At 49.4% G+C, this 103578-nt stretch overlaps 5 protein-coding genes, 1 long non-coding RNA gene and 3 other non-coding genes across 35 annotated transcripts; 2 read left to right on the forward strand and 7 right to left on the reverse strand.

Moving 5' to 3' along the window:
- Nucleotides 1-22107: 22107 nt before the first annotated feature.
- On the reverse strand, nucleotides 22108-26285 carry 4933432I09Rik (RIKEN cDNA 4933432I09 gene). 2 transcript variants are annotated; one of them, NR_015575.1, is made up of 3 exons: nucleotides 26259-26285; nucleotides 23502-23620; nucleotides 22108-23325 (listed from the first exon to the last, which is right to left on the reverse strand). It is a non-coding gene; the product is annotated as an RIKEN cDNA 4933432I09 gene (long non-coding RNA). The 2 variants fall into 2 exon arrangements; NR_027843.1 differs by lacking the exon at nucleotides 26259-26285 and adding an exon at nucleotides 25784-25955.
- A 363-nt stretch (nucleotides 26286-26648) lies between these two features.
- Nucleotides 26649-32769, forward strand: Ccdc188 (coiled-coil domain containing 188). Of its 13 annotated transcripts, XM_030248901.1 has the most exons (10): nucleotides 30296-30495; nucleotides 30804-30912; nucleotides 31049-31156; nucleotides 31256-31357; nucleotides 31435-31491; nucleotides 31577-31636; nucleotides 31739-31803; nucleotides 31935-31986; nucleotides 32254-32303; nucleotides 32388-32769. In XM_030248901.1, the coding sequence occupies exons 1-10, from the start codon at nucleotides 30461-30463 to the stop codon at nucleotides 32572-32574; spliced, it is 825 nt and encodes a 274-aa protein (XP_030104761.1). In that variant the 5' UTR covers nucleotides 30296-30460; the 3' UTR covers nucleotides 32575-32769. The 13 variants fall into 13 exon arrangements, 10 of the variants coding, with proteins under 10 accessions (XP_011244370.1, XP_011244366.1, XP_017172668.1 ...); NR_169085.1 differs by having other exon boundaries at nucleotides 30301-30912; nucleotides 31739-31831; NM_001370887.1 differs by having other exon boundaries at nucleotides 30301-30912; nucleotides 32388-32768.
- A 400-nt stretch (nucleotides 32770-33169) lies between these two features.
- On the reverse strand, nucleotides 33170-47575 carry Zdhhc8 (zinc finger, DHHC domain containing 8). Of its 3 annotated transcripts, none has more exons than NM_001379019.1 (11): nucleotides 47329-47575; nucleotides 41057-41178; nucleotides 40736-40893; nucleotides 40481-40653; nucleotides 40198-40300; nucleotides 39777-39868; nucleotides 39475-39610; nucleotides 39068-39188; nucleotides 38881-38990; nucleotides 36640-37637; nucleotides 33175-34126 (listed from the first exon to the last, which is right to left on the reverse strand). In NM_001379019.1, the coding sequence occupies exons 1-11, from the start codon at nucleotides 47430-47432 to the stop codon at nucleotides 33916-33918; spliced, it is 2328 nt and encodes a 775-aa protein (NP_001365948.1). In that variant the 5' UTR covers nucleotides 47433-47575; the 3' UTR covers nucleotides 33175-33915. The 3 variants fall into 3 exon arrangements, with proteins under 3 accessions (XP_006522287.1, NP_001365948.1, NP_742163.4); NM_172151.4 differs by having other exon boundaries at nucleotides 33175-35799; nucleotides 47329-47558; XM_006522224.4 differs by lacking the exon at nucleotides 39777-39868 and having other exon boundaries at nucleotides 33170-34126; nucleotides 40198-40305; nucleotides 47329-47558.
- A 4825-nt stretch (nucleotides 47576-52400) lies between these two features.
- On the reverse strand, nucleotides 52401-61116 carry Ranbp1 (RAN binding protein 1). Its single transcript, NM_011239.2, has 6 exons — nucleotides 60970-61116; nucleotides 59711-59847; nucleotides 57623-57780; nucleotides 54167-54295; nucleotides 53316-53381; nucleotides 52401-52615 (listed from the first exon to the last, which is right to left on the reverse strand). The coding sequence occupies exons 1-6, from the start codon at nucleotides 60982-60984 to the stop codon at nucleotides 52509-52511; spliced, it is 612 nt and encodes a 203-aa protein (NP_035369.2). The 5' UTR covers nucleotides 60985-61116; the 3' UTR covers nucleotides 52401-52508.
- On the reverse strand, nucleotides 53139-53264 carry Gm25777. The gene has a single exon (XR_003952028.1). It is a non-coding gene; the product is annotated as a small nucleolar RNA SNORA77 (small nucleolar RNA).
- A 152-nt stretch (nucleotides 61117-61268) lies between the features above and the next one.
- Nucleotides 61269-67194, forward strand: Trmt2a (TRM2 tRNA methyltransferase 2A). Of its 7 annotated transcripts, none has more exons than NM_001081000.2 (12): nucleotides 61305-61720; nucleotides 61908-62455; nucleotides 62876-62984; nucleotides 63242-63423; nucleotides 63578-63692; nucleotides 63781-63896; nucleotides 63971-64082; nucleotides 64548-64670; nucleotides 64824-64899; nucleotides 65141-65257; nucleotides 65346-65442; nucleotides 65522-67194. In NM_001081000.2, exons 1-12 carry the CDS (start codon nucleotides 61700-61702, stop codon nucleotides 65745-65747), a joined length of 1842 nt encoding a protein of 613 aa, NP_001074469.1. In that variant the 5' UTR covers nucleotides 61305-61699; the 3' UTR covers nucleotides 65748-67194. The 7 variants fall into 7 exon arrangements, with proteins under 7 accessions (XP_006521868.1, NP_001074469.1, NP_001344075.1 ...); NM_001357146.1 differs by having other exon boundaries at nucleotides 61305-61678; NM_001080999.2 differs by having other exon boundaries at nucleotides 61305-61673.
- Dgcr8 (DGCR8, microprocessor complex subunit) lies at nucleotides 66370-101673 on the reverse strand. 6 transcript variants are annotated; one of them, XM_006522795.3, is made up of 15 exons: nucleotides 101525-101673; nucleotides 96119-97118; nucleotides 95546-95705; nucleotides 93036-93178; nucleotides 92642-92924; nucleotides 90741-90938; nucleotides 90461-90562; nucleotides 89588-89686; nucleotides 85143-85225; nucleotides 82010-82072; nucleotides 72301-72401; nucleotides 71971-72077; nucleotides 70616-70743; nucleotides 69094-69207; nucleotides 66370-68027 (listed from the first exon to the last, which is right to left on the reverse strand). In XM_006522795.3, the coding sequence occupies exons 2-15, from the start codon at nucleotides 96836-96838 to the stop codon at nucleotides 67944-67946; spliced, it is 2385 nt and encodes a 794-aa protein (XP_006522858.1). In that variant the 5' UTR covers nucleotides 96839-97118; nucleotides 101525-101673; the 3' UTR covers nucleotides 66370-67943. The 6 variants fall into 6 exon arrangements, with proteins under 6 accessions (XP_006522858.1, XP_030105212.1, XP_030105214.1 ...); XM_030249352.1 differs by having other exon boundaries at nucleotides 101586-101661; XM_030249354.1 differs by having other exon boundaries at nucleotides 101590-101655.
- Nucleotides 96661-96739, reverse strand: Mir1306 (microRNA 1306). The gene has a single exon (NR_035467.2). It is a non-coding gene; the product is annotated as a microRNA 1306 (primary transcript).
- On the reverse strand, nucleotides 96972-97059 carry Gm24572 (predicted gene, 24572). Its single transcript, NR_128565.1, has one exon. It is a non-coding gene; the product is annotated as a predicted gene, 24572 (primary transcript).
- Nucleotides 101674-103578: the final 1905 nt, after the last annotated feature.

Genomic DNA, 103578 nt, shown 5'->3' on the forward strand with positions numbered 1-103578 from the left:
TTCTGGGTTATTTTCTCCAGCCGCCTCCTCTCTCTCTCTCTCCTTTCTGAATTCCATTCACAATGAAAATATCAAGGGAGTTGGGAGGTGTGAAGAGGGCATGCAATAGGACACTTATTAGGTAGGTCCTTGCATTAGGTTGGCCCTGTGTTACAAAGGCTCTGTATTAGATACGCCCATGTGTTAGGTAGGCTTTATGTTCGATAGGCTCTGAGTTAGGTAGGCCTGTGTGCTAGGTAGAGTCTGTGTTAAGTGGGCTCTGTTTTAGGTAGACCCCTGTGTTAGGTAGGTCAGTGTGTTAGGTAGATCCTGTGTTAGGTAGGCCCCTTTGTTAAGTAGGTCTCTGTGTTAGGTAGGATCAAGTTGCTTTTCTCTTCGCTCTGATAAAATTACCTGACCAAGTCTGGCAGTGGTGACTCATGCCTTTATTCCCTGCTCTTGGGAGGCAGAGACAGGTGGATCTTATAAATAGAGGCCAGCCTGGCCTATGGATGGAGTTCCAGGATAGCCAAGGCTATCCAGAGAACCCTCTTTCCAGAAAAACAAAACAATCATTACCTGGTTAGAGAAACTGCATGAAAGAAGGGTTTATTTTTGGCTCACAGTTTGAGAGCATAATCTATCATGTTGGAAAGGCATGGTGGCTGGAGGATGCAGTGACTAACTACTGGTCATGGGGGGTTGTTTTAGCAGTCAGGAAGCAGAGAGAAGTGGACACTGGTATTCAGTTGTCTCCTCTCTCCCACACTCCAGCTCCTCAAACGCACAATGAGTATTCCCTCATTTGTTGCCCAGCAGTTGTCTTCTAGATGTTAAGTTGACAATGGCTGTGGTGGTTTGAATATCCTTGGCCCACGGGAAGCAACACTATTATGGAGTGTAGCCTTGTTAGAGTAGGTGTGACCTTTGTCTTAGTTTGGGTTTTGTTGCTGTGAGCAGACACCATGACAAAGGCAACTCTTATCAGGGACAACATTTAATTGGATCTGGCTTACAGGTTCAGAGGTTTAGTCTATTATCATCATGGCAGGAAGCATGGCAGCCTGCAGTCAGACACGGTGCTGGAGAAGGAGCTAAGAGTTCTACATCTGGATCTGAAAGCTGCTAGGAGAAGACTGGCTTCCAGGCAGATAGGACAAGGGTCTCAAAGCCCAGCCCCACAGTGACACACTTCCTCCAACAAGGCTACACCTACTCCAATAAAGAGTGCCATTCCCTGAGCCAAGTATACCCAAACCACAACCTTGTTGGAAGAAGTGTGTTACTGTTGGGGGTGGGCTTTGAGATCCTATGCTCAAGCTCCACCCAGGGCAGAAAAGTCCCCTCCTGGCTGCCTTGATCCAGGACCAAAATGTAGAACCCTCATCTCCTCCAGCACCATGTCTGACTGCAGGCTGCCATGCTTCCTGCCATGATGATAATGGACTGAACCTCTGAACCTGTAAGCCAGACCCAATTAAATGTTGTCCTTATAAGAGTTGCCTTGGTCATTATACTGGCTGGTTTTGTGTCAACTTGACACAAGCTGGAGTTATCACAGAGAAAGGAGCTTCAGTTGAGGAAATGCCTCCATGAGATCCAGCTGTAAGGCATTTTCTCAATTAGTGATCAAGGGGGAAGGGCCCCTTGTGGGTGATGCCATCCCTGGGCTGGGAGTCCTGGGTTCTATAAGAAAGCAAGCTGAGCAAGCCAGGGGAAACAAGCCAGTAAGTAACATCCTTCCATGGCCTCTGCATCAGCTCCTGCTTTCTGACCTGCTTGAGTTCCAGTCCCGACTTCCTTTAGTGATGAACAGCAATGTGGAAATGTAAGCTGAATAAACCCTTTCCTCCCCAACTGCTTCTTGGTCATGATGTTTGTGCAGGAATAGAAACCCTGAGTTAGACAGTCATGGTATCTCTACAAAGCAATAAAACCCTAAGACACAGTCCTTCCCAACTTCCTGTCTATTCAGGCACCAGACAGTCACATGTCTGTCAGAGCTCCCTTCAGGGACCAGCTGTAAATGCCCTCAGCAAGCATGCAGAACCCACCCCAGGAGCTCCCATGTCCTCCCTGGCAGAGGGCAGCCCTTTACCCCTCAAGATCTGTGAGGGTGACATGGAGAGTGGCCAGTATAAAAGGGTGGATCCTCTAGCCTTGAGATGTTATAGACTGAACTGGGTGTGGGCAGAGCTCTCTCATTGAGTGTGTGTTCCTGTGGTGGTTTGAATATGCTTGGCCCATGGGAAAGGCATTATTAAGTGGTATGGCCTTGTTGGGATAGGTCTGGCCTTGTTAGAGGAAGTGTGTCACTGTGTAGGTGGGCTTTGAGGGCTCCTAGTGCTCAAGCCCTGCCCAATGCAGAAGACACAACCTCTCTCCTGGCTGCAGTTGAATCAAGATGACCCTCAGCTCCTTCTCCAGCTGTCTACCTTGATGCTGCCATAACGATTATGAACTGAACCTCTGAACCAGCTCCAATTAAATACTGTCCCTTATAGTAGTTGCCTTGGTCATGGTGTCTCTTCACAGCAATGGAAACCCTAACTAAGACAGTACCTATGATGCAAGTGTGACTATTCCAGCAAATTCTAGGGTTCTAACTGGAGTCACTGCTCTCAGAGGACTGGAAACCCTAATGGTCAGTTCTCACTCACCAGATCTGGCATCCTCCAGGAAAAAACTGTCACTGCTGCTTCCATCTAAAATGACAGAGTCTGGGTCTTTCAGAGCCTTAGAGGAGGCTGAGGATACAGAACACAGGAGAAGAAGAATTTTCAAGGCCAAGAACACACTATGACCCTGACCCCAACTCTAGTCTCCCTGCAGCACTTTTGGGGCCTCTCTAGAAGATTCGGGAATTACAACTCCTTGTTAGACAGAGTTCCCAGGTAGAGAAGAGGAGTCTGATTGAGGCCCGTAAGCTTTGGGAAAGGCCCCTGTCTGCTGGGGTGGGAAGCAGATGGGCCTGCATCACAGCCAACTCCATCAGCCATGCATCCTGAGCTTGGGGTCTCAGACCTGTCCCTGTCATACATGTTCATGACAGATCCAGTCCCTAGGCTCACACAGCACAGAGTGGAATAGCCAATGACAAGGCGTTGGGTGCCACAGGAAGCCAGAGTGGCCAGCCAGCATGAGCACTCAGGGCTCTGGGCTACTGTCTTCACTGTTCATGTGAATGGACAGTACTGGGCCTGCCTCAGAGTGGAGAAGGCAGGCAAGTAGACGTTGAGCCTCAATTCAAGTCCACATAGAGCCATGAGGCAAGAAAGGACTTAAAGCCCAGGCTAGACAGGCCACAGCCATGATGGTCCTGGTTGACCAGTACCGGCTTTGGCTGCATTGAAAGATCTTCATCCACCACCACCCCCAACTTCTTCCTTCCTCACCCCTTCCAAACCATGCTCTGTCACAGCTGTGCAGAGGCCCGTGTTCTGCCCCACCCTGCCTCCACCCATCCACCCCCCTCACTGCTGTTTACTTGAGGGGTTTCAAATGGATTTTCACTTAAGTGATTATATTTTGAAAGGAAATCTTACAGCAGTGCTGGAAATGGAAAACAAGCACGGAGGGTGGCAAATAGAAGGGATCCACACAAATAGAAGGAAAACAAAGCATGTTATGAAATCCCAGAGAAGCCCATGGCCAGCAGCCCAGATCCACTCAGACCAGGAGGAAACTGCAGGGCCCAGTGACACCTTAGGCAGACCTTAGGCAGACCTTAGGCAGACCCTGGAGTGCTCGGGACACTAGATTCTGGCTCTAGTCACACCTTAATTCCAAATGTGACCTGAGTCCCAGACACACCTTCATTCTGGATTCTAGATACACCTTGATTCTGGGTTCAGTCACAACTTTAATCCTGGAGGTTTATGGATCCTGTTCATATTTGTTTTCTGGGTCTTGATTTCACATTGATTCTGGATCTAGTCAAAGCATTAATCCAAGATGCTATTCAGATCTGGGACCTGAGCCCTGGTTATACCTCCATTCCAGATTGACACCTGACTTTTTGGATCACAATTACATCTGGTTTCTGGGTCATGTGGTCATATCTGGTTTCTGAGTCTACCTTGACTCTGGGCGTTTTTCACAGGTTGGTTCTGGGAGCCACTGGGCCATACTTGGATTTTACTTTGGCTACACTTGGAAGAGGAGGAGGAGGAGGAGGAGGAGGAGGTGGAAGAGGAGGAGAAGGAGAAGGAGGAGGACCTGCCTCAAAGTTTCATTCACAAGGACAGCACCTTACACAATGCTGAGAACATCCTTGCCGAGAATGTGCTCGGGGAAGCATTACAGAAGCCTGCCTGTGAGTGCTGTTACGTATGGACATGAAATACCTGAATCTTGACCACAGATCAGAGGTGTCATGAAATCCCACAAGGCCCCATCTGCTGCAGGCTGAAGCCCATGCCCAGCAGCCTAGATCCTCTGAGACCAGGAGGAAATGCAAGGTCCTATCACATCCGTCTTAGACCCTAGCTGTACTTCTTAGTGCTTGTCACAGTGAATTCTGGGTTCAGTTCTGGGGATAGAGATTCCCACTCACACTACCTACCCTGGCTCCAGGTCCCAGGCAGCCTGCTCTCCTGGTGCAGCATAGGAGAAAGAGACAGCTTAGCTTAGCACCACGCACCCACACTACCTGCTTATCTATCTCTTAGGCTCACCTATACCTACATGCCACAAGCACTGAAAAGCTCAGGCTTTTCTGGTGATTTTTTTCCAGATAGACCTATAGGAGCCTCATCCATCCACATCAGTAAGTAGGCCTCAATCCCAGCTTCACTTCAATAGCAAGACAACTCCCACCCAAATGACAGCTGGCAGTTTTCCTGTTGTTTTGAGCAAAGCCATAGGACATCCAGCCCACCCACTGGCCTGAACAGGAGAGATAGGCTCCGCGTGGCTCAGCCTTTAAACAGCGCAGGCCTTGTCAGTGCCTTGGTGGGTGTCCCCCCATCTCAAGCACAGCAACCAGGAGAAAGTGCTCAGGATAAAAGTTCAGACTTGCGAAAGGCCCTTCCTTAATTAAAAGACAGACTTGCCTCTCCTGAACTGATTCCTAGGCAGAATGGATGTTACTCAGGGAGATGCACACACCTCTCAGGGTCCATGGGCATGGGAGAACACTAACTGCAGCCAGCACTTGGTCATTCAACCTTCAGACATCTCAAACTATTAACCCCTGGTTCTGAAGCCTGACCTACCCAAGGGGTCCTGGGACTGACCCATGCATTCATTGTAGCCATAAAAGCCCATACCCAGAAGCCTCTTGTAAGGTCAGTATTTGTATGTGGTGCCCTTTGGATGTGGCAGCTGTCTCCAGGCAAAGCCTGAGAGTGAGGATCTAAGTGGAAGGACAGAAGCATTTCAAAACCTAGACAGCCTGTGGCCAGAGTGGGCTCAGGCATCCTCCTCCTGTTCATGGAGGCCCACCATTCATGAGGTGGTCTCACCACCCACCTTGACACTTCACTGTCAACTTGACTGGATTCAGAATAACCTTGCAGGTTTTTATAAGAGGGGGCTGGAGAGATGGCTCTGGTGTTAGACCATGATCCAGATTTAGTTACCAGCCTCCATGGCAGCTCACAATCACCTGTAACTCCAGTGCCAGGGGATCTGATGGCCTCTGAGGAGACCAATACATCCATTCATGCAGGCATACACATACATACATACATACATGCATGAATACATCATACATACATACATACATACATACATAAAAACAAAGAGGACATGAAATCAGGAGGGGGATATGGGGCAGGTTTTAGGAAAAGTCGGAGCAGGGAATGGAAGTAAATATCATCAAATATAGTGTATGCATATATGAAAGTCTTAAATAGAAAATAAAGCCGTGCAGGAGACAGCATTGTGGGGTCTGTAAGTGCAGCTCCAGAGAGTTTAGCTGGGGAGAGACGACCCGCCTGCCACCTCCAGTTCCTGCGCATTCCTGCCGTGGGGGAACGCACCCTCAAGCTGTGAGCCACGGTAAAACATTTCTTTCTTAAGTTGCTCTCCTCAGGTACTTTGTCACAGCAACTGGAGAGTATGCAGAGGACACCATGTTTCCAGGAATCCAAACCAACCGTACCCCATGCACAGGCACACACAGCCCTCTCTGTGTCTCCAGCCCTGGTGTGTCCCTTGGAGCCACAACTCCCATTCCCCCCACATTGCCTTACCCTCCCCCCCCCACCCCCTACCCCCACTCCCACCTCACCCCTGAAGAGAGGAGGAGCCTCCAGGGTCACAGCAGGGCTCCTGCCCCACGTGTTTGTCCAGTCCTGTGTGGTGACTGTCTCCAGAGAGCCCGACCCAACAGGAACAGAGGTGGGAAAGACTGTGGGGTGGCAACTAGAAACCCCTTGTTCCTGAACTGGTGCTATAAGGAGATCCAACTGAAATTCCCCAGTTGGGAGGTGTCTGTCCTTACACACAAAGTCAAGGCACGGCCTAGGCACAGCAGTGTGGCAGTCCTCATAGGAATCGGGGCCCAAAGTATCTGTATTGCCGGACCCAGGGAAGTAACTGCCATGGAGGGTCACAGAGCCCTGTGTCCAGTAGACAGGACAGGAGAGCCAAAACATGGCTGCAAAGGCCAGCCCTTGCACAAGGGACCAGAAAGCACAAAAGCTGCGCCCCTCAGCCTGAGAGTTTGTCTCCCATCCTTCTGGGCCAGCTTCCAGCACTGAAGATCCACCAGCTTTCCTGGTTTACCATGTGCCCGTCACACAGCTCTGCTCAGGCTCAGGCAGGCCAGAGACAGTGCTCACTTCACACCTTCCCCTCCCACACAGTTCTTCGGAATACAGTGGCCACTGCCAGCAAGGACCCCTGGGAAATCAGCTGATGCCAATAAACCTCCCTCGGATACCGTAGGGTCCCCAGTGTACCATTGCTCTTCCACATCAACCAGTCCACCGCAGCTGTGTCTCGGAGCCCTCATCCATCAGAGGCGGGGTCAGCCCAGGGCTGCTTTCCCACAGCCTGTAGCCCACCCAGAGCTCAAACCCTCAGTAGTGCCTCTCAGCACTTGCCTGGCTCCATTGCTGGGGCTGCAGCTCATCCAGCATCATGGTCAGGAGTCGGGTACTGGCTGGGCTTGCCACCCGCCAGCCTGACATTTCCAAATAGGCTAGCAGTGCTTTGTCAGCAGGCAGAACACGCACTGTCAGCAGCTCCCCAGATACCAAATGCCAGTGTGGCTACCCAGGCATGGCAGGATGAGGCCTGGACTGGGCGTGGGTGCAAGAGCTGTGGACGGGAGTCCTGGGGCTGCCCTGGGGAGAATGAGCTGATCTTTGCCAGCCAGCCAGCTCCAGTCTTTTCTGGCCAAAACCCCGCAAGGCTCCACCCTTCCCTCTCTCATAACAGGTGTCCACCGTAGCCCTGGGTGGGCCTCAGCACCCAGCAACTCTCGTTGGACTGTATAGCCTGCTTCTCCCCAGGTGTCTGCACGGTCTAAAAATCAAAGCCACGGCTACCCCAAGAGTCCCAGCATGGGCTTTAGGGAGCATTTCCTACCACATTGCTGGGCCCAGCCTGGACAGCCAGCTGGGACTGGGAGAGCAGACAACAGCCAGCTCCATGGGCCCAGGCAAGTCTATTGAAAGAAAACGTGGGTGAGGCCAAGCCCCGCCCACAGCTCCACAGTTCCCTGGAGGGCCTCACCCACCAGCAGGTTGGCATTCAGGGTGGGGAAGCAAAGACAGTGACTGGAAGATGAAGTGTGAATGACTCACGGGTGTCACAGCTCCTTGACTTTCAAGGAAGTTAGAATAGACTGAAGCCAGTCCTAGATTGTGGTAATTGCTCATAGCAGCGCGGGCCAATTAGCATGTGACTGAGGAAATGAAAACAAGACTTTTTTCTCCTGTTAAAATATTTCAATACAAAATGTAGGAGGCTCTGCTGCTAAATGGAGTCTGCCTGTGAGGAGGACACTGTGCAGGAGACTCACTTGGGTCCTAGTACACATGTCCCAGGAATATGACCCCTGCCAGTACATGACCCCAGGAGGACATAAGCCTGGGAGGAATTCACGTTTACTCCAGCCCACGTGGAGAGTGCCATCCAGTTCAGTAATTAACAGTCATATTGTGCCCGGTGATATCATCAGCTGGGGCAAATCAAGGGGGGGGGGTGAGATGGGCAGGGGCAGCTGGGGCAGCTGGAGCAGGTGGGGAGGTAAGATGGGCAGGGGCAGCTGGGGCAGCTGGGGAGGTGAGATGGGCAGGGGCAGCTGGGGCAGGTAGGGCAGCTGGGGAGGTGAGATGGGCAGGGGCAGCTGGGGCAGGTAGGGCAGCTGGGGAGGTGAGATGGGCAGGGGCAGCTGGGGCAGGTATAGATGGTAGAGCAGGTACTGCTGGGTAGCAAGATAATACCTGAGGATGTGAACTGATGGAGAGGAGACCTGGGTCTGCAGAGCAGGTGCTGGGCCCTGTTCCTGCTGTGGCTGGAGTGCAGCAAGGAAGATGGAGGCTTCTTGGTCTTTTGCTCAGAGTCCCCTCTTCCCCTGTGCCTCTTGGGGACTCCAGCACCTCCAATAAGGTCCGAGCAAGTGCAGAACTTTTATCAAAGGCTGTTCCTGGCAATGCCCTACTGTGGACTACCTCCCCACTTTTAGCAGGGCCTCATCTGCCTCTGTACCCATAGGAAGGTATTGGGGCTCTGGTGGTATAGTCCCCGCAGCTGGCAGCCCCAGCACTCCCTTTGTACTTGTGTCTTCCTTGTGACACCCCAGAGCTGGCAGAAGACTGACAGAAGCGAGCCAGGGCCCCTCAGCATACTGGGCACATCACCTCTCCCTCTCTGCAACTCTGCAGCATCTTTGAGCTGGTTACCATCAGCATCCCTGGGATCACAGTCACAACATATGAGTGGGAGGCTAAGTCACTGATCCCAACAGTTAGAACATAGCAGGGCCACCTTCTTAGAGTTGAGTCCTGACAGACAAGCTTACTGGGGCAGGACCCTGCCCAGCCTACCTTGTTCTCAAAGTCAGTTCTTCTTCTTGAAGGTCTTCTCAGGGCTGTGGATACCCACACTTGCTAACAGGGCTGCCAGGCCTAACTCAGGCCGATTGGTGGCTGATTGATGGGTAATTGTTTTACCTCTGAACAACCCAAGCCCCATAATTTCAAGGCATAAATCCCAGCCTGTCGGGCTTGGCTGACATGCAATGACACCCAGAATTAAACGGGAGCATAACAATTAACAGCCCATAAAAGTGTTTCTAACGGAGCTAGCCAGGGAGCACTACCAACAGGCTCCATCCCCTGGTGGGGATCCACACAGAGGCCATGTCCAGGAGGGAAGCGCTGCTCACTCTTCTCACCAACAGCTCCCACTCCTGGGATAAAATCACACCCTGGATTCAGCACTGCCCAGGCCCACACCCTGCTTGGGCGAGGCCCCTAAACCAGAGATCCTTAATCCTGCCACCCCCTCAGCTCCTGGTATGACAGGCACTATGAGCCCCCCCCCAACCCTCCCCAGTCATTTGGAGGTCACTAGTGAACATGTGCAGCCATATGCAGAGGTAGAAATCAAGAGCCAAACTCCAAGCGGCCCACAATGCCCTACCCAGTCATTCCCACAGCTCCATCTACCCTACCCTACTCTACCCTACCCTTGTTCCCAGTGTCACCATGCTCAGACAAGCGCTCATATTCAGCCTCACACCAGGGTCATTTTGGAGGAAACCACACTAAGAGAGGCCAGCAGGCTGTCCCCAGGACTCCCGTGCGCTTCACTCTTAGGACCATATGGAGGCCTACAGGGTCCAGAGCTCTTTTAGAGAATGTTCAGCCCACTCCTGCTCCTGCTCCTGCTTTTGACCTCTCTAGCACCTGCCCTCAGAGTTGCAAAGCTTGGGAGCCTCAGGCCTGGACAGCAGTGAAAACAAAGGTTCCTCCTTTCAGATCCCCACAGGGTCTCCAGCTCCGGAGCTGAGCTGGGGAGCAAGGCCTCTGAGAAGTGAGGAAACATGATTGACCCCAGTAGCTCCTGCCTCTGACGCTGAAGTCCCCACCGTCAAGGTGTCCTTGGGTTCGGCCATTCCTGTGCACAGAGGACAAGGATAGAGCTGGGAGCTTCCTAGGGACCCAGCTTGAGGTCCTACAGGTGAGTCAGTGACTCTCGACCCTGCAGCCAAGTGACCAAGGCTGACTAGGGCCCCTCATCACAGTGGACACTCAGCCTTGCCCTGTCAGTGACTCTGCAGTATCTTTAAACAGATCACCCTCTGCTGCCACATCTCAGCCTGTGAGGACAAAACCACGGGAATCTAGAGGAGCCTTGCCAGCCTGTTCCAAGGACATCATAGTGGCACATAGGTGTCTACTGTCCCCACCATGCACAAGTAGCAGAGCCTCCCAGATCCCCTCTCCATCCTGAAGGGTCCTGACACCGTAGGACTGAGGCTTCAGACCCATGGGTGCCACACTGCAGACTCTCGCTGCCTTGGCATAGCACCCATGCTGAGGCTCAGCTTAGCAAACACCTCGTCCCAGTGTTGAGAGCAGCACACAGCAGCTGCCTAGCTTTATCAGCACTAAGCTCTGTTGTGAAACTCTGTAATTGTGATTTTTGCTTTTCTACTAACAGTGTGGCTAGAATCCTGCTTCAGAATGTTCTGAGTCTTCGCAGGAGGAGTACTGCCGCAGGGCGCAGGGCAGACATAAGACTCCCCAATTCCTCTCTCCTGGGGTAATTTCAGGGAGTCTCTGAGAGCAGGCCATCGGGAAGAAGCTGGGGCAGGTGCTGAACGATGCGGAGGAAGAGCAGACATGGAGGGCAGAGCGGGAAGCACAGCACTGCCTCTCAACAGGGGACACATTGCAGATGAGTGGGAGGGATGTCCAGTGGCCAGACAGTGTCACAGGAACCTCTGGAGAGAGGCACCCAGCATGGGGTTCTGGGCTGTCTTGGAGGAGAGTACACCTGAAGAGACCATGTGCCCTGTCCTAGCCTCTGGGCTCAGCCCTCCCCCTAGGCACCCTGACAGGAGCTGGAACTGCATTGGGAATTCAGGGCAGGTCCAGCCTGTGCACTGTGTTGGAGAAATGCAACACAATTAATTAGCCCCTAAAAAAAGTGCTTGAAGTGTTTATTGCAGGACGGCGCTCCTGGTTTTATAAGCAGATGGGGAAATAAAGCGGTGGGGATGACAAGCCAGGAACAGCTGCACAGGGACCCGGAACCTAATTCATAATTCAGCAGACTAATCAGAGAACATCTTCTGCAAGCACCGTAATGAAGGGACGTGAGGCTGCAACCGATGAGGCGCTCCCACAGTGCCCACCACACCCTCTCGCCCTCCCCTGCACAGCCAGACCTTAGGCAGCACATACCTTCTGCCCTGGGCCTGACACAGCCTCCTGGATCCTCTGGACCACAGAGACCTGGAGCTCAGCATCCACACAGAAGGGTCCTCTTGCAACATGGCAAACACAAGCCCATTTTTTCAGGAGAAAACTGAGGGAGAACAAGAGTGAGCCCATGACAGTTCCTGATGGGTACACAGACCCACAGGAGCCCTTATCTGGGGTCCTCTAGGCTAGACAGCAGCGTCTCCCTTGTACCATCTTGTGGGCCTGGAAGCCCCCCTCCCTAGGGGATGGGAGGGAGGAGGAAAACAAAGTGATGCTGAGGGCCCATGAGGAGGCTACAGTGGAGATTTACCCCTGAGCACAGAAGGGGTCTAAATAGGCAGAGGCTGGGGACTGGAATGCAGACAGGGCAGCTCTCGCGCCCTGAGCGGGAGACCTGGAATAATTGGACATAAAAATTCACATGCATTTTATGAATCTTCCAGCTCCGACAGGAGCCCAGCACTCGCAGCGGTTGTGGACTGTAAAATGTGTGGGATGAAATATTTGTGACAGCCGTAAAGTCCTTGTTTTCTCCTCGGCTGCTGTTGAAACAATGGGAGGCAGAGGGTGGGCCCCTATCCTGCCTCCATACTCTTGCCTGTGTGGCCTGTGTGTACACAGCATAGAGACTTGGGGAGCCACCCACCCCCTACCTGCTCTCAGTCAGGTGAAGCCTTGTGCAACATGCAAGGGGCCACTCAGGTTGCGGGGTGTCCTGAGGAGGATTTCAGGGGTTCTATGGAGTCGAACTAGCAGCGCTCGTCTCTCACCTCTCTGACTCACCACACTAGAAGGGGTCAGACTCAGAAATAGAGCTTGAGTGAGACGCTGACCCGGCCTTTGTTGTACCTCAGAACTGCCCAACAAGGGCCCTTCTCTCAGAAGTGGAGCCTCAGCACACGGTTGCCTCCTCCTAAGCTATGAGAGTGCAGCCAGGAGGAGAGAAAGTAGTGCTGATGACCAGGCCCACCACTGCCTGAGGGTTGGAGCCCAGGAAGGATGAAGAGGCACTTCTGCTCTCCGGGCAATCTGCAGGGTACCAGGGATCCTGTGAGGGCACACAGGCTGTTTGTGCATAACCTTGGCCTGATGGCTACAGGGCCCCAGCAGCTCCTTCTCTGCATAGCCTACCTCCCCTAGCCACATGAGGCTGAGGACAGGAAGCAGAAGAGGCAGGTTGGACTATTCAGCACTGGACACTCAAGCAGGACAGTTTGGTGTGCCACCTGGGTGTGGAAGGACACATGGGACACACAGCACAACCCCAGAAAGGCAGAGCTTTAGGACAGCTGGAACCTGTCATCTTGGTCTTGACCACAATGAACCCATCTGCCCTCGGTGGCTGGGACTGTGGGCAGAACCGCTCTGGGAGGACCCTCCCTTACACTCAGCCCTCCATGCCATCTGGCCCAAGAAGTCTCATCAGAGAGTCTCATGCCCAGCCTGAGTCTTTGTAATTACAACTCCTGCACCTTAGGAGCTCAGAGTACAGTGGGCCCAAGCAGGGCTTTAGAGACGTGGTCTCCTCCCGGGTAGGAGCGCAGCATACCCTTGCCCCCTACAAATGCCAAGCCAGGTTGTATTTTGAAGCATCTGGAGGTGCTGGAATTCATTACCTTCTCCTAAGATTAGCTTGCTGTGTCTGGACAGGACACTGGGGTGCAAGGGGCCAAGCTGAACCAAAGATAGGGACATAAGCAAGCAGGGGAAAACAGGACCCAGTGGTGTAACAATGAGGTTTGCCTGCTCTGGGTGTGTGTCCACCCCAGCTTTGAGGTCCTAGTACAGACAGATCGAGGCTGGGCCCACAGCAAGCGCCATCCTGAAATAGACTCTGCTTAGGACTCTCCTGCCTGGAGGGTGGGCACCCCAGTGTGGAAAGCCAAGGCAGGGATCAAATACCTGCCAGAACAAAGGGAGGGCCTTCACAGGGGGTCAGCCCTTGCTGACTAGGGACTCTGGGTTACAGACCAACCAGAACCATCTCTTGGCTGGGCTCCTTGGGGCCAGAAGGGCCCAAAGGGCCAGAAGGGGCAACCTGATCTCTGGCCACCACGCCCAGTGGGATGCTATGCCCCCAACCCCAGCCAGCTTCCTGCACATACCGCAGCCTGAAGCTGCTGATTGATGAGGGACCCGGGGCTCTGTAGCATGGCCCCTGTGCTTGCTGCTGCCCAAGGGCCCCCTCCCAGCCTCTGCAGCTCCTTCTAACCTCATAGTACCCCAAGGGAAGGCACCAGACAGTTCACTTCCAGACTGAAGGGCCTTGCTTGCTTATCTCTAATTTCTGCCATTTCAAACTTTTCTGAAGGTGGCATGGTTTTCTCATGAAATCAGAATGGTCAGCACCAGCAAGAGAAACCAGGTGGAGACCCAGAAGCCAAGGGGCCTTGCAGGCTCAGAGTCCTCAGCTACTAGTCTGCTGAGGGCCCCCAGAGGGGCTCCGCATGTCCTTATGCAGCCATACTTGGGCTGCGTCATCCCCTGGGTGCATTTGTGTCTCTCCTTGGGGATGTGACAAGCTCATTCCACTGCTGCTGCGACGGTTGCATTAACTTGTATCTAATGGGACGTTCAGCTATCGGACATGGAGCAACTGCAGTTTAATTAGGCACTGGAAAGCAGTACATTAATTAAAATAGCAAAAGACTCAGCACAACACAGACCTACCTGGAAAGAGAGCTGAGCTTAGGAGCAGAGGGGAAGCCCTCAGCATCACCAGTGTCATCCTAGGGGGTTCTGTGTGTTTGTCAGCACTGTGGCTACCAACAGCTTCTGCAACACCCAGGTGGGACAAAGCCCTCCTTGTTCCCTTCACCTCCCTACACAGAGAAAGCTATCCCCAGAGAGCATAAGGGCCCAGGAGCAGCTGGAGTCTGTAGTGAAGGGCAAAGGTCACAGGTGATAAGACAAGGAAGGCCTCAAAGCAAGAGGTGACACACGGGCCTAGCAGGGAAGGATGCCTGTTCCCATCTGTCCTCTGTACCTGATTCTCCTTAGACCCCCTGAGCTCTTGTCCCTCCATGATAATGAGCAAAGAAAGCTCACCCAAGGTCCTAGTGTTTGCTGCATTCGGGAGAAAGGTCGTCTGTGGCTTTAAGAGCAAGTGAGATGGCCAGGACAAGTGCTAAGCTCTGCCATTCCTGAACTATGACACCCTTCCTCCCAGTTGTGCCACCTCTATTGCTGCTGCAGCAGCAACTGTGTAGCAGTATAACTGAGGGAACTGACCCAAAGGCTACTTCATACACAGTGGTTACTAACAGTGGCTACCCACTAAGTCCCCAAAGTCTACAGGAGCAGAGAGCCACTGCCACCCTGAGCTACTTCCTCTTTCAGGACCTTAATCAAGGCTGATGAGGTCTTACAACCCTGGTAAGACTTGGGCTAGGAGGCATGGTGACCACTGCAGCCTCTAGACAGGCCCAATCACACAGTGGCAGGGAGCCCCATGGAGCATACCCGCCATCAGCCATCCTCAGGTTTACATATATCAAGAACACTGCCAACAGCTGGGCCTGCTGGGCCCGGTGGTGGGACACCCCAACACAAGGAAACTGAGGCAGGAAGATCTTCAGCTGCATAGAAAGTTCAACCAGCTGGAGCAATGAAGAGCTGTCAAAAGCAAGTAAGAATGCTACCAACCTCCCAGCACTTCAGGGTAGGGTTCAAGACCTTTTTCTGCAAAGTCCTGGGTCTCAGCTAGGAGGTAGTTGCTCAGGGACACTGGCCAGTCTCGAGGTTTGGCAAATCCCCTACACTCCCTATGCTGGGGCAAAACATGGATGCTGTGGTGTGGGCATTTCCCAAGAAGATATTTTCCCCATCAGCGGAGACACCAATCAATGTTGTGTGAGTAATTTGAAATTGATTTTAATTAAGTCTTAGGAGTTTTGCAGCTCTGCCCTGTGGAGATCTCTTGGTCAGCTACAAAGGGATGGTAAGAACTGAATCTTCCCATCAAGGCTTCTTGGGACCTAATCTATAACTCTCCCACAGTCCCCAGGAGGGTCCATGTCCTCAGGCCCAATGAGACAGGAACCTAGAGGCAGTAGTGGTTGTTAGGGTCTGAAGGGTAGCTGCTTCTAAGAGAAACTGCCGGGCTGGCGAAGGTCCTGAGTTCAAATCCCAGCAACCACATGGTGGCTCACAACCATCTGACGCCCCCTTCTGGTGCATCTGAAGACAGCTACAGTGTACTTAGATATAATAATAAGTAAATCTTAAAAAAAAAAAAAAAGCTGGGCAGTGGTGGCGCACCCCTTTAATCCCAGCACTTGGGAGGCAGAGGCAGAGGCAGGTGGATTTCTAAGTTTGAGGCCAGCCTGGTCTACAAAGTGAGTTCCAGGACAGCCAGGGCTACACAGAGAAACCCTGTCTTGAAAAACAAAAAACAAAAACCAAAAAAAAAAAAAAAAAAAAAAAGAGAGAGAGAGAGAGAGAGAGAGAAACTGCCTGAGGGGGACTTGCCCCTGGAACAAAGCTGCCCCACCATCAGTTCCTTGGAGGTGTTACATCTTGCTACATTTGTTCCCTCCTGTTACTCTTGGGGCCACCAGGGACTTGCTGCCCAAATCCCTCCTGCCTGAGCCTTGCACTATAGCCCTTTCTGAACGTCTGCTCCCTGGCTCCATGACCGCCAGCACAGTCCTGACCCCAGTTAACACAGCTCAGCAGCAACAGGCTGAGGAGGGTGTCATGGACTCCTTCCCAATCTCCGCTGTCCTTGGCGTCTACTTTGCAGGTGGTTGTTCTGCCCACCTACTCCTGCCTTCTCATGTTGCTCTTCTGAGCCTTGATGGTCCCTGATCCCATATGTGGGCAGCCCTGCCTCATGCACAAGCGTCCCTCTCCCCACAGCTGGAGGGCTCAGTTAATGACATGGAGGAGAAGGTTGTTAGCTGAAATGTGTTATTAATGAGGAGGTCTAACTAGGCAGGCCACTAAATCACTTAGCCTCACCAGATCCCTGGGGAAGAGTGTGGGGGAGGCATCAGGACTTTGGAGGGACTGCTGGGATGCAGGGTGGGACTGGACACAGGGCTGCCCAAGCCTCACTCAGCAGTAATATGGTAGCTATGAGGGAGGGGAGCAGCCGCCTGACTGGCTGAGTTTAGGACCCGTGGTAACTAAAGCCTCAGCACTCAGGATGGTGGCTCCTCTCACTTTACAGACAGGAAGCAAAGCACATGGGAAGAATGTCAAATCCCTCCTGCCTGAACTTTGCACCATAGCCTTTTCTGAACCTCTCCTCCTCAGCTCTATGCCCCTCAGCACAGTCCTAACCTCAATCTAGATGGCCCCAATCTGGAGCAAGAACTAGGACCAGGTCTCTTCCCAACTTCTGGGAGGGGGATATTCCAGGTCCCTAGCAGATGGAAGAGGCTCATCTGGCCTGTCAGTGCTGTGCAAGGAAAGATGGAGATGGAACCACTGTGTCACCCACAGGGTCAGAGCCAAGGACACTGAGAACTGTAGGAGAAGGACATCTGCGCAGGTGGGGTGGGGCTATCGGAAGCTTAATGAGCAATCAGGCTCCAAGGAGCCAGCATCCCTCCCACCACCTCCTCTGAGCCCCAGACCCTGGAACGGAGCCATTGCTGATGAGGAAATACTGGCTGAAATGATTCCTGCTGAGGATGCATGGGCCTGGATTTGAGGCAGGAGGATCAGGAACCAAGTGCTAGGGAGACCTAGGATGGATCTTCGAAACCTTGGGTAGCTCTGACCCTCACAGGCCTATTTACCCATCCATGTGTGACTGGATGTGTGGCAGAGGAAAGAAAGAACTGGTGTTTCAACCGAATGGTAATCTGGGCCAGGCTTATGCCCATACTGTCTTGGTTGTGGAAACTAACTGTGCCAAAAGACAACATCACCACCCCAGGCTCTCTATTTCTCCAGCAGTGTCTTTTCTGCTTTGAAAAAATTTAAACCCTCAAAAAAATAGGCCTGCAGGGGCAGCCTAGCATCCTCTTCTTCTACCCTTTTGTGTCCATCACACGGTACCAGGGTCACCGTCCCATAGCCATCATTGCTACAGCAGCAATGGCCTCTCAGCTAGAGAGGAGGTGATTGTAGACCTTTGCCATCAGGGCCTGTTTCCTGATAAATCTTTACAGTAGGAGTGATGGCTGGGACAGGGACCATCAGTGTCCTTCCTGGTGCATGGGGACATGAAGGGCTCCCTTCCCAGGGGACAGTCTCTTCTTTGAAACTGGAATGAACTTCTAGGCCTACCTCTTGATTTCTGCCCCACCTGTGACTGCCCAGGTTGTTATTACTGCTGTGAAGTGGCAGTGCCATGGCCTCTAGAACACCCCACTCACACTTTATGTGAATATTGATGGAGCCACCTTGAGTTATATACTAGGAGGACTGAAGAGCTGACCCTTGCTGGTCCAGAAGCCTTGCACCATTCACCTTCTCCCCTCTGAGGCATCATGGGTAAGCACCCAGTGTCCCTGGAGTATAAAGTCTGGTCCCTTAGTCCCCATGTCCAGAGCTAGCCAGTTGAGTCTGGATTCATAATGACATCAGCTGCAGGCAGTGGTTCTCAGTCCTCTTGGAAGTATGGGTGACTATGGATGGCCCTGCTCAGAGTCCAGCGGGGGAGGGGATGGAAGGGACTGACCTCCCAGCAATGTCTGACGAGCCAGAGCAGTAGAGGCCCTCCTGCATGAGAGGGGCTCCATTTCCCCATACTTTATTCCTATGTGGACTCCAGAGAGACCCCAAGTCATTGTCTAGGGCTGACAGAATCACCAAAGCACAGGCTACACATCCTCTCACTGGAGCTGCCCTCCTCCCCCAGCAGGTGAAGGCTTCCTATGGATCAGCACACAGGCTACAAGCTCACAGGACCAGGGCAACAGTGAGTTGACATGTCAGTGAGAAACTGTGGGCAGAATGGCCCTGGGACAGCCCCCAGAGCATGGCAGGAACTCGAAGGGCTATGCCAGTGGAAGGACCAGGGAGCAGCCATGAATGTCTGAAGATGCACCAGTCTATTAGCCTTGAGATTTAAGATGCCCGTAAGATTCATTGAGCCTACCCCATGGCCACATACAGCCAAGAAAGACAAGGAAGGAAAGAAACAGGTTTCATCACGTAGCTCAAAACTAACTTTCTGGGCACAGGTGTGCTATCTCACTCTCCAGGTGTGAATCCCAGCTAACCCTGGCTCACAGCCTAGAAGCAAATGTGGCCAGGAAGCCGACTCACCACACGGCAGCACCAAGGTGCCCGTACTGCTCCGAGCATTAGCAACTTTGATAGGCATCCATTTAACTTTCTCTTTATTATAATTACTTAGGAAACTATTAAATGCAGTTATTAATCATTGGGTAATTATTATCTGCTCTTGTATTAATTATCTGGCCACCGGGAATGTCACCAAGATTTAAGATTTTTAATTGTAATAGTATTTCCCAAACACAAGAGGAATTTAGTGCAGCTCAGGTAAAGTAGGGTAGGGCCACCTGGCTAAGTGTCTACATGGCTGAGTTCCCATTTTGGCCCCAGCAGGGTCCTGGGGTACCTGAACCCTAGTGCCAATCCCTTTCTTGGAACCTGAAGTCTTCCACTCCCCAGCACTGTGCTGTGCTCAGGCACCTGGGACCAGTGCAGGCCAGAGTGAGAGACAGCAAAATGCCCATCACTGGAGAGGTGCCATCAGCAGCCCTGCTGTCCCAGCTCAACCTGGGCTGCCTGGAGTCCCCAATGTCCTCAGCGGCACAGATCTGGCTTCCAGGATTGCCCATCTCTGTGTGCCCTGGCCAGTATTACAAGATTAGGGCACACTGTGCCAGTGGCTTATGGGCTGGGAAGCCCAGTGGGACATCCAGCACCAAGAGAAGGCATTGCTTGGACCACCACAGGAGGTCCAGCCACCTGCTCACTTTCCCCTGTCCCCCTTGACATCAGTCTACAACACACTTGGTGGCCACCCATGAGTGACCTGGCCCTCTGGCCTGAGTGGTGTACTATCTATGAGCACTGTCTACCAGAAGAGCAAAGCACAGGGCCAGCAGCAGGGCTCTGAGTGCCTTCCCATGTGAGCTCAGTGCAGTGAAGGCTCAAGGGATACCTGGGTCCCTCCCCCAGGGTCCTATCCTTCTAGAGAGGCCATGAATTGACAAACCCAGCTGAGGGATGCAGGCAGTCAGAGAAATCAGACTGCTTTGACCCATTTCCTACCCCACAGCTTCTTCTGCCACAACCTGGTCAGGGACAAAAGCTGGGTCAATGTTGCCAGGCATGGTTGCATATGCTTGTAATCCCAGCACTCGGGAGTCTGAGGCAGGAGGATTGCTACAAGCTTGAGACCAGCCTCAGCTACATAGTGAAGGCCTAGGCCAGGCCACAGAGTGACTGATACCTGTCTCAAAGGAAGAAGAAAGAAAAAGAAGAGGAAGGAAGAAAAGGGGGAAGAGGAGGAGGAAGAGGAAGAGGAGGGAGAGGAAGAGAAGCTCATTAGACTGAGGCAGAAGGAACATGGGAATGTCTCTGAGTCAGTTCTGGCCACCGGGCCCCACTCGCTTTACCTCCTCCCACAAATGGCTGTGTTGGATGTCCATCAACTGCAATGTCATGGAGTCTCCTATATAGGAGCAACCACAAGCCTCAAACTGAGCGTGGACTTGTCAACATGAAGATATGATGGGAAGGAAAGGGGGATGATGGTCACTATGAGTTGGTGGTAGTAGATGAAATGGTGGTGCTGATGGTGGTGATGATGGTGATAATCGAGGTGGGCTGAGTGCGATGGTGAATGAATTTAAGCCTAGAATTCAGGAGACAGAGGCAGGATGATCTCTGTGAGTTCAAGGTTAGCCTGATCTACATAGTGAGTTCCAGGACAGCCAGGGCTATACAGAGACACTTTATCTAACAAGAGCAAAAAGTGATGGTGGAGGTTGTGGTGGTAGGGATGGTAATAGATGAGGTAGTGATTCAGGCAGAGATTGTGGTGATGGTGGTAACAGTGGAGGTCATGGCAGTGGCGGAAGGGATGGAGGTTGCATGGTGGGGCAGGGTGTGTTTGTGGCCACACAACCATCATGGTAAAGATGGATTCACCAACAACTCAATATCCCAGACGCACACATCCTCTGCCTTCCAGCATGGCTCAGCCGGCTTTTTTCCATCTGACAGGCTGCTCCTGCAGGGATCCTACAGATTGTGACAGGGCAGTTAGTGTAGCTTGAGCTTAAAAAGAACATTTAATCTTGGTTAAAAAAATAAATAAGTGCAATTATTGGAAAGGAAAGAGATAGGATAGTACTTACTGCAAGCAAACAGAAGGTAATTACCCCGGGAAGGTTCCCTTTCAGGACACTGGGAGCCATCCTCTCTGGAAGCTGGTAGTCAAACTTCGCAGGGAGCCAGTGGTGGTAGACACCATTAATCCCAGATCTCTGAGTTGGACGCCAGCCTGGTCTACAGAGCAAGTTCCAGGACAGCCAGGATGTCACTGAGAAATCCTGTCTCAAAAAAACCAAGACAAGACAAAATCCATTTGCCTAGCAGTGGCGTGGCACACACCCACAATGATGCCCATAGCAACCCACTCTTGCTCATTGGCACTGTGACCCTAGATAAACCCCGGTACTCTCTGAGCCTGTGAAGTGGATGGTGAGGGAGGGAGGATCAGTGGTAGCGGCTGTGTCCCTGGGTCTCTATGTAAAAGGATAGGCATGTCTTCCTTCCCCAGACCTGGATCTAAGCCTACGTGCCTCTCCCTGCTTCCCTGGAGGTGTCTTCATGACTCCATGCCCTCTGATAGCATGACAACAAAGCCAACAGCCCCTGAAAGTAGGAGGGAGACAGGGCCTGCTCCTGCAGAACCCAACCTGTCACTGGGTTGAGGGAGCCGGAGCCAGAGCAGCCTGGAGACCAGGTAGGAGGACCCAAGAGAAGCTGTGCCAAGTCCACCCTCAACTAAGATTCCAGGTCCTGCTGGAGCATATCCAGGGTTCTGCCCTGAGTCCAACTGAGGAGCCCTGCGTTCCCAGTGAGACCCAGCAGCCCCAGCAGCCTGGAACCTCAGATGTGTCCTCCCTGGTGTACTCTGTCAGCCTACCCTCATTCCATCTCTCCCTGTGCATTCCTCTCTCCTCTCCTGACTACATTGTCCCTTCCTCTAGAGCCAGCAGCAAGGTCATCAAGAGATTTGGGCTCCCGTCGATGACCCAGCCCTGACGCCTGGGTGGCACAGGCCCCGCCTCAATGAGTGCCTGCCCACTGAGTATGATGAGTGGCCTGGAGTGGCTGTTGTAATTAGTGTGAGCGTGCTTCATTTGCCAGGGAGGAAAATCCCATCTTGGAAACACAGGTCGGATGCAAGTTCAATTTTACCCAAGAGGCCATAAAACCCCTTTTCCAATCACCTGGTACTGTTGGCTGCAAGCAATGTTAATCCTGGAGATGTTATTTAGATCTGAGACATCACTTGGGGGTGCAGAGATCAGGTCTCAGCCCCTCCCTGAGAAGCCCTGGTTGCTCCTGCAGAGGCCCCAGAAGATAGATGACTGAAGTTCTCCAGAGGTGGGGTCACTGGCAGGTGGGGAGTACATTGGGGTACTTTGGCTCCACTGGTCTATAGATATTGTCCTTCTGGTCCCTAATCACCAGCCTGCACCATCCTCCCTCCAAGATTGGTACCATCTTCCAGCCTATCATTAAAAATCGTTTCCTTGATTACCAGGGTAACAATGAAAACAGGTAATTGAATCTTCAAGAAATTACCATTTTTATAACTCGTGCCTAGTTCCTGAGATAAATTAAACATCTCTCTCATATTGCAAGCAGCTTCTGGCACACGAACGGGGGACTGATAGTGCCCTTTATCTCTGATACAGGCTTCAGTGAGAAGATGCAGCTGGGAGGCCTGGTGGCTTCTCCTGGCTAGCCTGTGTGGTGAGGCAGCCACCAGCCAGCCATAGGGTTGGTGGGTTGTGGGGTCGCTAGCTCCTCAGCTGCCTGGTTGGGTGAGGTTGTGGGGGGCAGCAGGAAGACCATTGTATCCCATGCTCCCTCCAAAACACAAGGCCTCTGGCCCAAAAGCTTTCTAGGGAGTATGGGCCAGGGATGTGAAAGAAGTGAGGCTGGGGATCCAGGCAGAGGTGGGAGCCGCAGGCAGGAAGGCAGTATGTTAAGGAGGGCAGTTGAGCAAGATGTGGTTGAGTGCTGATGAATGGGACCAGAAAACAGGGACCGAGAAGGTGGAACAGGGTCACACACAGCATAACAAGACCAGAATTTACTCTTATACCCTCCCTTTGGTTAAAGGCAGCCAGGCCCACCTGGCCCAGATATCTCCAAGTCAGGCAGCTGAGAGACTGCTGGGGGTGCTGCCACAGCTCGAGAGGCTGCTGAGGGTGCTCCCACTGCCTGAGAGGCTGCTGAGGGTGCTCCCACTGCCTGAGAGGCTGCTGAGGGTGCTCCCACTGCCTGAGAGGCTGCTGAGGGTGCTCCCACTGCCTGAGAGGCTGCTGAGGGTGCTCCCACTCAGGAGTGGCCAGGTGAACTGGGTAGGAGTGAGGAAGTGAGTGCTTAGCGATGGAAGGAGTCTGTAGGATTGTTGAGAGAGCTTGCAGCAGTGGTGGGCACTGTGTTGGCAGGTAAACTCACACTGGCTGAGGGAAGAGAGGCTGTAGGCTCCAGACTCAGGGATAACTTCTATTCACTTGCCAGCTGTGCTCAACAGAACCAGCTTTAAACAGGGGCGCATAGAGAGAAGTCCCCCCTGCCCCAGAGGCAAGAGAGGAGGTCAGGGCCATAGCATGGACAGGTGATTTGCTATCTAGATGGGAGGAAGGGTGGCTTTCAGAGCAGTCTCCCATCTTGACATCTACACAGATCCTCAAAGGTTGGAGTCACCAGGAGCATGGAGCTCTAGCAAGGCTGTTCTTCCTCCTTTATAGTGGGCAGGGAGGCCTTCAGACAGCACCGTCTGGTGGAAGAGATGGGAAGTGCAATAGGGAGTTACCATATGGGCAGCATTCTGAGGAGCCGGGTGTACCACGCCAGCAAATGTCCGACACGCCACCCCCCCCCCCAGCTCCCCATCGCCCTCTCTTTACTCAGGACTTCCTCATCTTGACAAAGCTCTGTCATCCAAAGACTCACCTGGAGGCTCTGAAGGAGTCTTATGACAGCGTGCATCCTGTCCACTTCCTGTCACTGACACTACACTGGGATGAGGATCCATGGCAGCACCACATCATAGCACACAGATAGACTAGAGTCTGTGGATGAGAGGGACATTCTACTTGGGTATGAAGACGGGCTTATCTTACACTCCCACTCCATCCCAGAAGGGCACAGCCCAGACTGTTGGCCCTGCCCTATGGATTGGGGTTGAACCTTGCCCAGAGCCTGAAGACATCAACCAAGCCCTAGTCACCTGGGCTGAGAGGGCCAAGGCTGAAAGTTCTGATAAAATGCAGGAAAATGTCAGGCTAGGCTCGGGGCTCTACACTAGACCTTCTCCTTCTCCAATGTGTCGAAGACCTGGTATTACAGCAGTCACACATGCTGGCTGGGACCATCCTGCCTGCCCTGATCACATAGCTCTGGGACTCCCTATCCTACTGGTGAGTGCCTGTGACAGACGTGGGTCAATCCAGAGCTGCCCATAGGACAGATGGAATACCGCTGTACAGTGCTGGGAAAGTCTAGGATAATTTGCTTCAAACTAAGCTTTCCTCCCAGAGCTTTGACCTCTGGAGTTGAGAATTCCCAGAAGACCTCAAGGACCCAGCCCACCTAGTGCCCTCTTTGCGGGGATAAGACACAGAGACAGGATCTCACTGTGCTAAGCAATAAAAAAAGGAGCGCCCTCAAACCAGTGAGAGCTGTGACCACATGGCTACCCGTCATGGAAACCACAGATCCAAGTGGGGGTGGATGCTTTGTGTCTGATCTGTCCGTGGCACAAGTTTCTGCCTGGCAGACTCTTCAATTTCTTCCTAGCCTGTCGACCCTGGGTGCTGGCTCCCACCCAAGTATCTGTGCCTGGTGCAGGGTTGAGGCACCATCTGGTGGCAAGTCTGGGAACTGCAGTCTACTCCTGCTCTGCCTGCCATCAGCATCGAAGCCAGGAGCCAGCTTTTGGCAGCTTAAAGTGATCTCTCTCATTTGTTCACAGTCCCACTTTAACCTGAGGGTCTTTATGTCATCAGGATACAGAAATAGGCCTTTGGAGTTTATAGCCTGGCACTGTTGCCTGCGCTGACAGGTAGGCCAGTATCTATCAAGAGTGGGGTCAGATAGAATACAACAGGAAAGATAAGAACCCAGGTTCTAGCCCCAGTAAGGTGAACTGGTACTGACCGCCAGGCAGCCCATTCATGCTGACTTTCTGGACACCACTGTCCATCTGGAAGTAACAAGAGACGAGATCTGACTCCTAAGAAAGGAGAGGGTCCTCAGCTTGGGCAGGGGTGCTTACGCTCAGCAGCCTAGTGGAGCACAGCATGGCGGTCAGCAGGCCACCTCCCAGTACAAGGCCTCAGAGCCCCCGACATCCTGAAATGATGGCTGTCTACTGGGACTGTGTCTTTCACAAGGGTTGTCTTTAGCACTCTTACTGTCTTTCTGACTGTTAAAGTTAAAAATACGAGTGGCCAAGAGCACTGACCGCTCTTCCAGAGGCCATGACTTCAAATCCCAGCAACCACACAGTGGCTCACAACCATCTCCAATGGGATCCAGTGCCCTCTTCTGGTGTGTCTAAAGACAGCTACAGTGTACTCACATAAAATAGATAAATCATTTTTTAAAAAAAATATGAGCAGTGGCTTCCAGAGAGTGACCACAGAAGAGAGGAGCAAACAGCCTGTCACCACATACATTCTAGGAGCAGAAAGTCCATGTCCAGTACTGAGCGCCCCATGGGTGTGCCTTTCCTCCAAGAGCTTCAACCTCTGGAGCTGGGAATTCCTAGAAGACCTCAAGGACCCAGCCCACCTAGTGCCCTCTTTGTGGGGATAAGACATGGAGACAGGATTTTACTGTGCATCCTAGGTTGGCCTCAAACTCATGGCAATCCTCCTGCTCTAGCCTTACAAAATCCTGATACACACAAGCATGAAGTAGCATGCCTAGCTCTGAGACCTTCTTTTGCCCACACCATGGTCTCAGGACCCTGCTTGCTCTGCACTCCCCACTCCCTGCAGACTGGAGAAGGCCGAGAAGGTCACACAGCTCTCAGAAACTCATGTCTACTTTGCCAGGAACAGAGAGGCCTAGCAGCCCCTACCTTCTGGCCCTGGGGTGACTTCATCACACAGACCACTTCATCCCTCATCTGCCCCTCTGCCACCTGGAAGGTCACAGGCTGTGACTCAGAGCCAAGTGTCATCTTGCCTCTCTAACAGAGCAAAGGAGAGTTCATGCCTAGGCCATACCCTAGGTCCTGGGTAGGAGATGAAAGGACTGGGCAGAGTCCTGGATGACAGGGTAATAATCCCAAGGCCACTCCAGGAATGCCTGTGAAACCCCAGACACATTCATCCAGGTTCTGTAGGATCCTCTAGTCCTACGCAGGGTGCTTTGGGGCTGCAAGTGGAGAACAGACTAGGTGGGTAAGGGCCAGAAGCCCAGGTTAAAAATACAGAAATGAGAATCTCTCATGGGTGTGGCTGGCTCTATGACTCTGAGTTCTACTCAGGCCCTGTAATGAGCATGGGTCATTGAGTGTCAAGGCCATAGTAAGGAGAGTAGAATCTGCCCATTTAGCCCCTGACTTCATCTCAGGCCAGCTGTAGGCAAGCGGCTCTGGATAACATAGCCTGTCCTCTCTCCTCTCCTCAGCATCCCCTAGGCACCAGCCGGGCTGGGGGGAAGGGTGGTGTGAGTGTGTCTGGATAGCTAGCCCCTTACCACCACTTCAGGCTCCTCAAGGCCATCTGGGTGTCATGGCAACATGGGCAGGAAGCGGCTGCCATGGCAACTGGTGTCCAGGGAAATGCGCTGCCTAGCAACAGGGGCTAGGGCCACTCTAGCTCCTCACAGCACACTCTAGTGTCCCACACTCTCTGTGTGTCTTCGAGTCTGCATCATCCTAGCACTCCCACCCAGTGCAGCCTCGGGGCTCCACACAGACCCTCACCCAACCCAACACACCAATCTGTAGGGTATTTAACATGCTAGCACAGCTCATGCTCATGCGGAACCAGCTACACGGCAGACCTGGGGCTCTTCTCTCCTACTAGACTCCCTCACCTCTCAGGACTCTCTGGAGATCAAGAGCATACAAGGACCGTGGAAAAGGGGGAGGCGTCTTCGGGGCTGTCTGAAAGAAACCAGCCTTCCAGATAGGGCACAGCCCAACAAAGGTAAGGTGATCAGAGAACATTGGGTTTCGGGTTAAGGTAGGCACCTAAGGTCTCAGAACATATGAGCACCTGAAGTGCCCTCAGTCCTTCCACGGCTGCTCAGTAACTGTAGCCCACGCTGAGCACTTGGAGCTGTGACCTGAGGATCCTAGCCTGCAGCCTTTGTGTGGTACTAACAGGACAGCATCCTGAGTATCTACTGGGCCCTTACCAAGTCTGGAGACTCAGAATATAGAACAAAGACACCACGACCACCACTGTCAGCTACTCAGGGCCTTTGCTGAAGCCACCCCATTCCAAAGCCATCCAAGGGCCTTCCTGGGCTCCCACCTCTGAGATCATCATATCCTGGTAACCATGAAACCCCAGAAAGAAACCAACAGGCAGAGGGCTTAGAAGCCCCTCCAGGGACCAGAGTGGGCAGCTTCTGAGTGCCGTAGGGCATGCTGGGGCAATTCCAGGCCTCTCCTCTAGTGTGACTGCCAGCCTCAGTCTGTACTGAGTGTAGAGATGCATCCCATACTGGAAAAATGCAGGACTCCAGCTTGTGTGCCAGCTGGGCCCCACCGGAGCTCTCATTGTAGCGCACACCAGCTCCTCCGCCACAGGTTTCAGTGGCCCCTGATGGGTATTCATTCCAGGTCTGCAAGACAACAGGAGACCGGCCGTTAGTCTGTAAGGGACTTCAGCAAACTGAAAGCGGGACTCAGCTAACTCGGGATACAAGTGGCTGGGAAGCAGGAACTGGCTGCAGACAAGCTTGGACTCCAGTACTGATTATGGCAGCTGTCAACAGAATTCCTTGGCAAACTCCCTAGGTCTCATCATTCCAGATACCAGAGCTGGAGCAGTGATATGCATGGCAAGAGGCCCTCCTGCTTCAACCTGGACCTCCCTATGGTTTAACAGAAAAAAAAAATACCTTTTAGCTTTCTGAACTCCTTCATAAACAGAGATAGAAAAAAAAAAACCCCAAACAGGTTTTTATTTGAAGAGTATCTGCTGGGAAGTGATCAAGAATAAAGGAAAACAGAACCAAAGAACCATAAGGGGAAAAGAAAAAGTCGTCATCAAAAGGTCTTGTCCTTCTCCAAAACCGCTGCATCCTAAAAAAAAAAAAAGAACAGGGTACCTTGAAAAGGAAGAGGCACTGAGGGGCTCACAGTGACCTCCAGCGATGAAAAAGTATGACCAGTGAGATTCAAACTTGTCAAAAAAAAATCCTCATGTGTTACATAATCCTTTGGTCAATTATAGGCAATATGTGCTCCCATAAGAATCATAAGAATGCATAATAGGACGGAGGGGCAGGAGAAGGGGAGCTGTGATGGGGTGTAAAGTAAGTGACTTAATTTTAAAACATCAGTATTCCTCAGACAGACAGACAATATTTAATACCAAGGATGGAAGAATAATTCAGCGGTAGATGCCTGCTTATCATGTGCAAAGCCCTGGGTGTCATGCTCATCACTGCTAAGAAAATGTCACATCAACTACTTATGCTGTTGGCATCATGATATAACATATCCCTCACCGTTGTGCTGGGAGGGCAAGAGTACACCACTGCATGGTCAGTGGAAGACAGTGCGGAGCACGCATACAGAGCCCAGTACTGCAACATGGCAATAAATGCCTGTGCTGACTGCTACCGCACTTATGATAGGACACTTTCATTTAGTTTAGTGTGTTCTTTGTGTTTGTGTTTTTAAAGGGCTTTACTGTAGAATGAATGCAGCTGGGGTAAGCTGTAGCCGCTCTCTGGCCTCTTGTGCTTTGTGCCTCTCCCCAGCACACTACCTTGCTCTTCCTCAGTCTCACACTGTCCCACTCAGCAGCCAAGGAGCAGCGGGTTCTTCCCACCCAAGCTCCACATGACCCAACTGTGTAGGATACAGTGCCATCTAGGCTTACACACGTGTGCTTTAGAATGCCAAATTCTTCAGAATGCACCCCATCATTAAATGGCACAAGGCTGTGTATAAAGTGAGAGAGGACGGCTAAGACAGCTCAGCCGAACGCTTGCCAGTGAAGCCTGAGGACCTGAGACTGATCCTGGAAGTTCTGTAGAAAGCCAGGGGTAATGGCTCACAGTCTGTCCTAGTGCAGATCTGGTTGGGGTTGGCTAGCCAGCTACCCTCCTTTAATCCGAGTACCCCAGGTCCCAGTGAGAGACACTGTCTCAAACAAAACAACAAAACACATCTGACAGTCTCTTCTAGCTCAATGGACACAAGGCATGCAAGCAGGCAAAACACACATACACATAGAATAAATTATTTGTTTTAAAGTAAGAGAGAGCTGGGACTTAAAGGAATTGACATACAAATATCCAAGCCAAATAGAAGAAACCCAGAGTTTCAAACAAATGGGGAAAGCAGAAGAGATTTCATTAGTGAAATATTGTACCCCCAAAATGGAACATTGATGGGGTGCAGAGATAGCTTAGCAGTTAAAAGCAGTTGCTGCTCTTGCAGAAGACAAGAGTCTGGTTCCCAGTATCCATGGCAGGTGATGCACAACCACCTGTAACTGCAGTTTCATGGGATCCAGTGCTGTCTTCTGGGTCCTATGTGCATCTGCACACGTGTACATACACGGGGGGGGGGAGGGAGGGAGGGAGAGAGAGATAGGAATAAATAGCAATTAAAAATAGAAAACGGGCTGGTGAGATGGCTCAGTGGGTAAAAGCACCCGACTGTTCTTCCAAAGGTCTAGAGTTCAAATCCCAGCAACCACATGGTGGCTCACAACCATCTGTAACAAGATCTGACGCCCTCTTCTGGAGTGTCTGAAGACAGCTACAGTGTACTTACATATAATAAATAAATAAATCTTTAAAAAAAAATAAAATAAAAATAGAAAACAAAACAGCTAGGGAGAAGCTCAGGGATGAGATGTTTACCTTGTACGCAAAAGACCCTAGATTGCACTGCGAACAAATAAAGCATGCAACTTGGCCCCGGAGCACCCAGAACTATGGGCAGCAAGACATGCATCAGCATGGACCTCTAGAGTCAAAGAGGATGTTCAAGCTCATTGGAGTGGCAGCAGAGAACAACCTCAGACTGACATTCCAAACCAAGTCAGAGTAAGACGGCTGTAGCCCCATGTGTCCTGTTAGCTGTCCCAACTCTTAGACATGAGCACCGTTATGGTTTAACCCTCTTGAGCATGGCTCAGAAGCAGCTCATTGGCAACTTCACTGGTCCTGAGGGCATAATCAAAGGGGTGAAGTCTCAATGATCTTGGCCGGACACTTTTACTCTGCTAGATCCTCACAGGGACACAGAGGGCCTTGAACCTGGAGTCCGAATAGCTGCCATTTTGCCACACATGATTTCTCCCAGGGCTCGGCTTTTTCCAGAGCCAGCCTTCTGAGAATGAATAGGCACCATGAACATTCCTACACACAGAGAGGGAAAAAAGACATAGTGGCAGAGATTTCGGGGCCAGTGAGAACTGGGCAGAGGCAGGAGTGGCCCACTCTCCTCCCTCCAGGCCCTGCCTCAGCCCCAGCCCATTGTGACCTCCCTGACTGTACCCAGGCCTTTGTGACTGTCACCCTGGGTAGACTTGTGAGCCAGAGTGACATCCAAAGTGCCCTCAAAGAGAGTGGCAGGTTAGCCAGGCCAGAGCCTGGACCTGAGGTCAGGAACGGGTCACAGGGACTAATGGAGGGGCCAAAACCCCTGGGACCCTGTGGACACTCTCACCCCCAGCGTCCTCTGGCCCCAGTTTCAAGCAGCCATGGAGGATACCTGGATCAGCCCTGTCAGGGATTTGTAAGGTGTCCCTGTCTGGTCCCCCTTCAGTCCACTCAGTCATTAGAGTCTTCCAGACCTTTCCCAGCTCCAGGGACAGGGAGTGGGAGACCCAGAGTGGGAGGAGAAGCCCCTGGGATGTTTCTGTCAAGCGAAGGAGAGATCCCACGACGGAGAGCTCGAGAGCCAGCAGGGGCCAGACAAGAAGGGGAGGCTGAGGCAGAGTGGGGCTGGCCCCTACATCCAGGGCATGAGCAGGGGCCACCTAGGCAGACAGGATCCCCCACCTCAGGACCCAGGCCCTGCCCATGCCCAACACTACCTCCTAGAGGAAAGGCCACAGCTTCATCTAGACCAGCTCCCACACAGCTTCAGGGCAGGACACTGGGGTCTGCAGAACAATCCTTTCTGCAGCTGGAGCAGGAGAACCAGAGTCTGGTGAGTGCAGTCCATAGGCCACTAGGCACTAGCTGCTCCTCAGAGCCCCTGTCCTAGCCCACCTGCTTCAGCTTCCTGCCTGAGAAGCAACCAGGACAGGTGACCCCTCCCCCACTTCCCTGCTCCCCTCCCCCAGAAAAGGCAGAACCAGGACCTTCGGGAGCAACTGGGGGCCCTCCTGGGGCCAGGGCAGCAGTTCCTACCTCTATGTTCCGAGCACTCAAGCTGTACAGCCCTGGCCTGGGTAAGCGGGAGCACGCACGGACCCATGCAGTCCCGGACCCATTCAGCAGCACCTCCAGCTGTCCACAGCCTTGGGAATGACCCAGGGGCTTTCCCACAGTCTCCCGAGTCAGCCACCTGGCCCCTGGAAGACAGGGCACCTGTGCAGCTGCTGCGGCAGGAGCTCTGCCCAGGGAAAGAGTACTTTGTGCGGCAGTCCCAGGTGGGCCCTGGGGAGAGGGGCTTGGTCTGGGGAGCAGGGAGCAGGTTCCTGTGCCCACACACCTCCTCCCCACCTAGAGTGAGCTGCAACAGATCCGATTGTCCTTTGAGAGGAAGAAGATGGCCATTACTGAGGTGCCTGCTTGGCCCGTGGTGGGAGGGAGCCCCTGTTATGTCCTGTTCCTTGGGTATGATGCAGGCCCCAATTCCCTTCTCTCAGGTGTGGGATGGTGTGGCCGAAGTACACATGGCTCTGAACAACCAAGCCACCGGGCTCCTGGTAGGTCGTCAGAGGACCATGGTAGGGATGATGGCCATGAGGGCCAGTGGATGTGGCCCAGTGATGGGCCGGAGGACTGGCTTCACTTCCTCTGCCTCTCAGAACCTCAAGAAGGACATCCGGGGTGTGTTAGAGCAGATGGAAGACATTCAGCTGGAGATACTGGGGTGATGCGGGGACCCCGGGCTGAGCCAGGTTGGGATGGGGTGGACCCTTCTCTGATCTTCAGTCCCTCAGAAGGGGTGGTGCCAGGCTGGAGGCAAGGGCTGCACGGTCCTGAAGCTATGTGCTTCCCCAGGGAGAGGGCCCATTGCCGCACTCAGGCCAGGAAGCAACAGCAAATGATGGAGGTAAGTCCCCACCCCATTCCTGCTGATTCCAGCGTCCCCACCACAGTAGTGCTAGGGAGAGTCTGAGAAATGGACTTCAGGGACCAGGTCTTAGGGCTTGAGCCCAGGGCCTGTCCCTGGAAAGGGAGGGGAAACAGGCACAGCTCAGCTGGGAAGACCCTACAATGGAGTCTGTTTATGGTGTGTACCTCAGGCTAGGGACCTGGCCTTCCCCCAGAGTCCTGAAAGTACTGAGAACAGGCTCTAACCCAGCCCCCTCCCTGACAGAAAGGCAGGCCACAGATGGGATGTTCCGAGGGCCTAAAGGGCCACCTCTGGTAGGTCACTTTCGGGGCAGAGCCCTGTCCCCCAGGTTCATCCCCATGGGCATTCCCTACCCCTTAAACTGCCACTGCCTGCAGGCTGCTGGCCTTGAGGCTGCTGCTGGGTGCTCTGCTGGCTTGCACAGCGGCCTACGTATACGTGGTGGACCCCACACCCTTCGAGGGGCTGGTACCACCCCTGCTGAGCAGAGCTGCTGTCTGGAAGCTCAGGGCCCTACTGGGCCCCTTCTTGCGCCTCGAAGTGGACGACTTCCTGCCTTTCTAGACCGGAAGCCCAGTGGCCCCAGCAAGGAGAAGGCCAGGTGGCTGGCTCTGTTCCAGGGACCCAAGGGCCTTACTGGTCCTTGCCTACAGCACCACTGCACACAGTCTCTACCAAGAGCTGCAGAGAAGGGTGGAGGAGGGGCTAGTCCTGAGGGCTGGGCCTGCAGCTGGATATACAGTCATGACACACTTTGCATGTAAGCTTGTTTCCATGGAAACTGGGGCTTTGTGGGGCAGAGGTTTGGGAACTTTCTGAAGCATTCTGGTGGTAGGAGTTTGATGATGGTGGGGCCCCTGCCTCAGTTCCCAGTGTTGGCTTCTATCTGCTCCCAAGTGTATTCTTCCATAAAGGCCTTGGAGCTTGAGGGTGTGGCAGGGTGGCCTTCCCTAGATAACCTGGGGAGTTAGGAGGGTCCTCAATGCTCCCTGGACCAGACTCTCCCAGGGACCGTGGAAATGAGAGTCCTGGATCTGCTGACCCATTCCTACCTTGTCAACTCTGCAGGGACTCTTGACCCCTCAACCGTTGTCCCTGTCTAACTCAGCCTCCTGGCACTGTCCAAGGCTAAAATCAGGGGACTCACATTGCTGGGCAGTGCCGTGGAGGTGAACAAAAAAAAAATTTATTAGGGAAGTTGAGGGAGGGAAATCCTATACAACAGAAAACAGTTTGTGATCTGTCCCCATATGGGAGACACATAACTGCTGCCCAGAAGTAGCCCCCAGGACACAGCCCCTGTGTGAAAAGAGGAGTTGGCAGGGGTTCTGTTCTGACTCCTCCCAGGGGTATCCAGGCCCACAGGCTTGGGTATTCCCAGAGGTATCACCCTTGGCTGCAGAAGACCCAGGTGGGTCAGAGCAGGCAAGAGGCAGAGACGGGTGGACCAGGTTCATGGTGCACCAAGCTGGCTGGCAGCTCCAGGACTTTAAGGCATCTGTTCAGGGGCTTGGGGTTGAGTGGAGGAGTGCAGTAACCTGCGGTGACCTGAGACCCCCACCCCAGCCCAACCCACAGAGGCCTGGGCTCCCTAGAGGAAGTGGCTTAAAGTGCTTGGAAGGGGTAAGGAGGTTGGGGTAAAGGTCATGCTGGTTCCCAGTAGCTCTGAGGCCACCCCCATTGGGGCACTGGACCCCTGCAGCAGGTGGGGGGACTTCCTGAGGTCACCTGGAGACAGGGTCGTGGACCCTGGCAGACTGATCAGTCAAGATGTGGCTGGTTGACGGGGAACGGGGTAGGGATCTCCAGGCTACATCCAGCCCAACTCCAAAGCTCTACAGCAACCTCGTCTTCTGGGTCCCCAGAAGACTGTCCATGGCCCTAGAGCCACCTACTAGTGTCCTGTTAGGGACCTGAGAGGCTGGGGAAAAGGCTGGATGCAGCAGAATGTAGCCGACAAATGGTCCCACGGGGGGCTGCCCCAGCAGCCACGCTCCAGGGGGCCCGCAGCGGCGGGTGATCCTCAGGGTGGCCAAGGTGGCATAGGTGGAGGCCAGGAGTCCCCCTAGGCGTACCACGCCACCCCCATCCACGGCTACAGCTGCCAATGCGCCCCCTGTTGGCCGATATCCATGAGAGAGAAGCAGAAAGGTGGAAGTCAGCAGTGGGTAGAACTAAGGGGCCCCAGGCTCTGGACACCTCCCCTTCTTGAAACTCTGGACCTACCCTAGCCCTTTCCAGCCCTGCTCTGAGTTCTTCCTGACACTCCCTAATTCCTCCCTTGGCATATGGCAGGGAAGAAGTATAGTAGTATCTGTAGGTTTCTCGGCCAGGCATTGGCCTCATGTGCAGCCTCCACTATATAGCTGCTCCAAGCCCTTTGGTACCTCAGAGTCCCAGGAGGCAGCTGAGGTCCTAGCCTTTCACCAAACACCCTTCCGTCCGGCATGACACAGACTGGGAGTAAGACACCTTTGCAACTCACCAGCAGAAGTCCATTCGTTACCAACTAGGCCTGACTTGGCAATGCCAGCAGAGCTGTCCAAGAGGAACATGCCACCCTGCACCAGCTGGCCAACCCCTTTCCTGAGACACCCCTGTACCCACAGCCACAGCCTTGCCCAAGGAAAGGCTCAAAATGATTTTTCCTTTTTTTAATAAAATTATAGATATATAGATGTAAATATAAAAACATAGAACAGACACGATGCAAGCGGACGCTGCCATGTGCTTACTCAGGCCCCTGACGCCAGGGGACGAATGGACCCGCCCTGATGTGCTTTCCAGCTGTGCTGGCCAAGCCAGTGCTGGGAACCCGGGATGCTTTGGGGTGAGGATTCTCCAGTTTGGCAGGGAAGGCCCGAGAGAGAGGGAGGGGGCTCTCGGCCCCACTGGTCTCCCGGGCAGCATCTGGCCCCCTCTCTGCTCTGGCCGACCCCACCCCCCATCACCTCCCACAAGAGCATAAAGCAGAAGTTAAGGCTTTGATGAAAGAACAGTGGCAGCCGAGCACTAACACATCAGACGTGGCACGGCAGCACAGCATACAGACACAGGGACACGAACCCACCAGCCAGGCAAGACACGAACAGAGGGAGCTGGGACCCCTGCTACCGCTCAAGTATCTGTCCGTACGTTCATCTATGCATCCCAACCCGGAGCAGGCCAGGGTTATGCTCCCTGCAAAGCACAGGCCTTGCCAAGCAACAAGCGACCAGCTTTGTCAGTGAAAGGCCGTGAGTTAGGAGCAGCTGGAGAACAGGGCTGAGCAACCCATCCAGACAGGAGTGGGTGGGCCCATGGGACTGCTGGGGACTGGCCTTAGGGAATGAGGGCAATAGGATGCAGGGCTGAGCTTGGCTGATGAAGGAGGCAGTCCAGGTGCCCATCACAGCCCACAGCCTTGGACCCATCTGCCCTGTGAGTACTAGGTAAGTAGATGAACAGGCAGAGGCCGGAGCTCAAGCTTGTGGAGGCAAGGCTGTCTTTCCTGTTGATGTGTCCACAGCAGGCTTGGGGAGCCTCCTCCCTGGGGCAGAGAACTTGATAGGGTTGGGGAGCTACTGCGGGGGGTCCTGGTCCCCGTGGCATCACAGCAGATGAGTGGTGGTCAGTTCTCACACCGAGATTTCATACGTAGTCCCACCCACGCCGGACACCTTCTTAACCAGCGTGTGCCGGGCAGGGCTGGCGTTGGGCCCCATGGGGCTGGCAGCAGGCCCCAGACGGGCCATGCCTGGGGACTGCCCGTTAAGCTTACTTGGGGGGGTCTTCAGCTGAGGGTGATCCCTGCATCAAAACAAGCACATATACACACATGCACATACAGTGAACACAGTACAGTGGGCAGTAGGACACATGTAGGTGTGGACTGGAGCCCTGTGTCCTTGTCCTTAGGATTATGCTGTCACAGGACAGACATTTCCAGAACTTCTGTCCCCCTCATGGGTTCATTGATCTCTCCCAGTTGGATCAGCCAAAGAGCAGCGAGCCTGAGCTGCTGGGCCCTCCCTGCAGTTGAAATTGGGAAGCCCAGCAGCGGACACACAGCTCTTTCACTAGTCTCTCAGGAAAATCGGGTGACACTCCTATTCCCCGGCCTGGCCAGAGCTGCTACTGTTCCCATGAGGGATGCCCTAGAACCTTTGTAGCCACACAGCCTAAATAAGAGCTCCCAGGGCTCACCTGAGACCAAAACAATGAAGCCCATGCTCAGGTGCCTGGCTCCCACCTGCCCTTCCCCACTTTTAAGCATGGAGGCTCCCTGCTAATCTGGGGCTGCATGCTCAATATACGTGTTGTGGTGAGGCAATATCCCCCTGTCTCAGCATGCTGAGCACGTATCAAGACCAGGGAAGGGACAGCATGCCTGGAAAGGTAGGAGTTCACACACCCAAGTGAAGCTAGCTCTAGGAGTACTCTGAGTGAAGTCTGTGCTGGCTCAGCATGCCAATGTCTCTTTCCCACATGCATGCTGCACCCAGGGCCAGACTTTTCCAAACGGGGAACTAGGCTCAGCTATCTTGTACTGTCCCTACAGACAACTTAGGGGTCTCCAGGATGAGCTGGGAAATCCAGGTCATGACGGGTCCTACATGGGGAAACCCATCTACACTCCTGGGCACCCACCTCTGCATAGCCAGTGAGGGCTGCCGGTCCGGGAGGTCTGTGTGGATGAAGGCGACGGCCTTGGAGCCCGTGTAGGAGGGCGATCGGGGGGTGCCTGGTGGGGAAGGCAGGCCCTGACGGGCAGGTGACCTATGTGAACCACTGCCAGGCCGGGGTCCTGGGGCATTGTTGTTGGCCTGGTCAGCCTGCAGGGAGGAGGAAGATGTCCGAGGTGCCCGACTCATGGAGCTGGACAGCGAGGACAATGACGTCTGCAGGGCAGGATTGCGGGCACCACCAAAGCCAGGCCCGGCCACGAGGTCATCCCTGGAGCCGTAACGCAGGACAGAGCCACGGGGGCCTTCCGTTAACACACTGGCCTGTTGCAGGCTGTAGGAGCTGGGTGTATCATAGACACCAGAGTCGCCAAAGAGTGAGTCAGTCTGGGAGCGCAGCAGCCGTTCACGCTCTTCCCTGTCCTTGCGCTCCTGGATAGAGGCCATGATGGTCCGAGACAGGTTGTCATAGCGCACAGGAGAGGGTTCCCTAGGCCGGGGACCCAGCACAGGGCTGAAGCTGCGGGGTGGGGGCCGCGGTGGATCTGATGGCCCAGGGTGCAGGTAGGGTGAATGGTAGCTGGCTATACCAACAGAGGGGTGTGTGGGGCATGCGTGGCCACTGGGTGAGCCAGGGTTAAGTAGGCTGTCATATGACAGGCTGCCATTTCGATTGGGCAGTGCATGAGGAGCAAAGAGACTACGGTGAGGTGTAGGGGGCCCACCTTCAGAGCGCAGTGGCTGTAAGGTCATGTGGTCCCCACCCCTCCGACTGGCAGCCTTGAGACTCAGGGAGCGCAAGGCACCTGAGAAGGCATCAGTGGTGTTGAGGGGTGGGGAGGGCGGGTAGGGAGGACGCAGACCACCCGGCCCGTGGTCTGGGAGATCCAGGCTGGGCTCAGACACAAAGTCTAGACTGTGGGTGCTGTCATCTGCCAGAGTAAGGGAGTCAGGACCTGGGACCTGTGGAGGACAGGGTATTCTTACTACTGTACACACCTCACCTCTTACCTGACCCCATAGCACCAAGAACTCTGAGGCTGTGACTACAGCAGCCATGGAAGCAGGGGCCTACTATGGATGGAAGTTGGGACAGAAGACTTGGCATGGTGATCCCAGAATTTATCTCCAAAGGGAAGCTGGTGTGGAGCCTGCTTCTACCCACAATCACTAACAGGCTGCACAGACCCTTCCTAAGGTGACCAACACTGGGGTTTTGTAGTAAAAGGCCAGGGCAAGTTTCTCCAGACACAGGTCTATGGTCTTGGGCTTCTCCAAGCCAGAGCAGCCGCAGCCGCAGCCGCAGCCGCAGCCGCAGCCGCAGCCGCAGCCGCAGCCACAGCCACAGGTAGAGGGGCTTCTTTAGTTTCTGTGACTAGACTTGAGCCACAGGCCCCTCTAATTCCAAAGCCTGTAAGGATAACTTGCCCTGGCACACTCAAGCAGCCTTATAAGATCCTTGTGGGGTAAAGTCAGTCCTAGGAAGGCGGTGGCACAGGGTGTCCAAAGCCCATCCTTCTAATGTATATAACTCTCCTGCTGGGCAGCAGGGCTACCACACTGTCACTAGGATTGGACCCTTGTCAGGCGGTGCCCAGGCTCTCTCTCACCCAATGGCCTACAGTAAGGAGGTCCCCAGGACAGAGCTGGTCTGGGTGTGTGGAACTAGTCTCTCAGGCAACCTCTAGAAGGAGAGCAGCTTTGGGAACACTCAGAGTTCTGGATCATTCCACAGGCTGCTGCTCCATGTTGCTGACTGTTCCACAGTGATAGACAAAGAAGTACTTAACTCGTGAAAATAAACGTGCTTTCTCAAACAAACCTCCAATTCTTCTGAGGGCTCCCGTGGGCCTCACAGAATGACTAAGGATGGAATTCCAGACATCCTAACTGCTAGAGGGGGAAGCTGCCCTCCTGGCCTGCGGGCAATGCCAGTACAGAAGCAGAGATGCCAGGCCGAGATGGTCTTACCTGCTCCCCTCCAAGAGACCCCAGCTCAGCATACCCACAGGATGCAGTCCTGCCAGCATGCATATGACACCTCTGTGACAAGTATGGCCTTGTCAGGGGCACAAGCATGGAAACAGGACACCATGACCAAACAAGGCTCTCCCGGGGGACAGACCTTTTCCAGGGGCAGATCCCCCCCCATAGTAGGGCTATCTTCAGAGTTGAGGTCCTTCCTAGAGGCAGAGTCTGGACTTACCTGCTCATTAGGTCCACAAAAGGGTGTCTTGGGACCAGTGGAGAAGGCTGGCCGGAACTTATACATGGCAGGTGTTGGGGGGCTGGTCCTCTGTACTGATAGGGCACTCTCTGAGAAGAGGGACCACAGTCACGGAGTGACACAAAAGCCAGCCCATGTCCCTTTCCTCAGCTGCCCTCCACCTCACCAGCACTGCCAGGTCTTGGGGTCTTCAGATCTCTTCCAAAGGTACCAGCCTCTATCTTGGGGGGCAGTGGAGGTCCCAGGTCCAGAGGTTTCTCATCCAGCTGGTCTAGACTGCCCTTGGACTAAGGAAGAGGGAGCAGTGGTGGGTGAAGTCTTAAGACAGAGTTTCTCTGTTTTGCCCTGGCTGTCCTAGAACTCACTTTGTAAACCAGGCTGGCCTTGAACCCACAGATCCACCTGCCTCTGCCTCCCGAGTGCTGGAATTAGATATGTGGCTCTAATATCCATCTTCCTGTGGCTTTGGACACATGCATAAAGCGTTCCCAGTCCCTTTACTTCTTCCTGTCCCCACCCCTACACCCAATAGTCCCACTCACACACCATTACCGTTCCAGTCCAGAACCCCACCTTGCTGCGGCCAGCTTTCAGCCCATTGTCGCTAAGTTTGACCTTGAGGGGCACAGCTCGTTCCAGGAGCTCAGGTCTCAGGAAGGGTGGCTTGAGGCTCACTGAGAGCGGCATCCTGGGGGGTTCCACCACATACCTGTGCCAGGGTAGAAAGGTCAGTGGCCGGACAAACAGGCCAGAACATACAAGGGCAGGGCCAGCCCCACCTAGCCAGAGCAGAAAGGAACCAGGCTGAGGGTCCGAGGCTGCCCACCCCACACCCAGAACAGGCCTCTTGTCCCCCTGCCCAGGCCGGGCCTCACCGGGGCGCCAGGGGACTGCATAACACGTGCTCCACGTTCCCATAGCAGCCTCGGGTGAAGGGATTCACACCCCCGCGGAACTTCCCAGTCACCTGTGGACATGGGTCCCCTCAGCCAGCCTGACCACCCAGAACAGGCAGGGAGACAGGCAAAGGTAGGTGGGGTCCTTAGAAGTGGTCTTCATGGGAGGCAGCATGGGCAAAGCGGGCCCAACGGCGCCCCTATACCCAGGGTATCCTTGCCTGCCCTTGCAGGAAGCTATAGCATGCCCAGACCTTGAGTTGTTAGTGGCTGCAGTGTCCATGGGTCACAAGTATGCAGCCGGATGGGCAGCCATGGCCCCACACCAAGCCCCTCCTCCCACAGCCACCTAAGCAACCTCACATGAGGGTTCCTGAGACCCAGCCCACAGGGTTTGCACCTGCTCATTGGTGGTGCGGCCCCGCGTGACCAGTACCACGTGAAAGCCAGTGAGGCCGATGACAGGAATGAAGAAAAGGCCAGCCACACACATGACAGCCATGCTGGCCTGTTAAGGCCAACAGTTGAGGCAAGAACATGAAGACCCTCCCTCCCCCCACTACAGTGACAGTTCTTGTGGCCCCCTCTCGCCTAAGCACAGCGACACTCCCGGAAGACCCCATGTACCCACTGACCCCCCAGGATATGCTGCCGAGGGCTGGGCCATTTGAAGACAAGGATACGTGATGGTGGTGTGGGCGGCTCCCAGCCCCTCCGAGTGATTGAGCACATAGAGCAGGCCGAAGGCCACCACCCCCACCATGTGCGCGCTGAGTGACAGCAGGAACAGGAAGAAGTAACGGTAGTTGCGGCGTCCAATGCAGTTGTTGACCCAGGGGCAGTGATGGTCAAAGTCCTGGCAGGGGCAGTGTGTCAGAACGCATGGAGGGTAGGACCTGGGCACAGGGACTGGTGTGGGGAGGGGCAGGGGTGGTCACCTCCACACAGTTGTCACAGACACTGCAGTGTGAGCAGCGCGGTGGACGGTAAAAGTGGCACGTTGCACACCACTTCATGCGGACCTGGATGCCCCGCACATCCACATTCTTGTACAGTGGGGCCCGGAAGTCATCCTCCTTGTCCTCGTCCTCGTCCGCTGGACATCAGGACCAGTAGGGTGGCAAGAGTACAGGGAGGTGAGTTTCCTAGCTGGAGAGGACCTCTCTAATCTCTGCCCAGCCCACCTACTGTGAATCCCCAATCAGCCACTTACACTCTAGTGACAAGAAGCAGATGAGCTGCCCCATACAGGGCCCTACCTCGGGGGAAGACTCCAGGGTCCATGAAGGTAGCCATACTGAAGTTGGCCAGGACAAAGAGGAAGAGGATGCCATTGTAGACAGGAATAGCTGGAGACACAGCTCTTGTCAACCATGGGCACCTACAATGGACAATGGGCAGAGAACCAGGGATGTGAAGGAGGCAAGGTCAGAATTTTGAGACGCAGCCATATGTATGCTTCTGGGCCCACCAGGCCACTGCCAGGCAGGCACACAAGCAGATAGATCTTAGCTATCACTAGGCCTTGGCTGTGTCCATCTGCTCAGTGTTAAGCTCCCTGCACTAATTTCAACCCTGGCAACCCCAGGGCTACTGTCCAGAACGTAAGTCACAGCTGAGGAAATGACTCCATTATGAGAGGTCCATTAGCCTAGGGCACAGGATTGGGGTGGCCACACAGCTAAGCCAACCTACCGGCAACTTGCCCAGGCTACCGTACTCCTGAGGGCCCCAGACAGGAGTGGGAATTCATTGGCCAGTATGCTACCCAGCAGCTAGAGTCAGGCCATGCCAGAGCTGTGCGGACAGCAGGGCACTTGCTGAGGTATGGAGAGGCACAACCCTGCTTCAGCCAGTGCTGGGCACATCCTCCTTTGTTCTGTAGGGTGCAGCTCTAGTCCTGGCAGACCCTGATTTTGGGTTTGTTACCTTGTTTGCCAGGTGGTAGCACAGGAGAGCTAAAACGCTGGAAAAGCACACACTCTATCTCTCACCAGCCCACAGCACTTGGAGCCAAGGCTTCCTTTCTGACCCCATTTCCCAAGAGGCCTTCCAGAAGGTGTATCTCTGTAACTTCACAGTAAGAGCTCTGCACATCTGCCTCTGTCCTCACCAGAATCCCCTCCACAGAGACACGCAGAGCCCTGACTCTGCAGTGGCTACGTAAGTCCACCCAGAGTTCAAGGAGCTCCTCTGGTCCCAGGAGTCTGTGTTTCCTTCTGTGTCACTGGCTGCTGAGACAGGTGGGGAGGTACACACAGGGGTTTAATTTCCTGCCTGTGTTTGGTCATTTGTGGAGCCAGACCAGTGGGGCTTCTCTCCCGGTTGCCCTGACCGCAAGATGGAGTGATGGTGGCCGCCTGCAGAGCCTGCAGCTACCCGCCACCCGAGTGCACAGTCCACACTGTGCGCCCACGCCTGCCTTGGCCAGGAGCCAGGCCCGCCGCCCCAGCAACCACCTCCATGGCAGCAGAACTATTTTTAGTGGAAAGCAAGAGGCTATTTAAAGCTCCTGCTTCCCACGGCAGCACCCTCTATGGGGCCACCAGCCATGATACCCCATCTTCTTTCCCGGACCAGCATGGACATACAGCATGACAATACAGGCCACACCCATGAGGGTCCAGCAGGAGATGGGACCCAACCTGTAGCCTGGAACGTTCACTCTACTTTCCCCATCTCTGACACAAACAGCACAGACAACATGTCTGTGCCCTCCAATCCATGCTGTTCAGCAAAGCTACAGTGGCACCCTACGATGAGACTCACAGCCCAGCGGTGAAGCACTTGGTAGGTAGGGAGAGACCTCTGAGTGAAGCAGTCAAGCCTTCTAGGGATGGGGTGCCCTCTAGCCTGACTTGGGTGTCCGATGAGAGGGGTTAGTTCCACACTAGTACAAAGTGAAAATTCAGACCTCATGCTACAAAGTCAAAAGCATAATGTCAAAGCTAGTGCCACCTGCAAGAAGTAGTGAGGGGTTGCAGGGGTGCTGTAAAGAGGAGAGACAGGTGTGAAGGAAGCAGGTGGGGGTGTACATGGGAAGACCAGGCTCGGATAGACTCCGGTTCCTCCTCGCCATGAAGTGGACACAACTGCTGTCCTTCTCATAAACAAGAAGTTGAAGAGCACAGGCATTGGGGCCAGGCTACCCCCTAGTCATCAGTTGGGCTTGGCTCAGAAGTACACTGCCTATGTATAGAAAGGGGATAGTCCCAGGACTGGAGCGTTATCCAAGCCGGGCGGCCTGTATTTCTGTATTGCCTCTTTAGCTCCTTAGCGGACCACCTGGGCTAGACAGCTGCCCTGAGTGAGATGTGTGAGGAGCAAGGGGGCAGTCCTGAGCTATGTTTGGCAGTTTGCACTGGTAGGGCACCTCAGTAGTATTAAGGTACTGGACAACCTCTGTACAACATGAGCAAGCACCGCCTGCATAAACATAGCAGAGCCAGGAGTGTGTGTGTGTACGCGCATGCGCCAGCTATGTGTCAGGGGGCCTGATACACTTTGAGCTCGAGTCCAGTCACTGTCCTTGTCTCTAAGCTCCTAAGGCTTGACCTGGGTCCTCTTTGGGTGCTGCATAAGGTCCACATTTAGAAAGCCTGTGTGCAAGGACAGGGTTGTGGGGGAGCACAGCACATACTGGCACATACAGAAACATGGGCACACATACACAAAGGCACAGAAGCACAAACTTACAGCTCACAACCATATGAAAGCACAACTATTCCACATGAGTGAACAACGAACAGCTGCAGACACATGTACACACAGGAAGACTTGCATGTAGACACTGTGGGCCCACACACCATCTAGACACACCTGCACATTTGCTCATGCCCAGAGACATGTGGATGTGGACACTTGTGAAGACACCCAGGTGGTACCCTCCTCTCGGGTTTGTATAACCCAGATCAGCTGCCTACTACCATGGGACTCAGGCAAGCCTCTGTGTGCTTTCCATTGCCTTGCACACATGGCAAACATAAGCAGACACAAGGACCACTGAAGCCTGAAAGGATGTGTGAGGACACACAAAGAAACAGGAGAACATTCGAGGACATGCCAGCTTTCCCAAGAGATGTTGCAGGCAGGAGCACTAGGTACTTGTGTGCTTAGCCCTCTACTTAGTTTTAGTGCTTGCCTGTAGAGTCCACCCTCTGCAGCCTGAGCCTATGAGACACACCTGGCCAGCCCTACACTGCTTCCAGGGGGCCAGCTGGAGCAGGGTGGCCTGTACAGGCATCTGGCCTTCAATGAGCAGGCAGGCTACGACCTGCTACGTTCCTAAAGACTCTTTGCTGGTTGGCTCAAGCCCTGCTGAGGACTGGGTATGTGTGTGTGAGTGTACACATGTGTTCCTAGCTACGGGCTCTGAGCACCTAAGGTCTTTTTTTTTTTTTCAGTTTTTTTGAGACAGGGTTTCTCTGTGTAACCCTGGCTGTTCTGGAACTCGCTCTGTAGACCAGGCTGGCCTTGAATTAAAAAATCTGCCTGCCTCTGCCTCCCAAGTGCTGGGATTAAAGACATGCGCCACTACTGTCTGGCCCACCCAAGGTCTGAAGATGCATCCTGAGCAACAGTAACTCAGGCAAGAACACAAGCCATCATTATGTGCCCCACCCAAGTGGAGGTCTGGAGGCCCACGTAGGCCAGCAGAGAGACACCACCCAGTAAGGGGGTGACTTCAGGGACAGAATATCTGCCAAAAGCCAAATGTGGAATGGAAAATTTTTACTCAGACATTTTATTTTAATCAAGTTCTTCATTAACACTGTCTAAGATCACTGCCCTATGGGGCACCCAGGGCCACCAACAACAACCACTCGCCCTCATCCAAGGACATCCAAGGCACTGTGGAGAACTAAGCAACTACACCCACCTATGTTATCCCTAGACATTTGGACAGGAAGAGTAACAGGCTCAGAAGAGCAGGACACCCTAGCAGGAGAACTCACAGTTTTCAAACCTAGTCTCCCTCCCATGATGCTCCAGTCCCCAAGGCTACCAGGGGCCAGAAACAGACTGTCTACTGTCCCAGTCTGGGCTTCTTTTTTTTTTTTTTTTTTTTTTTTTATTTTTCAAGACAGGGTTTCTCTATACCATCCTGGCTGTCCTGGAACTCATTCTGTAGACCAGGCTGGCTTCCAACTCAGAAATCCGCCTGCCTCTGCCTCTACTGGGATTAAAGGCATGCTCCACCACGCCTTCTAACCACACAGAGAGCTCAGGCCCTCCTGAATCCAGCTCTAACACTCTAGGTGCCCAAACGGCCTAACACAGCTCTAGGTTTAGCCATCCCCAGCCTCCACCACACATGTCCTTTTGAAAAGTGGATTCTCCTGGCCTGGAGGAAGCCTTTGGACCCATCCTAACACCAAACCCAGCTTAGCACTGTACCACAGAGAGAGATACACAAACCAGCACAAGGCCGGGAGGGTTCCCGGGAAAGGAGCTCACTCTCCCATCCTACCTCCAGGGAGTTCATCCCAAATCTCACACCCTGCCTACCCCAGTCTGTTCTAGAAAAGCCTGGATGTCTGCTGGGCCAATTACTCTCTTGGTGAGTGGGAAGGAGCCCCTGGTCCTTCAGCCCTTGGGCTCCCCTTCTTTTTTTGTTTTTTTCTGGTTTTTCGAGACAGGGTTTCTCTGTATAGCCCTGGCTGTCCTGGAACTCACTTTGTAGACCAGGCTGGCCTCAAGCTCAGAAATCTGCCTGCCTCTGCCTCCCAAGTGCTGGGATTAAAGGCATGCGCCACCACCGCCCGGCGGGCTCCCCTTCTTGACTGACCAGATTCTCCTCCGCACCTTGAGAGAAGCAGTTCAGACTCACAAAGAGGAGATCTAAGGGTCACTTACGCCAGGTAAAGTTTCAGGACCCGATCTAGGCCCCAAAGGTAGGCTGAGCGACTGCTTCCTTTTCTTGGTGTCTGAGGTGTCAGTGGACGGAGCCAGAAACAGGGCAGGAGGGAGGCAATGAGAGGACAGGGATTCTATCTTGAAAAAGACACCTACTCCAGGCTGGCCACCAGACCTGCCTATACCCTGGCACTGCCCAAACGAGCACAGCTGTCCAGCAGAGCCTCTTCTGAGAACAGAGCCACCTGAGTGTCAGGTCAGCAATACCCACATCTCAGGAACTCATCCAAGGGGCAGATGAGGATGCACACAGACTGAACAGGGCCCCAGTCATGCCAACTGCAGAGCCAGTTCAAGTCAGAGTAGCTGTCCCTTAAAGAGAACCCCAAACCTCAAGAGCACCCACATGCACAGCCCCAGAACACTAGCTTCAAGAACACAGAGGAAGCACTGCCCAGAAAAAACGGTAGCAACCTCAGAGACCAAAGCTTGAGGCAGAGTCAAGTTTCCAGGAACCACCTGGGTCCTCTGAATCCTCTGAAACTACTTACATTCTCTGAGGAGAGAAAGCAGGGGGAGAGGATTTTAATTTCTCTTAAAACTTTGATTCCCATATTGCATGTCTTAATTTTAGAGTTATGTTAAAAGACATCGAAATGTCCCTGTGACACCCTCTCTGCACTGAAACAGAACCCCACTCAAGACCTCTGGAAGACCGAATTTTCCAAGATATGTCCCCTCCAGTCTTAGCTCCCCAAGCCCTTCCTTAGTCCACAATCCACAACATCTGAGTGACAAGAACACAGACTTTCCCTGGAGCCAGAAATAAGCCCGTCCACACAGGCCTTTTTTAAACTTGCTCTTTGCAGCCAGTGGCACATACCCAACCCCAGCCTCCAGGTAAGGACTCTCCTCCCACAACAGGCACTGAATTCAGACTCCTACAAAGGCTGCTATATGTTTCTACAAAGTGGAAAGGGTGGCTCAGGCTCACTTACACCTGGGGCTGTCACACCTGGAAACAAATGGCCATCCCTTTGGTCACCTGAGTTGTGTCAAGGCTTTGGAATTGTAGAAAGAAACGAGTGGTCCGAGATTCAGAACCCCATGACCTATGAGCCAGCCCGGGGTAAGAAATTGAGGCTGCCTAGTGCCAGGCTGGCAAAGAGTGCTCCCTCCCCACGACTGGCAGCCTAGCCTCTGAGGTCTTTTGTGCTCCAGACTTAGAAGTGTAGGATAGAAGCCTCTCAGTGTTGTGTTCAGGGAGGGCTGAGGGCCTTGAGTAGGCTGTAGTGGCCAGTCACGGCTGTGGGGCAGGCCACACCTACGCTGAGAAACACAGAAATAAGTTGATTTTACATGCTGGCCGCGACGAGGGGGCTCACAGCTCCTACTCCCCCCCTCCCCCTAGGAAGGTTGGTGTCTGTAGGTGACACGCGTCCCCCTTCAAAGCCCCGAGGGAATGAAAGGCTGCAACCACACCCAGGGCCTGCTAGAACGCTCAGAGGCAGGCATTCACCTGTCCGTGCTCCGGGGACGCAGCCCCTCGCCGCAACCTGCTAATCCGCCCAGCCCACCGCCGCCCCCGTGGGGCACGTGCGCCCCTTCGGCTCCCACCCCCAACCTCCCTACCCCCACCCGCTGCTACCAGGCTCTGGACCCGGCGCCGACTCACGTGAATACGAAGAAGAGTGTGCTGGAACCAACCAACAGCGCGGCGGCCGTGGCCACCGGGATGTACTTGGCGGGTTTGAGGCGCGTCCCGGGGCTGCGGGGCATCCTGGGCGCCGCGCCGCCGCATCCCTCCCCGGGCCGGGCGGGCGGGGCCGGCCGGGTCGGGCCGGGGTCGGGCGCGCGGGCTGGACGCGGCGCAGGATCCGCCGCAGCGGCAGTGGAGGAAATCCCACCCCACGGGCGGCGGCGGCGCGCTGATGTCAGCGCGCCCCTTAAGGTGGACCCGGCGGCAGGGCCGCGGCGGGGGCGGGCTGAGGGTGGAGCGCCGGGCGGCCAACTCCTCTTTTGCGGGGTAGCCCGACACCCCACGCACGCGCAGCGCCCATCTGGACCGACAGGACAACGGAAAGCATGTTCTTTTTCTCTTTCTTGTCTGTCTCTTCCTTTCTTTCCTTTTTTTTTTTTTCCTTGCTACCGCAGGCCCTAACCCGGGAGCTCTCTTGGGCCTACATGCTCTCCAATCACAGTCCCGGGACAGGCTGAAGGTCCCCTGGCAGTCACTGGGGTGTGAGCGAGATTTCTATGACAAGGTAGGGGTATCATGGCTATCCAAACCTTAGCCAGTTCTCAGCCCTCCACACACTAAGAGTTAGGTCACCGAGTTCCTCTGTGTCCTGGCTCAGGCCGCAGGCTTGATTGAGGCCGTGTGTAAGAGACCTAGGAACGCCTTCGGAAAGCTGGTGTCCTAGGGAAAGTGACTGAACCCTGCTCTGGCCTTGACTAGAAAGGCTGCGCATGCTCACCACCCACCCGCGAGCAAGCCCACCTGCCCGCGCCAGGACGCAGCTGTTTAAGGTGGACCGGCCCTCCAAGGATGCTGCAGGCATCTGCATTGGCTTCCCCTAGCAGATCAGTTTTAATGTTTTGAGTAAGAACATGGTCAAACCCCACTGCTTGCCTTAGCCACTCCACAAGGCAGCAACATTTACTTTGGAAGCTTATTCAGGGCCTGAACAGGGTGCTGGCTGACGATTCCCCCAGAGCCGCCCCCAGTCCGGAGGCTCTTCTCCATCGTCCACCCCTCCCCAGACCAAGATAGTGGGAGCCTTCTTCCCTTGGTTGTTGCTATCTCCTTCTGTAGAGCCATAACCCAGAGTCCTTCAGCCACCTCCTCCCTACAACACTGCTTGTAGGCCTGGGACTCCTTGGCTCGCCCACAGCTCAGGGTCGAGTGCCTTAATGTAGAAACAGCTTTTCAACAGCATAAACAGTGATAGATTTTCTCTCAGATTTCTGTCCTGTTGGTCATTCCATGCCAGAAGACGTAGCTCAGGGTCTTCCAGCGTTGGTAAGATAGCAGTGATGTGACCTCACAGTGGAGAGCAGAGTGGATACAAACTCCTTTCCGCTCTCAGGTAAGTAAGTATCCAGCTGGCCCTCTGCATTAGGCACACAGTTCAGTTAAATTCGCCCGACTTTAATCTTGTCCTACAGCCCCTAACATAGAACGCTCAGAACCTCTAGGGCCTCTAGGGCCCACAGGAGGCTCCACGACTCACAGCTCCCCCACTGCAGAGTTCCTTTGGGATTAAGTCTACTCTCATGTTATATGTAGGGTACCAAGGCAGCCACACTACTGCCACAGTCTTGTAGGAAAATAGCAAACACTGGTCGTGGAGAGTCCAAAACAGTTTTAGGTGGGGCAGATGTAGCTGCTGAGGCCAGAGCCCAGAGTGATATGGTACCTTTCTTCCTGAATAGGGCTGGCAAGGCAGCAGGGAGCCACTGGAACACACAGCCTAGGAGAGCCGCAGAGGGCCTGAAACAGGAATGTAGAGTGGCAGCCAGCACAGCAGAGGGACTGAGATGGAGGTATAAAGCAGCACTCCCCACAACGGTGCTGACTTTCCATGCTTTCAGCTACCCACAACCCAGTTATTAAATAGAAGTCCATAAATAATTCAGATTTGTGTACGATTAGCCGGGTGTGGTGACTCATGTAATACCAGCTCTTGGAAGAGTGAGACATGGAGACTACCAGCCTTGGCTACACAGTGAAACTCATCTCAAAAACTAAAAAGCTGGGTGTGGTGGTACATATCTTTAATCCCAGCACTGGAGAGGCAGAGATAAGTGGATCTTAAGTTTGAGGCCAGCCTGGTCTACATAGTGAGTTCTAGGCTAGCCAAGCTATGTAACAAGAAACTAAAATGGTCAGGATGCAGCAGTTTGGTAGAATGCTGGCCTATTAAGGCACGGCACCACAGGGCTTAGAAGGATCTTAAATTCAAGGTTATCCTCAGCTACACAGCCAGTTCAGGGCCACCAGCCTGGGCTATGAGGCTATCTCACACTAACCATTTAATAACTATACTATGCTGCTCTCATCAGCCTTGGGTGTGAACTCCTCAGCTTCCCTATTTCCTCATTTGACACGCTGTAGCTTTCTTGTCTCAGTATCCCCAAAGTGCAGCAGTAGTGATGCCAGAGGCCCTGTGAAGCGAACTTAGGAACCTGTGCTGAGGTTGCTAAGCCCTATAGTAAGGTACAATATCCCTGATTCTATTGCAGTGTATCTGGCTTCATTACTCTGAACCTTCCACTATGTCAACTTCCAAACTTGCCACAGGTGTGTATGCACAGTAACACACAGGGCTTGGCACCCCCTTAAGTTTACAGCATCTACTGGGAGTCTTGGAATGCCCCCATGGATAAGATATATCTGTTTCTTTTATCTTTTCTTCTTCTTCTTCTTCTTTTTTTTTTTTTTTTGGTTTTTCGAGACAGGGTTTCTCTGTATAGCCCTGGCTGTCCTGGAACTCACTTTGTAGAACAGGCTGGCCTCAAACTCAGAAATCCACCTGCCTCTGCCTCCCGAGTGCTGGGATTAAAGGCGTGCACCACCACGCTCACTACATCTGTTTCTTACAGTCTTAAAACCTGTTAAGACTCCACCCTACTTGGCTCAGTCTCTGCGTCAGGATATAATACCAGGCTAGTTACCTGTTGATGTCCTTCCTCCAAACTATTGTCAATGGGGCACTCAAGACTTGAAGCAATGCATGTCTTCCTTGGCTACACCATCTATAGTATGAACCACTTCCTTGAATGTACATCAGAATACAACCTGAGCACAGGACAGCAGTGTCCCTTAGCCAGTTTGTATTTGCAGAATAGAAGGAAACCTTCTGGGTCTGAGTCCAGGATTTATGCCATGAGAGCCATCACAGCCATCCTCCTCTATTGCAGATACATGGGGAGAAATGCCAAACACTGGTCATAGGAAGAGACGTCCTACTTATAAAGTCCTCTCCCTAAGGGCATTTACCCCACTCAAAGGTTCATTTGCCTGTTACTACAAGGTAAAGGGTACTTGAACCTGAATCCTCAGTCCAGGGCCCGTGGACAGTTCTTCCAAGGCCACCTGTAGCCAATGTCTCAATTCTACTACATCAGGCCCCACTACATACACATATCTCTTCCTGGGATGGAGAAAACCAAGAAACAGCCTTTAGTTGGCTTTAGAGAGCAGCTTGGGGAATGAAAAGGTGCTTTTGCAGGAATGGGCAACGAGGGAGGTGTGAGTATGATAAAGTACATGTCTATATGGTAATGTCACCATGAAAGCTGACTTTGAATGCTAGCTTAAATTTCTTTAAAGCTTTAAACTGGACTGTAGTGGCACACACCTTTAATCCCATTGGGCAGATGTTCTGAGTTTGAGGCCTGCCTGGTCTACAGAGGGAGTTCAAGTACAGACAGAGCTACACAGAGAAACCCTGTCTCAAAATAAAAAAAAAAAAAAAACAAACAAAAAACAAAAATAAAAAAAGAGAAGAAAGGAGAAAGATGGAGGGAGGAGAGAAAAGGGGAGGGGAAAGGAGAAAGGCAGGCAGGCAGGCATTTGTAAGCACACCCTGCAAAGGACAAGGTCAGACTTAACAGGGTCAGTTTAATAAGGCGAGCATCAACAGATAAATATCCAGACTCTGGTAGGTGTTACTGGCAGTCTGCTACAAAGCAAGAGCAGGTCCTGTTAATGCACTCAGACCCCACCATGGGTCTTGCCCTGTGAGGTGGGGCTGCTGAAGCTCCTGAGCCCACAATGAGTCAGTCAGGTCAGGGCTTTCTTTTGCCTGTCTGTAAGTATGTGCATTATCATTTGATTTGCCTAGAAAGAGAGTGTCTAATTCTCTGGGGCTTCAGGCAATTGTGAGCTTAAAACTGAACTCATCCTCTACAAAAGCAGTAAGCGTTCATAACTGATGAGCCATTTCTCTAGCCCCACATAAGGCAGGTTTTATTCAAGTAGTCCCTAATCCTAATGGTGCTGAGTTTAGAATTCAAGGTCCAAACTCCTAGAGTGCTATTTGAAGATGTATTGGGGCACCTAATGGCTTCCAATAGGAGAGTGTAGGGCTAGACTCAGTTACACTATGGCACAGTACCATGGTGGCCTTTCCCTCCACTGAGCTTGGAGCTGCTCTATTAACCAGAGCCAATCAAAACCAGTTTTTCCTATAGCCAGATGTTTAGCTACCTACCACCTCCCTTCACCAAGATGAAAGCACATAATAGTCTCCCTTCACCTCTCTTTCTCTCTCACACACACACAGACCCTATACAAAAGCACAAAGCAATAGTTCTAGCAGCAAGGAAGCAGCCCACCTTGGCCCTGAATGCCAGTTGCAGCCACACACACTGTGGCCTCCAGCACCAGCCGGTACCGTAGTATCTGGTCCCTAAGAGCCACAGAAGGACACACCATTTTGACAAACTGGTTTTCTCCTAGGAGAAAATCAGGCTGGTAGACAGGTGGCCAAGGAGGGCTCCAGGCATAGACACCTTCCCCACCCCTCACATAGCCTTGTCAGCTGGTCCAGGTTTTCAAAGGCATTTTTTATTCACTATTTTTGATGACTATAAATAAGTGTTTCCACTATGGAAAAGAAAGTTAGCACAGTACATTTTCATGACTGGGGAATGGATTTCTGAAGTCATGTTCAATGGTGTCAAAACTTGGAGGAAAAAAAAGTTAAAAAAAAAACAAAACAAAAAAACAACCTGAAAATTGGAATTCAGTTCTTTATAAAGTCCCTTGTAAAAACAAAACAGAAAAACAAACCTTAAAGGGTAGGGCAAATTTTTAAAAAGAAAAGGAAAGGAAAAAGACAGAGTGATTCATTGTTTCTCCTCAGACTTCTCTTCAGCCTCCTCTCTGGCCTCCCTCACTGAAAGGGCTTCCAGCTTCTCGGCCACCTTTTCGGCATTATCATTTTTGCCTGGTCCTGCAAAAACAGGCAATTGCAGTAAGACAACAGAGAAGTCCGGCTGTGAGACTACACTGCTCTTGGCACTTACCTAGTGCAGAGGCCCGACCTGTTCCCCAAGCATCACCCACCACTCTCCCCAGATGGGTCCAGCAAGCTGCTGGTGATGTGTGGTCACTTACTAACCCAGGCCCCATCTGTCCCAGAAGAACAGAAAACAATTTGTTGAGAAAATGAGAAATCTATCTTTTTGTTTGTTTGTTTGTTTCATTTTTCGAGACAGGGTTTCTCTGTGCAGCCCTGGCTGTCCTGGAACTCACTCTGTAGACCAGGCTGGCCTCAAACTCAGAAATCCACCTGCCTCTGCCTCCCGAGTGCTGGGATTAAAGGTGTGCGCCACCACACCTGGCACGAGGACTATATCTTAAAAGCCCTTTCACTGCTGTTGAGTTCCAAAGAGCTGTAACTCAGCTCAGTACCTGAAACTGACCACAAATGCTAAGAGGCCGATGTGAGGCCAAAGCCTACAAGGAAGGCATCAGGCTGTGTCCCCAGGCAGCTGCACTGCCTCTGATAGGCAGAGGAAGCCACAGCATTCTGGACTGTTTCTTTGGCAGATGGAAAAAGCACCAGACTGGAGCTGCAGCCAGGTGCAGAGTGAATCTGCAAAGAAGCCCCACAACCCACCCACCCTCATCACTCCCGGGCACCACATCACCTTTCTTTTCTCTCTCTTCAATTTCTTTCCTGCATTCTTCAAACTTTGTTTTGAACTTTTGTGCATCTGTAAAAAGAGAAGGGACTAATGTCTGAAAGTTCTCAAAGTAGACTGGCAATATCCTAAAATTCTGAAGCGTCAGTCAATTCATGGTCCTCAGTGGCATTTTTTTCTAGATGGGATCCTGCTTCATATCCCTGGCTGTCCTGGAACTCAAGATGTCCATCTTCCTCTGCTTCCTAAGCGCTGGGATTAACCATGCACAACCCCAGTGACAATTTCTGACTATTTAATGACTGCAGTTGAGTCCCTCCTGAGGCCATCAACTCTGCTCAGCTATCTGTCTATCACAATCAGACAATCAAGGGTCAAAGCTCTTCTTACTATAGGCTCTACTCATGTTGGAAGGGCTACCAGATACACATTATATTCCAAGTCCAAGGGCAAGGCTCACTTTCACAAGAGTACCAGCCACTAGGGCATTTGCCATGGTACCTGCTGACTCTCCATGATCCCCAGGGCACAGCTTTGTGGCAATTCAGACTAGAAAGATTCCCCCATGGAAGAGAGATTAGCCAGGGCTTGCAGATCTCTGCAGTCTTTGCTGGTACAGGTGCCTAAGCGTCCGTAGGGGACACCAGTGTCCCAGTCTTGAGGAACCAGAAACCAAGCAGAAGCAGCAGCAGGAGGAAACTCTAGGGTGTGTCTCTGGTTCCACACACCTGATGGGAGTCAACTGGATGCAACAACTGTTTATACAGACCCCTAGAATTTCAGAGGCTCTGCATGCTTTGGGCTAACATCAGCTGCCCAGCAGGCGACCCACAGTTGGGCGGGCAAGTTCTGCTTACTCTCAGCATTTAGGAAGCGGATGGCGAGCAGCTCAGGCTTGGGGCACTCGTCAGCAAAGTCGGCGTGGGTATTCCAGACCCAGGCTCGGTCACTGCCAGCATTCGGCTTCAGCTCCATCATTGGTGTAACTAGGGTAGAGAAGCCTGTGAGGACAATGGCCAAACCACCCAGCCCGCACCAACCTGCTCACCAAGAGAAGGAACCCACTTCAGCCAACATGGAGTCTAAAATCTGAGATCCAGGCTGTTGTACCTGACTACCCTGAGCCAAGCAACCATGATACTGAAGTACTCTACTATGCCCACTTGCAAATTATCCCAGCTGGGCTTGACTGTTTATATCCCCTCAAGTTCAGAAGGGGTCAGAGACCCCACCTGAGTATCCTATCACTGGTTGTGTGCAATTCTGCCCTAATTGCATGTGCTCTCCTCCAGGAGGGGCTAAAGAATTAGGTTGGGAAAGACTAAGGGAGTGGGAGGGGCTTTACCTATTGAGGAGCCATCATCCCTGCTAAGTCAAAGCTTTCCAAGTACAGCCTGATGGGGTAAGGAGCACCAATACCCCTATGAATAACCCCTCACCTTTGTTCTTTAAGAAAGTCCAATAAACTCATTAGTTCCCAGAATACAGTTTGGTGGCATCACACCTTGACTTGTCATTAGAATCTTAAAAGAAATGTAGCTACTCCACTCCCGGAGAGGAATTTTAAAATGCAGGCCTACACAACTCTACACCTGACGCAAACCACATCTGCTTAAAACCAGAACAATCTTTATGTGGAGCAAGCTCAAGACCCTGAAGCACAGGCTGTCTGCTGACGTTTTAAGGGTAGCTACTCCAGCTCAAACTTTCCTAGGGTGACCAACAGATGGCTACAAACACATGCCCACACCAGCACGAACCTGGCTGACTGAAAGCTGGGAACAGAGGCTGAAAGCAGGGCAATCACCACATTACTATTTAGCCTGCTATAGTCCAGGAAGAACACAAGCAATGGGTACCAGAATCCTATGACAAACACGAGTGTGTCATGGAAAATAAGTCATGACTCAAGACATATTTATTCTGAATTCCTCAGGTCCTATACAGAACCAAGGGAGAGCTAAGCACTGACAGATAGCTGTCCTCCACTGATAGTCTGATCCTCTAGAATGTCACTTACTGGTATATATGCCCAGCCACTGGTCCCTGTACCCTTGGCAGTATTTCTAGGATTTCAGAGAGGCCCTCTGACCACACATGACAGCTAAAGTTGGAACTCAAGAGATCTGAGCTACACCAGCCTAACAGTGGTCTTAGGAACCGTACACTATCCACAGTCTTACTTTCCCCATACCTCACTTGATGCCTGTGGTTTGAATGAGAATGTCCTTCAGAGGCTCAGAATGGCTTGCTTGGCTCTAGGTAGAACCTTTTGAAAGGATTAGGAGCAGCCTAGTTGGAGTAGGTGTGGCTTTGTTGAAAGAAGAGTGTCACTCGGGTGGGCTCTGCATTTCAAAAGCTGATGCCACAGGCCCAGGGTCTCTTTCCAACTGCTGCCTATAGATCAGGATGTAAAGCTCCAGGACCGTGCCTATCTGCTTCCTTCCATGATGATAATGGACTAACCCTCTAAAACTGTAAGCCAGACACCAATTAAATGCCTTTTATGAGTATCTGTGGTCATGGTGTCTCATCACAGCCACAGAACAGTGACTAATCAATGGCCAACTTTGACCCACAACCTATGGGGTGCATGAGACGAGGAGAGACAGGAGGACTGCAGGGTCTGCTTGCTAGCCAGGCTTTGGGAGCACTTGATTCCTTCCCCCCACCCCAGAGACTGCTCCAAATTGGGACTGAGAGGAGACTGAGGCAACTGTGTGACAGGGAGGGCAAAGATCGCTCTCATGCCCCTGCCTCAGCAAACCACCTACTAAGTCCTATACCCTGATCTTACCTATCATCTGCCTATGTAACCAGGACAAAAGATCCTGATGGGCTAGAAAGTGTAGCCTGTAGAAAGGCAGTCTGTAGACTGTCTCAGTAAAGGCACTCTACAGGCCTCATCATTGCCATCCCTATAACCACAAGGTGAGAGGAGAACCGGCTCCTACAAGCCCCCCCACCTGGCTGCTATGGCCATGGCGCATGCACACACAAAGGAAAGAAAAAATGTGTTCAGCAGATAAAAATCACTAGCTATGGGGCTGGAGAGATGGCTCAGTGGTTAAGAGCATTGACTGCTCTTCCAGAGGTCCTGAGTTCAAATCCCAGCAACCACATGGTGGCTCACAACCATCCATAATGAGATTAGATGCCCTCTTCTGGTGTGTCTGAAGACAGCTACGGCGTACTCACTAAATAAATCAATCAATCAATCAATCTTAAAAACCTTCGGGGCTGTTTTCCAAACATGACGCTGTGCCTTCCTCTGCTGCCCATCTGAACCAGACTATCTCTGGAGAAATGAGAGTTTGAACAGATACCTGCCCTGGACAGATACCTCACTAGCTATGTAAGCTCAGCAATCTAGTATGATTCTAGAATTCAGGTGAAAGTGTTAAGAACAGATTCCACAAAATTGTTCTTTGGTCTATACATGGACCCCATCCCCACCAAAAGAAAGAAAAAAAATTTTTTTTCAAGTTTAGAAAATGTAGATTTTTGCATTAGAGAATCTACCAGGATCAAGAGTAGAGGATGGTTTTGTGCACTGTGCCCAGAGATCTGATTACAGTCTGGTGTTAGTATTGTCATGATTACTGAAGCATCTCCCATCTCAATGATGTATAAAAATTATTCTCCCTTACTTCTGATTGGTTATAAAGAGTTGATCAGCCTATAGCTGAGGAAGAGAGTTAAAGTGGGACTTCTGATCTCAGTAAGGGTGTCCTGGGTGGAGACAGTGGATGAGGAATTGCCAAAAGAACACAATGGAGCAGGAGTAGCCAGGGTGAGACTTGATGGCAGGTAACAGGGCATGTGACTGAGTTGTTAGAACAGATGTCAACACTGCCCAGCTATAGTGCATTATTTCAAGGCCTTTAAAGGAGGGTGTAAATCCATGTACTTTTACACAGCTCAAGATGGATCTAAACAAATAGGGAGGGGTGGCTCTTTGAGACCTCTTTCTAGGTACATAAGACCACACCTGGCCAAGAGCCCTCCTCATTTACCTTCTTGTCAGCCTGATTCCTTCCTATATCATCCCAGAAAACAGCTTAGAAGGAGAACATAACAGAAAGTAAAAAGAAGGCAGCTTTGGCACGGGATAGCTCCAACTTGCCCAGATAACATAAGTCTAGCCTGGAGGTCTATATCTACCCTGGACCTATCTTGCCCACAGCCTAAATTCACTGTCATAGTTCAGAGACTTGTTACAAAAAGACAATAAGTGTCATAAATATATGCCCCCCCCCCCCAGTAACCAACTCCTAAAACTTGCAGGGTCTAAAGACTGAAAGGCCACCTACTATAGTGGTTGGCGCATATCTTCAAGGTTTTGTCCCTCCTCATAAGAAGGCGGATGGTCCCTTTCTCCTTGTGCTTCAGAAGCTTGACATCTCCAGTGCCTCGCTCCTTCCATTCTGGGAGGTCATTCTCTGAAGCAAACCGGAACAGCTTTGCACGCCTGTAAGAGAAGCCAGTATGGAAACATCTAACAGAGAGGGAACTCACACCTGGACTAATTGCCACAAAGTGTTCTTCATCTAACAGAGAGGGAACTCACACCTGGACCAATTGCCACAAAGTGTTCTTTGGACACTGAACATAAGGGAACTGTTGAACACTGTGTCTTCCCCAAAAACCTTCTTCAATGGGCTTTGGGCACCAAGAATTACTAGGCAAAATAAAACCCAGGGGAGCACAATAGGCCAACAAATACCAGGTTGCAGAAAGATATTCATAGCAAAGGATTTTCCCCCAGAGACACATCTAAGGATACACATGACCCTCAGTAGGTAAAGAAGCCACAGGTCTGTCTGGACAACCTACTCACACTAAATGAATGCCCTGTAACTACATAAAGCCTTAGGAATATTATCTTCCAGAGGCCCAGCAACAGCTTCCTGTCAGAAGGAACCTATAGCCTCCAGGTTTCAGGTACACAGTACCTGCAATGAGTCCAGTACACCTGGCTCTCCTGCCAAGCCAGCACCCTTCTCCTCTGTAGCCCGCATTTGCTGTTACAAAGCCTCTGCTCTCCTCCAAATTCAGTCTTGTCCAGGGAGATTGCATCTTCACTTAACTCCTTAAGAGAAAGCTCAAAGGCCCTTATATAAAGGCACAATATGCTGTCTCTAGCACAATACCGAGGACACTGGGGTACTTTCAGCATCAAGTGGACAAAATCAAGTACCACGTAACTCAGGGAGATGCTACCCTCACCCACTGTTGTGGATCAGAGCTCTGGACCACCATCTTCTAGGTAGTACAAGGGTGTACTTATGGCTCTCCATGGGCAGCCTCCTTCCCTCCCTCCCTTCAGAGCAGAGAACCTCTAACAAACATCTTAGGCATAACTGAAAATTTGACATTAGCAAATTCTCTTGATTTTACATGAGAATGAGGTCCATACCACTGCTAGCACTACACTCTCAGATCTCATACTTTCTAACCTGAAAAACCATGAGCTGGAAGCTGAAGAATTGGCTCTGCAGTTAAGAGCACTGGCTGTTCTTCCAGAGGTCCAAATGGATACTCACAACTTGTTACTTTAGTCCCAAGGGATTCACTACCTTCTTCTGGCTTCCTTTAGTACATTGTGTAGATAGACATCAATGTAGGTAAAATGCCCATACACACATAACAATTAACAAGGGCTAAACAAACCTCAATCTTTGAGGATACAGTTAAGGCAACAGACAGCAAAGCAAAAACAAAGAAAAGCAAAGACTCTGCTCAACAAAGAAAGGGAGCCCCCACCCAGCAAAAAAAGTCTCACCATGTAGTCCTGGAACTTGGTTATATAGACCAGATTGATCTACAATCCACAGAAATCTACCTGCTTCTGCCTCCCAAGTGCTGAGACTAAAAGTGTGAGCCCCCACAGCCTGCTGGAGACACCCAGATGACACAGAACAGTGATGGGAACAACCTTCACATGACTGGCCACAAGGCAGCAGGATAACCTGGCAACATTTTTGGCTGAGAAATGGTTGAATTTTCATTGTAAGACTAGTCACCATACATCTCCAAGCACTTTCTTAAAACAGCCTTTATCAAGCTGGGTCCAAGCCATGAAATTCACAGAAATCAGTGTGCCCAGCCACCCTAGAATTCTTCTGTGCAGTTCCAGATAGAAATCACAAAGAGGCTATGCCAGAACATATCACTAAGGCTTATACCTGAAAGAGAAACAATACAAGGGACAGAATTCCTAGCTTGGCTGGCTCCTCTAGAAATTGAAGAGGTAAACATAAGTGGTCCAACTATGGTTGCTGGGTACTGCAAAATGTGAAAGAAATAGCCTGCAGAGACCTGCTTCCTGTCCACTCTTTTTTCTCTCTGTCTCAGTCAGCCTATCTAAAGATACTTCCAGGACCCCTTAACAGACTTACATCTTAAAAAGTTCCTCTTCATCTTCCTCCAGCGTTTTAATTTCTTGCTCGGGAAGAGAAACTATTGGCTCGAACTGGGGGTCGTGGTTGGACTCATCTGCATTCTCTGTGGAAGTATCATGGTCCTCGTGACTGTCCTGTGTAGAGAAGGTAGAGTGATGTTGCTGGCTGGTGGACTCGGTCCACAATGGGCATCATCAATCACAAATGGCATCTGGAAAATGCCTCCCCAAATTGGAAATTAAGCCTTTGGTTTTATCTTTCACATCATCTGATTGTATTTACAACCAGCATCACAAAAAAAAAAAAAAAAATCACAGGATATCATGAAACAAGACTGTGTATTTTGACACTCCTACACACTCAAACATCAATGGGTTACACACACCCAAGTCCTTGGCAAAGTAGCTTGGGAGAAACTTCCTCTTCTGTTAAAAAAAAAAATACCCACCATGAAAAAGAACATGATATACTCAAAAGGAAGAGCAGCCGTAACAGTTTTTACTGAGGGTTATCCAAGCACTTGTTAGTTTACAATCCCTCCAGCAATAATACCCAAGCTTGAAATTTTAAGCCGAAAGAAGCTAGGAAAAGTATGACAAATAAGCTCTAAGATTCTGACTCAACTTGGAGAATTACAAGGACATGCATGTTTAAATCTGACAAGATCACGTGCTTTGATAATATAGAGAAATCCCAGACTCACTACCTAACTCAACAGGATAAAGAAACAGAAACCTTTCGTTCGGTTTCTCAGCACTGCGGCTAAGCTGCGGCCGACACACGAGCCACCAACAAAGCCGCCCCCGCCCAGAGTCCGCGCGTCTAATATCTGTACCCTGCGCTGGGACGCGAGCTTTCCCCACCGAAGGCGCAATGTCCTAATGAATGAAGGGGTCTGCGTGCAACTGGAAGGAGGATTGCCGCCCCTAATGGGAAGATCACAAGTGGGCCACGACGGAGGAGATCGGCCACCTCCAGGTCCCCAGGTGAAGCCGGGAGCCCAGTTTGGGCATGGCTGTTCATCCGCAGACCACAAGGTCACGCGCCGCCCTGTAGACCCCGAGATCGGAGTCTTGGCCAGCAGCTCCCACTCGCGGACCCCCAAAGACCTCGAGCACCCCAGGCCCAGGCGCCTCGACAGGCCCCGAACCCGCAAGCCAGCGAGGGTTGGAGGCCGAGGCGCGGGCCGCCCACGTGGCCGCCCATAGCGGCCCTTGCCTCTCCGGCTGCCCTGCCCCACCCGGGCCTCGCTGTACCTTGGCGGCCGCCATGGGGGCGCGGCGACGGTGGCTCGACTAGCTCAGGCGTCGCTGGCTCGGCGGCCTCTGGGCGGCTAGTCGCAGCTCCTTTCCTCCGCGTCTGGCGCCGGCGCTCCCGCCCGTCCGCTCTTCCCTCCGCCCCCCGACCCGAACCCTGACCCCTGACCCCAGCGGCGGGAAACGCGCAGTGATTCAAAACCAGTGTAGCTTTATTGGCTCCGACAGCGGACATTCATTGTCCGGCCCGCCCCGCGCTTCCCGCCAAAACGCCCGCGGCGCATGCCCGGCCGCGCCTCAGCCCGGGGAGCGCGCTCTCCCGGCGACCCACGCGCGCACTTCCGCCTGCAGGCTGAGTGCCTCCGACGCTGGCGTGAGCGGCTGCTGGAAGGATCAGTCGGGACTCGGCGCGCGGCGGTGACGTCATCGGAACCAAGCCCTTAGAGAGAGGAGACGCAGCTAGTGTGCGCTGGCCAGCCGAAGGCAGGCGCAGCGTGTGGCCCTTGGGGACAGTGCATCCGCAAACCTCAGTCCCAGCTCTGAGCACCCGAGTTTTGAGTCCCTGTGTGGAGCTGCGGTCTACCTTCACGGCGGCGTACCTCGTATCTGCGCCCTTGTTGGGTGGGAGGCCGAGCCGGTGGTCCTCGTGAGCACCCTGGTCCGGGCAACAGACGAGCCAGGAGATGAGTGAGCCGGCCGCGGAAGTAAAGCAAAGGGAGACGTGCAGGAGATGTGGACGGGGTGGGCGGAGGTGGGTTGGGGCAGCAGTCATTACTGTCGGATCAAAGATAGGATGGGGGAGAATTGGGTCTCGAGAGTAAAAGAACGGGTTTCTCCAGGGCTTCGTGGAGTGTGCACTAATGGAGATCTGTCAGCGGTTTGGGGGAGCGAGTCATACCAATTAGAGCCTTCAGCCAGGCCCGTCTGTTCCCACGTAGGTTCCGGAGCCCATGGAGGACTGCGGCCAGGATGCCAGTGCTGTACCCAGCTCTGCGGCCCCACTATGTCAAAAAGAGGAAGCAGGGCCTGGGCCAGCTGCAGGGCCTGGAACGCAGCCTGGGCTCTACAGCTACATAAGGGATGACTTGTTCACATCAGAAATCTTTAAACTGGAGCTCCAAAATGTACCTCGCCACGCCAGCTTCAGTGACGTCCGGCGTTTTCTAGGCCGTTTTGGTCTACAGTCCCACAAAATCAAACTCTTTGGACAGCCACCATGTGCCTTTGTAACATTCCGAAGCGCTGCTGAACGAGACAAGGCCTTGCGAGTGCTGCACGGTGCTCTCTGGAAAGGCTGTCCGCTCAGCGTACGCCTGGCCCGACCCAAGGCTGACCCCATGGCTAGGAAGAGGCGGCAAGAAGGTGATAGTGAGCCATCAGTAACACAAATTGCCGATGTGGTGACCCCTCTGTGGACAGTGCCCTACACTGAGCAGCTGGAGCAGAAGCGACTGGAATGTGAGCGGGTGCTACAGAAACTGGCCAAGTGAGTGTGGTGCTGACATCCCAAGCAGAGCTGGGTTTTGCTCTTGGCCTGGTCCATTAGCCATGTAAGCAATTCAAGATACACACAGAGTTTATGTCAATGGTTCTGTACCATTGGTGGGAACCAGTGGGTCACCAGACTTTCAGAGGGGTTGCCTAAGACCATCAGAAAACACATTTACATCATGATTCACAACATTAGCAGATTACAACTACAAAATTAAAAAATGTTATGGTCGGGGATCACAACATGATTACAGGATCACAGGCACCATTAGGAAGGTTGAGAACCACCAGTCTGAAGTGGTCAACGAAAGAACTCATAAGGCCCACAACAGAGGGATAGTGAGGTCGCAAATGAATTGCCCAGTATGGATGGGGAACAGTGTTAAATCCAACCATGATGTATTTCATCCTGCAGAGAAATTGGGAACACTAATCGTGCCCTGCTACCCTGGCTGCTTTTACAGAGACAACAGCACAATAAAGCTTGTTGCCCCCTGGAGGGGGTCAAGCCATCACCCCAGCAGGTCAGAGAAATCCCATTCTGTGTGTATGGGGATGGGGGGGCTTGGGAGGCTGGCCCTTGTTCATGTCAATTTTATTATGCATATGCTCTTTGATATTTTTCTTGCTTTTCATTTCTTCCCAATGTTTGATAAGCCAGCAGTAAAATCTTGTTCTGTTACCCCTTGGGCAAATCTGGGTCTTTTGTTCACTATGGTATTTCTTCTTCCAGTGCTGGGTAATCAAGGTTGAGATCTGACTCTTTACTACACTCCTACAGACTGAATATCGTAATAAATGTGAATTCCTGGTCGGAGTTGGGGTAGACGGCAAGGACAACACAGTTGGCTGCCGGCTTGGCAAGTACAAGGGTGGAACATGTGCTGTGGCAGCTCCCTTTGACACTGTGCACATTCCAGAGGCCACTAAGCAGGTGGTGAAGGCCTTCCAGGAATTCATCCGGTGGGGACCTTGCCTGGGGCTGGGCTTCTGGGAAGTCCCTGATCCATCTGGGACAAGGGGGGTGGCCCCTGCACTGGCAGTTGTGGATGTGGGGTAAGGGGACAAGGTACCAGGACAGATGGGCACACACTGAGTATATTTGTGGTTTCTTCAGTTCCACACCATACTCGGCATATGACCCTGAGACATATACAGGCCACTGGAAGCAACTGACTGTTCGTACCAGCAGCCGAGGCCAGGCCATGGCCATTGCCTACTTCCATCCCCAGGTCTCAGGTGGTGGTCCTGTTGGGGGATGTGTCTGGTATAGGTTGGCTTTTGCATAGCCTGATGGGAGTTTTATATCATCTACTACAGAAACTGAGCTCTGAGGAGGTGGCAGGACTAAAGGCCTCCCTGGTGTGCCACTTCATGGAGGGGCCAGGCAAGGCCAGTGGGGTGACCTCCCTCTACTTTGTGGAGGAGGGACAGAGGTGAGGAGCCCAGGTGGAGGCAGGAGGGGCCAGACAGACCAGTGACCCTGACAGATTTGTTTTCTCTTGTATAGAAAGACTCCCAGCCAGGAAGGCCTGCCCCTGGAGCATATGGCTGGCGACCAGTGCATTCAGGAAGACCTGCTAGGGCTGACCTTCCGCATCTCCCCTCATGCATTCTTCCAGGTAGCATACCCCTTGTGAGCATAAACACAGAGGGAGGGAAGCCAGTAACTAGCATCAAAGATTTATAGAACACACTCAGGTACTGGGGGCCCCAGAATAAGGTATATGATAACAAGGGATATTTGCTAGTGATTGGCCTCTTTGCAGTTAGCCAGTGAAATGCACAGCCTTATTGCACTCTGTGGAACCCAGAACAGGATCAATCACTTTCACTGTTGAAAAAACCCTATGGAGATAGAGGGTGGAGAGAGTCCAAGGTCTCTAGCATGAGGCATGCAATCACTCTGAGTTGCCCTGGGAGAAGTTGTGAAGTCAGGGAGCAAAACTCCCCATTGATGGGAGTCTGTTGTAAGGACTTGGTTTTTAAGAGACTGGGTGAGATCACTGGTATATAGAAAGAATGGGAGCAGAGCAATGTGGGACTCTAGCCTACACTGCAGTATTCCATGGGTAACTAATCTCCAGGTAAACACACCTGCAGCTGAGGTGCTCTACACAGTAATCCAGGAATGGGCACAGCTAGATGGGGGCAGTACAGTGCTGGACGTGTGCTGTGGCACTGGCACCATAGGCCTGGCCCTGGCTCCGGTAAGCTTCCCAGCCCTAGGTAAGACCGCCCTACTTTGTTATCATGAACCTGAAGGCTGAAACTACTACCCTGTCACTAACATAACCAGTTATGCTGTGTCTTTCTTTCCCAAGCAACCAGAGTAATGGGGCTTATCTATCTTTCCATTTCAGAAGGTGAAGAGAGTAGTGGGAATTGAACTGTGCCAGGAGGCTGTGGAGGATGCCCGGATGAACGCCCTCACCAATGGTGAGAACCTTTGTATCACACACATCTGGAACAGTAGTAACCTGTTGTGTGCTTTAATTACTGCGCCTACAATGTCTTGAGATATTAAGGATCTTCTGAGGAATGGGGTGCTGAGAGATCTGTAGACTTCTAACAGGCAAAAATAACAGATCAAAAGTTATTTTGGCCTGGGTGCTATGTAAGCCTGCCAGGCCATCCCAATGGCAGGCCCATAGTCATAGAGAACTGTGATTATCCCTAGAGCTGAGCAATGTTGAGTTCCACTGTGGCAGGGCTGAGGATCTGGTGCCAGGTTTGGTGAGCAGACTGTCTTCCCATCAACTTGTAGCTGTTCTAGACCCACCACGGGCTGGCCTACGTGAGTGGCTTCCATTTGGGGGGAGGCAATACCAGAAGTAAAAGAACCTATGTTGGATAGTCACCCACTACCTGCTCTGACTTGCTAGATTCTAAGGTGATTCTGGCCATCCGGAAAGCTGAGAACATCAAGCGACTCCTGTATGTTTCCTGTAACCCCAGGGCAGCCATGGGCAACTTTGTGGAGTAAGTGTGTGGGGCAGAGCATCTGCGGCTGCCTAGAGGAATTTCTGAGGGGCTAATATTGGTACCTCTCTCCCACCAGCCTCTGCAGGGCCCCATCTAACCGAGTAAAAGGCACCCCATTCCATCCAGTCAAGGCTGTGGCAGTGGACCTGTTCCCACAGACTCCGCACTGTGAGATGCTTATCCTGTTTGAGAGGATGCAACAACACCCCAATGGCATAGAAGCCCTGGAGCATCAAGAATTTCAGACCCCAAGAAATCTTCCTGATATCACTCCACAGGAAACAGAGATTTCCCTCTCATAAGGGAAGTATAGGAGCACAGGAAAGCTGGGGAGCGCCTTACAGTTCCCTAGTAAGCAGAGGGTGACTAAGCATTGGTGAGGCGTGAGGCCTGCCTACTACAGTTCAATGAGTGAACACCTGTGTCCTAATGATGGGACAGACAGATTTGAGAATAAACAATTGCTGATTTTACTAACATTTCTGTGGTGAACCAGAGCCTTAACTCATTCCTACTTGCCACCTTGGACAATCCTTTCTGAAAGGCAGGAAGGATTCTTTAAGGGTGTCAGTTTTCCCAGTGCTATTACTGTGTATTTGTTTTAAGACAGCATCTCTATGTAGACCAGACTAATCTGGCTTATGACTCCTGAGTGCTGGCGTTAAAGTATGTAAACTACTATGCCTGCCGAATGCCAGGGCTTGCTTGAATTTAGCCCCAGAGAACCATGTTTTAGGACCAAACACCACCCAGGTATTCCAGGGGAACACTGAGGATAGCTGAACACAAATCTATGCTGAGTTCATATGGAGTTAAGTGTGTCCACTAAGGCACTTAAAAACACAATTGACTATAGACAACCTTGGCCAGTTGAAGATCCACAAATCAGATCCAGCACTCCCATCAGAAGAAAGAAACCAGCCATTCCCTTTTGGACAGTTTTATGTGTTCAGACCATCAGGGTACACCCTACAGCCTTGGCCAACACACAGAAGCACATCAGCACAGGCTCCCCACCCTTGCAGCATGACTGTACATATAAGACCCACCTGTAAGAGACAGGGAGGGCACTGGAGACCAGGAATGTGTGGCAGCACCTGTTGACAGTGCCTGGGTCGGTGAGGCTGCAGAGATACCACCATTACCATATGCTTTTTCAATGTTAAGTATGTTTTAAGGGCAATGGTTAGTCAAAAGACTGAACACAACTGAATGGGAGGCAGAAAAGAATCAAGTGTCCAAGTCTACCAACTTGAATTAAGGGTTCTTTTTGCCAAGATTAACATAAACATTAACTGCTGTCACACACATGATTAAGGAGGAGGAAGATGCTGTTGGGAGGCCCACAGTTGCCATCTTATCTTTCTAACAGCACATGTCACCCATGTATCTTCAGGTACATGGTTAGAGACACTGAGGATGTAGAGTGTAGCCCCTCTGAACAGGTAATAGGGCTCTGAATACCCCTCTACTCAATACCCATTTACAGGGGCTATCCAATGAGCATAGGTAGACAAAAACCTGCAATCAGGCCTGGCTGCACAGAGCAGCTATCCTTGAGATCAAAAAACACCATAACTACTTATCGTGTACAATGTGCCAGGCAGCTCTTGGTCAGTGATGGGCTACATTGAAGGCCAGTTCCCTATTTATGCATATTCATCTGTTGAAATGCATCTTTCATTCTTACTGTAAAAGTTTCTTTCCAAATTTTAAAACATCATAAAAGCTTTAAAAATTGATGAACAGATGGGCTTGGTTGTGCAAAAATCTCTGTAAAAAATTGTTGCTAAGTTTATCGAAGGTGGAAGCTTCAGTATCCAGAAGACGGCTGTTAGGACATTAAGACTTCATAAGAAAAAGGATCAATCGGACTAACACTCAGTATCTTCACTGCAATCTCGGAAGAGTATTTCTGGTGCTAAAATTTTGTTTTATTTTAAGCCAAAATAGCCTGAAATATTCCTTTCTGTTATAACTTTTTCAGAAGAAAATGCAAAACACACAAAGCAGGTAATTCTACAGGACAGGATACCTGCATCTTCTGACCAAGTCTCAGTGGCTCCACCAGAAAGAACCATAGCAAAGGGGCTACCTGGCATCATAGGCCAGCCAAAGCTATAAAACCTGGTCATCTCATCTATCAACGAAGTATTACTTCTTGTCAGTGCATATAGTGTACTAAAATTAATGAAAACCTTCATAAAAACGGTCCGCAGCAGATACATACAAGCAGGATCTACAGCTGTCTATCAGCTTCCACTTGTGCAGTTAACTTATGACTGATCCTTAAGTATATCCAGTCACATTGAGAGCAGCTTGTCCAGAACTGCTTCTTTGCATGTGTACTGTGTAGTCACAGCTGTCCCCATGTGCCAGAGCCAGAGCCCAGACCCTGCCACAGGGAAGGAACTTAGGTTGGAGGCCTGGAGCTGCAGAGTGATGATGTGTGGCTGATGGTCTCTCCTGGGTAGCACTGTTGGCCCATGCTGCCTACCTCATACATCGACTGTGCACAAGGGCTCACCACCAGGCTGGGCAGATGCTACAATTGACATCTTGGGTTTCTTCCGAGTCTCCTCCTAGAAGAACAGAGGTCAATGATGCTAAAGGTGGGCCCAGCAAAGAGGTTCACAGGGTGAAAAGGTGGAAGCCCCTGAATTCCGAGAACACAAATGTTTGTGATACCTGGCTAGGAGGGAAGGTAGAGGGAGCGGGCCAGGTTGGGCCAGGCCAGGAGGGTTTCCTCAGATAGCCAGGGTAGACTCCCATGTGCTGCAGCTTCCCTGGCAATCTAGAGACACCCAGAATGAAAGAATTTGCAACAAACTGGGTTCCACCCCTCTAAGGTGTCATTCTAGCCTTGCTTGCTTGCCCAGAAGCCCAGTGAATTTCCCCACAAATGGAAGTCTGTGTCTTAGGCTTGTTGCTTTGATCCCTACAACTAATCTCCTAAGAAGAGTCAGGCTAGAAAGTCCTGCTTATTCTAGCGGACAAGACCCCACGCCTACCTGAGAGCAGTAGAAAGGCAACAGGCAATAGACACTTGGCCCTTAGAGTTTGTGTTCATACCTGGGCCATGCCACCAGAGCTGGAAATGCTCCCAACTCAGTGGGCCTAAAGGTATGAGTGATTACAAGATATTTCCAGAGACCAGGAAAAAATGTCAATAATACAGCCCATGTGGAATAAGATACCTATGGCAGTTTTAGAAAGTTTCACCAAGACTAAGTTCTACCTAGGCTTATGATTTTTTTTTTTTTTTTTTTTTTTTTGAGTTATCAAATAAGGCTAGACCACAATCCTTTCTTTCAAATACCTGACTCCAAATTGGAACCTTTAGCCACTAGAAGGCTGGCCTGTCTGCTCTCTAACTCAACTAAAGACAAAGTCATTTTAGGAAAGCACCAACTGTGCTAGAACTTAAAAAAAGGCCAACCTTACCTGGAAGAAGTATTAACTGACATCTCTAGAGTTAGGGATCAGAAACAGGCTCCTAGGATCTAACTACAAGGAAGGGCTAATCCAGCAATTCTGATGGTTCAGTAACTATGATATGTGCAGAAATAATACAGGGGTAAATGGGGAGTTTAGGGGGTAGGGAGGCAAGTGGCCTGGGGAAGGGGTGAGGAAGGGGGAGATAATTACCCGCTCTGCAGCCAGCCTCTTCATCTCTTCTTGTAGCTTGCTCAGGATGTGAAGGTTGGGCCTGTTCTTCTTGGCATACTGCTGTAGCTCTATCACACTCTTGTCAGAGGTCTCCTAGGGACCCAAAGCCTGCTCTCAGAACTGCCAAGTAGCAGTATGCTCAAGTAGCAGTATCCACCCAAATCAAGAGTGCAAGGGCTTGGCAAGGCACAAGTCCACACCAGTGGCCTACCTGTGATAAAGCATTTGCAGCTGACATATAAATATAGGGTATAAGCACAGCCCTGTGCTCCCTGGTCTCCCAGACAGTTCCTTCCTTCCTCCATGATCACACCTCTGTGTGTTTACTAGCTGAGTATGAAAGTCAAGTACTCACTATGCCAGGAACCCTCTGACAGTGGCTGAAGCCAACTGAGACATAACACAACCAAAACAGTCTGCCCAGCTGTTCTCTTTGGTTCTCTTCCCTTCTTGGCTTGGAGGCCACAGTAAGGATGCTCACTATGTCTTAGAATGCCAGAACTCCTGTGCCAGACAAGGGCCATTCACTCTCCAGTTGAAGGAAACCTCTGTCCATGGTTGCAGCAACGTTCCCTCTGTCTCAGTCCCAGACTACGTACCTACACGGTACCTACATTTCAACTCATGAAAAATGCTTCTTTTCAGGCTGAAGATGCAACTCAGTCCTTGTTTGGCCTGTACAAAGCCCCATGTATGATCCCCAGCAGTAGGAGGGAGAGGAATCAGAAAAAAGAAGTACTCTTATATTATTTACGTTCTCCATGTGGCTCCTGGACTCCTCCTGCCTTGAGCAAGGACAGGGACAAGTTTGAGTCTTGGAGAATCTGAAGGGGTGCTTCGTTGCTCTAGACTATTAGCTCAGCTCAAGGCAGGGTAGCTCAAGGGTCCAGAGCACAGACTTCAGGGTCTCTACCTGTACTCGTTTAAACAATGAGATCCTGATGATCCAGGTAGTTTCGGCATATATTAGGGGAAAATGTAAAAAAATGCTTGTGATACAGCTGAGTTCCATCACTACCCAACATAATTTCCCATTACTTCCCATACCCATTAGGTTTAGACTTATTTAAATTCTGAGATCTGGGCAAAACCCTCAGAAACAAAACAGATAATACCCATATTCTTTAAGTCACTGAGAACCTTCAACTAAACAAGGATACAGTCTTGAGGACTGCCAAAGGGCTGGTTTGCAAGCCTTCACACAATTCAACATCAGGTAGTGTTCACTGCCTGCATCTACTGTCTGGTTTGTGTCAGGCCTGATAGTCTAGGACTGCTCCCTAATGGTTCATACTTAACTGCCTGGCAGATTCATGAGGAAAATGTGGCTTGGGTACTCCCACCCTTGGCTTGCACAATCACTTCCATAGCACAGCACAGCACAGCAGAGACAGTCATAATTAAAAGTAGTGCTGCCAAGCCTGACCTTGACAGCAAGCCCCAAGCCAAAGCAAAAACAGGGAAGCAGAGCAACTGCCAAAAGATGTGACAGTCTGGTTACCTGCTTGACCATTTTGCTGCTCTCACGACCATACATGCGTAGTAAGGAACCCCAGTTCTTGACATGTGGGTGCAGTAGCTGAAGGATTTTCTGAGATGCTAATTGTTTCCCAACTCGTTTATTCTTACCTATGAGGAGGAAAAACAAAAGTGAGAAGACAGGAGAACCTTTCCTGGGTACCTAGGGAGCCCATGCAGGCCATTCCACAAGAAGGTAGACAGTGCTTTGCTACTGTGCTGGACACCATGACTCAGTCCTGAGTCCTGAGATCTTGACCCAGGTACCAACCATCCTATTGGGCAGCTTTTAGGAGATGCAAGTAAGGACTTGTAAGACAACAAAATTTCCTTCCCTCCACCAGCCCACTCTACCTCACTTTCCTACAACACAAAGAGTACCAGCTACAAGGCCTCCTAAAGTTTACAGCTCCTGAAGGTAAGTCTCTGGGTGGGGCCTCCATATACAGGATACTCTGAGCCAGGAGAGCTCTCCATGCTGAGAGATCACTACTGCTCAGATTCACTCAGCCTTCTCCAGAACTTCTCACCAGCCTACTTCTGTGGGGACTAGAGTTTATATGGTGCAGCAATAGTCATAGGTATAGGAAACATCCAGGTCTGAATGTGAGCATGTAATTTCCCAAGGTCTTCTATGTATTTTACATATATATATATATATATATATATATATATATATATATATATATATATATATATATGCATGTGTGTATGTGTGTGTATGTATATATGCATATATATGCATGTGCACACGCACGCACGCGCACACACACACGCGCACTCACTCACTAATCTTCACTTATAGTAGTTTCAGTATTTTATTTTATAGTTTTGTTTTTTATTTCTTTAGAAACAAGGTCTCACTATGTTGTTCAAGCTAATGTTGAACTCACATCTTCACATAATTCTCCTGCTGGAACTACTTAAATTCTCCACCATGCTTAACTTTATAATGGCTTTTACTAAGCAACTATGTCAGATGCAAAAGCAGAGGAAGGTGGTACCTAGAGACCACCTATAGGAGTGTAGATAGATGGATAGCCATCAGGATGCACACCAGTCAGCTCCTCAGGAAAGCAGTCCCCTTATCCCACCAGAGATAGACTGGTTATAAGTAATAGTAACAATGGAACAGGAGGGAGAATGTAAGGAGGATAACCACCTATCTAGTTTCAGATGAAGGTGTGATGGCCAACACACAAAATTTGTGCTTAGAATGACTGTTAGAACAGTAGTAGCAGACCAAGCCCTCATATCAGAAAATGCTAGCCATATCCTAGCAGTCCTCTGAAAGCATGCCAGTCTATTAGGGAATCAGGGGAGAAGACAGATTCTTACACCACCCGCGCACTGTGTGTTTGCCGCATGCCATAACATATTCACTCTTCTGGTTTTTCCCAGGAACCACTTCAAACTTGATGGATGTGTCACCCATTCCATGGTTTCTTTTAGGAGAAAACAAAGATGACAAGACATTACTGAATGATGCTTATACACAGTAACTTCTGGAGAGGGCTACTATACGAACAAGTCTATTAATAGTTCTCCAAAGAAAACTCAAACCCCTCCCTAGATGTTCAGCAGACTATGGAAGGCTCTCCACACACTAATTTCAGTAACCCAGAGCTTCTGTGACCTGATTCTTAATAGAAGTGCAGCTTACCCTACCTTTTAAGGCACTCATGGAGGATCTGATATGGAGACAACAGCCCAGCCTTGCTTGTCAGCTCATAGACTCGTGAATCCTCAATACTGATGTGGTTAAAATACTAAAACACAAAGCACATGTTTGTGAATCCCAAGCAGGTCCATACCTTTAGAGTCCTGCCACACTGTGTTTCCCTCAATGAACATCTTTCTTTCATGATCTCAATAAAGCATGCCATATTCCAGATATCCCTGATGGAACTATTTGGGAAGGATGAGAAAATGTGGCTGTGAGCTGGGCAGTGGTGGCGCACGCCTTTAATCCCAGCACTCGGGAGGCAGAGGCAGGCGGATTTCTGAGTTTGAGGCCAGCCTAGTCTACAAAGTGAGTTTCAGGACAGCCAAGGCTACACTACACAGAGAAACCCTGTCTCGAAAAAAACCAAAAAAAAAAAAACAAAAAACAAAAAACAAAAAAAAAACAAATGAAAAAAAAGAGTATATGTCACAAGAGTGGGCTTTAAAGGTTTCAAAAGTCCATTCCTAGTTAGATTCTTTCTCTCTTACCTCTCCCAGTCTCCTGCTTGTGGATGGCATGTGAGCCCTTAGCTACTTCTTAAACACCATGCCTACCTGCCACCATGCCTCTCATTATGATGGTTGTGGATTAAACCCTCTGAAATTGTAAGCCCCAATGAACTCTTCTCTAAGTTGCCTTGGTCATAGCATTTTGTCAGAGCAATAGAAAAGTAAGACATGCAGGGAGAGAAATTTTGCACAGAAAAGCTCAAGTAGGCTAGGGATAGGAGGAGCAGTCATGAAATGCATGGGACAAAGGATAAAGGGTAAGAATTGAGTAGCGGGCTGGCGAGATGGCTCAGTGGTTAAGAGCGCCAACTGCTCTTCTGAAGGTCCCGAGTTCAAATCCCAGCAACCACATGGTGGCTCACAACCATCCATAACGAAATCTGATGCCCTCTTCTGGAGTGTCTGAAGACAGCTACAGTGTACTTACATATAATAAATAAATAAATCTTAAAAAAAAAAAAAAAAAAAGAATTGAGTAGCTAACAGATCCCTGCCTTGATCCCTGACTGACCCTGTACTCAGTGAACAGAAGATTGCTAAACAGCTCAGCTTACTCTATACACAGACTACCTCTGGGACAGGCTGCAGAAACAGTACAGTCAAGCACTGATAAATCTACCAGTTGATGGTGGATCACATACTCAAAGAAAGTCCCATAAGATTTTAGAGCCTAGCAACAGAGTCATCCTAGTTTGTGTAGATACACTCTATATGGTTTCCATAAGTAAATCATTTAAGCAATATATATCTGTACCACAAACTGGGTTACTTTTAGCAATCACAGTATCTCCTCTCAAATTCAAGGTAGTCAGCAAAGCTCTATTCCCCCCTGCAGAGACTACATGGGAAGATCCAACTTTTGATGACTTAGCTCCTTTGACTTATGAGAGCAGCAAGTCAATCTCTACTGAGTATGTTTTCTTTGTTTCTCCCCTCTGGAAAACCAGTCACAATTATTCAACCACATGTCAATAAATTATACCTATAACAACCTGATCTCCAAAGTAAGGCCATATTCTCAGGTACTAGAGATTAGCCCTCAATGGATCCTTTTCAGAGACATAGCACAACCCAAACCAGTATATCCAGGAAACTTAAGAGCAAAGATTAACTTATCAGTTGACAAGCAAATAGGAACAAAGAGCTTGAAACAAACATGAAACAATGGGGCCCACCAGTCAGAGGATCTGCTGAGAGGGAAAAGTCTCTCACCAGCCCAACAGGTCTGCAACAGTCTGCAGAGCCTCAGAATCCAGACCTTGGGTAACATGAATAAACTTAAGTCAAGATCTCTCTAGAGGAGGCTGGTGAGATGGCTCAGTGGGTAAGAGCACTGACTGCTCCTGCAAAGGTTCTGAGTTCAAATCCCAGCAACCACATGCTGGCTTATAAACACCCATAATGAAATCTGACATCCTCTTCAGCTACAGTGTACTTATGTATAATAATAAATAAATTTTAAAAAAGACCTCTCTAGAATGACATACGAACAGCTTTTCTCTGTGTTTGTACTGCTCCAGTGACAACAGTGTAGACGAAATTCTTACATGAAGAGTCCAGCCAAGACTGATAATCACGAATGCTAACTGTTGCGGTTTGGCTGTCTTCAAACAGGAATCAAATGATGCCTCTAGCTGGGCGTGGTAGCACAGGCCTTTAATCCCAGCAGGTGGAGACAGAGGCAGGCGGATTTCTGAGTTCAAGGCCAGCCTGGTCAACAAAGTGAGTTCCAGGACAGCCAGGGCTATACAGAGAAACTGTCTCGAAAAAACAAAAACCAAAAAAAAAAAAAGATGCCTCTGCCCTCAAATGAAGGGAAAGGAGTTAGACCCTGGAACTACCTACAAGAACCAGTAAGGAAGCCAACTGATTAGCAACATGTGCTATGTTTAGCTTATATAACCCTGTTCTACCCAGCTGTTAGTACCTGACCATCTGGGCACAGAAGACAGATGGCCAGCTTACCTGCAACCCAAACTCTGTCCTGGAAGAACCTGAGCATACTCACTGGAGAACATACACTCAGAAACACAAAGATGTCTGTGTCTGGTATAAAAATCTGAGCATAAAGCCCACAGCAAGCATCTCTGTGGAGTCTCTCTCAAGTGCAATCAAATGGTAAAGTGACCTACAGATAATCATTTGTATTTCTGAAAGACAGCCTAGGAGACTGGAGTGCCCAGAGCCAAAGATGACAAAGAAGCAAAAGGTGCTCATGGACAACCCATGAAGAACTACAATCTAGGTTGGGTGATGCTGACACATGTCTTTAACCCCAGTACTCGGGAGGCAGAGGCAGGCAGATCTCTGAGTTCAGGGTCAGTCTGGTCTACAGAGTGAGTTCCAGGACAGCCAGGGCTACACAGAGAAACCCTGTCTCAGTGCCCTGCATCCCCACCTCCCCCCAATGTAAAAAACAAAACATCCAACCCCTCAAACCAGAAAAACTATAATCTAGATACTGAGGAACAGTATCTTGAAAATCAGACTTCTGAAACAGCCTTCAGCAACATCCACTCAAGTCAGCCAAATTTGTGGTTATAAACTATCCCACTAAGAAAACTTGAAGTCCATATGATTTCACTGATAATGACCACTCCACATTTTAAGGAGGAAAAATATCAATTCTATACAAATTCAAAGAGAATACTTCATAGCTTAGTTTATAATGCTACCTATAGCATATTAACACCAGGACAAAGTACAAAAACCAAACCGATCAAAACCTACACAATAGTAATCCTTGCAAACACAGATGGGAAAATTATTAAGAGTATCATTCCCAGCACTTGGGAGGCAGAGGCAGGTAGATCTCTGAGTTCGAGGCCAGCCTGGTCTACAGAGTGAGTTCCAGGACAGCCAGGGCTATACAGAGAAACCCTGTCTCGAAAAACCAGAAAAAAACAAAAAAAGAAGGGGAGCCCAAGGGCTGAAGGACCAGGGGCTCCTTCCCACTCACCAAGAGAGTAATTGGCCCAGCAGACATCCAGGCTTTTCTAGAACAGACTGGGGTAGGCAGGGTGTGAGATTTGGGATGAACTCCCTGGAGGTAGGATGGGAGAGTGAGCTCCTTTCCCGGGAACCCTCCCGGCCTTGTGCTGGTTTGTGTATCTCTCTCTGTGGTACAGTGCTAAGCTGGGTTTGGTGTTAGGATGGGTCCAAAGGCTTCCTCCAGGCCAGGAGAATCCACTTTTCAAAAGGACATGTGTGGCGGAGGCTGGGGATGGCTAAACCTAGAGCTGTGTTAGGCCGTTTGGGCACCTAGAGTGTTAGAGCTGGATTCAGGAGGGCCTGAGCTCTCTGTGTGCTTAGAAGCCCAGACTGGGAGCCTGGTCTACAGAGTGAGGTCCAGGACAGCCAGGGCTATACAGAGAAACCCTGTCTTGAAAAACCAAAAAAATAAATAAAGAAAGAAAGTATCATAGTGGTGTGCGCCTATATCCCCATCATTTAGGAGAATAAAGCAAGAGAATCCTGAATTCCATGCCAGCCTGTGCTATGTACCTAGAGTCTGTCAAAAACAAGTAACACACTGATCTTGGCAGAACACACCTTTAATAGAGCACTCAGATGGTAGACTTCTGTGAGTTCAAGGCCAGCCTTGGTGGACTTAGCAAGATCAAGGCCAGTCTGATTTGCATAGACAGGCTAGTTAGTACTACATAGTGAATCCCTATCAAAAACAAACAAACAAGAAGCAGGCAAGATGGCTTAATGAAGAAAGTATTTGCTGAGCAAGCCTGGCAATCTGAATTTAATCCCTAGAACAAAGAACAAAGCTGTTCTCTGATTTCCTCGAGTCTTTTATAGCACATGTGCTCACACACATACACACACTTAATAAAAAATACTCCTCATATGCATACACACACAGCAGACAGACAGACAGACAGACACATGTGAACACACACAATCAATAAATGGAAACTATCAATACAAAAGAATACATACTTTGCCAAAGAAAGGAATATATACCATAACTAGTAGGACTATTTCAGGGATGCATGCTTTAGAAGAATCAATATAATTATACAAAAAATTAAATAAAAATATCAAACCATAAATAATATCATAGAAATGGTACAAAAAAAAGACATCTGACAGAAATAAAACAGCATTTCAGGTTAAAAATGATCAACGGAGTGTGTGTGTGTGTGTGTGTGTGTGAGAGAGAGAGAGAGAGAGAGAGAGAGAGAGAGAGAGAGAGAGAGAGAGATGGGGGAAGGGGGGAGGGGGAGAGAGAGAGGGCTCAGCAGGTAAGAGCACTGACTGATCTTACGAAGATCCCGAGTTCAAATCCCAGCAACCACATGATGGTTCACAACCATCTGTAATGAGATCTGTGCCCTCTTCTGGTGCATCTGAAGTCAGCTACAGTGTACATATGTATAATAAATAAATCTTTTTTACAAACCCAATAGAATTACTATGAGCACACCACAAACAACATCACACTCAGTAGTAAGAACTGGATGTTGGGCTGGTGAGATGGCTCAGTGGGTTGGAGCACCCGTCTGCTCTTCCGAAGGTCCAGAGTTCAAATCCCAGCAACCACATGGTGGCTCACAACCATCCGTAACGAGATCTGACTCCCTCTTCTGGTGTGTCTGAAGACAGCTACAATGTACTTACATATAATAAATAAATAAATCTTTAAAAAAAAAAAAAAAAAAAAAAAAGAACTGGATGTTACCCTTTGAAATGAGGAACAAAAACCTTTACTATCTCCATTTCTAGTCAACAATAGCCAGAACAATTAGGTTAAGACATCCAGACTGGCAAGATAAGAGACCGTAGTCAACACAATCCTATACACAGATGAATTACTTTTCTGTTGCTATGTTAAAACACAATGACCAAAAGCAACTTATGGAATAAAGAATTTATTGGGGCTTACAATTCCAGATAGGTAGAGTCTATCATGACAGGGGGACATGGTAGTAAGTGACAAGAATAGTGGCAGGAACAGGAAAGCTAAAAGATCATATCTCAAACACAAGCATGAAGCAGAAAAAGTAGACTGGAAGTAGGCAAGGCTATGAACTCAAAATCTCTCCAAATCATACTACCAACTGAGGACTAAATATCTGAGCCTATAGGGGACGGAACACTTCTTATTAAGCACCACAAAAGATGATCCAAAAAATTTACAGAATACATGAATTCAGCAAAGTGGAAAGATAAAAAATCAATTCACAAACAGTAAGTTGTACTTACATGGTAGAAACAAAATAAAGCCAAAGGATTACTCACTACAGTGGGACAATCTAAGATTAAAATGTGAGCAGGATCTGTGTGTAATAAAAACCACCAACTACTAGCAAAAACAAAGGCCTACTACTACTTCAGGGAAATCACTGACCAATGATCAGCTAATCTAAATGAACTAACTTAATAGACACGTTACAAAAAATACAGATAAATTAAGACTCGAGAATACAGACACTTTGCAATTATTATCTGGCAAAAATATTATTATAAGCTGAACTATAAACTGCTCCAAAATGTACAAGTTGAACTCTCACCCCTTAGTACCTCAGTAAGTGAGTTAAGTACATGGGTAAGTGGGCCCTATGTGAGGACTCAGTCCTATTCAAAAGTCATTCTTCACAAACAGAAAATTCAGAGATTCCTTTAAAGAAAAGCATAAAGGTGAGGATAACCATCCCAGAAACCAGATGCCTCTGGCAGTATCTAGAAGAAACTAACAAACCTGACACTATTTTGCACTTCTGACCTCCAAAACCAAGGCAACTAAATTTCTGTGACTTAATTTGTCCAGTTTGATACTCTGTTATAGTACCACCAGTAAAAAAAAAAATAGTAACAGCAATAACTAACTTTGGTTGTCCTGCTGTGCTCTGTGAGATACAGATTGTTAAGTATAGATGGTCCTATATGGGGAAAGAGCAAGAAATAGAAACTATTCCTGAGACTTCCAATTACCAATCATAACTGGCAGGCTTAGTGGTGGCATGACTTTAATGGGAGCTGGGGGACTACACATAACACACACTTTTAACTCCAGCACTTGAGAGGCAGGAATAAGTGGATCTCTCTGAGTTTGAGGCCATTCTGATCTACAGAATGAGTTCCAGTACAGACAGGGCATACTGGCTGGCCATCTTAGTCTAACTGGTAAGTAGCAGCCCAGGCAAGAGATCCTATGTCAAAAAACAAGATGGACAGTATCTGAGAAATGACATTCAATGATGATCTGTGGTCTACACACACAGACATAAACACACATCACAAAATTAAAATCATGCCTAGAGGCTGGAAAGATGGCTTAACAATTAAGAGCACTGCTCTTCCAGGGACCCAAATTGGATCCTAGCACCCATGTTGGGTAACTCATAACTGTCTAACTAAAGCTCCAAAGGGATTCAACACCTTCTTCTTGTCACTGTAGGCAGCCCCCACACCCCACAAACATACAGATACATATGTGTAAGTAACTATAATAAAAATAGGACTGGTGGGCTGGAGAGATGGCTCAGCAGTTAAGAGCACTGACTGCTCTTCCAGAGGTCCTGAGTTCAATTCCCAGCAACCATATGATGGCTTACAACCATCTGTAATAGGATCTGATGCCCTCTTCTGGGGTGTCTGAAGAGTGTACTCATACAGTGTACTCATTTGCATAAAATTAACAAATAAATCTTTAAAAAAAAATAAAATAAAATAAAAAACAAGCCGGGCAGTGGTGGTGCATGTCTTTAATCCCAGCTCTTGGGAAACAGAGGCAGTCTGATATCTGAGTTTGAGGCTAGCCTGCTCTACAGAGTTCTAAGACAGCCAGGGCTATAGAAAGAAACCATGTCTTGAAAACAAAAACAAAAGAACACCAACAAGGAAGGAAGGAAGGAAGGAAGGAAGGAAGGAAGGAAGGAAGGGAGGGAGGGAGGGAGGGAGGGAGGGAGGGAGGGAAGGAGCGAGCTCAGTGGGTGAAGGTACTTACTGCCATGTTTGAAAACCTGAGTTCAATCCTTGGAATCTATATAATGGTCCTCTGAACTCTACATGTGTGCAGTGGCATGCATGTACCCACACAATGCATCCAGGGCTGGAGAGGTGGCTCAGCAGTTAACAGTGCTTACAGCTCTTCTAGAGGACCTGAATTAATTTCCCAGGATCCATGTTGGGCAGCTTAAAGCTGCCTGTGAGTCCAGCTCCAGGGGTTCTGGCCTCCTGGGTACCTGCACTCACATGGCAGACACACAGACAAATAAAATCCATCTTAAAAATTAAAATAAAAAAATTAATGTAAAAAAATGTATTTTTCTGTTTTGTTTTAAATTTAAAATGAGACCATCTCCAAGCTGCCAATAAATCATTTTTAAGAGCTGGCCTTCTACTGTTAGAGCATAAATATACCAGCACAGGTGTTTCAGTGGCAAAGATCCACAGTTGTTTGTAACACACTGCAGGTTAAAGATAAACCAGTAGCAGGATTTTAAACTGGCCCAAAGGAAGTGCCAGCAAGATGCCTCAGTAGTAAAGGTGCTTTGCCACACCTAGTTATCCCTGGAACCAAAGTGATGAGGGAGCTAACTTCATCAAACTGTCCTCTGGCCTCCACATGTACACACACACACCATGAGCATAAGTCTGTATGTATGCGCACACACAAAATCAATGACAATTCCTAGAAGGAAAACTGATAGTAACAGATAGGCATTCATTCTCAGTCTTTGATACATACTGAATATAATGAGATCCATAACAACCAAGACAACTACACAGTGAGGCCTTGTCTCTAAAAGGAAATAGGAGTTAAGTAAACACCAGTTATTAACTTCTGACACCGACAGGCAGCTAGAAACGAACACACAGACAGACAAACATCCTACAAAGGACAAAAGTCCCCATCACCAAGCTCTTTTCTACTGGCATGCCTTGTCCTCACTTGTTCTGCCTGTTTGTCCTTTAGCCCCTCCTACTGGTAGCTGGTAAGATCTCTAGCTTGCCTGCCCAATCCCACTCTTTGTAATACCAAAACATACATTGTTCTTGAGTTTCCTTCTGAGTTTAATATTCTTTCTCAAAAAAAAAAAAAAAGAAGTATTTGTATGTATGAGTGATTTAACCTCATGCATGTCTGTGTACCGCACGTGTACAGTGACCATGAAGGCGGAAAAGAGCATCAGATCTAGAATGAGGGATGGGGGGGGTGGGAAAACCAAATTCAAGTGCTCAAACATTCAACAATCTCTCCAGCTTCTACTTTTATTATTTTTTATCATTTATTTTTATCATTTTTAATTACATTTGTATTGAATCCCCTGGAACGGAAAGTACCAATGGTTGTAACCCACCCAATGTTTAGGTCCAAACTTGGGTTCTTTGCAAGAATAGTAAATGTTCTTAGCCACTGATGACATACGCCTTTAATCCCAGCACTGGGAGACAGAGGAAAGTGGATCTCTAGGAGGTAGAGGTCAGCCTGATCTATATAAAGAGTTCTGGGACAGCAAGGCTACATGTGAAACACGGTCTCAAAACAAACACACACACACACAAACACACAAGGATAGGAGTGGGGATGAGGCTAGATTTATGACTCAGCGAGAGTTCTTGTCTCCAATGACTAGGGCTCTAGATCCTCTTCCTAACACAAGAGGAAGGGCAAAGTGGGGATTATAAAACATTCATTAGAGGTGTTTCCTAGGAGATTCAAAAAAGCAGAAAAAAAGTAGCCAACATGAAGGTAGGTATATTGGGATTATCTAGTCTAAGGAACAAAAATAAAAATAAAGCAGAGTTGCAGAAACCTTTAGGACAAATTAAAATCACCATTAAGTATAAAAATTTGTAGTCAGAAGGTAGTGGCGCATGCCTTTAATTCAATACTCGGATCTCTTGTGTGTTCGAGGCCAGCCTGGTCTACAGATCAAATTCCAAGACAGCACAGCAAAATCTGGTCTCGCGGGGTGGGGTTGGGGGTGGAATTACACTAGCCCATGTGGTGGCTCATGCTTTTAATCCTGGCACTCAGGAGGCAAAAGCAGGTGGATATCTTTGAGTTCAAGGCCAACCTGGTCTATGTAGTTGAGTTCTAGAACAGCCAGAGACAGACTGTCTCCAAAAAAACAAACCACAAAAGAAGCAGCTAAATAAATCCCAAGTGGAATAAACTCACGCATCTGTTTGTAGACTCATCCAACTGAAGGCCAAACAGAGCTTCTTGAAAGCAGAAGAGAATCTATTCAGCAGACACAGAAAACTCAGAGGTTAACAAGCAATGTCTGTTTGCTTTTCCTTTTCTTTTTCCTCCCCTCCAAAGCTGGAAATCCAACCCCAGGGCCTTATATCTATTAGTAAAGTGCTCTATCATCAAGCTGTACCCCAGTCTTTAGTGTTCTATTTTTTGAAACAGGTTTTACTGCCTAGCCCAGGATGAGTTTAAATTTGTGATACTTCTATACCCAAACTAGTTTCTTATCAGAAACCAGAAAGGGTAAAAGGCAGTATGGGCTATAGAGATGGCTAAGCAGCTAAAAAGTGCTTGCCACCAAGCCGACAGTCTACATTCAATTCCCAGAACCAATATAGTAGGAGAGAATTAACTCTCACAAGTTTGTCCTCTGATTTCCATGCACATACACACATAAATTTAAGGAAAATATTAGGAAAAGAAATTCCTGTAATCAAGCACTTCCTAGCTTGCTCACTGGTGTAGTAGAGGGGAACTATCTCAGGAGAGGTCTTATATACCATTAAGCTGGGGAGAGAAGACCCTGCATTTTCCTAACTCCAAACTTCAAAGTTCTCCACTGGCTAAGTTGGCAACCCCAAAATGGGGGTGGGGGTGGGGTGGTATCAAAGAGGTTGGAGGGAGGGGAAATAATGTATTAATCTTTTAATTAAAGGGAAAGGGAAAAAATGTGTGTGAACCTGGGAAAATGGATGTGAATCAGATCAGACAGATATACTTTGGATGGTACATGGCAACTGAATCAGACTGAAGCCCAGAGCAAGCAAATAAGGAAGATGCAAACCAAATGCTAATAAGAGGGAGCTAGCTAGGTATGAATACAAGTGGAGTGAGTGCAGGACAGAACTGAGGCCAGGGCAGTTAAGATGAACCCTTTGGCTAGATAGTGCAGACTGCTTTGGCCTCACTACTTTGGATGTTCTCAGAGAATGGAGAAAAATCAACTGCTGCTGGGCAGAATTCTCCACCCTAGAAGCTGGGAAGACAATAAGTAGTTGGCAAAGTATTTTCCACATAAGCATGAAATCCAGGGTTCAATCCCCAGAACCAACACTAATTCCAAGCATGGTGGTGATGTAGGCATGACTTTTCCCTTGAACTTGCTAAGCAACCCAATCTACTGGGTATTCCAAGCCAGAAAAATATTCCCAAAAAAGATGGCTAGCACCAAAGGTACTGAGGTTATTCTGTTTGTATGTACAGGCACATGCACACATACACAAAAGAACTTCCCACCACAAACCCACCAGGCAGAGGGCCTCTGGTGCTCAGAGAGAGAGGATGTCCTTTAGCCATGCTAATAGAAGCAGTTTGAACACTTTCAGCATAACTAGGCCTGCAATAACAGGACCTTCAACCCAACAATACAGCTTGAGAAAAGCTCTTCTTTTCTGAATTGCTTTGGACTCCACTCACCTATAAAATGAGCCTGGAAGAAAATGACTCATCCTTTCTCTTATCCTCAGCAAGAAAAAAATGAAGATGTTTTGTTGGCTCCCTTCCTTTTTCTTTCCTTTTGTACTGTCTTTTTTACTTTTCTAAGTGTTCCCGTGGGATCACTTAAGCTTTGTATTTTTATTTTTGATTTGATTTGAGACAGGGTCTTATAGCTCAAGCTAACTTTGAGCACCCACAACTGTTCTTGTTCTGGTCCTCTTGCTTCTTCTTCTTCCCAAGTATTAGCACTACAAGCATAGACTACCGTACCACACCAAGCCAGGACACTTTCTTATACTTTCACCCCATACATCTTTTCTCTTTTTCTTAGTTTCTCCTTTCCTCATAGTTAAATGTAGTTAAGGGCCATAGAATGGCTCAATGGCAAAAACACTTGTCATATGAGCTTAAGGGCTGGAGTCTCAGTTCCAGAATGCATACAGTGAAAGGAAAGGACCCACTCCCTCTCAGGTTGTTCTTCTACCTTCACACTTGTATCACAGCATGCATGGAACCACACACATACATAACCACCAAAGTAAATAATAAATCAAGGTAATGTAAAAACAGAATTGTTGTTTTAAAGATACTGCTTTCTCTCTTAGTGCAAATGGGGAACATACTCTAAGAACCCAAAAAGACTCCACTAACAAGACCCCAAAAAAACTTAACAATCTATATAAATAAAAAGGGTTTTGGTTTTTTGAAACACGGTCTCACCATGTAGCTATTGGCTGGTCTGGAACTAATTATGTGGACCAGACTGACCTCAAACTCATAGAGATCTGCCTGTCTTTGTCTCCCATTTAAATTAATTTAATAACTTGAAGAGATACCTATCCCGACAGACATGCAAGACACAGTGTAGAAACACAAGAACCCTGAAAAACCAAGGCAACACAATTTCTAAAAATGTTCAAGACTCCTTCATAACTGAATCCAAATATAACAAAAGGGTTCAAAGGCCAAAGAACTCAAAAGTCTGGTTTTAAAATGACCAGTGACCAAAAGAAAATTAGAACAGACAAATCAATTTAAAACCAAGATTAAACTCTTTTGCTACGAATAAAACCACATTTATGGGCTGGAGAGATGGCTCAGCGGTTAAGAGCACTGACTGCTCTTCTGAAGGTCCTGAGTTCAAATCCCAGCAACCGCATGGTGGCTCACAACCATCTGTAATGAGATCTGATGCCCTCTTCTGGAACATCTGAAGACAGCTGTGGACTTACATATAATAAATAAATTAATTAATTAATTACAAAACAAACAAACAAGACAACCATGGATCTTTAAAAACAAAAAAACAAAACAAAACAAAACAAAACAAAAAAGCCACATTTATCCTAAAAGGTTTCTACAGGACAGGGTTTGAGAGACAGTTGTAACAACAATCTCAACCTTAGACACTGCCAGATTCATTTCCATTATAGATCTATGTGTGTAACATACACAACTGAAAGGTAAAGTCTTCAAGATCTTCTCCTCTGTCTTCACAAAGGTAAGCGAGTTCCTCTTACAAGCTGATGCTTAGACCCTGACGTGGGGCACATCCCTGGCTGAGGCAATAGGGTCAGTGGCTGTATGGTAGTTCCCAGGAAAACAAGATCACCACACTCACCTCCAGTTCTTCACTGTCTTTAGGCTTCTCCTCAGAGGTCTGTTTAACAAAGTCAGGGATGAGAATTTCCAGGGTGGCTCGGGCTACAAAAAGAAAAAGTCTGAAGTGAGGGGAGCTCAAAAGAAGACCATTTATGTTGCCCAGCGAGCAGTGAGCCTACATGCTGGCTCCCACACTCATAGGCAAAAGCAGCAACATCACTTTACAATGTAGAATTATGAGAGCATAAAGAACAAGTCAATCTAATCCTGAAAAGAGACAGTGAGATGATGCCAGCTTTACATGCCAATTTTACCAAGAGAGGATTGGTAAAACCTGCACCCGAGGAGGACTGACAACACATGGAGAGCAGCTACTAAGAACAGGCAGATGGGCATATATGAGGAACCATGAGTAAGGACCATGAACAAGCCACATGTCACAACGGGTAAAGAATGCACAAACAGCCCATGGACTAACTGCTGTCTGGTCCAGCACAGCATTGTTGGTAACACATCCCAGCAAAATAAGTTTGTAACAAAGACAAGACAGTGCAGATGTCTAGAGTGAGTGGCTGAAATATTGGTGGAGGACACAAAGTCCAGAACATAGACTTCTAATCTTGTAAAGAATAGCTTAGGATAAGCCTGAGGGGTTTTCCATTCATTTGCCAGGTTCTATCTCAAAAGATATCTGCTGAAAGTCTCAACAATTTGTTGAACTGAAAAGTCTTTTTAGACTGAATCCTTCTAAAATGTACAGCAGCAGCTAGAGATTAGCTCAGTGATTGAGCATCTTGTTCAATTCCTAACTCTGCATGAGTAACTTAGCAAAATAGGTATCAGGACATCTTGCAGACTGAGGCAGAATATGTAAACTAAGGGCAACTGAACAGAGGACAGCCAGTAACATGATATACAAAGACTTGGGCTGGAGAGATGGCTCGGTGGTTAAGAGCACTGACTGCTCTTCCAAAAGTCCTTTGTTCAATTCCCAGCAACCACATGGTGGCTCACAACCATCTGTAAAGGGATCTGATGCCCTCTTCTGGTGTGTCTGGAAACAGCTACAGTGTACTCATATAAATAAAAATAAATCTTAAAAAAAGAAAGACTTATTGTCCTCAGCAATGGCCACTAAAACAAAAAAATTAGCAGAGAAACTGATTCTTAGAAGTAGAAAATTGGGGAACGCCAGGGCCAAAAAGTGGGAGTGGGTGGGTAGGGGAGTGGGGGGGGGGGAGTGTATCGGGGACTTTTTGGATAGCATTGGAAATGTAAATGAGGAAAATACCTAATAAAAAAGATAATTCTTAAAAAAAAAAAAGAAAAAAAGAAAAAAAAGTAGAAAATCCAAACTGGGAAGTGATGGCGCTTTAATCCCAGCACTTGGGAAGCAGAGGCAGGCAGATTTCTGAGTTCAAGGCCAGCCTGGTCTACAGAGTGAGTTCCAGGACAGCCAGGGCTACACAGAGAAACCCTGTCTCAGAAAAAAAAAAAAAAAAATAGAAAACCCTCCCCCTAACCCCAAGCCCCAGTGAGACTGACAAAACTGGCATAGCTCTTGTTCTGTGCAGAGACCTGTTCTGGAAGACAACAATCACACAGGATAAAATCAAGAATGGCTCTGTATGTGCCAGGGTACAAGTACACCTAACACTAATCTCCCATACACTCCACTACTCAGAAGAACCCAATAACCCCAGTGCTGATCAAAACGGCTTAGTACAAAAATGCTGTCTATCTCTGCACAGAGGCAGAAGGCAAAGACATGGTATAGTGTGTCTAGAAGAAAACACCAGTTCTTGGGATGAACATTGTGTGCAATGACTATCTAATCCCCAATTTGAAGTCTGAAGGACTCAAGAGAAAAAAATCTATACAAATATCAAAACCCATCAAGATAATGACAGCATAGAACCTGTCTTTTCTCTCAGAATGCCTGGTTTTCTGTTTAAAAACAAACTTGAATTCCAGGTGTAGTGGTGCATGATTTAGTCTCAGCATTCAGAGACCTATCTCAAAAAAAACAAAAACAACAAAATAAAAAATAAAAATAACAAAACACTTGCATGTGTTCCATATGGCCCAGTTAGCTCTAAGCATACCCAAATATGCATTTGGCTGAATCAGGAACTGAAAACACTGGCTCTGCTGTTATTCAGTAGAAAGAGGCCCTCTAGTATAAAGACTCACTTTAGATACATTTTTTTTAAAGATTTATTTATTTTATATATGTGAGAACATTGGTGCTGTCTTCAGACACACCAGAAGAGGGCATCAGATCCCATTAGATGGTTGTGAGCCACCATGTGCTTGCTGGGATTTGAACTCAGGACCTCTGGTAGAACAGTTGGTGCTCTTAACCTCTGAGTCATCTCTGCAGCCCAAGACTCACTTTTTAAAAAAATAAAAATCTGATTGTTTTTTAGACAGCCCTAGCTGTCCTGGAACTTACTTTGTGATCAGGCTGGCCTCAAACTCAAGGAGATCTGTCTGTCTCTGCCTCCCAAATGGTGGGATTAAATGTGTGTTCCCACACACACTCAGCTAGAATCTTAATTATGTGTACATGCATGTAATGCCAGAGACATTAGATCCTCCCTGAGTTGGAGCTTAAGTTCTTTGTAAGCTGCCCCATGTGGGTTCTGGGAATTATGGGGATTTGAATGAAAATCTCCCCTCCCCACAGCCCCACCCTGTAGTCTCCGGATTTTGAATGCTTAGTCCCTAGGAGGTGGAGCATTTGGAAAAGGATTCTGAGGCATGCCCTTGTGGTTTGAGGCTTCAAAAGTCCCCACCATTCCAAATCTCTGCTTCAAGCTTGTGGATCTGATATAAACTGTAAGCGACTACTCCAATGTCTGAGGATGGTCGTGGACTCACCCTCTGAAACTACAAGCCCCAATTACAGGCTTTATTCTAAAGCTGCCTTGGGGTCATGGAACTTTATCACAGCAGGACAAACTTGAGCCTAGTAAAACAATCAAGTTTGTCCTGCTGTGACATGGTTCTACATGGTCTTTATTACTGAGCCATCTTTTTAACTCATCAAGTCTTTTTACTCTTAGTTTAAATCATTTATAATAAGCACATATTTTATTTTGTCCTTGACCAGTATACTCTAAAGCTTAATTATATCCCCAGCTCTTAGTTTTAAGACAGAACTGCTCTAAAGCCAAGGCTAGCCAGAAATTCACAATGGTACATTAGCAGCATCTCAGTACTAAGATTACAGTCATTTACTATAAACTACACTTATGTTGTTTTAAAAATCAAAGTACAGGACAGAAGAGATGACCCAAGTGTTAAAGGCACTTAAGGCTCTGAGTTTGGTTCTCAGCACCCGTATCAAGTGACTCACAACTTCCTTTACTTCCAAATCCGAAGAATCCAATGCCCTCTCTGACCTTTGAGGGCACCAGGACACAAGTAGTACACACATATGTATACATACATGTACACATACACACGTACAAATGTACACACATGAAGACACACACACCAAAATTAAATCTCTTTAAAAACAAAATAGATGGGGGCTGGGGAGATGGCTCAGCACTGACTGCTCTTCCAAAGGTCCTGAGTTCAAATCCCAGCAACCACATGGTGGCTCACAACCATCCATATTGAGATCTGATGCCCTTTTCTGGTGTGGCTAAAAACAGATACAGTGTACTTACATATAATAATAAATAAATTGTTGGGCCAGAGCGAGCAGAGGTCCAATTCCCAGCAACCACATGATGGCTCACAACCATCTGTACAGCTACAGTGTACTCATATACATAAAAATAAATCATAAAATAAAATAAAATGCATAAGCTGGGCGGTGGTGGCGCACGCCTTTAATCCCAGCACTCGAGAGACAGAGGCAGGCAGATTTCTGAGCTTGAGGCCAGCCTGGTCTACAGAGTGAGTTCCAGGACAGCCAGGGCTATACAGAGAAACCCTGTCTCAAAAAACCAAAACAAAAAATAAAATAGATAACACGAATAAAAGTCTTAACCTAGGCCCATAAAATCCTACAGGCATTACATAGCCCCTTGCTAATCAGAGATGAAGACCCAGCATGCAGCATCTCTAGGATACCAAATGTGATGTTTAACTCTGATTACCAACTCCTAGACATGCCTGAGATGAATATCTAAATTAAGTTAGCCTCTGGGGCATATTTGTGGAAGAGTATCTAGTTATGGTAAACTGAGGTGGGAAAACCCACCTTAATGGTAAGTGCCACCATCCCATGGGCTGAGGTCCTGGGCTGAACAAAAAGGAGAAAGGAAGCTGTAAGCTTCTGACTGCAGATGCTACTTTAGCAGCACCCACCAGCTCCTGCACCATGCCTTTCCCACCAGGATGAACTGATGAGCCAAAACAAGCCCCTCCTTTCTAAATGTGCTTTTATAAGGCTATCTCATCAAAGCAACAGGGAAAGTAGCTGATATACCAAGCAAACCACATTACCAGCTTTATTCTTCGCAAGTTTTTTGCTGCTTGCAGTTCCAGATCCGTAAGTCACACCATCAATGGTCACGGAGGCACCAAAAGGCTCACTTGGATTCTCTTAAAATTAAAATTACTGGTTTTAAAACACTTGCCAAAACATTAAACGCATGCTAACACAAAGTCCGTCAGCCCTGACAAGATACCCCTGAATAAATCATGTCTATGCTTTGTCTGAGATGCTGAGACAAGACTGGAAACCACAGACAGCAAAGGGCCCGATGGGAAAGTTGAAGAGTAAGGGGCTCTATGGGAAATTATCCAAAGGGGAAGCAGAAGCTGGAGACAGAGCTGCCCAGTCCAGGGACAAGTTAGGGATGAGGTTTCTGAAAGACAACCAGGGCTGTCAAGAACAGGAAAGCATAGGATCAAGGACATCATCTGAGAAACAGCCACCCCACCCCCCAGGTATCAGCTCCCAAGGCATTCATAAACTGTGAGGAAGAAACCACAGGACAGAGCTGGCACAACGTGGGGTGAGATCAAGGCTTCCTCGTCACTGGAGGATGGGGAATGGTGGACACAGGACAGTAAAATTGGGAAAGAATTCAAGCACAGCAGAAAGATCTTTAACAACAGTCAGAAGCCACCAAGACAGACCAGAGAAGACAAGAAAAGGGGGAAGGGGAAATTGGGGCAAACTCAAAGGAAAAGCTGAGCAATCCCCCCTCTCAAGACAAGGGTCAGTGATGTGAAAATAAGACTCCACCTGCACCACACTTCTCTCTCTCCTTGCCTTGCTTGTCCATCCAACCCAGCGGGTCCAATGCACTCACTCCCACCTCCAGCTGGGACCAAAGTGATGTATGAGGAATAAAACGGGTTTGAACTTACCACATTCAAAGAAATTATAAACAGGGCGGACCTTGAGGACACGCTGCATGTATTCGTGCAGGATGCAAACCTCAGACTTCCCATTGGGATTGATGACAAACTCTGTGACAAAAAGAACTATCTCAGGTAAACTCAGGAACTCGATCTACATGAGTCATTCATTAGGGGCTTACCACAGTGAACATGGTAGCCTCTGCATTACAACTCATAAACACAGACTAAGCAGACATGACAAGAACATGTTCCATCTGTTGATGTACACAGTCCAAGCCTGGCCCACCTTTCTTTGTGGGTGCATCTTGTACAGATAGAGTGATCAGCTTCTGGTTGGCTGGCAGGATGGGCCTCTCTGACTCGGCCTGCTTCCGCTTCATCTCACGGTTGAACTGACGCCGCTCAGCCCAAGTCCTGAATTTTTTCACAGTTACTTGTTCAAAGTCAAAACGCTTCTCAAGGTAATTACGAAATTCCTCCAGATCTGTCCAAGATACACCAGAAAACTACATTATCAGATTTCCAAAGCTAGGAAACATGTTTTCCTCAGCCCTGTGTAGAATAACAATGCCATTAAACAAGTTCAGGACATACAATACAGATTTGACTTTCCCCAACTAAGAAAAACAATACAAAAATGATATGGGGAATTAAAATAAAGTAAACAAACAAGAAACAAGAAAACCACTATTCTTCAGGCTTTTCCCTTAATGCAAAATGAGTATTGGGACTTGAAGAAACTAAATATACACACAAAAAAACATCAAGCACCTGACTGCCAAGAGCAAGTGTCTACCACCCTCTCTGACCATCTCACTTTTGCCTCTGGCCCTTTAAACTCAGTAACAAATCATACCTAATTGGATCTCCACCTCAAATATTATGCACTGAAGCACCTCTTCACAAACCACTTCACACACACCTCTCAATAGCAGCTTCCTCTCTGTGCACCCCTCCCAGGACACCTCACAACAACAGCAAACAAAAAAGTCTAATCCATGCCGGGCGTAGTGGCGCACGCCTTTAATCCTAGCACTTGGGAGGCAGAGGCAGGTGGATTTCTCAGTTCAACACCAGCCTGGTCTACAGAGTGAGTTCCAGGACAGCCCAGGCTACACAGAGAAACCCTGTCTTGAAAAAACAAAAACCAAAAAAAAAAAAAAGCCTAATCCCGAAAGCTGCAGTCCTCTTTGGAAGTGATTCAGCAGGTGGGCTGACACCACCAGGGATCTAAGGGACAGAACTAAGCTAAAGGAACAAGAAAGAGAAATACAAGCATATACCTAAACAAATGCAAAACTCAAGAGCACTGCTCAATACTTGAAAAGCAAAAGAGCAGAAACAGAAGAATGGCAGTTTCTTGGTGCTGAATTTGTGACTGCAGGCTCATTCTAAGCTCATCAGATAAATTTAAACAATGTTACATGAGCACATTGTACTGAAAGAGCAAGACTTCAGAGGTCATACAAAAACCCAGAAAGGCTGGGCTGCAGAGAAGGCTCAATGGTTAAGTGCACTGACTGCTCTTCCAGAGGTCCTAAGTTCAATTCCCAGCAACCACATGGTGGCTCACAATGGTCTGTAATAAGATCTGATGCCCTCTTCTGGTGTGTCTTAAGACAGCTACAGTGTACTCATATACATAAAATAAATAAATACATCTTTAAAAAAAAAAAAGAGCTGGGCAGTGGTGGCACACTCCTTTAATCCCAGCACTTGGGAGGCAGAGGCAGGCAGATTTCTGAGTTCAAGGCCAGCCTGGTCTACAGAGTGAGTTCCAGGACAGCTAGAGCTATATAGAAAAACCCTGTCTCGAAAAAAAAACCAAAAAAAAAAAAGAAGGAAGGAAGGAAGGAAGGAAGGAAGGAAGGAAGGAAGAAAGAAAGAAAGAAAGAAAGAAAGAAAGAAAGAAAGAAAGAAAGAAAGAAAGAAAGAAAGAAAAAAAGAAAGAAAGAGAAAGGCAGGCTAGTTGGCACTGACATGTCATCTCCACTGAAGCTTTTGGCAGTAGGATCCTACATTGGGTGGCAGGGGCCTGCACTCAAGCAGAGGAAGGGCTTGTCTGGCCTGTGAGCTGTATAGGCAAAAGTCCCCTCTCAGACACAACCAGGAACTAGGAATCAGAGAATATAGTAGGGGTGAAAACTTAGGTAGCAAGGAGGGAAGAAAGCTCCTCAGAATACTTACCAACTGATTCATCTTTGCACACCTCAACTTTAGCCTTCACTTGTCCCAGGGCTCCAGCGGCTGCCTCAGCCCCCAATGGGTCCTTCTCATCCATGGACCCTGAGTCTCCACCCATGGAGTCAGGCTCTTCCAGAGGGAAATCCAACTCTGCAGACCGACCCAAGGGCTTGACAGGTGACACCTCTCCACTGGGGGCAAGATCACAGTTTTGTTCTCGTTCCTCATTGTCCTTCATTTTCTTATAATGTAGGCAGGGGATACTGCTTAGAGGAGGATCATGTTTCTGTAGATGGTGACATTGAAACGGGTTATCAGGACTACTTTTAGTCTGTCTGACAAGCTGACAAGCACTGAAAACTGACAAGCCTAAATACATGGCAGATGACTCCCCTACCCGTATGCTTCCTGTTCCCAAGAAGTAGGGTCTGGACCAAGTGACCACTCGAGACTCTCTGTGCAGGTATACAGGGACTCCAGAATTATGAAAAGTCATGATCCATCCATCAGGCAATGGCTCTGTAGGTGGACGGCCACGACCTGCACAGAACACAAAAAACATCCTGCAAATCCTTTATAAGCATAAGACTGTGTCAAAGCCTCTTGAACAGGTTTTTGTATTTCTGAGGGTTTTGCCAAGTTTCTATCTGCCTGATGAATCCTAATTGCACCCGTAGGATAGTATATGGAACAAGGTAAGAACTTCTACATGGAGAACCAAAGCCCAAAAAGCCCTAGACAGTGTTGTTCAAGGCAAGTCCCTACCCTAGCTTTTGCCTCCACACTTGGGAAAACATAGAACACTAGAATTCTCCTATTGTCACTCATAATAACAGGTATTGGAGTAAGTATGCTTTGCTAGTAAACTAGAAATGTATCAGCCACTGTTCCTGGTGACCAGGTGCATGTCACTAAATAACACTACCTTACTACGATAAATCAAACCCTGGGTTTGATTCCACAAACAAATCAAATTGAAGAGATGGCTCAGCAGTTTAGAGCACGTGCTTCTTTTTTTCCCTGGGGTGGGGGGGTGGGGGGGAGTGGTAGTGGTGTTTTTTTCTGAGGCAGCTCTGTCCTGGAACTCACTCTGTAGACCAGGCTGGCCTTAAACTCACAGAGATCAGTCTGTCTTGAGTGTTGGAATTAAAGGCATGGGCCATTATTGCATGGCATTCTACACAGCTTTTAAGATACTGTTTCCAACCCTTTCTTTGCTTTACTGGCAGTTTTAAGTACCAGTTTTCATCTTGTCTCTCTTCAATGATAAAACTAATACTAGGGGGGAAAAAAAAAACAAAGGCTTGGGCTGAAGAAATAGCTCAGCGGTTAAGAGCACCAACTGCTCTTCCAAAGTTCAAATCCCAGCAACCACATGGTGGCTTACAACCATCTGTAATGGGATCCAATACCCTCTTCTGGTGTGTATCTGAAGACAGCTACAGTGTAGTCACATACATAAATAAGTCTTTAAAAAAAAAAAGACTTAACAAAACACCTTAACTAATACCTGTTCTCACAGGTATTAGGAGCATTTTGATATCAAGAAACTAAAGAAAAAAAAAATATATATATATATGAAGCCTAAACACTAGGCATCACTTAAAAAGGGGCTACTGACTCTGAGAAGAGCAGGAACAATAGTATGCTGACTAAGCCCTGACCCCAGTGCTCAACACCAGTTACCATCAGAGTGTGGACCCAGAGGGAATCCTGCAGGTCAGGAGTATGCCATAGGCATACCTTCCAGAAACTTGACCAAAGGTGAGCTGCTTCACACACAAACACTGGGATAATTCAGGAGAAACAGCAAACAGAATGTAGGCCCCAGTACAATGTAAGACAGGTTTATCCCAGCCACTTATCTGACAGCAGGCAGTCAAATCCACTCAACTGTCTGAAGAGCTATATGCTCCAGCCTTGATTCCTCCTAGGTAAGTGAACATGCCAGGGCTACTGCTGCCTGTGGGAAGCTCAAAGAGTCCTGAAGCCCTGGGGAAAGCATAAAGCCAACCTTCCAGGAACACCAAGGTAAAGACCACCTGACTTATCCTTCCCAGAAGCTGTAGCCAAGGGTTACTGGTCTGAAATTGCCTATCATGACTGCTTGGTTACCACCAACATATGCAGCAATATCTGGTATCTAGCCTTGAAGACCCTCCCATCTCCTCTGCAGCTAAAGGAATGCAACATCTCCACCTTCTCAAACCCTTAGCCTATGGTCTCTTATGTGCTTGAGCCCCATGGCCTTTTAACACTCCCACCCTCCACTGATCCTGGGATTATTACCAGAGTAATAGGTGCCACTAAGCCAAGTCCACATAAACGCCCATGTGACTTGCCCTATACTTTCCCTGCACTGGCAACAGAGCCTGGTAATCCAAACGTGGGTGTTCACCAGCTGCTCTCCTATTGTCACCAGGCACAGGTGTGCCACTCTGCACATCTCCCAAACACTTCTACTTCTATTCACAGCTTCCACCTGCCCCACAGTGCATGTGCCATGCTGCCACCCAAAATCCAGCATCAGCCTGCTTCTGGTGTTTTCCTGATTCACTTACAACACAACCAAAACTCAGATGGTAACTAACCTGCCAACCCATCTGGCCTTGGCCTCCATATCTGCAGACTACTGGTCTTTTATCCTGGCACACACTGATACACCCCAGGCAAGGATTGTCTATAGTTCTCTGTGGCTTCCATGGAATTTGTCAAGATCTGAATCTGGGTGGTGTGTCTGAGTACTTGTGTCCGATTTGTTTTCTTTTCACCTCCTATGACTCTTCTATACTTAAACCTGTCTCTACTCAGATTGATGTCTAGCACCAAAGAACTCCCAAAATATTCTTGGGAAGGAAAGAGTTCTGGGGCCATGAAGCACTCAGGATTTGTGATGGACTCACTCACTTTTGAGCACTGTTTTAATCTTGGTCATCATTGGCTGTACACTTGTCTCTCCATCAGATGGATGATCACTGTCTCCGCCATATTTTTCCTCCATTCGCCTCTTCTTGGGAGCACAGAGACCTTCTTCTAGTAAAGCGTCCACATCATTGTCAAAGTCATCCTGCAAAATAAAGTGTTCAGACCCTACACCCCTCCATGCTTTTGCACCAAGGACAAGTTTCACATGTATGAGGGAACACACAGAGGAGCCCCTCAATGGGGACTGAGCATGCCCTGATGGCATTTGATCATCTGAAAAACAAACAGGTTGAAATGACAAGTGAAATCAACATGCCTACTCCAGGAGCACACCCAGCCAAAGAGGCTTTTCAGCAGCATCTGCTGACTTGGGTTGGAAAGAGACAAGGCTCAATGTTAGCCAAACTTTCTACTGAGGATCTTTCCCTTCTCCATTAATATTTAACCTCACACAGGGTTTTTGCTTTGATTTCCCTGCTTTTAAAAATAAAGCCACTTCCAAACCTCTCTTTGGGTTTTGCTCAGAGCCCTCCAGGGAACTGGTCACCAACATACCTCATAGGAGAAATTCAAGGCCTCTTCATCCACTCTGTCTCTTTGAACGATTGCTTTAGCCGTGAACCCGCCTGTTCCTTCTTCATCTAGCTCCAAATTGTCAGTAAAATCTTCTAACTCATCGAGCACTGCATACTCCACTCTCTTTTCCTGATCCAGCTCATTTTCCTCATCCTTCTTATCTGCACTCTCACCCCCTAGGCCTACCCCATTACCAACACTCCCGCCAAAGGGACAAGCATGCACGTCCCCACTGACAGGACTAAGGAGCTGGCCACACTCAGGCCGAGTGCTGCGTTCTACTCCTGTGTACAGCACCTTCCTGTCCTTACTCCTGCAGCTCTCAGTAAAGCTCACGCTAATCTTTACATCCTTAAGCAACTTAAGGTCAGGGGAGAACTTCCGGACCGCAGGTGCGTGCCGGGCAGTGCGCGGGCTGTGGCCACTACAGTTCGGGTCTATGAGGAGGCGGCCCTTAGAGAAGGATCCTTTGGAGAGAAGAGAAGCTCCGTAGAAGTTGAATGGGTCGTCGGCAGGAGGTTCGGACTGTCCATCACCACCAGAGCCAACGTCCATTACCTCTGCATCACTGGACGTTTGCAGGGGAGGTGGTGGAGACTGTTCATGGGGCAGCACTTGGAAGGGGCAAGCTCGGTTCTCCATCATCGCTTCTCCTGCGGGCTCACGCGGGAGAGGAGAGGGACTCTCATATGTCTCCATATTATGAGCAGTTAAGACTACTTTAAAAGACCAGAGTTTTAAACCACCTTACATAAATCTATACTGCTAACATGCACAAGTCCGTCGAGACCCGGTGTCGTCCTGCCCGCGCTGTACACACTGGCGGCTTAGTCAAGCTGGCCACATTGCTCTTTTCATTAATGTAGACAGCTTTTAGAACCACTGCCTCAATTATTGGAAATCACAATGCACTCAGCTTAAAAGATTGACGTCTAAGTGAGTCTATCTTCATGCCAAAGTGGCACCTTTCTTCTTCCACCTGCAAAAAAATTTAAAAATATCATCACAAATGACAGAAACCTTTTACTTCTCTGGTACAAAGTTAAAAGTCAAATGTTATCAATGGTGTAGTAAAGGACCAAGATAACACTGCCTTTAAGGAAGCCTTTTAGACATCAGAAAAAAATAACTTTAAATTTTAAGTCCTAAATTAAGTATTTTATCAACTATTCATTTTAATCTTTATTTCAGAAGCACAAAAAATACAGTCTTAGAGCTCAAAAAAGACTAAGACTTTAAAAAAAAAAAAAAAAAAAGCTAAATTTTCCCACAGCACTCCCATAACCTGGTCTAGTGGATAAGCAAGCATGCATCACCATTTCAGGAACAGACGTAGAGTGCATGGCCTCCTTCAGGCCATAAGAGGGACATCAATCCACTCACCTGCAAGGGCTGGGTCAGTCAGAGGGCGAGTGAGACCCTCAGCTCAACTCTGTGGCACTAGAGACCTCAGAGATATAGCCAGGCACTCTGCTACCCAGGGACCCCCTCTCCTGGGCCCACAACGTGGCACGTGGACAGGACAGTGATGCAGCGTGCTGAGGTCACCAGGAGTGGCAGCATAGATCCATTCCCAGTAGAGGAAGGGTGTCTGTTGGGAAGGGAGCCTGCTAGTATTGGGGAAGGGGTAGGTGGGACAACATAGGAGAAAGGTAGAGCCAAGGTAGAAAGGGTTCTGGGTGCCATTTGGAGCCTGGCTCCAGGCTAAGAATAGTGAGCTATCAATAGGGAAGTGACTCTCCTTATAAAGAAGACTCACAGCTATACCAGGTATAGGACTGCACCAGATGTTGGGACAATTCTCCAAAACAAAGATGTGGAAGCAGCTCTGGAGACAAAAAGAAAGTGTCACGGAATGGTCTATGCTTGCAGACCCTATGGGGGTGGAAAGCAGAAAAAAAAGGTGAAGAGAAAGCTTCTCTGCAGACACACTCTAGCACCCTGGGGAGAAGAAGAGAAGGAGCTGTAGGTAGCCCTGTCTCACAGTGCTCAGGCAGGCCATAACTCTGGAGCCCTGAAGAGGTCTAGGGGAGGAGACCACATGGAAGTAAAGCAGCAAAACCACCAGAGGGAAAGAGCAGAGAGGGAAGGATGTAATGCTAGGAAGCTCTGCTACAGAGGATGCTTGCAAAGAGGGATGACACACAGGGCAGGCAGATCAGCAGAAGGCTGGCCACAAAACCAAAAGATCCACAGAAAAAAATGTTATTGGCAGAAACACATGCACACGAACACACACATGCACACTCCCACATCATGCACAGAAACATGCACATGCCATGCACACAGTTACAGGTGCAGATATACATACATACATACAACCATGCCCATGGGTGACAGCTTGGTTACCCCTACAATAACTCATATTGGACTCCAGAAAGGACAAGAGGACAGAAAACATCAACTATATAAGCAGCTTACAATAAAAGGGTTGAGTGGGGTGGTTATGCCTTGCTGAAGGTACATAAAAGCCAGAGGCTTGTTTAGGTTAAATTAAACCATTTAAAAACTCACTTACAGTCTACTCTGAGAGGTGCTACCAAAAACAAGAGATAATTAACCCCAAGGCCTAGATACAGCCGGAAGTCTATACTATGACTTTATGTCTTATAACTGGCAGTGGCCTAACAGTTTTTAATTCAATGGAAATTTAACAAAACACCTCTCCAAAGGTGTTCCCATCAAAGGTGCTTATGAATGACTGAGAAGAGAGCAATAACTAAGAAGCCAGGAGGGAGATCAAAGTTTCCTGGCAACCAAGGACCACTGCAGAGGACAAAATCATCAGCATGCTTAATCCTAACAGACCTCAAATAAGATCAGGACAGTGCCTGTTAGGTGTACAGAGATCACAGCAAGTCAAATCTGTGGTATCTGAGGTAGGATATGCTAATGGTAAGAACACTCAAGTAGGCAGGGATTGGAGACAAGAGTGGTAGAGGATAGGGAAGCATACTGTATGTTAAAAGCAGTGGGCCAGTGAGGAACTACAGATGAAGGCAATAAGTGAAGACATTAATAAGTGTTAAAGCAGGAAAAGCTTTAAAGAAATATATATCATAGGTGGGGACCCTGAGGCCCTGGAAAAGGAAAGTACACATCTTGCAGAAGCAGGCAAATTGTCCAGCTCTGGAACTCAGCAGCAGGCTAAGGTAAGTTTCTTACCTTCCCTCTGAAAGCTTACTCAATTCATTAATCAACTATTTGCTGAATGCCCCATAAGGCATACACACCATGTATATGTGTTAAGCACAAAGCAGATAAAACATTTGCCCCACAGAGCAATTACACTTCCCCCACAGAGCATATTAGTGTGAGATGGATAATAACAAGAAACGTATCTATGATGTCACATGCTGACAAATATTCTGCTAAAACAAAGCAAGATAAAAATCTAGAAAGCAGCTTCTAAAAGATTACACAAGGTTCTACAGCCAGTGCCCACCCAAGGATGAAATAGATGGAGCCAGATGGTTAACAAGAGTAAAAAGGAGGGTCACTGTAGAAGATACTTAAAGGAAAAGCAAAGACCCTGGGGCAGAGCCATGGTGTGGCCACGCTAGAGATAGTATGCTGAGTGAAACTGACCTGGGCAACAAGTATTCAGTTTTTTACATTTTTATCTTGAGTAGCAGGATACTGCACAGAAGGGATCAAAACAGTGGTATCACTGATCCATGGGTAACAATGGCAGCTAAACCTCACACAGGTCCTGCTCTAAGGATTTTATGCAATTCACTCAGTACTCTGACAGAAAGGTTAAACAATTTGCTCAAGGTTACAAAGCTAGGAAGTGGTACAGCTGCTTTGCCACTCAAACAAGCAGGCCTAAGTCTGCACTACCTCAGTTTTATAACACCTTACAATTTAATGAATCACTCTGTGTCCAGAAAACCTAAGAGAGTAAGAGTAGGGATCAAATTAGAAGAGTTTAAAAGCTCACCAGATAGCTTGGACAGGGACTTTAGGTTACAGTTTCTGGGAAATGGTCTGGTGTTGTAAACAGGTGGCAAGGCTTCTTAGGAGATACATGCAGGCCTATGAGAGGCACCAAGGTGACTTTAGACAGGCATAAGGATTGTTCTGGCACGGACTGTGGTTATCTCTTGGAGTGAATCAACCTATTTGGTGTTAAAGTGGAATAGACAACTAGAAGCAGGAGATTGGAGATCAGAAGGGAGGACAGACAGTACTGGAGATGGGAGTCATGGAAGATGTCAAAGGAAACTGATGTGAAAAGTACATAGGATCACATGGGAGGGGAATGATGACAAGAGAAGGCCAAACTGGGCAAACCAGTCAAAATCATGTTTCTCACAAGGTAAAATTCAGACAGCCACTGTGAACTGCCTGCTCCACATGTTTGGCAACACAGCTCAAAGGGTAGCCCTCCTGCCTGTAAACCTCACTATTCTTCAGCTGACTGGACCTATGGATGCAGATTTTGATTTGCCAATTAGACTGTGAGCAAGTCAGACCCACTGCTGGCTCCCCTGGACCCTGGCACAGGGCTTACCCAAAACATGTGAACAACTCCTACTTGCTGAACGGATGGCCAGTGCTACAGCTGCAGCCTCCCGCTCAACCCAAAGGCAGTATGACCTCATCAATTCCTTTGTCACCCCGCAAATCCTATTCTAAACTGAAAGGCCACACTAGCTGGGCCAGCCTTTCACTATCTTCGGTTAGTGATGGATTACAGTGGGAACTGAGCCACTTCCAAGGCTGGGAGTCTAGTTTGAGCCAGCAGAGAGTGGGCACCCTAATAGTGATTGGCATACAAGAGTCAACAACCCAACACAGGACATCTCTGCATCTGGCAATAAGGTACATGCAAGCATGCAAGATGGCAAATCAAATTCCTACCATCAGCAACCCAAATCCACTGGATGATACTACTTGACATGTATCGCTGTCAACAGGTTGCCACTTGCCATTTATTTCTACAACGTTCATTGTTACTGTAAAACCACATTCTGATAAGCTACATGACACTTCATCCACGGGTAATTTGGTGGAGACTTGGGCGGTTTCTTGGCTTTTTCCAAACAAAACAGGCGGAGTTCGGGGCGTTGAGGTGTCCCTGCCCACACCTCTCCCGCCAGAAGGCGAGGCAATGGCTTCGGGCCCACCGCCCAGGGGGCTTCGTTACCAGGCAGACAGCACCCTACGTTCATGATGCCTGGGCTCCGGGCCCGGCCCCCACTGCACAAAGGCCGCGACTCCGCGTGGCCCAGCCCGCCTAGCGCGCCGCGCCCCGCCCCGAGCCCCGGCCTGTGGCCTCGCCCGGGAGGGGTGGGGGTGGAAGGAGGGAAGGAAAGGGCGCAGCCTCTCCAGGCCGCAGCGCCCGCCGCCCGCGGGGCGCCCATCGCGCCCCGCACCTACCTGTGGCGCCCGCGACCTGCCCGAGCCGCCCGCAGCCCGACCACAGCCGGTCGACCCTCACCGACCCCGGCGCCGCCACAACCCGCGAAGGCCCTTGCAAAGCGCTCGGCTCTTGAGACCCGCTGCCGCGCGGGCGAGCGGAAGGCGGGCCTTGGCGGAGGGCTACCAATCACGGCGCACGGCCTCCGCGCATTGGGGGAGCCGGGAGCGGGCTGAGGCGGCCGCCAATCGGCAGCGCGAGGCGCGCGCGGCCCAATTGCGAGGCGCTATGGAGACCGGGATGGGCGGGACCAGCCGCAAGCCTGGCACTTCTAACGGCTGTCGCTCCGGGTGGGGCTGAGTTGCGGCCGCGGGGCGCGCCGGGAGAGAGGCGCGTAGAGGCTGCCGGGAGCCGGGGAGCGCGGGAGTGCGAGGGACGCTGGGAGCTCATCTATGAGCTGGCCTCTGTTGAGCTCAATAGTCACTTTTGAGTTTGCGAATGACAATGGACCTCCGGCTCTGGGTCGTCCCAAGGACAATGTTGGAGGTACACCCATCCTAGAAAGTCAACGGATAAGATGCGCGATGCGGAGGATAGGAAAGGAGTTTTACTCGCAATATCATCACACCAGGAAGGACAAAGATCTGATGACTAAAAATGTTCGCTGTGCTTACAGCATCCTCCGTGTCAAAAAAGGAAGGAGAAGCAGAGCCGATTGGGGGTCCTTTTAGTTTGGGGTGGACCTTAGGTAGGCCTTGCAGACTTGTGTCAGTGCCAAAGACCATAAAGAAACTTAAGCAGTTCCAGACTCATCTGACACCCGTGGTAGCAGTATGAGACTTAGGAAAATTCTTTAGGACAGAAGTGACTCAGAAACAAAATGAAGTTAGCCAGGTCTGTTCCTGAGCCCTTCAAATCCCGAACCCACAAACCATTACTTCATTGCTATAAGCCCGGGACTAAGGTGGGGATAAGTTATATTTATACTATCCAGAACCTCAAATAGTTTAGCTTTCCTTTAGGTTCTGATTCAAGTCAATAAGTGTAATAAAAATTTTATAGAAAACTGTCTGCCGTTAGGCAAACACTTCAGTAATTGCTGCTGGACATGAAAAGTGGATGCTAAAAACACGACTAAAGGGTAACATGTTGAAGAACTCACGGTCTCAGCACACTTGTGTTAATGCTAAAAGCACTGAGTTATATCCCTAAGGTTGGGGAGATTGTATCTATTTTTTTTTTTAAGATATATTTTATTTATATTAGTACACCATTGCTCTCTTCAGACACAACTGAAGAGGGCATCAGATCCCATTACAGATAGTTGTGAGCCACCATGTGGTTGCTGGGAATTGAACTCAGAACCTCTGGAAGAGTAGTAGGTGCTCTTAACCACTGAGCCATCTCTCCAGCCCCAATTGTATCTATTTTAACAAAATAGAAAAGTTTCTCCCCAAAATTCTTAGAAATTGCAAATGGCCGGTCAGTGGTGGCCCACACCTTTAATCCCAGCACTTGGGAGGCAGAAGCAGGCGGATTTCTGAGTTTGAAGCCAGCTTGGTCCTACAGAGTGAGTTCCAGGACAGCCAGGGCTACCAGAGAAACCCTGTCTTTAAAAAAAAAAAAAAAAGAAAGAAAGAAAGAAAAGAAAAAAGAAAGGCCTGGCCTGGAGAAATGGCTCAACACTGACTGCTCTTCCAGAGGTCCTGAGTTCAATTCCCAGTAACCACATGGTGGCTCACAACCATCTGTAGTGGGATCTGATGCCCTCTTCTGGTGTGTCTGAAAACAGCTACAGTGTACTCATAAATAAAATAAATAAATCTTTAAAAAAGAAAAGGCCACCAGCTGTAGGAGGCACAGAGGTCTATGTGCTTACAGATAAGCATTAAGGGATCCTGGAATATGGTGGTGTTCCTTCAAGGGAAGGAGTGCCAAAGAGAGGAGAGGTCAAAGAGTCCATGGCAGAAATGGCAGGTTTTTGTAGGAATCAGAAGCTAAGGGAATCCAGGGAAGACATGAGGTGAAGAGATTTAGGTTAGGGGTGGGGTGAAAAGAGCTGAGAGAAGCTACA

Source organism: Mus musculus, chromosome 16 (genome assembly GCF_000001635.26).
Source record: "Mus musculus strain C57BL/6J chromosome 16, GRCm38.p6 C57BL/6J".
Taxonomy (NCBI): Eukaryota; Metazoa; Chordata; class Mammalia; order Rodentia; family Muridae; genus Mus; species Mus musculus.

Excerpts from the sequence above, each read along its gene's own strand:
- Ccdc188 (XM_006522809.4), top strand. The coding sequence starts at position 30,094 with ATGAATAGGCACCATGAACATTCCTACACACAGAGAGGGAAAAAAGAC. Across the intron at positions 31,358-31,434 it reads ACTTTGTGCGGCAGTCCCAG|AGTGAGCTGCAACAGATCCG; the intron begins GTGGGCCCTGGG and ends CTCCCCACCTAG. Across the intron at positions 32,304-32,387 it reads GGCCTAAAGGGCCACCTCTG|GCTGCTGGCCTTGAGGCTGC; the intron begins GTAGGTCACTTT and ends CACTGCCTGCAG.
- Zdhhc8 (NM_001379019.1), bottom strand. The coding sequence starts at position 47,432 with ATGCCCCGCAGCCCCGGGACGCGCCTCAAACCCGCCAAGTACATCCCG. Across the intron at positions 41,179-47,328 it reads ACACTCTTCTTCGTATTCAC|GTGCCCATGGTTGACAAGAG; the intron begins GTGAGTCGGCGC and ends TGTCCATTGTAG. Across the intron at positions 34,127-36,639 it reads CCCTCACTGGCTATGCAGAG|GGGGCGCATTGGCAGCTGTA; the intron begins GTGGGTGCCCAG and ends ATCGGCCAACAG.
- Ranbp1 (NM_011239.2), bottom strand. Across the intron at positions 53,382-54,166 it reads CCGCTTCCTAAATGCTGAGA|ATGCACAAAAGTTCAAAACA; the intron begins GTAAGCAGAACT and ends CTCTTTTTACAG. Across the intron at positions 52,616-53,315 it reads TGAAGAGAGAGAAAAGAAAG|GACCAGGCAAAAATGATAAT; the intron begins GTGATGTGGTGC and ends CTGTTTTTGCAG.
- Trmt2a (NM_001081000.2), top strand. The coding sequence starts at position 61,700 with ATGTGGACGGGGTGGGCGGAG. Across the intron at positions 64,083-64,547 it reads CCCCTCATGCATTCTTCCAG|GTAAACACACCTGCAGCTGA; the intron begins GTAGCATACCCC and ends ACTAATCTCCAG. Across the intron at positions 65,258-65,345 it reads CCCACCACGGGCTGGCCTAC|ATTCTAAGGTGATTCTGGCC; the intron begins GTGAGTGGCTTC and ends CTGACTTGCTAG.
- Dgcr8 (XM_006522795.3), bottom strand. The coding sequence starts at position 96,838 with ATGGAGACATATGAGAGTCCCTCTCCTCTCCCGCGTGAGCCCGCAGGA. Across the intron at positions 82,073-85,142 it reads AAGACAGTGAAGAACTGGAG|ATTCTCTTCTGCTTTCAAGA; the intron begins GTGAGTGTGGTG and ends TCTGCTGAATAG. Across the intron at positions 69,208-70,615 it reads GCAGCAAAATGGTCAAGCAG|GAGACCTCTGACAAGAGTGT; the intron begins GTAACCAGACTG and ends TTGGGTCCCTAG.